At 43.5% G+C, this 144,179-nt stretch overlaps 1 protein-coding gene across 2 annotated transcripts; it reads right to left on the bottom strand.

Moving 5' to 3' along the window:
- Positions 1–41,400: 41,400 nt before the first annotated feature.
- On the bottom strand, positions 41,401–122,714 carry LOC147887467 (Mitochondrial substrate carrier family protein). 2 transcript variants are annotated; one of them, XM_087394814.1, is made up of 9 exons: positions 121,863–122,002; positions 120,933–121,558; positions 120,718–120,836; positions 97,067–97,191; positions 96,617–96,716; positions 96,288–96,365; positions 69,542–69,625; positions 69,333–69,418; positions 41,401–42,011 (listed from the first exon to the last, which is right to left on the bottom strand). In XM_087394814.1, the coding sequence occupies exons 1-9, from the start codon at positions 121,868–121,870 to the stop codon at positions 41,840–41,842; spliced, it is 1,398 nt and encodes a 465-aa protein (XP_087250940.1). In that variant the 5' UTR covers positions 121,871–122,002; the 3' UTR covers positions 41,401–41,839. The 2 variants fall into 2 exon arrangements, with proteins under 2 accessions (XP_087250940.1, XP_087250939.1); XM_087394813.1 differs by having other exon boundaries at positions 120,933–122,714.
- Between the last annotated feature and the right edge of the window lie 21,465 nt (positions 122,715–144,179).

Below are 144,179 nucleotides of genomic sequence, written 5' to 3'. Positions count from 1 at the left end.
AGTCGTACCACCTCAAACCCCTCTCCAACCGGGCCACCCTAGGAAGAAGGTGTCCTTCTTAGAGCCCTCAGATGTGAGATGGCAGACCCACCAACAGAGAAGACTAAAAGATCTCACAAGAGTAAGTGGTCACCCTCGAATTTTTCCATCGGCTCAGGGCAAGAGGACTATTCGGTCATTCAGGACCTTGCTCATCAGTCTTTGAGCATCACGCTCCCTCAACTAATAGCATTAAGCCCTAAGGTGAGACGTGAGTTGCTGCAAGGGCTCTCAAAAAGGAGGAGCAAGAAAAAGGGAAAGGTATGAGAGGTCTCTTCTATCGCTGAAGAATTGATCGGCACCCACATACAGTAGTTGTCATCATAGATAATTTTCATGTCAAAAGTGTGTGTGTTGATGGGGGAGCTACATGTAATATCATGGTGCCCCGAATCATGAAGAAATTGAATTTGAAATGCACAAGGCATTCCTCCACTTGAATCAAGGTAGCAGATGGTCGACGACTCGCCACCCTGGGAGTCATTGAGGATTTTCCCATCACTGTCAATGGGTTCACCACCGTCAATTTCTATGTAGTGGACATCGAAGATACAGGCAAGAGTTACCTAGCCATACTCGGGATACCATGGTTGAGAAAGAGTGATGCAGTCACCTACTGGAAGACAAGACACATGTCTTTTTGTGCTTCTAAGGAGAAGATCCCGGTGCAACTAGGTGCCATAGAACCAGAAAAGAAGAGGAAGACACTGATACTCTCTCATCCTCGGTGTCTGAATCAATGGAAGAATCAGATAGGGGGGAGGAGTCCTTAGAAGAGGAAGTTTAAATGATGGGGGTGTCTCTGACCCCGCCACCTGTAGAAAATGTAACAGCTAGTCCTTAACAACTTGAATCTATGCTTTCCCTAGACCTCACTCCAAGTGAGAAAGATGAGTTCCTAGAAATGTTCAAAGATTTCCTTGACCTCTTCGCAACTAGCTACTGCCACCTTCGCCATGTGACTGCCATAGAGACAAGATAGAGCTGAAGCCTAATGCGAAACCTGTGGCTCAAAAGTATCGGAGATTAGGGCCCCTATAGACTGATGCTTTGTGCTCAGAGTTGCAGAAACTTGTAGAAGCTCAGTTTATTATTCAGGTTCACAATACTGAATGGGTTTCACCAGTGGTAGTCACCCCAAAGAAAACCAACAAGTGGCGGGTCTGCATCAGTTATAAGAAACTCAATACAACCACCAAGAGGGACTATCATCCTCTTCCCTTTCAAGACCTTATTCTTGAGAAGGTAAGTGGTCATGAGATGTATACTTTCTATGATGGTTACTCCGGGTTTTATCAAATCAGAATTGCTGAGGAGGATGTGCTTAAAACCACATTTTCCACACCTTGGGGGACATTTGCATTCAAAGTAATGCCATTTGGCCACACCAATGCTCCAGTACCTTTCAAAGATTTATGCAGATGGTGTTTGCTCCTTATTTGGGGGATTTCTTGGAGGTTTTTTTAGATGATTTTTGTATATTCTCGTCACGTAAGGAGCACGTCATGAAGGTTAGGTTGGCCTTCCAAAGGGTCAATGATGCAAATGGCAGTCTCAACCCTAAGAAATGCACCATTGGAGCCACTCAAGGGAGGTTACTGGGACATATTGTCTCATCCGAGGGTGTCAAGCCTAACCCCAAGAAGGTAGAAGCTATCCTCAAGCTCTCCTATGCTCATTTGTCAATCTAGCAGGATACTATCGCCACTCCATTGATCAATACGCTGCTTTGACATGACCCATGACTATGCTATTGAAAGATGGGGTTGATTTTTCTTGGAATGAGGATTGTGATCATGGGTTTGCACAAATCAAGAATGCTCTGGCTTTAGAACCCATTCTACGCAATCCAGATTGGTCAAAGACTTTCTATATCAATCTTGGGTTTGGTGAGCACACTCTGGCAGGTATTCTTCTCCGGCAAGGGGAGGATCGGTTCATGTATACCGTTCGATTTGCTTCTCAACAATTGCTTGAGACTGAACAATGCTACTCAGAGGCTTACAAGCATGCCTTGTCTTTAGTGTTCTGCATGAGAAATTTAAGCATTATGTGGCTAGAAAGTCCTTCATTATACTCACTAGCACTGGTCTTGCAAAGCAGGTTCTTCAATCACCAAATCCCATGGGCCATTTGGCCAAATGGTTGGCAGTTTTACAAGAATATGATTTTTCTTTCAAAATTGTAAAAGGGGGTTGTTCCAACTTGAAGAATGCTTTGATTGATTTAGAGGAGTGCCTTGATGTAACCCTTGTAGCAGCCATAGAAGTTGGGGATCCATGGTATGGAGATATCTACAAGTTTCTGACTGCTTTCTCCTTTCCTCCAGAAAGTACTAGCTATGAGAGAAAGAAGATCTGCAGAGATAGTAGGTGCTACACCCTCTTTGATGGGGTGTTGTACTATCAAGGCATGGATGGGGTACTAAGACGGGCCATTGATGCACATGAAGTACCTAAGGTATTGAAGCATTATCATGATGGATTTTGTGGAGGCCACTATGCCAGTGACTATATGGCTAAGAAGATTTTACATGTTGGGTACTATTGGCTGACCTTGTTCAAGGATGTCACTATGCATTGCAAAACTTGTGAACCATGCCAATTCTTTGATAGGAAGGATTTGCGTCTTGGACAACATCACCCAATGATGTCCATCCATCCGTTGTAGAAGTGGGGAATAGATTTTGTCGGGCCCCTGCCCATGACTGCCTGCAAAAAGAAGTATCTTTTGGTAGCCACTCAGTATGTCACTAAGTGGGCTGAAGCTATCGCCCTTCCCATAGCAAATGGTAAGGCAATTTCAAATTTCATATTTGAATGCATCTGCACAAGGTTTGGGACACCCATGGAAATAGTATCTGACAATGGGAGTCCATTCTTAAATGAAGCAATGGAGTTACTCATGGATCGCATGGGTATTGATCATCGCACTTCTAGCTTCTATTATCCAGCATCCATGGGCCAAACGGAGCGGACCAATGGCCTCCTTTGTAAAACCATGGGAAAAATGGGTACAAGGAATAGGAGCCAGTGGGATCAGAAGGTCACAGAAGCCGTATGGGTTTACAACATCACTCATAAAACATCTACAGGTCACACTCCTTTTGAGTTGGTGTACAGTACTAAGGCCTTTTTGCCACTAGTATAGAGATTCCGGCCTTGAGATTCACACAAGGATAGATGATGATAGAAGATGAACATGTAGAGGCCCGGTTGGTGCAACTTGAGAAGCTAGATGAAACCCGACGCCTTGCCCTACATCAAACAAAAATTTAAAAGAATCGACAAAAGGCCCGCTTGGATGCTAAGATTCGCAAGGGATGGGAAAGACACTTTGCTGAGGGGGATGTTGTGCTATGCTTTGATAACAGATTGGACCACCAAATGGATAAGAAGTTCCTTCCATTGTGGACCGGTCCATACAAAGTCAAGGAACATAGCAATGGGTCTATACAATTTCATGAGCTGCATGAGCCATATGGCAAGAAGGAGATCAACAAGTGTTACCTCAAGCCCTTCTTTGTGCATGATGCACCTAGGCACGAAAATGCTGTGCATTCCCTGCCTGGGGGGGGAACTGTTATGGATAAATTTGTCTCAGAAAAAAGGCATTAATATGTGTGTGTATTTGTATGTGTGGCAATAGTATAATAAAATATGGTGTGCATAGGGTCCAGGGTGTGAAGATAGTGGGAGAGAGGGAAGGAGTCTCACTTGCGGCTTTCTCACATGCACAATGGGGGAATACACACAAAGGTGGAGGCTGAAAATAGTTTTCCTCTTCTTAGTTGTGAAAGCCAAAAGAACTCTAGTACAAAGAAATAGAAGAACCCTATATGTGGGTCTCAAACCAAACTCAACTAACTAAGGTGGCATACTAACTGAGCCACAAACTAGAGTAGATAAGGATAGCTGTAATCCAGCTATTATTCGTGGGCGCGTCTACAGCTAACAAGTTGATGACATAAATGCACAACGGTCACCCTAGCATATCGCGAGTGGAGCTCGATATCTCAACACTCCCCCTCGAGCTCAATCCCAATTCCTCAACACCAAGTAGGTCTCTGAACTTGCGCAGCTTCTCTGTGCCCAATGCTTTCATGAATATGTCAGCTACCTGATCCTCTGTGCTGACATAAACTAGATCAATAAGACCCAGTAAAACCTTCTCCTGCACATAGTGATAAGCACCTCAATGTGCTTTGTTCTAGCATGATAGACTCGGTTATTTGCCAAGTGTATACTGCTCATGTTGTCACAATAAATGACAACTAGCCCATCTGTAGACTGATGCATATCATAGAGTAGCTTATGCAACCAAGCTACCTCGCATGCAGCCATTGCTGCACCCCTGTACTCAGCCTCTGTGCTCGACAAGGCAACTGTAGGCTGTTTCTTGCTGCTCCAAGTGACTGCAGCACTCCCAAAAGAGAACACATATCCACTGGTAGATCGTCTATCGGAAATACTACCAGCCCAATCAGCATCAGTGTATCCATGCAACTGTATCTGAACCCCAGCCTCATAAAATAGTCCATACTAAAATGTGGACTTCACATACCTGAGTATGCGTCTAGCCGCATCCAAATGCGGTTTCCTTGGAGCCTGCATAAACTGACTTACCAATCCAACAGCATAGCTCAAATTTGGCCTGGTAATAGTCATATAAATCAAACTTCCTACTATGCGTCTATACATAGTAGGGTCTTCCAGAAGCTCACCTGCATCTGTGCTCAGCTTCACATTCTACTCCAAAGGAACTGAAATAGGCTTACAGCCTATCATCCCATATTTGGACAACATGTCCAATCCATACTGCCTCTACAAGAGCTGTATCCCACTTGGTGATCTAATCACCTCAATGCCCAAGAAATAACGCAGCTCTCCCAAATCCTTCATCTCAAACTTCTGCTTCAATAGCATTTTCACATGAAGGATATCTTCATCACTATCCCCTGTGATGATCAAATCATCAACATAAATGACAAGCAGCATAATCCCTTTCTCTGTTTTTCTCACATAGAGTGAGAAATTTGCCTTGGAAATTTGAAAGCCAATAGTGACAAGATACTGTCCTATCTTGTCAGACCATGCTCTAGGTGCTTGCTTCAAGCCATACAAGGCTTTCTTCAACCTGCAAACACATTCAGGATGAATAGCATGAACATAACCTGCTCGCTGCTCCATAAAGACCTCTTCTTGCGAATCACCATGCAAGAAGGCATTCTTTACATCCATCTGGTGTAAAGACCATCCCTTTGATGTAGCCATAGCAATGACTGCTCTTACAGTTGCCATCCTTACAACCGGACTAAATGTTTCTTCATAATCAATGCCGTATGTCTATGCATACCACTTGACAACTAATCTTGCCTTGTATCTGTTCACAGAACCATCTGCATTGTGCTTGATCTTATTAACCCACTTACAGCCAATTGCATTCTTGTTTTTAGGCAAAGGCACCAATTCCCATGTAGCATTGGCTTCCAAGGCATCCATTTCTTCATCCATGGCTTTCTCCCATTTTTCATTTCCCATGGCTTGCTCAAAAGAAGTGGGTTCTGGTTCCTGTATCACTTTGACCATATAGGCATAGTGAATGGCTGTAAATCCATCATATTTCAGCCTATCCACAAGATACCTAGCTCTAGTAGACCTACGCAAAATAGGCTCACTTCCAGGTGCTCTCAAAACATCCCTGGTCTTCCTTAATCCAGTTGTAACAACAGAAGGAATACCCAACTCATCATCAATGCTCTGTTCTGAGCCACTAGATTCACCATCCACATAAGAGTGACCTGCATTCACATCAAACATGGGCTGATCTACCTTCTCTTTTCCTTTTTGTGATACCTGCATATCACTATTTGATTGCTTTGAGGAGATTCTCCTGATCTCAATCTGCCTGTCCATGGCGAAGTATGTGAACCACTACTAGAGGACACTGCAGGTCCACTGATATTTTGTGACTGTTGCATTGAATTCTGTGCAGCATTACCATTTTGTGCATCTACATCAATCATCACATTTACTGGTTTATACTAGTTGCTCATCTCATCAAAAACAACATCTCTGCTCACTGTAAACTTACGAGTAGAAGGGTTATAGCATCTATACCCTTTTTGCTACAGAGAATAACCAATAAAGACGCACTTCTCAGCTTTTGGATCCAACTTGGACCTCAACTCATCTGGCACATGAACATAGGCAATGCAACCAAAAATTTTCAAATGAGAAATGTCTGGTTTCCTACCAGTATACATCTCCTCTGGCATCATGCCATGTATTGCTACAATGGGAGTCCTGTTCATTATGTAAACTGCTGTAGCAACTGCTTCAGCCCAATAATAATCTGGTAGATCTTTCTCATTTAGCATGGCCCTAGATACCTCTCCAATATGCCTGTTTTTCCTTTCTGCAATTCCATTTTGCTGTGGGGTATGACTACATGAATATTGCTGCTTTATGCCATGCTCTCGCAAGAACCTTGCAAACTCATTTGAGAGGTACTCTCCCCCTCCATCTGACCTTATTCATTTTATTTGCAGGCCTGTTTCTTTTTCAACCATAGCTTTAAAAGCTTTGAAGTGCCCAAACACTTCACTTTTCTTTTTCATAAAATACACCCAAACTTTTCTGCTGAAGTCATCAATAAAAGTGACAAAATAGTGACAACCTCCAATAGATGCAGCTTTAGTAGTCCACACATCAGAGTGGATTAATTCCAATGGCTTTTTACTCTCTTGAACATGCCTAGGAAATGGTTTCCTTGCCTGTTTCCCAAATTGACAGGCTTCACAAACCTTATGCATTTCTGCAACCTTGAATTTAGGCAATCCTGCAACAATATTTTGGGCTTGCATTGATTTAAGTCGCTATATATTAACATGACCAATGCGTTTATGCCAGATATCAATATCTACAACTACACCGGTCCCATGTGCAAACATTGCTGCACTCAATTCCGGCATGTCCGCATCCAATGTAAACATCCTGCCCTTCTTATTTCCTTTTGCTATCAAGCGACCGTTATTTTTCATATCCTCAACAAAGCATCCATGAGGATTAAATCTGACCTGCAAGCCCTGCTCAACCATTTGACCAATAGAAACCAGGTTGTTGGTAATGTTTGGGACATGAAATACATCAGACAGGTATTTCTTTTTCCCATCCTACATAGACAAAGGAATTTTACCAATCTGCACAATAGGATGTGCAGTATCATCACCAATCTCCACAAATCCTGGTTTTTCCATTTTCCTTGCATCTTGCATCCATTCTGCATGACTTGTCATGTGGTTTGATGCACCTGAGTCAACATACCACACATCATTTCGTTCTTCTGCACTTGTCACAGAATTGGTCATATGCTGCACCATAAATAGATGCTCATTTCTATCATCACCCTGTCTACTGGAAGATGCATAATTGCCTTGTTGCAATTTTCCATTCATAATGTCATTCTGCTTTTTGTAGCAGTCCTTAGCCATATGACCCATTTTACCACAGTAGTAGCATTCAACATTGCTGTTTGCATTTTGGCCTCTCTGCCATCCACCACGGCCTCTTTGGCTCCCCCTGCGTCTAGAGTTACCACGTCCTCCTGCATAGGACTGGTTTTCTTGAGTTTGCTACATATTCTGATTTCTACCATGGCCTGCAGATCGGCCTCCTCTACCTCTGCCTCTACCTCTTCCATCATTTGAGTAGAAGATAGTTTCTTTTGAAGTTCCTCCTGAAGAAGATGCACCCCCATTTCTCTGCTTTTCAGAAATTAGAAGAGCAAACAACTCTTCAAAATCAGGAAATTTTTCACGAACGGCAATGGATGTCCGAAACTGTGCATAATCCTTTCTTAGACCATTCAAGGTCACAGAAACTAGATCATCATCTTCCACTGGCAACCCAATGGAAGCAAGTGCATCTGCAATTTTCTTCACCTTCATGTGGTAGTCATTTATGCTCAAATTTTCTCTCTGCACATTGTGCAACTCCTGTTTGAGCTGCATTTTCCTAGCTTGCGTATTTGTGCTGTACATTTTTGCCAAAGTATCCCATGCCTCCTTTGGCGTACTTGCATCCTGAATATGCACAATCATAGAATTTGAAATAATGATAGACAGCCAGTACATAACTTTTCTGGCTCTCTCATGCCATCCTTTAAATGCCTGCATTTCCTGTTGATTGGGAACATTAGGAAGTTCATTTCCTATAATGAACTCCCAATAACTTTTTCCCATAAGGAAATTCGTCATTTTAAACTTCCATGCCTGGAAATTGTTCTTGTCAAGCTTTTCTGTGACAATCTGTGAAAGAGAATCAGACAGCATTACAGAAGACTACAAAATATTATGTCACTACGAAAAGACATAGCTTTTACCTCACACGGGCAGATCTACAAAACTGACGAAAGTGGTATTTGACCACACAGTCACTTTCCTAGTGACGATTTTGCATCAACAAGAAAAAGCATGATTCTACAACTCCCAATATCTCTGCACACAGGCATACGATGCAATTTCTACAGCAACTTTTCACCGACCAGCAGACCAATGGTCGCACATCAAAAATAGGGCCTTTTCTTGAGTGCCTGCGAAGAACTTCCGCCTTCAAAACGGGCCCCGAAATGGCCTCGAATCAGAAAATTAAAGTCACTAAGGGCTTCGCCCACTCCCGCAACATATAATGCCCTCTCGCCACACCGCGAAGGGCATCTCAATGTGAGACAGTGCACTCTTGCACTTCTGGCTGTGCTACCTGCAGAGATTTGCTCCCAAACTCGAAATAGGAAAGCAACACTGGTCCTCTTACTAGAACACCACGAACTTGGTTTGCTTTCTTCAACTCCTTACCACGAACAAGGCTCTGATACCATGTGAAGATAGTGGGAGAGAGGGAAGGAGTCTCACTTGTGGCTTTCTCACATGCACAATGGGGGAATACACACAAAGGTGGAGGCTGAAAACAGTTTTCCTCTTCTTAGTTGTGAAAGCCAAAAGAACTCTAGTACAAAGAAATAGAAGAACCCTATATGTGGGTCTCAAACCAAACTCAACTAACTAAGGTGGCATACTAACTGAGCCACAAACTAGAGTAGATAAGGATAGATGTCATCCAACTATTATTCATGGGCGGTGTACCAATCGTGTCTGTAGCTAACAAGTCGGTGACATAAATGCACAACGGTCACCTTGGCATATCGTGAGTGGAGCTCAATATCTCAACACAGGGTTGAGGTGGTAGTGCATGACCATGTGCCACCCTTCCACTTAAGAGGAACCATAAGGCGTGTTATACATAATCCATGGCAGTAATATTATAAAATGTTAAGGTGGCATGACTCCTCCATGTGCCACCCCTCTACCTAGGCAGTCCCATGCCTGCATTTAGTGAGATATGGCCCAAAGTCCATAGGAGAAGTAATATAAAATAGGTGGGGATGGATATTCTATTAGGTTATTCCCTCCGTATAGGATAGGCCCATGTGGGGGAGGTATAGAAGGTCTAAGAGTGCAAGTTAAATAATGGGGAAAGTAGGATGAGGTGGCAAGATTCCTTGTGCCAACCCTCCACTTGTCCTCCTAGATGTTTGAACGTATTATAAAATTGGGAAGAGACCAAGGGAGTATCATAGACTTGGGATATGGGAGTTGACATATGTGGAAAAATGTGGCCAAGCATTATCGCACACAATTGAGAGTGTGTAGCCGCCTAGCCCACATGAGAGACTTTTCCACACACACCATGAATGTGGGAGGATGCATTTATTGGGAGAGACCCCCTCTCTTGGCTATAAAAGGAGGGGGCTATTCCTTGATGGGACACGCTCATTCTTTTAAAGCCACCTAGCTAGTACTTTGATTTCCCTTTCCCTTCCTTTCAAATAAAGCATGGCCCTCTTCCCTTGATGTCTCCATCTTTACATTCCTCCTCCCATCATGTACATGCTTCTCTTTCCCCTCTCCCTTTCCCCTTGTGCCATAGTCTCCCTCTTCATTCCCTCCCCTTCTAATCCCTTTTCCACACCCATGACAACTTTTCGCCCTCACGTTCTCCTTTCCTCTATGGCCCTTGAGCGTCGCCATGCTTAGTGTCTAGCCTCTTGTCTTGATTTCTTTTCTGGCTAATAACACACACAGAGTAGAGGGAGAGGGAGAGAGGGAGTGGGGGGGGAGGTAGAGAGAGAGGTGGGGATCTTGTTTTATCTTCAACTTTACTTGTAAAACTTTAGAGTTTTTTAATCCTATATGCTATATATATTTATTTAATTATTTAATTAAATTTACTAGTGACAAGAAGACCTATATGATATATAGTTATATTTAATTAATTTTACCATACTAGTGATCATTTCTTTTAAATGTTTAAATCTCCATATTTGAATTATTTCTAAATTTTAATTGTTTAGTTTAAGGCCAATCTATGTCTGAATTGATTGTATGGTTCAATTATTGAGGGGATAATGAATTCTAAACACACACACTGCTCTCCCTGCTAGCCTTTGGTCAGGCTAGTACCATACAAATATTTCAGTTTAGTAATGGCTTCTCTTTGCTTTGGTATCCTATAGTTTCTCTTGTCCTTTTATACACGGTCGGAATCATCTCCTTACGAAGAGGTATTTAATTGATTCTCCTGCACCCTTATGCAGGGTTGGAGTTGTCTCCTTACCATAAGGTATCTAGATAACTCTCCTATGTAATAATATAATTCTTAATGATTGTTTAATAGTTTGAATCCCCTTAACAGGTTAGTCATATGACATCTTATGGTGATTTTTCTTCCTTGATTTACTAACTATTGAATCTAATGCGCATAGCTTAGATGAAAGTACACTTCGGATACCCCTTTCTATCAAGCCCACTTATGACACTTACTTCATCATCTCCTACAAAACACTTCTATTATACTAGGAAATGTCTTGTAATTTCTCTTGTATCAATTTCTTTGGTAGGGAGTAAGACCACATGGTGGGCTTACTCCCCACTATGTGGTCTTACACTCCATGTTGGGGGTGGCCACACACACACACACACACAACCCTCCCCCCCCTAAAATTATTATCCCCTTATTTGAAAAATAAGGGTTTAATTTCAGTTTTCCCCCCCTTTTTTTACATTTTATTTCCACATACACCGGCGCGCATGCATACACACACACATTCTCTCTCTCTCTCTCTCTCTCTCTCTCTCTCTCTCTCTTTCTATATATTCTCTCTCTTTCTATATTCCCTCTCTCTCTCTCTCTCTCTTTCTATACTCTATTTTCTCACACAACCTACACACACTCAATTTTCTCTGTAAAAATTTCCACCCCCTCCCCCCCCCTTTTTTCACTTCTTTGATTGGTTCTTGTTCCATCATTCTAAAAAAAAAGTAAAGTATTAATTATATTGCTCCCCATTCATTTTAGTATCTAAGTCTTATGTCTCTCTTTTTTACTTTTTGATTGTTTAATTCTTTTTTCATTTTATAAAACCCCCTTTGTTACCTCTTTTTATCTTCAACTTTACTTGTAAATCTTTAGAGTTTTTTAATCCTATATGCTATATATTTATATTCAATTAAATTTACTAGTGACAAGAAGACCTATATGATATATAGTTATATTTAATTAATTTTACTAGTGACAAGAAGACCCCCCTTATTGTGATTATCCATTTACCTTTTTCCCTTTCCCCCCCACTTCAATTTATTGTTAAAGTTTTTATATGTAGTCCATTAACCCCCCCTTTTTTGATTCCAACGTTCCTAGTTAATACTTAACCATAATATCTAGTCTAATCATACTGACCCTTTAACTAAACCAACCCCTAACTAAACCCTTATCTCATTCAACTAAACCCTATATATTCCCACCAACCCCCTACCCCTTTCCCATCATCACATGGATGGGTCACATGGCTGGGTGATGCACTGCCCTTCTTACTTATGCTCAACACTGAATTAGTGGCATGATCAATGTTCATAATTGCTTCATGAGCGTTTGCCACCTTATATGTTGAGATATGGTGCCATGAGCACATAGATTAAAGGGCAAAGGTATGTGATAAGGAATGTATTAAAGTAGCCACCCTAGGATGTGGACTACATGATGTAGAGATGTGGATTGAGGATATCCACAAGGAGAGAAGTGGATGAGAGGATCCCACATGGTGTGGCTATTCTAAAGGCTCTCTCAATATAAGAAGCCTATCATGTATTTTTGATATGACACATTCGAATAGATTAAGTGTTTCATACTTCTTGTCTCTCTCCCCATGGCTTTCCATATTTGGTTTGACCCTCTGTGATCTTTATGCTCATTAAGTGATAGATTAGGCTAGTACAATCCGCACTTTGTCATGGTATCATAGCAGGTTTAGCTAAGTTTAAGTCTAGATTAGTTACAGTGCTTCAAAGTCTTGAGAGAATTTTGTTGAAAGATTTGTCTTCTCCTTAGAAAGCGGTTTCAGTCCATTTTTGTTTGAGTGTCTATTTGGTGAGAGTACTCTAGTCAGAGAATAGACATTGTACTCCCAAGATGTAACTTCCACAACCAAGTAATACATGATCCCTACAACAACTTGTTGCTGTGCTGACATGAGCCCGATGAATTCAAGCTCTGAATTCTGTTTCATGTTGTGCTGATCTATGGCATACTTGGCTAGGTCATCGAGCTGAAGATCATTCTAGCACCTAGTATGTCCTCCCACCTTTCCCATGGTCAACTTAGGAATGATCAAGAGTGAGGCAAAGACAAGAAATGGATGCAGCGTGGCTGGAATAGTCCATCGTGCGCACACAGCTACAATTCGTTTCTCTTGCAAGAGCAAGCTTGGACATGCAGAGCTCACTGATTGTGGTCATTTCTTTGACTTGATCACCAGCAAACAAGCTCATGACAAACCTTCATCAACTACAAGTAGTCTACAATGCTCAGGCTCCAGCGAAACATGATGAGCGGCCCTTCAAGAATAAGGCTCAGACGCTCTTGAATCCCTTGGTGTCTTTGAAGCAGCAATACAAGACTTCTTGGGCACCATCTCGACCTTCTTAGACTTGGGACCCCAAAGGCAACAAGCTAGCAGCCCACATGTGGTGAGTCAACACTACAATTTTGAGCAAGGAGAAGCCTCTCCTGCCTCTATAAGTCCAACATGCAACAGAAAAGCATTGTCAAGAAGTAATGCATGTTGCTTTTTTGGTCTTTGGTAGCATCCCATGGAGATCTACTCATCCCTCACCTACCCAACACAAGTGCCTTTTTCAAGCTCATGGGCTAGCATATGGCTCAGTGCCTCTACATGCACGAGCTTCACGTTGCACTAATCCTTTGTACTATAGCCACAATAGTCGGCAGCAACATTCTCCATCGCACACAGGCTGATCTTCCACGACTTTGGCTCAGCACTCAATCGCTCCAGTTGCATGCCCAGTGAGCTGCTTGAGGCTTCTTCCATCTACCACAATGACTCCTATAGTGCCACCCGCGACCTATAACAATAGGCCTCAGTGAGACAACGGCTCCCAACCTCCTGCAAGCTTCATTGCACCATAGCTCCAACAGCCGCCTATGAGCTCTCCACTAGATAGCAATGCCTTCTTCAATGGAGCTCCTCAGCCCAGCCAGACAGAGAAGCAAAGCTCGTTCACGAACGTTCACACAAGCGACCTCAAAGCATCACCTTTGATGATGTTTTTGGTCTCCATCACCATCCCTATCCCGAATTGATCCATGGCTTCTCCAAGGTTTCTAAACCTTAGAAAAAGCCACGTGGGAGGATAAGACTATACCATGGTTCATTACTATGGTTATCCTATGTAACTCAGGTTAAGTGCAATCGCCATAGCTTAACCAAGGTCAGGTTCATCCAACCATGAGTTAGGAAGGTAAATCAAGAAACAAACACGTGGCGCATAAGACCCAAGTCTAGTCAACTCAAGCTACCATGGTTACGGTTAAGGTTAGCTAAATGCCACATAAGCATGCATAGTCAGCAGTGCCACCCAAGCACAAAAGCCCTACCAAGCACAGTTTGTAAGCAGCATATGAACTCCTGTGCGATGTCATCAAGGCCCCCTCTTCACAAAAACTTCAACAAGGCATAACTTGCAATCCAGGAGGAATTTGGACATGCTTCAAAAAGGAAAAATAATTGATTTTTTGAGCTCTACGCGCCTATTAAGTCAGAATAATTGTTAGCAATTAGACACTTTCATTATAGCAAAAATGCTCATGGTAAGACCTTTGCAACAAATGATAAAGCAAAGCATGAATGCAAACATTGATGTCATAAGCATGCCGAAAGCACAAGTGCATGAGATGTCCATAGCATGAAGCATGGCATCCACACATAAAGCATTAAGGCACATGGAAGAACAAAGCATCATGCATCAAGCTACGAAGCGAACGCCATCGACATGAAGAATTGAAAAGTAAAATCCTTTCCACCTTCAGCCCATATGTTTTGTAAATCAAGCCTGGCCACCTGAGAGTAGCTATGAAAGCACCCAGGGGAGGTATTGACATGTAAAAACCACACTTGACCACCTTAAGTAGCAATGTATGCACTAAGGGGAGGTGATGGAATGTAACTCACATCTGACCACCTTGCAATAGCCAAAGGATCATGGCACCAAGGGGAGGTGTTGAGATATGGTGCCAGGAGCACATAGATTAAAGGGCAAAGGTATGTGATAAGGAATGTATTAAAGTAGCCACCCTAGGATGTGGACTACATGATGTGGAGATGTGGATTGAGGATATCCACATGGAGAGATGTGGATGAGAGGATCCCACATGGTTTGACTATTCTAAAGGCTCTCTCTATATAAGAAGCCTATCATGTATTGTTGATATGACACATTCAAATAGATTGAGTGTTTCATACTTCTTGTCTCTCTCCCCATGGCTTTCCATGTGATCTTGATAGATTAGGCTAGTACAATCTGCACTTTGTCATTATATGTATAGAACACCCACTTCTTATTGTTAACTTTTTTATATATTAGGCTCCATCACGACTATTGCAAGTCCCTCGTTCTTCTTATTGTTAACTTTTTGAACCCTTTACTTATATATATATCTAGTGTTTCTTGCCTATGCATTCACCTATTTATAGTTTTAGTTATAGTTCCTTTTTTGTGGGATTTATTTTCCCTTTATGTTATTGGCCTCCAAGCCCTTTCTTTAAGGTTGTGTATTTCATTTTATATATATATATATATATGTTGTTTTTTTCAAAACATATATATATGCTTTTTGCTTTGACAGTCCACTTCATTTGGTTTTCAAGCTTGTCTACAATATGATTAAGCATGTTTATTAATGTTATGTATTGTATTACTGGCTTGCATTTCAAATATTTCCTTTGCTTCCTTAAAATTATATTGGGTATTGGTTACGCTTTAAAATTTTGGGATGATTTTATATTGTTCTTTACCTTTCATAGTGTCATAAGGCTTTATTTCATCTTTTGTTAAACCCCCTGTTTTTTTAAAATAAAATCTTATAAGGTTCATTTGATGGTATTATTGAGTTATTATTGGTATAATGTACTTAAGACCTTTCCTCCCCTTATTCACCCCTAAAGGTTGTAGCTCTTAATGGTAGGTTACCCCCCATGGAAATTAATTGAGCCTTAATTTGACATTTAGGGACATGGATAACCCCTTGCACCAATTAAAGTTTTCTTTCATTGCCAAGCATGGTTGTGGATGTATCCTCTAATTCATTTATTTTGGTTAGACCTTTAAATCTTCGTAGGGATGAGGATCACCCCTTGATTTGCTTTATTCGAATTAATTTATTATTTTCAAATACTTTAGTGAAATTGCTTTAATCTATCTATCATTTAAAGGAGTGGATCACCCCCCTTCGACAGCTTATAGTATTTTTAAATTTAATTGCGAGTCTAGATGGTTGTCTTTATTCCTAGGTAAAGCAATAACATGCCAAGGGATGCAAGCAATACCTGTCTGCCCATTTGAAATGATGATGTTCTAACACCTCATTTTTCTTGGATGGTGGCAAGTAAGTGAGCCCTAACCTCGGAGCTTGGACTACCTGATTGATTCTACACTTTTGTAAACCTACCTTGATTAGCTGTAATACCTTCAAAATAAAATTATATCTCATTTCTTTTAAGTGTTTAAATCTCCATATTTGAATTATTTTTAAATTTTAATTGTTTAGTTTAAGGCCAATCTATGACTAAATCGATTGTATGGTTCAATTATTGAGGGGATAATGAATTCTAAACACACACACACACACACACACACACACACACACTCACACACACACTTATATATATATATATATATATATATATATATATAGAGAGAGAGAGAGAGAGAGCACATTTGGGTAAGAGAGAGAGAAATATATTTTGATCCCTTCTCTATTACATTAGAGAAATGAGAAGTCTTTGTGGAACTGTAGTTCCATTGCTTCTCTATTTTGATGTTAGAAAACACATAAGTCTGTGTGGAAGTAAATTTCCATCACTTGACTATTACACCATTAGAGAGAGCATATGTCCTTGAAAGTGCCCACTATGACATTGGCTTTGTGAAAAAAAGCGGACTTTAAATCCGAAGGCCATGCATAACCAGGACTGGCATTGCAAATCTCCTCACAAACTCTCCTCATAACCTATTTTGAATCTTCTGCCGACTTCTAAGCATTCAACAACTCCTCTTTCACTCTTGGCTTTCCTTATCTTCACCGTTTTGTTCAGAACAGCTTCTAGATGCCGCCATATACTGTATAAAAAATTTCTCTTGGCATAAGAAGTGCGTGATTAAAACAAGGAGCCATGTGCGTAAGATATTCACCTCTTCTACTAAGTTCAAATCAAGCAGCCATGTGCGTATCATATCCTCCTCGAATGATTTTCCCCTCATGGGTCCACACAAAAGGGATCTAAGATAGAATTTGAATTCAATAAATGAAATCACGTAGTAACTGGCCATTGTTTTGGAAGGAAAGAGAAAAATAAAGTGAGGGAGTGATAGTGAGAGATGCACAGTGAGCTGCCCCTCCTTCAAGAGTGATAGAAAGTGAGGGAACAAACAATGACGTAAAGTGAAAGAACCACCATTTTTGAGGTAGTGTTGTCCTCCAGTCACTTTTTTTCAACTATTTAATTCACTTTTTGTATACTTTATGTTGTGGATCACTTTCCTTCAGCTCTATCACTCATTTTTTCCAAGATATATCTCTGAATTTTTTATGTAGAGAAATCGAGAGAGAGAGAGAGAGAGAGAGAGAGAGAGAGAGAGAGAGAGAGAGAGAGGATAAGTGTAGGAATCCGGTTCATGAAGCATAGAGAAAGAGGTAGAGTGAGAGCCATACATAGAGAGAGAAAGAGGAATCCAGGTCATCTCAAGTTTGGCATACTGTAGAAGGTTCTCAAGGTGCCTTCTCTCTTTCTCTCTCTCCATTTCCGTCCCCTTCACTTTTCTGTCCCCTCCAACCAAAGATGATTTGAAAACATATTTAGAACAACTCTATCTTCAATACAGAGATATGGTTGGTCCCCCTATTGAGACGAGAACTCTTCTTGGAGCATTTCTTGTCCCTAGCACACAAGACGGCACTAACTGTTACGTCTCAGATTCTGACAAGTCTGATTGAGAAATTTTAGAAGATTCAATTGGAACTTTGGAAGGTAGAAGGTACTGTAGGTAGTGGAGGCACATGAGGCAGAAAGGTCACACAGGTGGGTAGTAAGGATAGGTACTAGGTAGTGTAGATTGTGGGGTTGGCAGAAGCAAACTGCAGCAGCGATGCGATGTCATGGGAGAGAATCTAGGGAGCCAGGCCCTTTAAATGGGGGGGAGGGGGGGTTTGGGTAATCAAGGTAGAGACCAGTAAAAGCAATAGGTTTGGAAGTAAGTTATGAAGGGAAAGAGGTCTGTAAGTAGGTAGCAGGGTGGGTAGTCAGGGAGTCAGGAAAAAAGTTTCATTCGACACTACGCTCCTGTGAATGCTCCCAGCTCCCCTCCCATCTACCTCCCTTGCATTGTGCTGCCACCCACCCTCCTCCCTTCCTTCCCCTCCTCCACCTCATGTCACGCTACCACCGTCCCTCCATTCCTTCCCCTCCTTCGCCTTCGCGCCACGCTGCCACCCTCCCTCCTCCCTTCCTTCCCCTCTTATGCCTAGATTTCTCCCTCCCTGCTACCATTTCTCCTCCCCCTACCTCCTCTTGCGCCACCTTCCCTCCTCCTTTCCTTCCCCTCCTCTGCCTTCGTTTCTCTCTCCCCTCTGTCGGTTCTCTTCCCCCCACCCTTCTCCTGTGCACCCCCCCTCCTTTTCGACCTCCTCTTCACCTCATCCCTTCTCTCCTCTCCTTCCGCCTCCCCTCTGCTTCTCCTTGCCAACCCTGAGCCTCTTTCTCTTGCATGTAGCCTGCACAGCCTGCCCACTGAAGCCGTTGCATGGGTAGACATCAGGAGAGACCTCATCAGCTTCGGCGGGCCCCCCCTCTCTTTCTCCTTGGAGCTTTTGCAGTTTGTCAGTGCGGTATGGCAGCCTTAAGCGCAGAACTGGTGGCCCAGACAGACCCCCCCTCCTTCAGCCTATCACGTAACACTGACAGAGCATCATGTCTCCTTAGTGAAGCAGGCTGCCAATGACTTTACCCACACTTCCGTATATGGACGAGTCATTGGCTACTCCCCTTCACGAGCAGACATTAGGGACTGGCTTCAATCCACCCTATACCTTGAGGACAACCACATTAAGGAGGTCGCACTCATAGGTTGTGGTATCTTTTGGCTGAAGCTTTCCTTGACGCAGGCTGTGAGCGATATGGTCAGACGGTCCCCTACCTCCGTGGGTGAGAAGATCATCCTTATGGTCCCGTGGTATAGGGGTTTTAGTGTAGCGGACTTCGATGCCCGCCTCTGCATCCCCCGCCATCCAATTACCCTCATCTTTCCAGGCCTCGTAGCAGAGCTTCACCTGATCATCAAGGACTGGGGGGCGCACTTTGGCTGGCTCATGCAAGACACCTTCGTTCATGCAACGGTAGCCCAAGGGGTTCCACGCATCAAAGTGGCAGTCTTAGATCTGCAGATTATTCCCTTAGAGATCGTGATTGAGACGGACACAGGTGTGGTGATGCAGCGCATTATGGTCACTGGTCGCCTAGATCAGTGTCTAAGATGCCATGGCTTCAAGCACCATGTGTGCTCTTGCCCTCGCTTCATTGCCCTCGCTTCACGAGGACAGAACCCCTGATGGCCCCCAACTAGGCAGCTCACGATCCTCCCCGCCAGGCATCAACAACTCCTCCAGAGGAGGAAGTTTGGACTGAGGTCAAAAAGAAAATGAAAAGAAACAAAACAAAAACCAAAAAGCCCCCTCCCCAGCAAAAGACCCCTGAGATCAGCAATCAACAGCAATAGCCTAGTAAGGGGAAGGAGAAAGGGAAGGAGAACATTAGCCAAACTCGTCCTCACCTTTCACCCCACCCCCCCTCCTCCCCCCTTCTCCTCGGTTCCCTACCTCCCCCCTCCGAGACCCCCCTGCTGCCTTTGGTTTCACCCCCCCCTCCTTCGAGCATGATCCCACTAGGACCCTCCCTCCTCCTTTGGTTTTGCCCCAAAGATAGCATAGGCCTCCTCCATGCCTACCCCTCCTAGCCCATTGGAGGGGAGAGGCTCCTCAGGTGGTTAGCACTACGCCAGCTCTTCCAGTAGCCAGCAACTGTCTTTCTGGATTCGGCTCCTCATCTTCATCCCCCCACCCAAGGTCAGCTCCTAGAGAGCTCTACCCTTGGAGTTCTATCGAGCAGGACCTTGGGACTATTTGGATGTAGCTGGTATTGGCTCCTTCCCTGCATGCCTAGACATCAGCATCTTCTTCCTTCGAAAGCGGGCGGAGGGTAAGGTGTCCGTTCTTGCCCCCCATGATGGTGCCAGCTATTCCTTCACTATCATTAGTGACGGGACTGAGCAATGGACGAATGAAAATGTTTGGGAGACGATTCGTGATTAGTCCCAAGAGCAGGTACAGGACTGGATTGGTAGCAGAGCAGCGGAGCTTCTTTAGCAGCAGTGGAAGGAGGGAGATGTTCATTTGAGATGGCGTCGCAACACCAAATGCTTCAGTCTTTTGGTCATTATTCGTCTGCCTTTGGAGTGGATATATGCGGAAGGGCTTTGCCCTTGGGGACCTCAGAGGTAGCAGGCTTCTATAGTATCTCTTTGGCTGAGGCTTCGAGTTGCTTAGAGAGAGCTTACCACCATGGGATGAAGGGCCTTTCCCCTCTATTGAAGGTTTTAGACGATGGGTTGGATGATCTGGCCTCACCCTCAAAACCCTCACAAAAGGGCCTTTGTCTACACACCGGAGATCCTCTGACCACCTCGACATTGACCGCAAGCAGATAGCTATTTGTAGCCCCTCTCTCCTCTTCATGAGTATACGCATTATCTCTTGGAAAGTCAACGGGTTCCACTCATTTGGAACCCGTGGCCCAAGGAAGATGGTGCTCAGACAAGAGCTCCAGCTAGCTTTGGTGGGAAGGGTATGTGTGCTCCTATTACAAGAACACAAGCTTTCGGCTTCTCAGACCAATAAGTGTGGGAAGGTCCTCACAGGCGCTCCCACACCTACTAGGAACCTTCGATTGGTGAGCAAGGGAGGAGCGGAGGTGTCTCTACCTCCATCGACGCTCCTCTTGTACAGCACGCGCAGTTTTGGCACCTTGATCCTAGGACAAGCACACCTTGATCCTAGGACGACGAAGCGCTTTGGGTGGGCCTAAATATTGAGGGATCCTACATTGGCATCCTCAATATTTATGCCCTGACCGACCTGAGATAGAGAGCCGCTTTCTGGAGCTCCTTGACAGACTTATTGCTAGAGATGGATTCTTGGATTGTAGGCAGGGATTTCAACAACCTTGAGGCTCTGGAGGATCAGTAGGGACGGGGCCGAGAGTTCCTCAGTATAGCTCAGATGGAGCAGTCAGAGTGGGACTACTTTTTGTTTGCCATGGGAGGTTGGGACAGTTGGAGAGAGCCCTCCTTTTGTAGGTGGCCAGGGAGCTTGGACTTCTCTTGGGGTCATAGGAGGGAGGGAGGCTGACTTCTAGAGTGGTTGGACCATTTCTATGTTAGTGATTGGGTGATAGGCAGAGGTGGAGAGTCAGGGGTGGCTCCAAGGATGACCCTTTCTGACCATGCCCTAGTCATCCTAGTCCTGGACTTAGCTTCTCACTCCTTACCTCTGAGCATGTGCCGGATCCCAAACTCCATCTATTCCAGAGCAGAGGTTCGTAGCAGGATAGTGGACTTGTGGGAGTGGGATTGGGACCCCCTGGGGGATATGGCAGCTCAGGTATCATAGGTCCTTACCGATTCTAGTCTCATCTGCTAGCAGGAGGCGATTCGGGTCAAGCAGCTCAGTGGTGGGTGAAAGAGAGGGGCCTTAGGCGAGACCTTGCCTCGATTCAGCAGATGCAACAATCTTCTCCAGGCTCTGAGGAGCTCAGACGACAAGAGGTTAGAGCCCCCGAGCCATGTTAGAGGAGATCACCCAGAGACATTCAGAGTTCTCATTCCATGCTTCCAAGTCCTTTTGGGCTAGGAAAGGCGACAAGATGTGCAGAGAGTTCTTCAGGACTCATGGCCAGAGGTCAGCAGGGGAGCAGAGATCTGTCTCTTAGCACACAGGATGGTTGTGTCAGGATAGATTTTGATGAGGTTAGGGACTTGGCAACAGACTTCTATAGATCCTTGTTCCAGCAAGAGCCCCTAGACCCTTGTGCCTACCGCTACAGAGAGGAGGTGTGGAGGCATATGCTAACACTTATGCATGTAAATTTCCTCATGCAGATCCCCATGCAAGAAAGCTATCTTGATGTTCAGGATACAAGTAGAAGAGTAGGTAAAGAAGTGGAGATTGAAGATGTAGATGCAGTTATCAAAGATGTTGATGACAAAGATGTAAAGGCTACTATAAATGAACCTGACGCAGACATGCTAGGCTGAAGAAAAGAAAGAACCTATCTATCTGCATAAGCTCCATATCTTTTGATGTCACTTGTCCAAGCATGCATCTAAGTGTGGTCATCTTCACAACTGGAGAGAATATCTCATCAAATTCCACACCCTTCTCTTGCTTGAACCCTTTAGTGAGACTAAACGGGCCTTGTACCTAGGCACATCATCACCTGTGACCTTCATCTTGTAGACCCATTTACATGGCAATGCTTTCTTTCCATGTGGAAAGAGACCAAGTCCCAAGTCTTATTCTTCATAAGTGAACTCATCTCTGATTGCATAGCATACTCCCACTTGTGTTGATCCTCGCGCATCATAGCCTCTCTGTAGCAAGAAGTCTCCTTGTAATTGGTAAGAATCACATAGTCTACCCCTGGAACAAACCTATCAGGAGGTCTAGACACTCTAGATGATCTTCTCAACGGCATTTCAGCTTGCTGTCCCGCCTGCATATCAGCCACATTTGGCTCATCATTTCCACCAATAGATGATCCATCATCTACCCTTGATTGTATACCTGTGGGAGTACTTGGTGGTACCGTTTCTTGCACATTTGGTGCATGGACAGCTTGCTGGCTATCAACATATGTAGGTGGATTCACGTCCTGCCTTATGCATCTTCTTCTCATTGAAGACTACATCATGGTTGTATATGATCTTCTTTGCTTCTGGATCCCAGAGATGATAGTCCATCTCTCCACTTCCACCATAACCCATAAAGATGCATTTCCTAGTCTTAGGATCTAGCTTCTTTCAAAGCTCTTTTGGCACATGTGCATATGCCTCACACCCAAATATACGCAAATGAGAGTAAGAGGGCTTCTTGCCACTCCATGCCTCTTTAGGAATACCACCATCCAAACTCTTACTAGGTGATCTATTGATCACATGCACTACAGTCTTCGTTGCCTAAGCCCAAAAATTACCAAAAAGACTTGCATTGAAAAGCATGCATTGCAACCTTTCTTGAATGGTATGGTTCATCTTTTTTGCAACTGGATTTTTCTTTGGAGTACGAGGGGATGTGACCTCTCTCTTAATCCCACGTGTATCATAGAAATGCTGAAAGTCATGAGAGAGATACTCTCCACCATTGTCAGTCCGTAGGCATTTAAGCGTTCTACCTGACTGATTCTCAACCAAGGCTAGCCATTTTTGAAATACCTGGAACACATCACTCTTTCGAGCTATAGCATAAGCCCACCTAGTTGCATCATCAATGAATGTCACATAATATTCAGCCCCGCCTAATGACTGTGTAGGCATGGGACCACATACGTCTGAATGTACCAAACCAAGCTTTTTAAACTCTTTCTTTTCCCTTCTTTTATGGGCTGATTTAGTCTGCTTCCCATAGAGATAGTGCTCACAAAATTCAAAATAAAAAAAACTCAAATGCAGTACATAACCCAAATGGCATAAGAGTTTCATTCCATTCTGGCTCATGTGCCCCAACCTACAATGCCACAAAGAAGTACTTGGCTGCTTAGTTATTGCAACAACATGATCAAATACCCCTGATACATGTAAGGGATACAAAGTCCCACACTTGGCACCCCTGGCCAAAAGCATAGAGCCCTCCCGAATTTTCCAACTCTGAAAGCCAAAAGTGGTGTGAAAACTAGCATCATCTAGTTGACCCACTGAAATAAGACTCTTGGTCAACTTAGGCACATGTCTCACATGTTTCAAAACAAATGTAGACCCATTTGCAAAAGAAAACTTTAAGTCACCTACTCCCACTATGTCACATGCATAGTCATTTCCAAGATGCACACAACCTGTCTTTTTGCAACCCAATTTGCATCCTTTTTCTTATCCTTTTGCCCTCTTTTCAGCTTGTAGCAATCCTTTTTCATATGGCGCTTCTTGCCACAATGGTAACACTCAATGTTCTGTGCCCTGGGGATTTGCTACGAGACTTTCCTCTTTCTTGGGACTTCCCCCTGAACTGTGATCTGCCCCTTTGCACATTCACGGCTGCATCCTGCTTGTTGCCATCCGTAGACTTCCGTCTAATCTCCTCGGCCAACAAACTACCCACAACATCATCAAACTTCAGTACTCCACTAGGTGCAGAGTTACTAACAGCTATACAAAAGGTATCCCATGAGGATGGCAATGAACATGAGAGAAATATCGCCTTAGTCTCAGCATCAAAATTCATCTTCTAAGCCTAAATCTGGCTGAAAATAATATTGAATTTATTCAAGTGAGAAGGTAGATCAACATAAATATCAACCCTATCATTAGAAGCTTGTGTGTCTACAGGATGCAAATCAAGATTATCAACACATTGCTCTATAGATGGAGTAGTAGTGATGCCATCACATGAAGGAATAGTAATGACATCAGAAGTAGAATCATTATCAAATAAAAAAGGAATGTTAGTAAGCAAGGACTTATTATCCTCTACATCCTTGGTAGACCATGTCCCTCCCATTAACTGCTCATTGAATATGGCATCACGACTACTTATAAGACCTTCTTAGAAGAGGGATCATATAATTTATAACCTCTAGAATTAGGAGAATATCCAATGAATATGAACTTCAAGCTAAGAGAATCTAGCTTTTTTAGATTTCCATGTCTCTTTTGGTACATGAATATAAGCAATGCAACCAAAAGTTCAAAAATGTGATACAGAAGGAGCCTGCCCTGTCCAAGCTATGATTGGTATCTTACCATAGAAGGAGAAGTTGTAGGAAGATGATTTTGCACAAAGATGGCTGTTAGAATTACTTTTGCCCAAAAGATCCAAGATAATCCAGAATGAAGGAGTGTACATTGCATAGCATCAAGAGAATTGTGATTCTTATGCTCTACAGCACCATTTTGTTGAGGAGAGTATGGAATAGTATGTTCATGATGAATACCACACTCAATACAATAATCATCAAATAGATAGAAATATATTCTCCACCATTGCCACTACGAAGGGTCTTGATACGAAAACCAATGCAGCTATTTTCTATTGCTTGAATAGCCTGCTTGAATAGCCTGTGACTTATGTCGCAAGAGAACGACGGTTGTATATCTTGAAAAATCATTAATAAAAGTGATGAAATACCTGTAGAAAGACTTAGATGAAGGAAAAGGTCCACATATATCAGTGTGAATGAGATCTAATAAAGCATATGAATGAGTTGAAGCACATACATGAAAGGGTTTTTGATGATTCTTGCCAAGAGCAGAATATTCACAGAGGACCATGTGAGGACGAGCTGGGAGATTCATACCATCCACAAGATCATGACAATTGATAGCAAGTAACTTGGAAAATTATGAATGAACAATACAATGATGCCATAGCTTGTAGTCCAAGTCACCAAGGGCTGTAATGGCAATATCATCCTTTAAGGAAAGTTCAAAGAGGTTACCATGCTGAGGAGCTATTGCTATGGTATGTCCATGTTTTTCAATCCAACACCAAAGCCAATAAAGGGACCTTGGATCAATAAGTCATGCAATAGAAAGAAGATTTCTCTGAAGATCTGGATCATGGAGAACGCCTCGCAAGACTCTTGTTGAAGAAAGAGTGCCAAGATATAAACCACCAACACCCATGTCTTGACAAACTTGTAGTGTCATCAACAAGATAAACCAATTTCTTGTGAGGAAGAGCATGATAATTATGTAACCATTAAGATTGATATGTAATATTACCAGTAGCACCAAAATCAATAATAAAAGAGGAACCATATCGAACATGAAGTCTCCTCTCTAGAGAGACATCAGACCAAATTTGATTTGCCTCTTGATGTGTATGGGCATTGACAATAGGAGTATGTTGAGCAACATATGCTGATTATGATCGCGGTATAATGCCTTTTGTAACACCAAAAGGATGGATGATTGGCACCACAATATCACAAGGATAATTTTTGGATAAGTGGTGTTGCTTAGTGGTCCTTCTCCTTCCATTGTCCCTTCTCCTTCTCCTTCCATCTCCCTAACCCTTCTTCTTCTCCTTCTCCTTCCATTTTCCCTTCTCCTTCTCCTTCCCACATAAGTTGCACAGGAGCATGAGACATAATATCTTGTATGAATGGAAGGCCACATCTTTTATAAGTTATTTATGTATTGGAATACATCTTCAATGCACAGATCATTACTTTGGAGACTACTAAGCAACTTTACATACACTACCACATAGAAATATAGCAGCCCCAACACTTCGATTATATAGTGAATTAATGACTCAAAGAATCAAAGAACTAGCTCAATGCAAAAACACAAATCGAACAATCACAAGGATCTAAGAACAAGGTGTCAAGCATGGGAGACAAGAGGAAGGCACACACTTCTCTCATCTACGAGAGCAAAGGCCAAGCATACTCACATAAAGACCTGCCACAACCTAATATCTCACAATGGCCTACATTATGACCACCTAAGTGGCAGCACTGTCGGCTTTAACCCATTCCTCTAAAAATAATCAAATTAAATAATACACCTTAGAAAAAGGAATGCCCTCCTCCCCACCTCTGGAATTTGATCCCATAGGTGGTCTCCTTTAAGATCTAGTGGGTAGCTCGTGGCAAGCCACCATGGTTTGATATTATATATATAATTCTAGAGCTTTGCAACTACTTGTTTTTCAGAATTGTCAAGTATAAATGGTTACGTAGTTCGAATTTATGAGCTTCTGTAATACAATTGAATGGACCCGAATCAGTTTCACTGGCAATGGATTCCGGGTACCGTTACTACTATGTCCATGAAGATCCATGTACTTCTTCAAATCTATGTCCATGTATTCAAATACTAGGTTCAGAAGCAACTCGCCCTTCCTCTAAATATGCTCTACATGTAGCAACCTGCAAACAATGGAAGGGTTGCTTGTGAAAATGGAAGTAATAGGACGCCATAGTTAGTGAGGAATTATTGAGCAAAAAGAGACAGAAGAGAAGCTAAAAGTAAAAGAGGAGTTGTTACGATAAAAATCTCCAACGAAAAGCTGTAGCTACTATATCAACACACAGAAAAGGGACAGCATCACCAAGCTACTAGTGGATAGCCTAGCTACCTGCAATGAGAGCCATAGTGCTAGCAGTTGCAAGAGAGGGAAGAACGAGACCTTGTGAGTTGATTAACGACCTTGAATGTGGAGTAAGTAGTAGAATTATAGAGGAGATAAGGCTGCAGCATAGAGAATAAAGCCCACAGGAAGTTGGCGCGCTGATAGCCGAGCTACAAGTGGACACAAATAGAGGCTTGAATGAAGGGATGGGTTGTTTGTAGAAGGAGAGAACCAATTTGAGGAGGGAAGGCACTTGAGATGGTAAGGAGGAGGAGGAGAGCAAGTCAGTTGATGAAGTTGGGATGTAGTAAAGCATAACCAAAGGAGTCAGGAGCTTAATAGAGATGCAGGAATTTCGAAAAAGGAGGCAAAGAGTAGGATAGCGTGCACCAAAAAAAAGGGGTTACAGAGGTGAGGTGCAAGTTCGAGGATGTAAGGATAAGAGCTAGAAGGTGTCAGTGCATAATGGTGCATAATGGCTCCAAGATGGCAGTGTATAATAGTTAGGGGGTGTGGTTTGGTGGGTGTTGTGTGTAACTGAAGGTATGTGAAGATAGATAGCACCTTTCATTTGCACTGAGTCCAAATGATAAGAAGGTTAGGATATAAAAAACAATAATAAATTTAAAAGTTACATGGTAAACAACCATAGGAAATTAAGAAGGAAGCAATTAAAGGAAAATAATCACTGTATCAGTATATATAGGGAAAGTATCTAAAGACTCAAATGCAAGTTTAAAATCACATATACCATGGGAGCTCATTAATCATGTATTCTAGATTACGGATTGCATTTACATTTTATGCAATATCAAACGGCTTCATGTTCAAATAGATAAAACCTCCACATTATTATCATTCTAGCAAACATTAAATGTTAACACTAGACTATACTCGATTGCACAAGTCTTCTTTTGGTGCTTAATTTCATAGATCTACCCAAATTTTTAAATTGTATATATAATATGTTGGCAAAAGTTTCCAAATATATTTATCTATTATATAAAGCTTTGGCGAATTTTCATGGACTTTATTTATAAATTTATAATCTTAAAGGCTAAACCTAGCTCTTTTTTTAATTTTAGTTTCAAATTCTGGTGAATATACTAAGCTCTTATTTTTATAAAAGCATAAAAACTTTCACAAGCCATATAAAACTTTCGCTTATCAATGAAACTAACACGAAAAAATCATCCCTGATTGCATCTTCCATGGATTTAGCAAGAGTTTCCTTCCACGATTTCATCTCGTGGTGGACACAATTCATAGATAGGAGGGTGAGCCTTTTTCATATGTTTACAAGACCCTAGATGTCTTAGACACGTGTATTAGAGCCTTGAGAATGTCTTCATGGACCTCATCAAGTGCACTATTTGATGACATCTCCAACAAGTACCATGTGAACTCATAGTTGGATGCTGAATATGCAAGCACATACAATTTGGGATTGAGGGAAACTTCTGAAAATGTGTGCCAGAGTCTTTGTTTGCAAGGAAATAGGAGTCTTGAGCTTTGGGTGGAAGGGATCTTGTATCCTATGTAGCCTTCCATCCAAAATAACCCACCTTTTCATGTATGGAGAGTGCGACATCCAATGCGTCATTCTTGCTTCATACTATATCTTGTATGACAAAATATAGCTTGCTATTATCTTCAACTTGAACTTGTTTAGTTTGTTGGAAATGGACATGTTGAACTGCTTAGTTATTGTAATCAATTAAAACGCACTCATATTGCTTTGTTATTGCAATTGATTAAACTGAGATGAAACCATGCTCACATAATGGCTATGAAAACTTGTGAGATGCATACATTTGCAAGCAAAACAATTAGCACATTTAGAAATTAGTACCATTGTTGTAATGCACAACTCTATATAGGACCTTTAAAGGAGAAATCAGGATCTTCCTAAAAAAAGCTAATGCATTGACATGGAGCAATAGGAATTGCAAGAAACAATCCATAATGTGGCTAAAACAAAAAAATATTTGGAAAGATCTATTTGTAGCCAAATTCACCATGCCATAGAGAAAGAACGGGGGAAGACAATAGAAAGAGTTCAAAAGATTAAGGAAATACCTTTGGGATTGAAGAGTAGACAATTACAGTCTATTGAATCCCTTGCACCCACTGGTGGTACTAGAAAAAGGAGAATCCATGCAACAAGGCTGGCTGCCCAATGTTTCAATGAAATTCCTTACTCTTGTGCTACATTGTTTTTGCTAAGATTCACTTGTCCTCTTCTTTAGGAACTTCATGGAAGATTTCATGGGAAATAATGGAAATGGATGATATTGACTATTCATACCCTCTAGCTAGTATATTGAAGCCAAGTGATGTCATTGGGATGCTACAACACCCAAGACATAAGCACCTGCATGTTTAAGTTCCTAAAGAGTTGATGAAGGACTTCAATTGCATTATGGATGCAAAGGCAATGCTTGGAGCTTGTGACACTGCTAGTGTAAGTGGTGAAGCTTACAATTTTTTAAATTTTTTTTTGAAATTTGCTCTTTTGGGAAATTATAGGAAATCTACAATCCCACTACCCACACCTTAATTTGTAAGACTTGTACGGCAAGAAAACAAGTGGAATTTATAGAGAATTACTGAGAGGATACCATTTGTGAGTAGAACAATGACATGGAAGAGTCAAAAGAAATATACTATGTAATCACTTATTGAGATGAGTTCTTTTAACAACATTTACTTGGATGCATGATGAGCGATGGTCAAATTCTATGGAATGAGAGAAAATAGTAAGAGGAACACTATACTTTACTTACTTTTATTTTCTACATCATACATATGCTAACTATTTTTCTCACTCATTTTTTAGAGTGTAGCAACAGTAAGCTCATTTTTTGTTAAAAATGGATGAAGCTTATTTGATCAAAGAGCACAAGCTAGAGAGGGTGAGCATTAATATTATTTAGCCATTGTTCAATGGGATGAGGAAGTTAAGAAAGTTTTCCCAGTCCAATTTGAGAAAGAGATACGGTGGCTTGTAGCATTTGAGACTCCAAAAGAGTCCCAAGAGACATTGAAGTGGGTTCTAGAGAGAACAAGAATCCCATCAATTATTCAAAGACAAGAGGAAGGCCCCAAACATTGTCAGTGGATGGGCATGGAACATTTCAAGTTGAAGGTTGCCATCTTGTTGTTGATTTGAAGACACTCAAGTGCTTGTAAGGTTGTGTTACAAGTGCAAATGCAACATTTACATGCTTGTATGTAGGATTACAATGGATAATAGCAATCTATGCTTGCCCCCCGATGGTGAGACAAGAAAAATCCAAAGTGGGATCCCATCTTGGCCACCTCACTAGAGAGAGTATGTATGCTACATGTTGAACCATGTATACTTGATAAGTTGTTACATTTGCATCTTTTTATGCTTGGGATCTGTTTTTGTAAGAGATATCCACATTAAAGAAGATGAATGAGAAGTTGATCCCAGACATGCGATTCCATGGGGGATATATTAAAGTTAAAGTGGATAAGAAAATGTCAAATGCAACACAAAATCTTCCTACCAAAGTGTCCATGGGTAGAGAAATGGCAAGGAGATTAATCTTATCCAATCACAATGTTGAGAAAGAAAAACATACATTGTATCACAATACCTTGGGTTGGGAATATTGGAAACACTTGTGTGAATGCACCACTAATAAGGCTTCACATCCTCAAACAACAACTCTAAGAAAAAAAGTACAACCAAAATATTGATGCATTAATTAAACTACCTCGCCAAGGTTGAATTGATGAGATGTATTACAAAGGTTTAGGATGGCCTTGAAAGAGCTCATGCAATTAATGGTGAAAGCATGCAGGGAATCAAACACTACACAATACATGGCAATTCTATCACAATCATAATCTTTAGTACTTGCGATATTGAAATTCTTGTTATTGAATAAATTTTAGTTGAGGGGTTTTTTTTTAATTCCTTGATGCATGTTATACATAGGGTTTCTTAGTGGTGCATCCCCCAAGTTTGCAGCATATTCTCTATGCACATGGGCCATGCTCTCTTCAGAATGCGGGACCTCTATCCATTTGAAATACACAGGGCATGGAGAAGTCACACTATTCAGCCAATGCAGCATACTTCAAGAACTCAAGGCATAGGTGTCACTCGTAGTGATGCATTGCATGAGATTTTGATTGGTTTTTTATGTGTTTAATATGTAGGACTATAAATTCTAAATAGCTAATGGGATGGGGTTTGGACATGGGAATGAAAAAGATACATCGAAGATTCCTTTCTTAAAGGAGAGTAACGTAGAAAGATTCCTAGAAGAAAGGAATCTTCCTTATATCTTTCCATGCCCACGTCCAAACCCCATCATGGTATATATCATTGGAAAGCCCTCAAAGAGTAGGTTCTAGAAATGCCAAATCCGACAAGTTTTGAGATAATCTACAAAAAATTATCCATGCCCCCCTTGTTTGAGAGAATATTCTCAAGGGAAGTCCTTAGAGGGCCCTAAAATGAGCTCCAAATTTCCCTAATGTAAAGGTGATATGGCTGATTTTTCATATTTTTCAGAAGAAAACATAGAAAATGCGTTTTGTAGCAAAAAAATATGGAAGACTGACTTACAATTCTAAATCCTAGTGGGTTCCTTTTAAGGAGTTGAAGGTATAACATAACTTTTGTTGTATGTCTATATGCACCAAACTTTAGTGATTGTTGCAAGAAAAACAACAAGCATGAGGATATTATACCAAGAAGGTGTTCATAGAGTTTGAACATACCAAAAGTTTGTCAATAAAAGATATTAGTGAAAAACATCAAGGAACATACTCTGAACAATATGGGATGACAAGCATATAAATCACATCAAGATTTTAAAAAAGGAACAACCTAGAAATGCATTTTGTTGATGTCTTGTTACTTGAATGAAATAGTCAGATCAAATATATGTACAGTGCGCTAAAGGCTCGATTGGATATGACTTTTCAAAAAACCACTTCACTTGGCCTATGAAAAAGTGAATGCCACAAAGACATAAACACAATTTGCCTTGGAAGATATACTTACTACTGAGCTGCAAGCTTGATTGTGCAAGTGACATGTTTTTCTTTCTTTGCTAAAGCACGTATGCAATCCTCTGTCAAATCCTAGCTCATATCATCATTCACAGTCTATATACATATTCTGATCCTTGGTCCAAGTTGCGGAAGCTTCTGTTGAATTTGCAACTACCTCAATAATTTCTGGGGTTCCAAGGCATGCAGCGTTACTTTAATTTTCTCCCTCCGTGACTCTTCATATGCAACCTTGACTATAGAGTGAGTGACCTTTATTATCTTTATTACACCTGCTTTAGGTTTCCTAGATGGAGGTATAAGCAATATATTTCTCATTTCATCCCAATCCTCCACATTAAGGATCTTGTCATATCTCCACCTGACCCTTACAAGTGTTTGGATATCTTTTCTCATTATAGTCACACTGTGTGCATGTGCTTCTACCAGCATTGTGTCTTGGAAAGACTCTATAAGCCAATCTTCATTAGCTTCTTAGAGAGCAAGCAGTGCAGTCCTTCGCCACCTAAAGTCCAAGTCCTAGTTATTGCATATTGCCCTCACAAGCTTCTGGAATGGTGCCATGGGTACTACATACCCAATGGCTTTCTGGGCCTTCCTGTAAGGGACCTGACATTGTAGGGGCTCCCATAGCTACATCAAGATCAAAACCCTAAAAGAAGGACAAGCCCAAGAAAAAGGAAGAAAAGAGTCAGCCAAGGTAGATCTGTCTTAATGAAGATGTCGCTTTTGTTCTTGCCATACTCTATTGTTGTCTTTTCCTAAACATAAATCCAAGCATACTAACGAAATAGAATACTCAGTCTAATGTATAAGCCAGGCAAACATATGCACATATATAAAAAATTGCTTGAAAATGCGATTTGGAGCAACGGATTTGGAGCAACTAACGAAATCATGTTTTAGATCAAATTTGTGTGCAACATACTCTAACAAAGAAGTTTGATGCAGCATACTCCGAATTTTGATGTAGAAGTCTCTAGAATGTAGATGAGTTGTGCTAAACAAAAACACATGATATAGTGTCTTTGAGAAAAAGCTAGAGAAATACCATTTTACCTTAACAACAGGCAGAACACAATGACTCCCTTATAGCTATGAATATAATATGAGTTTGATGGGGGATAGATTTCTTACCTTGTCTTGTGTCTCCTTATGATAGATAGGTCCAGGTGATGGTTCAAGATGGAGCTAGAGCTACAGTAGGTCTATGTGATGGAGCTGGTGAGGTTGGATAGCACAAGGCAGTAGGGAGGTAGATGAAACTCACGATGGAGATGAAAAGGGGACATTAACTCTACTTAGTAGCGGCTTGCTCCCAAAGTATGTGCAAGCAATGATTAGATACTTAAATGCACACGTACCTAGAAGACTGTTTTTGGCACGTGTGGCTAACAGAACTGATGTGACTTGCATATATATATGTGCCATCTCCTCTTATCTTCACTTTTCTCCATCCCTCCAACAGTTTTGATCTTCTTCCCTTTTCTCCAACACCACATCCTCATTTGCATCTAGACAACATCATAGCCTTGGCTTTTCTCCCACCATCATCCCTGTCTACCTGCAGTTGTGCAAGAGCCATAGACAAATCAAGAAGTAGCCATGGAGAGAAAAAATCCAGGTATTTATATACTCCACTTTGGAAGCTGCTATATTTCTAGGCTATAGTTTTTTCTTGATCTACCTCTAAATGTGTTTGTGGGCATAATATTGCAACAGATCCTATGCATGATCCAAGTCCATTTTCTTCCCTTATCTGAGTTTCTCTGGACCTCAGGTTTTCCTTGGAGCCTAGTGCTTATTACTTAGAGGCCAGGATTGTTTCCTAAAAATATGATTTGAGAGAACCTTAGCAAAAAAAGGACCCCATAATGCATTTATGGGCAAAACGTGTTATTCCTGCACCAATTTTCTTGAAAACACGATTTGGAACAATAAATTTGGAGAAACTTGTAAAATCACGTTTTTTTGTGCAGTAGTCTCTAGACTTTAGATGAGTTGTGCTAAATAGAAACACATGATAGACAATCTTTGAGAAAAAGCGTAGAGAAAGACCATTTTACCAAAAATACTTCCTAATAGGTATGAAGATAATATGAGCTTGATGGGTGACAGATTTCTTACCTTGGCTTGTGTCTCCCGATGACAGATAGGTCCAGGTGATGGTTCAGGATGGTGGGAGCTAGAGTTATAGTGGGTCTGTGTGATGGAGTTAGAGCTACAATGGGTTTGTGTGATGGAGCTAGTGAGGTGGATAGCACAAGACAATAGGGAGGAAGATGAAACTCGAGATGGAGATGAAAAGTGGAGGTTAAGTCTACTTAGTGGCAGCTTGGTCTCGAAATATGTGCCAGCAATCATTACATACTTAATTCACTAGTACCTAGAAGATTGTTTTTGGCGTGTGGCTAACAAGACTGATGTGACTTGCATGGATATCTGTGCCATCTCCTCTTATCTTCACTTTTCTCCATCCCTCCAATAGTTTTAATCTTCTTCAATTTTCTCCAACACCGTAGCCTCATCTTCTTCCTTATCTAGATTTGGACAACACCTTATCCTTGGCTTTTCTCCCACCATCATCCTTGCCTACCTACACCTATGCAAGAGCCATAGGCAAGTCAAGAAGTAGCGATGGAGAGAAAAAATCTAAGTATTTATATACGCCACAGTCTTGATCTACCTCTCCATGTGTTTTCTTGATCTAACTATCCAAATGTTTGCTTAAAAACTCAATTCCGGTAGATCCTAGGCATTTGGTTCATCATTTTCATGATCCAAGACCATTTTCTTTCCATAATTATCTGAATTTTTTTGGACCTCATGTTTGCTTTGGAGCCTGGTCCTTGTTACTTTAAGGCTAGAGGTTGTTTTCCTGAAAATGCAATTTGAGAGTATCTTAGCAAAAAAAGACCCTATATTGTATTTATGGGAAAAACCTACTATTCTTGCACCTAATCCATTGCATATGCTTCATCCAATGTGTGATGAGGGTTGATTTTCTTTCCAAAAATATGTTTCTCCATAAAAAAAAGTTTTTTGCGGAAAAACGCAATTATAGGGTACATGATAAGAAAAATGGCCATATTGCGTTTATGTACAAATATTCAAAGAGGGGGAGCCAATCCTTAGGTGTGATTATGCAAGTGATGCAGCAAAACCATTCAGAAAGACCAATGCTATAAGGGAGGAGGAATCTCCTGGTGAGAATTGCTTTTTGAGTCCTTCTGTTCACTTTAGCTACATTTTGCAGGACTCAAATTTGATTTGGTATTATGCAATCAAGAGAAGAAAGCCCAATGAGAAGGGTTCAAACAAGGTGGATAGGAAGATGTTAAGGGAAAGGAGAAGGAGGAAAATAAGTCACCTCAACGGCAAATTTTTTAATTTTTAAAGAAGGCTAAATGTCAAATGCATTATCATGCATTCTCTTCTAGCACAGCACAAGGATTTTATTAGAGAGGAGTATAAGTCTTTCAAGAAGCTGACACTTGAAGGAGCTTAAGTTGTAAACAACAAAGGTTTTTTAAATATTAAAGACATTTTCGAAAATGACAAGATCAGGTATCCAATGCACAAACTTTTTTACAGTTTGAAGACTGCAATAAGGAAATCTACACTATACACAAGGGCAATTGCAGGATACTAGAAGAGTCACTTGCATTTGCAATGTACATACACTATGATGGTTCAATTGAGGAGGCAAAGGATAGGGATGAGGAAGAGGAAACAAAAGAAAATTATGATATACAAGATGCGGAAGAGAATATCGACCCAAACAAGGAGGAGCTTGCAATTGTAGCATTGGATCTAGTGGGTTAAAAAATTCAAACACTAAGGGAGGCTGTTCTAGTGGATAACTTTGAGACTAAAAGCTCCGATCTCACTGTGCCCATTCTTCCCTCTTTCAACATTTAGGGCAAAGAGGATGTCCTATTGTATGACATACAGTGCCCCTTCAATTTGAGAGAGGATTATGCACTTGCTCTTATCACTCATTCTTACAGGGTCAACAACGAAGTCAAGATTGATGAGTGACAATCCTTTGTTAGAGCTGGAGGATAAGTTCAATCCTTTATAAGAATTTTCCATATATTTTGAGAAAGCCCAAATGTATGAAGATGTGGATGAGACAATCTTCCAAGAAACACAAGGACGAATGAACCTCACAGCAAGCTTGGATATCAGTCAGAGCTTCGAAGAGAAGGAGCAGATGGCTATCCCCTTATTTAAGAATGATGTGCTGCAAAATTTTAAGTTTAGATATGCAATTTAATGGTCTATTTTTTTATCTGAGTATGTTTTGCATATGTCAGTTCATTGAAGATGACACATTCCTCCTGAGGCTAGATGGAAGTAGAATTCTTGGTCTTGGTAAACTATCAAGCCTTTCGCATTATATTAAAGACATGTCTACTTGCAAAGATATTGATTTTTCACAGATTGCTTAGTAACAATGGAGCTGCTATTACATATTTATCGAAAGTTTTGGATGGTCATCCTACATCATGGCAAACAAATAAGATCATTTTAATAAAGAAGCGGCTTGCTTTAATTATTTTTGGGTGTTATGCTGGAAAGCAAGGCTCAAGAGCTGGATACTTTTTGACATATACTTCCTGGGCACTATGTTGTGGTGTAAAGAATCCCCTCGCCTATAGGGTTATGGAAAGCATAAACTCATACAGAATCGAGAGACTCCTTTGGTGGCCCTTCCCGATAAAACAGATGAAGAACAAACTGCAAAGACAAGAACTCTTGCACAAGATGAGAAGAGTTTCATTTCTCCTCAGTTGAAGAAAAAAACGTTTCTAATCAAAGTTACAAGAAGGATTCCAATAAAGTTAGCAAACCATTTGAGAAATAGCCTGTCATTGTATATTTTACAAGGTTGAATTATGAGAACATATCATTTAAGAATGTCTTAGTTATGTTTGTGTATTCGTGAAAAAAACAATGTACATTTTGAAATAGAAATATATGTATTATATTTCAAACATTTCAATGGTTGCATACAATGACACAATAAGTGCTATTTTCTTCTGCATGAAAGAGCCAAGCATTGTTCATTACAAACAATTTTGTTACAAAAATGACAACTATTGACGAAATAGATTTAGCACTTAGCTCCTATCTACTCACTTGTGGTTTACAAATATCTTTGAGTGCCTCCACTGATTATGTCTCTCTGTTGCATTTGAGTTTTGCAAAATCTGCCTTCTTTCCTTTTGGGCCAATTAGAAAGCTAGCTTAACTTATGATGTATTGAACTTCTTTCTAGCTTGAATTCTTTGTAGAATGCCTCGATAGAACCACTGAAACAATCCTGTCAAACTACTGGCTTTCTATTTTCCTCCAAAATGTCGTGTATGACTAAAGAATGCATTATGTGCCATGTAGTGTGATTTCTCGATTCCTTGTCTGGACCAAATTGCAAGGCATCCATATTTTTTTACAAAGAAAGGAAGGTGATTGTAGATTATATGTTGTTTTGATACATATGCAAGCGGGCATTAGAAATACATAAGCTTTAAAAAAATGCATGCACAAAAACAAGATACTATTCTTACCATGTAGTGAGTTATGTTACATGTTGTCCAAGCCTCTAATGGAAAATTATGTTACATGTAGGGTGCAACAAATGGAGTCTAATCATTCTTCTATAGAAATTTGGACTTTGAACGGTTGGCCAATTTCTCTCTGGATCATCAAAATGAGTGTCAAGATTAAGCCCATGGACGAAGAGATAGACTTCTTCAACACTCGACTGGTATTCTAGAAGAATCTCATCGAGAAAGACATGATCCAAGGAGACCATCCACTGTAGATGGCCAAAAAATCCACAAACAAGAAGAATGGTGTGCTTTTGATGGAGAAAGATGCCACTGAATATCAAAAGAGATTAACGTGGAATAGTTAAGGCAATTTGTCCGAGTTCCTATCACCATGGACAAAAACCAACATGCACCTCTAAAGCTTGAAAATTATGTTGGTCGACAACGACGTCATACCAATGAAGGCAAGTATGTTCACTCAGGGTATGGAGAAAACCAAGTGGAAGTGCCTCTAGAATGAATAGAGAAATTCAAGACCAGTTCCAACATCAAGGTAGAATTTTAAAATTTCAAGGGTACAAACGACAAAGACCCATGCAATCATCTTCAAAGTTTCTTGTGGGTTTGTCATGCAAATGATGCCATGACAGATGAGAAATTCATGGAATATTTTCCACACACTTTAATAAATAATCCACATATGTAATTCAACCAATTCACACTTTACATTAGTATGCTATGTCAGAAGCATTCCTATGGCGATTCTGACAAGTAATCAATGAAGAGGATGTTCGCACAAAGCTAAGCAAGCTAAAATGAAACAAGGGGGATTCCAGCCAAGACTTTATACTAGATTAAATCCTTGGAACCAAGTTAGTGCAAGTTGAATAAAATATTATGCCAAGGACAATTAGAAACAATCCAATTTGAATTTGCAATATAAAGAATTAAACTCTATAAAAATAAGTTCTCAAAATAGCCAAGAAACAATAGAACCATGGACAATTGTAAGAGATTGCAAAAGATGAAGAATGGAGCATCAATGGGCTCTAGAATTTCTTTTTGGTTTCTAGCAAAAGGATTTTGCATGTTGTCACCAATAGTGCTTTATATTTGTCAACGCTCCCATAAGCTTTGTGCTTGACCTTGTAATCCCATTTGCGCCAACATTATTCTTTTCCTTGGGTGGTTCCATCATCTCCGAAGTCCCATTTTTAGAATCCCAGATTCCATTGACAATGTTTAGACCTTCAAGAAATTTCATCGATGAAGAAAATTGAAGATGTCCATATCCCCATGCCTAGCCTTAGGCTTGTAAATACAATTTCTACCAAAGTGCCACATAAAACATGCTTTTTAGATCCAAGAGATCTGCCCCTACCACGCCATATGTAATCGTTAAAAATGGGACATGGTAGCTCATGTTGAACGGAACATACTAGCTCACCTTTAATCCACTCATTGACGCATAGAAGCCAATTAACATATTCTTGTACATATCCAATCATAAGTCAAACATTCCAACCTATGGCTAAGAACCAATTACCTTTAGTATTGAAATTCACATTTTATTGCTCAAGAGGGAGAACCAGGTGAGTGTATCCATTAATTGTTCAAAAGGAGGAGGTTACTCATAATAAAACATTCAACTCCCAATCTTCTATTCCACAACGCGAGGTTGCCATACAACTTATAATAAAAAATAAAGTAAGATATCCATACCCTTTTCACCTATGTCATGTGTGATATCCCCCCACACACAAACCACATTCAATACCCCCCTTTATTAAGGTATAGCCCATTACTCCACCTCCCCTCCCCCCCCTTAGGTTAATCTTTCCCCACTCCATCTATTTTTAGTCCCTATCATATCCCCTCTCCAACTGATTAAATGGAGTACCCAATCTTTGGTGGCTAGTGGGATATAGTTCGGCACTTAATGATTTAAGGTGTGCTACTTTCAATCAAAGGCTCATGTAGCACCATCACTTGCAATTTTTTTTAAGAGTCTTTCAAACCACCTCAAGAGTTTTTATGTTCAAGATTACCTATCAATGCTAAAATTAAGGTCACATTTCTGGAAAAAATAGGTGATTGAGGGGCGTGTTTATAGTTTGATAGGTAAATTATGACAAGTGTGTTTATAAATTTAAAGAAATTATGTCATTGGAATGACTCCTTTGGACTTAATTCATGCTTGAAATAAAGCTTTCAATGAATCATGAAAAAGAATTGACTCAAATTGAGATACTGCAAATTCTAAAATGGATATGTGAAGTTTCCCATTCACTGAGTCTCCAAGTCCATATGTCTCTTACGATGCCTTTTTAAATTTGTGTTTTTTGTCCCATTCTATGTGGTAGTGCATTGGTTGTGGCACATATCACACAACTACGTACTAAACCTAACTATTTATCATTTCTTTCACTTTGTAATCTCTGAATTTGTTTATATCAATATACTAATTCTTGCCAGCATCTTGCTAGTTCCTGCATACAAAAATTTACTCATATGAAACACTAGCTTTACTTATTTATATTGAGACATTTTCTACTTCAACAAAATGATTTGGAAGGATCTTTCAATAGAAGACAATAAGTGACACTGTTTCCTCAAAAGAGGCACTGAAATGCTTGGCTATTGAAAACCTCACCTACATTGGAAAACCCTATGCTCAAAACCTTCATCACAAATATTGCTGAGCTTTTAAATAGGTTGCATCTAAATGCCTACTAAAGAACAATTAAACCCATGACTAGCCTTACCATCCACGTGCACAAAAGTCAGCTCTAAGCTTAATAGCTTGGAAAAAGGTTACAATCCTCAATTAACATCCTTGGAAGCAAAGACAACATTTTAAAGCTCATTATAATATTCAAACGTGTATTTCTTTTGAGCCTTCTACATTGTTGTGAAGGGCTTTAACATGTGCTTTTTTCTCTATTTGCGGTGATAAAGAGAACCTAAAATTAATTGATATGCAAGAATTGACATCTTGGGAAAAGCAAACTATATACTAACCATTTCACACTCTGATCAAATATGCACATTGGGAACTCTTGCAAAAAACATAAAAGTTCACACATTATTCACCTTCAGAAATGCTTGACAAAAAATTAGCTAAGAGTGAAATGACCATACAAAACTACACGTGCCATTCCCATGTCCCCACCATCCAGCACTGTCTATTATGCGTAGTGTTTAGTTGCTTATATTTTCATTTGAGTCTCAAAACATTTTCCCATTTATCATCAGCAATGAGATAAGGCTAAAGACATTACCAAGTGAGATGCTATAAATGGCCTCTTCATGCCACAACCCCTTGTGGTTGCCTTTGTAGGTTTCGTCTTCACTCCCATCTTGGGATTACTGGTACGAAGCACTTCCCTCGTTATAAGCAATTCCATGATGGAAAATCTTGGACTTGGCCTTTCTTTCTCAAGATCCTATAGTTCTCGTCCCCACCCCTTTGTAACTTTTAACTATGCATTGAAATGGCTTCGTTATAAAAGGCACCTTCTCTCCTTGAAGTATCTCTTTCCATTTTCAAAACCACCAACCATTCTCCTCCAAAAAGGCCAAACTAGACTGCTTAGTATATTGAAAGTCGCTAATCTAATAATAGGCCAGTTGATCTACTGGAATGTGCCACATGGCTTCATAGAATTTTAGAGTTTCATAAAATGCTCTAGGGTTGGCCAAGTAAAAAAGTTTTTAAATTTGATAAAAACACAGATTCCGATTTATCATGCTTTTTGTTTCCAACCTGGATATCTCCTTCCTTTACCTCTTAACCGATTGCAATATGAAATGCATTACATCCTCTGAAAAATTATGCCGTTCTTTCCATGTGGAAAGTGTTATCTTCGGTCTACTTGTAGCACTGCAGTGCGGTGCACAGGTGCTGCTTGTGCGTAGGTAGTCAATCACACACGATTTGACCTTGAAGTTTTGGAATTGAAGTTCGGAAGGCCCATCTTTGTTTTCAAGTAGTAATTAATACAAAACCACTAGTCTAAGCAAAAGACTACAGTATCAGAACCTTCAATAAACAGAAACCTTTCACATGCCTTATTCACTATCAATTCACATAAAAATTTATAAATGCCCTTCGTCAAAATTGGGCTCAAAATCAAAGATCAAAATACAGCATAAAGATCAGGGAGACTCTACCACATTTACTTGGCCAACCATACCTCGAGAATGTGATTGAGAACTGTATAGTGATAATTTTCCTACTTCAACAGCAAGAAGTCGTTTGAAGAGCTCATATGAAGCAAAAAAAAGTGCTCCTTGGGAAACATATATTACCAGCCTTGGTATCAAGCCCCTGAATACACATCAGGAAATCCAAATTAGAGTTCCAAAAAGGATAAGAAGGTAGCTTCGATTGCAAAAAGAGGTTGTTGTCTACATAAGAATGCCTCCTCATCTTGAAGACAGCCACGTGCAGTTAAATGAAAATGTACACTGATAATTGTTTTTAAGTATGTTCATAGGAATCATCTGCAAATGGGGCAGAGCGTTAGCATATAGCAGGAGATTGATATTCCATTTTTACAGCTACCATGCTGGAGACACAGTAACGTGATTTGCTCAAACCTCAGAAAGCAATATGCAACAATCTCTTGTATTGACGTTATTTTATGTGTTTTGAGTTCGTGATCAAACTGTATTTACCAGCGAGATGGTAGAGGGGTTTATCTTAGTGTGTGTCTGCAAATGCATTAGTAAGATCAAATCAAGATCCCAGTTCAGATAGATGGCTGCTACCCATGTTATAAAGGCTTAATTGTAGGATGATTACAGAATATTTGCCTCAACCATCAATTTTGATTATGAAAGGCCACTTCAAATTCTTGGCAGGTCCCAACATTCACAAAATCCGAGAAGGAGAAGCCCTATACAAGCAAAGATCCTTTACATGAATTTTAAAAGCAGCCTGTTCTACTCAAGGTATAGAAATGCATTCCCCAAAGCAAAGGGAAATACTAAATGTCCCCATTGAGTAATGTTAAGGCTCCGTTCTAGGAGGGGTCCAATTGATGTCTCGCACGAATTCAGAGATCGATGGGAGGGCCCCTAAGCCCAGCAGATGATGCAGGGTGCAACAAATTTTTGGCTGAGCAAGTAGGCATGCATCTTTTCCTAGCAAGCTTTGGGAGATTGTTTGAGACCGTGAATTGCACTTCTCAGCTTACACACTTTGGTTTCTTAACCTAACACAACAAAACCAATGGGCTGGTTCACAATCAAACTTCTTCCTACAGATACCCATTTAAGACGGCTGTTTTTATATATCCAGGTGATGCAAATTCCATCTGTGACGGGCAACCAACACAACTATACATCTGATATTGAACAGCCAAGATGTAGGAGCAAAAATCTCTTCAAAATCTATGCCCTTCTGCTGAGCATAGCCTTTAACCACCAATCTATGGTCCCATCAGACTTTTTCTTGACTTTGTATACCAACTTAGCGCTGGGCAGATCCACTAGATCCCATGCGCCATCTTTTATTAATTGCATTCATTTCCTATTGCATCGCTTCTTGCCAAGCGGACACGCTGCTAGAAATAATCAGGATGCCATCTAAGCTTTCAAAGCTAATTTACAGCAGACATTTGGGATCTCGGTGCTTGGCATAGAATCTGTGCAGTCAGATGAAGACATAGTGTTGCCTCAGTCCAAGTACATACAAAAGCTCCTGCATAATTTGGTTTTCAGGATTGCAAGCCCATTCTACTCCAGTGGAGCTTGGGCTGAAGATGAGTCTTTATGACGGAGAAGAACCCTATGACATGGGTATGTATACTTGTGCAACACTAGACTACATATTCGGTCTGCTGTTTCCCAGGCCAATAAGTCTATGCACAGTCTTGGTACAAAACATTGTCAAGCAGTTAAGCATATTTTTTATTAGGGGGAACAGCTTGCAATTATATGCTTCCATTGATTCAGACTAAGTAGGTGCTTGTGATACCCAATAGTCCATCCAAGGGACTGATTTTTCTTGGCAATTCATGCATATCTTGCTTATGTAAGAGACAACCCACCGCTGCCAACCCTACCTGTGAAGCTGATTACAGGGCAGCACTCTAACCGTAGATTGTGTATGGCTGAGGACATTTATTGGAGAACTTCATGAGTGTTAACATATGCCCACTACCATTCTCACTAGCAATCAGACTGCTATGGCTGTGGCAAGAATTTAAAATTTCATGTCCATTCCAAGCATATTGAGATTCACTATGATTATGCCAAAGAGAGGCTTCATGTAGGGGAGATCATATTGACCTATTGCACTCCATATAACAATGGTACTAACCTGTTCACCAAGGCACTATATCCCTCTTTGAATTGTGAGAGAGCTAATCAAAGATGCTGATTTTTGCATTATCTTACTTCCTTCCACTCCCAACACAAATAGCTAGATCCTATGATTTTAACATGGTATCACAGTCCAGTCAAACCAGAGTCAAGTTTGATGCATGCTTAATTTCTCCAACATAAGAACTCTAGCACATGATGGGATTCAAGGCGGTCATCTTAGTGTTAGAAATGACCCAAATAGAGGGTACCTTACACAGCGTAAGACTGATAGATAGCCCAGGAATTCACGCAGAATTGTATAACTACGAAACCCAAAACTTCTTTACTTATGTGTACTCAACAAACATGTGTGCAAACCACTAAATAGACAATGCTCCAAGAGAGATATAGATCCAACATAAGATATATACAATTCATTGAGGCTCTTAGCGGATAGGGTCACGACTCACCGTTGGCTCAAATCATACGTAAAACATATGTTGTTGTCATTGTTAAGCCCTCAAAAAATTTTGTGATAAAGGTTCTTGGAATGCGTAGTAGTGTGTCGATTTTGGGATCATACCTTGGCAAAGATTAGTCATGCATGAAAGTTTACGCCATTGACAACTATTTGTACAATTGTAACTTTATAATTTTACTATGGACCATCCTTTGTCCATGATCTTGTTGGGTCTCCAGTGGACACTGATAACTCTCTCTCTCTCTCTCTCTCTCTCTCTCTCTCTCTCTCCCGCCTGCAGCTCCCTTGCTGCCCCCTCTCTCCCGCCTGCAGCTCCTCCACCCTGCTCACACCTCCCCTCCGCCCTGCTCGCACCTCCTCGGCTCCTGCTCGCCATCCCACCTGCAGCTCCTCCATCCGCAGCCCGTCTGGCTGCGCCTCCACATGCAGCAGCCCCCCCATTTGGCTGCGCCTCCATCTGCCCTGCTGGCTGCGCCTCAGCCGCGCCCGTTTGGCCGCTCCTCCCTCTGCTCCGCCCCTGCCCGCCGCTGCTCCCTCTGCTCCACCCTGGCTCCGCCCTCTGCCCGCTCATGCTCCTCCGCCTCTGCTGCTGCTCCGCCCCTGGTCCTCCGCCTTTGCTTCCCGCCGCCCGCTGCAGCTCCTCCCTCTGCTGCAACTCCCTCTCCGCCCTGCCCCGCTAGCCTCTCCACCCTGCCCCTCCGCCTCTCGCTAGGCTGCTAGCCTCTCCGCTCCCTACCGCTAGCCTCTCCGCCCTCTCGCTCTGCCCCTCTGCCCTGCCCGCTAGCCTCTCCGCTCCCTCCCACTAGCCTCTCCCGTAGCCTCTCCACCTCGCCCTCTCGCTAGCCTCTCCGCCCTGCCCGCTGGCCTCTCCGCCCCCTACCACTATCCTCTCTGGTAGCCTCTCCCGTAGCCTCTCCACTCTGCCCTGCCCCTCTGCCTCTCCACCTTGCCCCTCGCCTCTCCACCCTGCCTCTCCGCCCTGCACCCGCTCCCCTCCACCCTACCCCTCCGGCCCTCTCGCTGCCCCTCCCAAGCTGCTCCTGTTTTTTCCCCCTCCGCCTGCAGCTCCGCCCTCCTGCAACCCCTCCTTTGCCCGCTACTGCCCCCCCCATAATGAATGGCAAAGGGGGATGAGGAGGATAGGGGACTAGGTGGGAGACCCTTCGGTCCAAATTCACGTACGCGAGGAGATGGGGAAGGGGAACGGTGACAAAGGGAAAACACAAAAGCAACTCAGCTTGGAGGACTTCAACAAACGTAGCAACCAGAACGGTTTGACAGTGGACAGCACTGTGGCCCAGAAGAAAGGGGCCCACTAGAAGCCCATGCCGCTCACCACATCCTCGACCTCTATGGTTACCACCACTATTTCACCATATCATCCGCCTCATCATCTATGCCACCTCTCTCCTCCCCCTCTCCTACATCATCATCACAGGTCTCCTCTCCAGTAGTGACACCACTAGCCCAACCGACCACGGCTCCACAGTACTTTTTCCTCATATCCCCTCTACCTCTCAGTCAACCACCCTCCATCACCTCGTCCGGCCTCGCTACTCCTACATACCACTCCCCCGCCCAGATCACGCTGTCCCCACCCCCAGTATAACCTCAATAGCCCACCTTCATTCCAACCCCTCCTGAGATCCAGTTCCCACCTGGACCAGGATATCTTAGGCCCCCACCAAATGGTTGGGACTCCCTATTGGTTGAGATACACAGCATCCAGGCCAGTCAAACAGAGCTGACACATTACACTCAGGAGCAGGCCCGATACACCCAGGAGTAGGCCCGCATTATAGACGAGTAGGGCACCCTTATCCAGGGGCTCAAACACGATATCACACAGCTTTGAGAGGAGCTCGGGACCCTGAGAGCGGCGCTTGGAGGCACAAATAGCCACGATACAGTCGGCTATAGCAAAGACGACTAGGTGGGTGGACGTGGCGAAACGGGAGCCCACAAAGGCAACCGTTTCAGCCGCCATACAGGAGCAGCAACAGAGGGCTTCAAAGGCCCTCAACATCCGGATACGAGGGATCACACGAGACAGCACCAGCACCACTACGACGCCCATGGAGGAGGCGATCACCTTTGTGACCACCACCATGGGGGTCCCCAACCATGGCATAGAGGGAGCATGGCGTGTTGGGAGAGACCCTAACCGAGAGCAGCCCCTAGTCATTCACTTCAAAGATTCACATGCTCAACTAGTGACACTCCGACGTCGAGCCACTCTACGAGAGCATCCCACCCTGTCCATGGATGAGGATTTGACACCACTACAGATTGAGGAGTGACGAGTTCTTCTCCAGCAACAGGATGTTGCCCGCAAGGAGGGAAAATAGGCCTAAACCCGCAAGGAGGGAAAATAGGCCTAAACAAACTCCTAACCTACATCGACCACGTACCACTCATAGAGGACCATGCTGTCCTAATTAGTCTCACACTCCACGAGGCTGTCCTTCAAATCTTTCCCCACACCACACGGTCCACTAGACCACCACCTCTTGGTTCTGTACCCTGCAACAACTGGTACGATGCGGAGTGCAAGGCTTACCGCCGACAACTCCCACTTGAAACTAGATGTCACCTCTCGAACACACCAAACACGGTACGCAAGTACCGACGTCTCATACGTCAGAAGTAGGCATTTCTTCGTCGAAATGAGGAGTCGCTGAATATCTTGTACAGCAGCAACTCTAAGGATTTTTGGCAGAGATTCCTTGTGCGTAGGTCTCCATCACCCCTCACCGACACGAGAGTTTGGCACACGTATGCACGCCTTCTTTATGATGTCCCACATCAGCCTACTCCAGATCTCATACACACACCTCGCCCCACCACTTGCATGTTGTTCACCAAAGGGGGAGTCAAGGACGCGACATTGAAACTACACAATGGCTGAGCTAAGGATCACGAGGGGCTATGCACTGAGTTTATCGCATATGGGATCGACACGTTAGCCCCGATCCTAGCAAAGCTATTCAATGACATTGTTTGCCTTGGCTTCCCCCGCACTTGGACACTCAACACCATCACCCCCATCCACAAGGCAGGGGATCCCATGGACCCGAGTAACTACAGGACTATCATGATTGGACATGTGATGTCTAAGATCTATGCATCAGTATTGGATGCGTCAGTCAGCCTATTCGCAGAGATGAGAGGGCTCAGAGCAGAGGGTCAGGCCGGTTTCAGGCGAGACCATGGGACTTTGGATCACATACTCACACTCAAGAGTGTCACTGAGGAGGCCAAATCACAGAAGGAGAGGGTATATTGCTGCTTTGTGGATTTCCGCAAAGCCTTTGACACAGTACCTCGAGCTCGTGTCATCACACGTCTACAGACACTGGGATTTGATCAGGAGATCATCTGGGCAGTCGTGGCATTTTATGAGAGAGTCTCAGGCCGAGTTTGGACAGGCGCAAGTTGGACAGATGAGATCTTGAGTACCATAGGGGGCAAACAGGGTTGCCCCTTATCACCAACCCAGTTTGGCCTCTACATCGATGAGCCTGAGACTTTCATGGGGGCTTCCGGAGGGACCAGTTGCTCACTTGCCGGGATCACCATGAGGATTCTTCTTTATGCAAATGACGTGGCACTCTTGTCGTCCACAACCAAGGGGCTCTAGCGACACCTAGATGCATTGCAGGCTTTTTGTTTGATTTGGAGGTCACCTTGGCAAGACCAAGGTCATGATCTTTAACACCTCTCAACCAAACATGCAACGGAAGCAGTTTACTTTTACTTTCGGTGGGTCACCAATTGAGATCGTATCCTCACACTTACTTGGGGGTCATCTTCTCCGGCCCGATCTTCACGATGAGACCAGCGATGCAGGCCAGATTGAGTAGGGGATACGCCTCATTGGCTCGGCTAGAGAGACAGTGCTTCCACTCCCACTTTCACAACCCTCGGACCGAGGCTCTTCTCTTCGACTCCTTGGTCTGACCAGCCGGTATGTATGGCAGCCCTTGTTGGGGACCTGACATGTCAGAGATAGAGTGGACACGGGTGGAGCGCCTGCAGATCCTCATGCTCTCACGGATATCCGGGGGAAACCATCTGTACCACATCACATCATTCAGGCTGAGTTTGGTGCTTCTCCACTCCAGCTAGATGCAGCCTTTCAGACCATCACATATCTACACCGGGTTAGATCATATGGGGACTACACATCAAGAGACAAAGGTTGCCATGGTTGGCTCTCGATTCCTCCATGAGGTTGGCAGCAGAGGGAGACGAGCGATGCTGGTATGCACGGACTCACAGATGGTTTGTGAGACTAGGGTTCACATCGATAGGATACCTCCTTTTCAGTACAATTTAGATGCCCCTCCAGTACTCCCACCCACCATCCCGATTGGGCCACACACCAACCAGGTCATTCGAGAAGATCTCATGCAGCTACACACCTTCAGGACCTGGTTGGAGCCGAAGGAGCTCCCAGTGAAGCTGAGTTTCTACAGAGATTATTGTCTTCGTATTTCGCAGGAGGGATTCATCACACCACCGGGGTACACCCTCACTCACTACGGATCTCCATCGGACAGTTTCGGGTATCATCACACTGCCTCCGCATAGAGAGCGGCAGAGTAGAGGGGATCCCCAAGGAGCATCGCATATGCATATTGTGCGACTGTCAGGAGGTTGAGTTGGAGGAGCATTTTATTTTCAGGTGCCCATTGTACTACGAGATCCAAGGTCGCTACCACTGTCTCTTCAAAGACGGCCTTTCAAGATTCCTCGCCTACCCATCGGTCTTCCAAAGACTTTAATAAACTTTCTTTCTTTCTATCACAAAGTTCTTCCAGCTAGATCACACGGACCCCCACGATATGAGGCCACAACATGATCGTGACCCAGAGCTAGTCACTTGACAGCTCAGACAGAAGGTTGACGCACAGATCACACTTGGGGATATCCCCTCTCTGTTCAAAGTCGCAACCCAACCGTCAGGGGTTACTGTAGCCCTTGTAAGGCACAGAGCTATGACCACGAGATGTCACGGGGCCACACCCATGAGCGGCCGACAACACTCTATCGCCAATTTCATGCCTCCATTGCCTCTTCCACCCTGATGTCCTGATGATGACGATGATCATGATGATGATGATATGTAGTCAACCATTGACATGACTATGTTGTACTTAGTACTATCATTTTGCATTTTTTGCATTCTGCATTGGTGTAAATGCTTGTTTAGTTGCTCCACCCTCACAGCTTGTTTGTACCAAGATTTTCGTAGTCTCATAGACCCATCGGTCTTCTGAAGACTTTAATAAACTCTCTCTCTCTCTCTCTCTCTCTCTCTCTCTCTCTCTCAATCAATACACAATGGACACGCCTCCTGAGTTGATCCCATGAGATGAGATCAACCGTATCATACAGATAGATCTCCTCCAGCTCCACACATCTCGGACTTGGGAAGGGGACAGGAGTTTCCCACCAAGATCCAATTCTATGACGACCACTTCCTTCAAACCCCAATACCTCCAAGCCAGCGGCGTGTTACATACACTGAGGATTGCCATTAGACAGATGTGGGTTTCATCCCATCAGCCAAGGATTGATGCAGGAAGAGCTACAGGTATACCCAAAGAGCAGAGGATTTGCATGCTATGTATGCTGGGGGCGGTTGAGACAGAGGAGCATTTTCTTTGTATTTGCCTAGCCTATTATGAGATACGAGGATGCTACCACTATCTTTACCTAGAGGGGAGTGGCTTCGGTCCACTATCACGACTGATCCATTTCCATGACCGTGTCTGTATTGGGCTCTATCCGATGGAGATGCGCCGGCACAAGAAACGATGGATCAGAGAGTAGCAGGAGGCAACTAGACCGTAGGACATGGAGGCTGACCGGACACAGCAACGCATCACAAACTTCTATACATATGAGTCAACTACAAGACACATTGGAGTAGAGGAGGAAGAGCTAGCTGATATGAGGGCAGCCTGGATTAGCTGAGAGAGGCGATGCGGTATTGCTGAGAGAGGAACGCAGAGATCGCATGAGACTGAGAGTGCCCAAAGCACATTCTATTGAGATCTGACCTATCACAGCTCTCCTCAGGGGGGACCGACAGAGATGAGGGGTCACCCTGGACATAGCCCAGAGAGTTCAGAGATCAAGGAAACCACGCCTCCCAACACAGCGTGAGACGGCTTGACAAACGTAGATACGACAAATTGTCACAGCTCACCGGAGAGCCATCACTGTGCCAGGCTTCAATTTCTGAGCCCCAGCTCCGTGGTCGACTTGATTCAGCTTGTATTTGACTGGTGTTTGACTGACTATGATTTTGCTAGCATGGATTAGCATTCAACAAGAGCCCTATTGTGCCCTTTGCTCCAACCCCACTGAGGCTTGTATGAGTCTACTTTTCTACTTTGCGTACTTTGTCCCATAGGCCCGTAAGGCCTCCCGCAAGCATTAATACATCTCTCTCTCTCTCTCTCTCTCTCTCTCTCTGCATTTACGTTGTTTGTTTCCACCTTCTTGGGTTTCCAGGTGCTCTCTGTTTTTGTTTGCATTAGGATCACTGCCTCTGGGCTGTTGACAGCAGGATATGTACGATGTATTATTTCATTTTGTGACATGTCATCGTTGTGTATTTGTTTTGAGCAATTTGTGTGAGCATTAATCACCTTTGCACACATATCTAGGATTGCTCTTGTTTCAGCTATGATTTGTGGTACAGGATTATTTAGAACCAAGAGAGCTTATTATTGTTGCCCCTTTTAAAGCTCTTTTTACTTGATGCGTATGTCATAGTTGCACAAAATGCCATTTTGTGCGGCCAAAACAGAAACAGAAACAGAGACGGCCTGAAGATACGCATAAGACAGCTTTCAGAACCACATTTGGCTCTTATGAATTCCTTGTCATGCCATTTGGGTTGACAAATGCACCTACCCCCTTCAATAGAAGAGAGCATAGAGCCTTTGTTGGTACCCTCTTTGACGACATCATGGTGTTCTCTAAGAGCAAGGCTGGGAGTTGTCTTTGCAGAGCTCAGGAAGCGCAAGTTGCTTATCAATGCCAAGAAGATTGAGTTCTTCATGCACGAGATTCACTTTCTGGGGCACATAATATCCAAGGAAGGAGTCAAAATGGACCCTGCCGAAGTGGAAGCCATAAGGAATTGGCCACCGTTGACTATCCATAAAGTACGCAGCTTTCCTGTTTATGCTCGAACTAGAGGCTATTCATCCGCTATTTTGCAGAGATAGTGTCACCCCTTCATGCTCTACAAAAGAAAGGAGTGCCTTTCACGTGGGGTTCGAAGGAAATTGCAGCCTCTAAAGAGCTTAAGGAAAAGCTATGCTCCGATCCTGTCATTATCTTGCCAGATCTACGCAAGCCATTCGCTGCCCAATGTGATGCCTATGGGAACAGCGTAGGAGGAGTGCTTGTGCAGGATTGAAGAGTGGTTGCAAACCAGAGCAGTGTGCTCAATGATGCTGAAATGTATTTGCAGATTTATGAGAAAGAGATGTTAGCTACATGCTCTTTCTACCTAGGAACACCACCTGTTAGGTGATGATTTTTATGTCCAGACAAATCACCAATCCTTGAGGTACTTTCTCACTCAGAGACAACTGTCCGAAAAACGCATGCGGTGGGCAAACTTCCTTTCCATGTCTCATTTTCAGATTGTGCATGTGCCTAGCAAGAAAAATGTTGCTGCATTTGCACTCTCAAGGAAGCCAATGCCAAAAGCAGTAGCCATAAAACCTCAAGTTTCAGCAGTCACGATTGCATATCATAGTGTGCTTGATGCCATGAAGGATCAATATGCAAATGATGATGACTTTGCAAGGATTTGTGATCAGCTGGCTGAAGGCCAAAGACATGAGCACTATATGCTTAAGGATGGTTTTCTGATGATGCATGGCAGACTTCATGTCACAAAGCAGCTCAGGCTAAAAGTTTTGACAGAGAGTCATGCCCCACCATATGCAGGACACACTAGCATTGATGTCACAATAAAGGCAGTGGAGCATTTCTTTTCTTTTTTTTGCAAAGAAAGGAACCTTCTATTAATGCTTGAAAGACTTCATACAAAACAGCATGCCCGAAGGTGCTGAGTATGGAAAAAAACCCCAAAAGGCTAAAAGAGAAGAACCGGCCTGTATCATAAAAACCCAGCTCACTGCCTAGGGGATCTCTGGCACTGGGGCGAACAGCCAAGTAGGGGGACTATACAACCAGCAAATCCCTCGCGGAGTGAAGATGTAGAAAACTCCTACAGGCCAAGCCTTGCCGAATCGAGCACGCCTTTCAATAGTCACTCTAGAGCCTGGAGTCCCATGCTCCCAAGTGGAGCGTAGAGTGTAGATGATATCCTGCCAAATGGCGACCATGGTAGCCAAGGGTGGAACCTAATGCTCACCCATCACAAGACTGCAACGAGCCACCCAAATGTTCCACGCAATGATACTAGCTACCACCTCCCCAGCGTTGTCCTCCGGAGGAGAAAGGGGAGCTAGGCTATCAAGAGGGACTGTCTCATGGAGCGCTATCCTTCAAATGCTCTGACCCTATATCCGGTAGGTTGATGCTCTGACTCTGTATCTGGTAGGCTGGGGACATCTCATCAATCTGGAACGCATGTCCTCCCTCAGTCAACCAGGCCACCATCCCCCAGGTGTAGTCCCTCTGAAGACTCTGCATACGGGTCATGATCCTGAGGGCTCCCATCCAGATCCTCCCTGCTCTGTGACAGCTCCAAAGGCAATGCGGGATCGTCTCCAAGAAACCACCAAAGCAACAATGGCACTGCCCCTCCACTCGCATCTGCTCCAACAACCATCCGATGGGCAAGCCTCAATAGGCGGCTAGCCAGAAGAAGTAGGATATCTTCCTCGACCGCAAACTGGACCACAACTGCGTCCAAAACCTGGAACGGACATCCCAGGGCACTTTCTGGGTCACCCAATGCCGCTCCCTCGAGGGGGTCCACCTCGAAGAGTCCATCTGAAGCCTCCTGTCAATCCATGTGGTGTAGGAAAAGAAGCTCATCTCATCCATCTGCTCAGCAAGGCCGCCCCTGGGGGGCGAGAACCACTCTCCTAAATCCCACTGGACCTCCCTCAAGGGTCTACCCTCCCACAGCCAAAGGCGCCATATGGGGGCATCCTACTCTAAGATACTAGGAGGGTCAATGTGCCACTCCTTCCCCGAACGTCCCACCACTCTGATCATCTGCCAGTGAATCCCATCAAGACTCCCATCCATCTCAGGGTCTCTCTTGTGAGCGGATGAAGTAGGCCTCCAGGTCCTACACGGAAGAAGCCGAGGTGCGTGGTGCCTCGCTGCACATCATCCTCAAGGGGACGCCAGTCTGAGAAAACTGCCCCAACCAAATGCTGTTCCTCCAAACGCGAAGTCCCTCCCACTAGGACTCAGGGATGGCTAGGTCAATCTCTCTCATCCGCTGCCCTGCCTCTCACAGATGCGCTATGGCGCTAAGCCTCGCCTCCGCCTCCATGGGTAATCTACTCCATCGGCCAAAAGACTCGAACGGACCACTGTCCCACTGTGCCCAACCAATGTGGATCCGTTGTCCGAGCATACGTCCCTCCTAATCTCAGATCTATGGGTGCCACATAAGGGGCTAACACTCAAACTCCTCTCTGCATCTGGGCAGAGCACGAATGAGACCCCCTGCAAGTCTCTGCCACACCCTGTGAAGACTCCTTATCAAGGGGAAACCCTTCCCTGTAAGGGGGGCCTCTGAGAAGATCCACCTGTGTGAAGGCTGCCACTGTCCTCTGATGCATGGGGTGTTCCTAAGAAGCCCTCGCTGTAAGAGGACCTTCCAAGGCTTTGCACCTGGGGCGAGGCCGCGAACAACCAACTTGTTAGGAGGGCTCTGCTCTGCATCTCCAGATATATGATACCTAAGCCTCCCAGTGCCTGCGGCATGATCACCATCGGTCAAGCAACCCGGGCTCTAGTATTCTGTGTGCCATCCGATCCAACCCAAAGGAAGTTCCGAACCAACCGACAAAGCTGCCCAATGCATCCTGTATGAAAGCACCAGCAAGAGGTGATATACCAGGCCGTGGCAAGAAGGACCTGGTTTGACATCAAGGCACAACTTGCAAGGGAGAGCTTGGCCAAGCTCCAGTAGAAAAGCTTGCGCCAAACACTCTCAAGGACCAGGGCAATCTGTTGCTCTGCTATAGTGTTAATCTGGCATCCAAGATATCTCGTTGTCTGGCCCCGCGGTATCCATCTGAAGCCAAAGTCACTCCCCCACTCACGAATCTCCTATGTCTCCTCATAGCCCATGAAGAAACCTATAGACTTTATCCAGTTGATCCGCGTACTTGAGGCCTCGCAGTAGATAGCCAGGGCTCCCCTGACTCTCTCCAAACTCGCTGTGGTGCCCTCAACATACAAGGCCGTGTCATCTACAAACTCGAAGTCAAGCAGTTCCTCCTCCTGTCTGATTGGGAACCTCAACCCTGTGAGGCCCGCCACCTGTGATCTCAAGTAGTAGCCCAAAGCCTCTGCCATGAACAAGAAGAGGAAGAGAGCGAGTGGGCAGCCCTGACGACCGAGCGAGAGAAAGAAAAGGCCTCACCCGTGTGTCCTCTGATAAGCATCTAGCTAGAGCTTCCCGCATAAAGCGCAGAAACTCCTCTGACCCATCTGTCTGAGAAACCCAATCTCCGCATAGTGCCCTCCAGGAAGGACCACTCCACCCTGTCGTAGGCCTTCTCAAAGTCCAAGAGAAGGACGGCCAACGGTTGTGACTCCTCACTCGGCCAATCCACTACCTCCCAGAACGTGAAGTGTCCAGGATGTTGCGATCCTGGACGAACCCCATCTTTGTGTTGTGGATGATGTCAGTGAGATGGGACCGTAACCGCAAGCTCAAGATCTTGGCAAGGATCTTGTATGCCGTATCAAGCAAAGTAATCGGTCTCACAGGTGGATGTCTGACCTATCTCCCCCTTTCGGGATCAAACAAATCCACCCCCTGCTCAAAGACTGAGGGAGGGAGGTCGTGTCAAAAATCTTCTGACATGCTATTTGGAAAGGGGTAAAGATAATCTCCCAGAAGTTCCAAAAGAAGGCTGAAGTCAAGCCATCCTCGCCAGGACACTTATGGGTCGGGAGAGCCTTGAGGGCTTCCCAGAGCTCCTCATCCGTGAAAGGCTCCTCCAGCCTGCTGCATAAATCCTGCGAGACTACTATCGGAACGTGATCCCAAACTAACTCTCGGGCCACAATACCAACTCGAGTCATCCTCTTCGTCTGAAAGAGCTGGCTGTAAAAGCCTATGGTCAGGTCTAATATCTCCTGCGGGTCAGTGTGCATGATGCCCTGCGGATCCCGGAGACGCTGCAGCTGTGTGCCTGCCGATCGGGGCCCACTGCTCTAGAAAAAATGCTACGTCATCCTGTCCCCCTGCTCTATCCACCAGGCTCAGGAAGAGTGATAGGAGAACTCATCCCGCCGAATCTCCGTGTCTTGAAGCTCAAGGCGAGCGCTCTCGAACCTGCCGCTAAGCCACTGAGAGCCTGGGTCGTGCTCCCTGAGCCGCTCTATGGAGACGAGGTCTCTCCTCAAAGCCCGCTCATGCTCCTGAAGAGTCCTCCTCCACCTAAGGGCATGAGCCTGTAACTCCTCACTGCTCCTTTGGGTCGCCTCGTCCACCCACGAAGCCCAGCTTTCGCACGGTGTCATCTCTGACTGTTCCCAAATCCCTGCCATGACCTACTGGATCTCCTCGTCCTGCACGGGGTGTGTCTGAGAGCATAGTTACAATCAAACGTTTGGAGGTTCCAAACGTTTGGAGTTTCCAAACGTTTGATAAGTTGGAAAAATTGAGGTGGAGTTTCCAAACGTGGGTTTTTTTAATATCATAATTTCAATAAATAAAATGCTATGCTGCATATTTTAACATATATGTCATTACTATGTTGCATATTTTGACATATTGTTATAACAAATAATAATACACAGCTTACAAGCTGGAATTTTAACTTTAATTTAGACTTTCAAAGCAAAAACCCATTACAAACTTACCACTACCGAACTAGTCACATTTTGAGTTTCGACTCTCAAAGAGTTGAACTACAAAGCTTGGAACTTGGGGCCTACGCCCATAAATTGAAAACAAAATTACAAAGTCAAATACGAAACTTTTTCCCTCAAAAAACCGCTTACAAGTTAGACCTTGCTAGCGGCAAAATATGAAAGCGATGATGTCCCCAAACATCAATGTCAAGGCTATCAACTACTAACTAGCTACTAAATAGCTGGTAGCTAGTAGCTAGCATCTAAAAGCTAGATCAGGCTGCAGCATGCAACCCTAGGGCCTGGAGAGCAGCAAACATCACGACCTTGGAGATAGAGCTCTTGCTTTCAACGCCGAAGGTACGGATGCCGTCGCGCGGGTATGGGCATCAAAACGGGTATGAAAAGAGAGGCGAAATCTTCATAGCTTAAGTTGGGTCTTTTCGAACGTTGATTTTTTCAAACGTGGGGTTTTTCAAACTTGTGCATGCAAAGCAAAGTTTGATTGAAGTTTCCAAACGCCTTTTTTTCAAACGTTTCCAGACGTTTGGTAAATCAATCAAATGCGTTTGATAGTAACTATGTCTGAGAGCCCACTGCGCTGATCAAACCCCCCTTCCGTGGCTGCAGGACCATAAGCGTTACCTCTAGCGGTAAAAATTAAGAGTCCAGGGTCTCCAGGTAATTCCAGGGTCCCAACCTCCAAAAGTCCCGCGGTAAGGGGCGTCCGGGATGTAGGTGGGGAGATGCTGACTTGGAGGACGAGCCCCGTCCCTCTGGCTCCCTCCCCAAATGGACCTAATGCTGCGATGAGGAAGCACAAGGGGACGTCGTCTTACCCTTGCCTGCTAACATGGGGAGTGGAGCATTTTTTTCATTGGCTAGCTTTGACGAAAAATGTTGAGGCATTTGTGCGAACATGCATCACTTGTCAGAAGATGAAGTATGACAAGCAGAAGGTACCTGGATTGCTACATCCACTACCTATCCCAGATATGCCTTGCATTGCCATGGATTCCAGCCAGGAAGAAGATTTCAGTGGATTAGATGGCAAAAGTACCATGGAATGCTCAATCCATTGTCAATGATAGAGATCCACATATGACTGACAGTCTAAGAGGCAAATTCTATTGTCTTGGATCTTCTCAAATGCTACATTTCACAGCATATGGCAAAGTGGGAACGGTTTTTGCCACTGGTTGAGTTCACATACAACAACACAATGCATTCTTCCACAGGGAAAGCACCCTTTTGAAATCGTGGAAGGTGGAAGAAAGGTACTCCCATCTTGCACACAAAGGAAAAGATCTTTGAAGCAAATCGGTATGTGGAAAGTTTGCATGCAGCCTATAAGAAAGTTAAAGAAGCCCTCCAAAAAAACCAGAAGCAAAAGAGACCAGCAGACCATCACCGCAGGGAGCTCTTTTTCAAAGAAGGTGATTGGGTTTTGCTGCATTTTCAGAAAGCAAGACTTTGGAATAAGAAAGGCAAGGAAAGGCTGTACACTAAGCTGAATATGCAGTATTATGGACCATCTCAAGTCTTGCAGAAGATTAATGATGTGGCTTACATTCTGAAGCTACCTCAGCACTGGACAATTCACCATGCCTTTCATGTGAGTTTGCTGAAACCTTTTCGTGGGGATGTGCCTGAAGAGATGCCTGTGGAGGAACAGCCTGAAGTGGATGAGTAGGATGAATGAGGGACGGGACAACGAAGGCATGAGGGTATCTCTGATCGTCACTGATCATCGCTGTTCTCTGCTCTCTGATTGTTGCTCCTCGCTGCTCTCCAACTGCTTAGCTTCGCCAACCCCTCTGTTAGCCCTCCGTTCAGCCTCGCCAACCCCTTTTGCTCCAATGCCTTAGAGCCAATGCCTTGTCTTACGTATCTGTATGGTGGAGCAGCAAGCCTTTGCCATCGCCATCGCCTCCCTTCCCCTTGCCCGTCACCTCGCCATCACCATAGCCCTCCTTCTCTGCTCCTCGTTGGCGCTGGTTATGTTGGCTCTGCTCATTAGCCTCGTTGGCTCCTCATTGGCGCTGCTCCTTCCGCTCAGCCTCTTCTCCCTACGCTCAGCCTTACCCCCCCCTGCTCAGCCTCTCCTCACTCCGCTCCACTCTGCCTACCTAGCTACCCCCTCCCTATGCTCAGCCTACCTAGCCACCCCACCCCTCTCTGCCGACCCCGCTCTGCCCTACCCATTGGCGCTACCCCCCCTTTTCCGCTCTTGCTGCAGATCCTACTGCAGCTTCCGCTTCTACTCCCCCCCCCCCCCTTTTGCTGCTGCTGCTGGGCTGAAGGTGCTGGCAACCTCCCTCCACCTAGGCCCCTAGACTAGGCCTAGGCCCTCCGCCTTCCTTCACCACCTTACCCTTTTTTTTTTTTAAGAATTATATTTATTTTAAAAAAAAATCCCCCCACCACCACCTCTTCTCCTTCTCCACCTCTTGGTTGCCTCTCCACCTCAGGCTTCCACCCCGCCTCACCACCACCTCGCACTGGGCATGCCTCCCATCATGGGGGGCGAGCCAGTGCTCCCGCTCCCGGTCGGACACTAAGACCTGCACCCCAAAAAAAGGCCCAAGAGAAATGGGAGACAAAGCCAAGAAAGACGAGAACAACAACAAAAAAAAGCAAACGACACAACTGAAACTAGAGGATGTGAACACACGTTACAACCGAAGTGGACTCGGGGTGGACAGCAAAGTAAACGCAGGACCAGCCTTAGCCTCTTCGGCCTCTATCTCTACCTCGACCTCAGCTCTTGCTACAGTTTCAGTTCCAGCCTCAGCTCCCTCTATCTCTATCTCCACTTCGACTTCAGCCCCCGCTTCAAGCTCAGCTCCAGTTCCAGTCTCAGCTTCCTCTACATCTATGATCAGCGACATACTCATGCCCATGGCGCCGGTTGTTCCCTTTCCCTCCTCTCCTGTTACGGCCCTCGCACCGCTTATGACCCCTACTTGGATGTCATACACTATTCCGCATTACGCTTCACTCTCCCCTCTCCCTCTCAGTCAGCCCACACTCCCACACCCCGTTGGGACTACCTCATCCATTCAACTGTCATCCCCGTTCCTCACCCAGTCAACGTCCAATTTCCGGACTCAGTCCCACACTTTCATGCCTCAGTCATCACAGTTTCAGCTTGGACATGGGTGGGCTGATATGCCAGAGGCCTGTGAGACCCTGCTCATGGAGATACATAGTTTCCGTAAGCGTGAGATGGAGCTGACTCGCTTCGCACGGGAGCAGGCTAGGGCCATTCGGAAGCAGGCTGGTCTCATTCAGGGACTCAAACAAGATATCATGCAACTCTGACAGGAGGTCACATCCATACACACTGTCCCAGAGTGTACCCCGGTGGTCGAGGCACAGGTTGCAAGCATGCAATCTGCTATTGAGGAGACATCTAGATGGGTTGATCAAAGTACACGGGATCCCACGCACTGAGGCTACACCGATGGCAGATGCGACTGCGTTCGTGGCCGCTACCCTAGGTGTGACAGAGCACAGGATAGAGAGGGCATGGCAGGTGGGGAGAGATCCCAACCGAGAGCAACCCTTGATCATACGGTTCCATGACACTCAGGCACGACTTTTAGCTCTACGACGTAGGTCAGTCCTTCGAGATCAACTAGCGATCTCTATGGATGAGGACCTCACACCTCTACAGGTTGAGGAGAGGCGCTCCTTGCTGCAGTAGCGAGATCAGGCCCGGGGATCAGGCCCGAAAGGAGGGGAAGTGGGCAATGGTACGAGAGGGACGACTTCTTACAGGCCACCGTAGGGCACCTATCCCCTCCCCTACATAGGGAAGCGAGGTCTATGAGACTCAGATATTCGAGACCCTGTCCTGCACCATTTGGAACTGTAATGGCACCTTATGGTCAAAACCAGGGAACTTCTCGGAATTCTATACAGGACACAACATAGTCTTTTATACAGAGACACATCAGAGTCCAGAGCGCCCCCTTCCAATAGTCAGCGGACGCCGGATATACATGGGAGTCTGCCTATAGAGATGAGATGAGGGGTACAGGAGGAGTTCAAGGTTCAGGTGGAGTTGCAGTCCTTTTTAGATCCACACTTCTAGGAACCATTTCAGTAGAGCAGAGAGATACATATTTCAGATTTCTTTGGATCCAGCTTCGGCACATAGACAACCGGAATCTGTTTGTCGCAGTTTGCTACTTCCCCCCTGAGACCTCCGACTTTGCCAGAGATATCCGAGGTGATGATGAGACATCCCCATTTGTTGCTCTTTATTAGTCCATCGTTGACTTCTCTAGCCGCGGAGAAGTCCTCCTGGTGGGGGACTTTAACGCGAGGCTAAGGGCCCGTCAGGTACCACTTCTTGACTTCAGAGATGATTCTACTCTACTGCCAGATATTGACCTTGAGGAGGCAGGTATGCTACGGGTTTCAACTGACAGGCAAGGTCCATTCTCATCTTATGGGCAGGCCGTATTAGACCTCGGCAGGATACATGATCTCATTATCTACAATGGTCTTGACAGGTGGCCCGCCTCAGGTGGTTTCACATGCTTTCCACATGGGGGGGGCTCCAACGTTGTTGATTACATCATGGGATCTCCTACCTTCACCTCTCACATCACTGATTTCACTGTAGCACCTCTCCCCCCAGGGGCTGATCATACATACCTTTTCTTTAGCATCTCCACCCCTCTTCGCACAGCACCTTCCACCCCACTCAGTTCTTACTCCGCCTACCACGATATACACTTTGATCAAGATCATTCACCTCCTTACTCTGGCACATAATTACGCTAAAACGCCGAAACGGTGCAATTTAGGCCTGAAATGGCGTTTCCCCCGTGCCAGATCCCCCAAAACGCAAAACGGCATCGAAACGCGAAACGCGGCCCGAAACAGCGATCCGAAACGCCGAAACGGCATCTGAAACGCCGTTTCTGACCTGAAACACGCCGTTTCCGATGCCGTTTCGGACGTGACCTAAACATAGGACAAAACATAAAAAACACCGCGCGCCTCGTCGCGTTTTTCTACTCGCCTGCCTACTGCTCTCCCCCACGATTTCTTGGCCCGTCTGGTTCTCTCCCGAGTCCTAGCCCTACGAGTGGCTACTCTTTTGGACACCCGGCTTCGGTGAGCACATTTCCTTTCTCTATGCTTCTCTTGCCACAAACATCTTGTTGTTTTTTGGCTGCAACCATTGATTCTTGGCTTTTCCCTTTGAAATTTGATCTATTGCAGCTTGTACAAGTGCTCTTTTTGCTCATGGATATGGCTTCACAAAGCGTTGTCCCTCAGCAAGAGAAGGAGTTCACCCAATCGGATTATTGTGGAGCCAAGTTGATTTGGTAGGCAAGTATGACTCCAAGAAAGGAGGAGCTCGCAAGTTTAGATGCAGATGGTGTGGATTGGAGCGAGGAGGGAATCCTAATAGGGTCAAATGTCATCTTCTTGGCATTAAGGATGGGGGATTGGGCTATGCTCCGTAATCTCACCACAAGAGAAAGAAAGGTTGCAAAGAGAGGTTGAAGTATTGCCCACTACAAAAAGGGCAAAGACAATGGCTTCCACTGGTGTAGGAGCTTCTTCAGGTGCTCATGCAGCACGTGTTCAGCAGGCCACTGCATTTCAAAGTCCTCTTCCCTCTGCTACTACGGCTTCTTCTTCTGCGAGTGCACATGGAGCTCCTGCTGATATTCCTGCTGCATCTCGGTCTACTTCACATAGGCAGGGCAGTCTTTACACATCATGGCATCCGCAAAGGAAGGCACAAGTAGATGCAGCTGTGGCCCAATTTTTTTACTCCAATGGGATTAGCTTCAATATTGCTAGATCACCCTACTTCAAAGATGGTGTCAGAAATCAAAACATTTGGATCCACATATACCCCTCCCACATTTTATGCTTTGAGGGGCAAGCTTCTAGAGGATGAGGTGGTGGCAGTTAACCGTAAATTTGCCAACAAGGAGCTTTTGAAGTATGCAGAGACAAGATTTGCATACAACTTTTTGATGCTTCGCAGGCTCCTTGAAATGAGACCTGCACTGAAACAAGTTGTGGCAAGCCCAGAGTGGGATGCATGGCCCACTTCTAGGCAGGCTCTTGGAAATTATTGTTATGACTTGTGCATAGGCATGATGAATTTTGGGTTGATGCATCTCACATTGTTGATCTATGTGTGCCTATTGTGAAGCTGCTTAACCGAGTTGATGGAGATATGCCTTTTCTTGGTAAGGTGTATGAGGGGATGGATCGGATGATTGAGAATATCAGAGAAATAGAAAAGGATCCCCAAAGGTTGAGAGAATTGGAAGAGTTGGCTGTGAGCAGATGGAATCAATATTACTCTCCCATGCATGCAGCTGCCTTTGTGTTGGACCCGGAGTTTCAACACAAGGCAAGTGCACAACAGAGTGATGCAGAGGTTGTTCGTGGTTGGAACCTCACTCTTCAAAAGATGGTGCCAACTCGTGATGGACGCCGGAGGATAAAAGACCAGCTTGCCAATTATCGCAATAAGGAAGGCATGTATGGATGGCCAGATGCACAGCATGATAGGTAATATTAACTCATTTTAATTTTCAGATTTTAGGAACTTGTAATTTGTTATTTAATACAAAATTAGAAATCTGAAATTTATGAGTTTTGGAATTTCAGATTTCGAGTTGGGGCTATTACATGGTGGGAGGATTATGGAGCTGATTCCCCCGAGTTGCAAAAGCTTGCCATCCGCATTCTAAGCCAAGCTTGCACCTCCTCTTCTTGTGAGCGTTTGTGGAGTAGCTTTGCCCATATCCACACAAAGAAGAGAAATCGTCTGCGAACGCAACGGGCCAATGATCTTGTGCGTTTGCTTAACAAGATGAGACACGAGTATACGCATGACAAATATATTGGATTTCATAGCCCAGATGATGCCCACTCACCTGATGATGATGATTTGTTAGTAGAGGAGAATGATGATGAGGAGGAGGAGGAGGCAGAGGTTGAGTCTCAGGATGAGAATGAGCTGATTATTTGATCATATATGATATCATCCTCGATGTAGCCTTTTTTGGATTTCAGCTTTCTTTTTGTTACTATGACATTTGGGCTTTGAAAGCTGAATTACCATTTATGAATCATGATTGGTTTCTTAAATATCATATATCATGAATCATTTTTCCATTTTGTAACTTGTTAAAGGATTTATAAATTACCCCACCTTGCGTAATTTGCATTGTGATTGATTGAACAATGAAACTTGAATCTTCAAAGTTCAAAGTTACAATCAATATTAATGGTACTAGGTAGAGCTATAGCTTATTGTGCACTTTTTTTGAAGGTAGAGCACTCTAAATGTGTGTATGCATTACTCTAAACCCCCTTTTGTAAACCCCCTTGATGACGTGGCGTTTTTCCATTTCACCCCCTCTCAAAATCCCGAAACGTTTCCGTTTCCGTTTTTGTTTCCCGTTTCCCCGTTTCCTGTAACTCTACTCTGGCCGTCTGTACATACTTCTCACTTATATTAACTTCATACCCCTTTTAAAGAATCGTGCTGCCCTTGTCACCCGCTCACTACACGAGGCTACCATTCACACTTTTTCCCACACCACCCACCCCACCCGTCCACCACCCCCTGGGACCGTACCCTATAATAGTTGGTATGATGATGAGTGTAAGGCTTTACGCCCTTAGCTCAAATTCGAAACAAAAAACTGTCTTTCGAGCGCACCAGATACACTACGCAAGTACTATAGACTGGTACGGAGGAAGAAACTAGACTTCATTCGTCAAAACAAAGAGGAGCTACTGAACATTTTGTTTAGTAACAACTCTAAGGACTTTTGGCGGAGATTTCTAGAAGAACGGTCCCCTCCACCACTCACTGACACTCAGATCTGGTTTGATTATGCACGCACACTTTATGACATCCCAAATCAGCCAGTCCCTAATCTCTCACACATGCGTCGCCCCACATCATGCACCCTCTTCACTAGAGGAGGGGTAAAGGATGCCGTAATGAAACTTCATAATGGCCAAGCGAAGGATCATGAGGGGTTATGCACTGAGTTCATTTCATATGGGATTAACATCCTAGCCCCGATCTTAGTAAAGCTTTTTAATGAAGCTGTTTGTTTGGGGTTTCCACACACTTGGACCATTAACACTATCTCACCCATCCACAAGGCAGGGGATCCCATGAGCCCGGCAAACTACAGGACCATTATGATTGGACATGTCATGTCCAAGATTTATGCATCAGTACTTGACTCCGAGGTTAGCAGATTTACAGAGTGTCGAGGACTTAGAGCAGCAGGACAGGCCGGATTCCGACGTGATCATGGAACCATGGACCACATTCTCATGCTCAGATATATCATCCAGGAGACGAGGACACGGAAGCAAAGGGTTTATTGTTGCTTTGTGGATTTCCGCAAGGCATTTGACATGGTTCCGAGAGCCCGCCTCATACGACACCTATTGGACTTGGGTTATGACCAAGAGATCATTTGGGCCGTCATGGCACTTTACGAGAGAGTTTCAAGCAGAGTTCATGCAAGATCTGGATGGACAGACGCGATCATGAGTACCATCAGGGTCAAACAAGCGTGTCCTTTGTCGCCTACCTTGTTTGGCCTCTACATTGACGAGCTTGAGACAGTGATGCAGACACAAGGGGGTGTAGGTTGCTCTCTTGCAGGCACGCTGATCCAGATATTGCTCTACGCAGATGATGTGGCTCTCTTGTCTTCCTTGGCAGAGGGGCTACAGAGACACCTAGACACACTACAATCCTTTTGTGAGTCTCATGATTTGAAGGTCAACCTTGGTAAAACCAAGGTCATGATCTTCAATACATCTCAAGCCATCATGCGTCAGGAGTAGTTCACATTTGAGGGGTCACATGTTGAGATAGTTTCATCATACACTTATCTTGGGCCAGCTTCACTATGAGACCCGCGATGTAGGCACGCTTGAGCAGAGGGTATGCTTCATTGGCCATACTAGAGAGGCAGTGCTTCCGCTCACACTTTCAAGATCCACGCACCAAGGGTTTGCTTTTTGACTCCTTGGTTCGCCCAGCGGGGATGTACAGCAGCCCTTGTTGGGAGCCAGACTTGTCGGATACAAAGTGGGCCCGTGTGGAGCGGCTATAGGTTCTCATGTTATCACGGATGATTCGTGATAAGCCATCTGTTCCTCATCATATCATTCAGGCTGAGTTTGGGTCACCCCCTTTACAGCTAGATGCCGCATTTCAGGTCATCACGTACCTGTACCAAGTTAGGGAATATGGGGATTACACCTCGGGGCGTAGCAGGCTACCATGGATAGCTTTATCCTCTTCTATGACACTTGCAGCAATAGGGGACCAGAGGTGCTGGTATGCACGTACAGAGAGAGAGTTTGAGCGACTGGGGCTTCACATGGATAGACTACCTCCCTTCCAGTACAGCATGGATGCTCCGTTCTCTCCCCTCCTATCACACGAGGTCAACCAAGTTATTCGTAAGGATCTACAACAGCTACACACATTTCGGACCTGGTTGGGACCCGAGTGAACTCCCAGTGAAGCTTAGCTTCTACAGAGATCACTTCTTACATATCATAGCGGAGGGTTTCATTGACCCGCCAAGATACACGCAGATCCACCTACCCAACTCGCTAAGGATCTCTCTTGGGCAGTTCCGGGTCTCTTCACATAGACTTCGCATCGAGAGCGGCAGAGCAGAGCGACTACCCAGGGAGAGGCGCATATGCACACTGTGTGACATGCAGGAGGTTGAGACAGAGGAGCATTTCATCTTCAGGTGTCCTGTTTACTATGAGATCCGAGGGCGTTTCCACTGCCTCTTCAAGGATAGCTATGGGATTTTTGCCCGTTTCCTCTCCTATCTGGACCAGCGGTGTTTGGCAAGTTTTATTCATGAGGCACTTAGACACTGCGAGAGGATACTCCGAGCACAGAGACTGGAGCACACTTTTTCCTTGGTTGATCCCTCTCAGAGCTCTATCACGAAGTTCTTTCAGCTAGATCACATGGATTCCCATGAGACGAGGCCTCGACATGACCATGACCCGAAGCCTATGAACTGACAGCTTAGATAGAGGGTCGACACACCGATCACACTTGGGGATATCCCCTCCTTGTTTTGAGTTAGAGCCTGACCAACGAGGATCACAGTAACCCTAGTCAGACGCAGAGCTATGACCAGGAGACATGCCACGACCACACCTCTGAGTGGCCGACAGCACTCTATTGCCGACTTCATGCCTCCATTGCCTCATCCATCCTGACATCTTGCTGCCGCTAATGATGATGATGCTGAGATTGATATATAGTCGACCATGGACATGACTATGTTGTACTTAGGACTTAGTACTTCCATTCTGCATTTTTGCATTTTGCATTGGTATGGATGCTCGTTTAGTAGCTCCACTACCATAGCTTGTTGTATCAGGATTTTCGTAGTCTCATAGACCCATCGGTCTTCGAAGACTTTAATAAACTTTCTTTCTTTCTTTCTTTCTTTCTTGATTCCAAAGCAAATTTTGGCACATAAGGAAAGAAAGGTCAGAGGTAAGTTTCCTATCATTATCTAGTAAAATTCAGAAATTATTCAGCATTAGATGCGAAGTGGATGGAGAAAGGTGAACTGGCAGATTCTCCTGGGTTATTACAGCTCTACTGGGAAGCATTTCAGCTTCAGCCCACTGCAGTGCAAGCTCGTTCAATCTCAGCGGAGCATAGGTCTGGAGCATCGACCGATGTCCGAATACGCATCTTAGAGACACCGCCACCCTGGTGGCGCAGGTGCAAACTGTTGCTCCCACTCATACGTTGTCGCTTCGTTGTCGTCCGGCCTCTTAGCACGTGCCGACTCCAAAGTCTTCAGACGTGCCCTCCCTCCCATTGCGCCTGCCATGCTTGCTCGTTTCACTTCAGTCGGACCGCGCCGGTCTCTGCCCACCCCGTGCACAGCCTCCCTCTCCTTCCCTACCCGCTTCCTCTCCTCTCTCTTGTCCCAATGATGGACTGTCATCGCTCTAATACCAACTGTGAAGTTCCAAGCTTTTCAAGAATGCAAATGTGTGCAATGCATGTAGAATTTGAATGGCGATTGGCCCTCCAATGGGAAAGAGCGCCCTCGTGAGAGTACTTGTTTCTCTTTCGACCTGCATGCAAGGTGGGAGAGAGAAGGTGGATGAATGCAATGTGGTAGAGAGAATGCTATGAATGATCACAATGAAGGGGAGTACTCTTGCATTAATGTCCCTTGAGATCACTCAAGCTCCATCTTCCCATTTAGACCTACCCTTAGCCTATGACTCTTGCACCTACCATTTAATGCACTCTAATGCATCCTTCCCTTTCCTATTGCCCCTAGGACCTAGACACATGTGTGCATATCTTTATTACTAATCATTGGCCAATGTTACATAGTTTAGCGGTAGTATTTACACCGCTTGATCGATCATAAATACAAACATATAACCGCACCATCAAATTGGCGCCTAACAATAATAAGGTTCTCATGACTATTAATTAACTAAATAATCATTTCTCTTGTCATGACATGCTCAGCCTCGAGCAACTACTGAAGCCATCACAAAGGTGTGTGGCAGAGAGGAAGAGAGGGTGAAGCAAAATAGAGCCTTGTTTTGGAACCTTACCTTAGGGATTGTTTCTAGAGATGTTGGTACATATGTTCGCAATTTTTTGTACTTGACATTCATGTATATATCATTTTGTTTTGGCTATAATCTGAGTGCTCTTTTAGATCAGAAATGTTGTCTTACATTTAAGTAAAGAAAATGTGTTGACTTGTGTTCCAAGTAGTATTATTGAGGTAATCAAGGTAATCAACGTTGTGAAGCTTTTGCCCAAGCACATGGGACCACCAAGAAGTATTGTTCATTGCAAGCATAGAGCCAACAACGCCATTACTGCAAACTCAGTACGAAAAAGCTTACAAACTTTGATTACCTCAAAACGGTTGTGGGCTCTATTCTCATAGAATAATTACCTACATCTTTGTAATACTAATAGTTTTCTAGTGTTTGTTACCAATGAAAATTTCACTTGTATACTCTTACAGGTTACCAAACATTGTGTAATTAAGATGTTTGAATTACTTGCAAGTAGAAAGAGATTTTCAAATTTTACTTGAAAGTGAAAAGCATGTTTGAGCATAGACATCTCATTGTTCAACCTGGTTAGCCAATGGTCCACGACATCTTTAACTTCCTTGTTAGGAACAAGGAAGCAGGAGCCACCTTCTGATTGTTACGAACGCATGCAATATGGAACTTTCTCAAGCTTGAAGCCAATTCCCAAACTTTAAGTGCGCATGGGCTTCATGAGAGAACCAAAATTCAAATAAATTCAAAAGGTTATGTTTGTCGGCCAGGTTGAACCAAATGGTGTTCGATAGGATCTATGTGTTTATGACATCCCCACCATTGTTATGAATTCCGACCAGGGGGGCTGTAAGCCATCCTTACGTTTATTCTCTCGCACATAAACACTTATCCATATACTTGCATACACATATGAGCATCCACTATACAAAAGTCTTCACAGTGAGTTCTATAAAGGCTCCAAACGTTACAATAGACTCAATCATAGGAAACAGCTTTTCTTAACATTGAAAGAGAAATGCACACTTTCTCAAAGCTTGAAGAACACATGTCCCACAGGTCACCATGCTGGAACTTTTGTGAGAAGTGAATGCACAAGGAGCTACCCTTCTGCTTTATTAGCATCACCTGAACTACACAAAATAGCTTAAAGGCAAAGTTGAATCACTAAATTATTACCGATACAATCCTCTAAGACCCTCTGAAGCAGCTATATGCTGAAAGGTCTGTACAACTCCCCGTTGATGCATGATTGAGCCTGGTGCCTGTATAGCAGTCAAGAAGAAGAGCATTATCAGCTGGGAAGACAAAAGGTAAAAGTGCACTCAATACCGATCAAAACTCTAACTTACATGTCAGCAAACCACTATGGGTTGGTCAAGATCTACCTGTGTCTGCAATCGTGTCTTAATAACATCAAAAGGTGTTGTAAAAAGTGCAGCCGTCGATCCTGCTAAACCTCCAAAAGCCAGCTGCCATAGTTGTTTTAACACCAATGACATATTATAACTTGTGATCTTAAAGCAAAGGTAAAGAGTGACATCTACAGTCTTAGAACAAAGCAAGAAAGCATCTTGCTTCCCTGCTCAAGGTCATTTCAAGGTTCAAGACATGAAACATATTGATGAGCTGCAATAAATGGGTTCGGCAGTGGCAATAAGGCAGCCAAAAAACATTTTTTAAAAAACTATCCATTCAGCCAGATGCATACATTTCATCCCACCAAAAAAATAGACTTTTGCTGAACCTTGACAAAGAGAGGTACAACTTTGATATTAAGAAAAGTGCCATATGTGCCAAGTCTTCAAAAAAATCTAGTTTCAATTGCAGCCATGTGTGAAATTTTCTCTTCACAAAAAACAAATGCATTATTCAAGACCCATGCTTCAAAGCTTTGGACAAGAGACATGAAAACATGTATGCGTTAGATGGCATAATGTGCATGCAATTCCTCTTCGCCGATCACAAATGACCTCTGGCATAAGAGATGGCACACGTGTGCCAAAAGCTGTTGTTCAAGATCCGGATGGCCATGGGCAGTTGTGGTCGGTGAGCCTATAGCATGGAGACAAAGGGCAAAGTGTCACCACAATGTAAATATCCTAAGTCAAAGTACAATTGACCATTTATCTGATCATAATTAAAGAGTTTTCATATGTGTTAATTATGGTCAAAAAGTTCTTTTAATGATCAAAGAATTGACTACGGTCAAAGATACTTGACTCTAGTCAAGTAGGCCTGACTTCGGTCGAGGAGACTTGGTTTATTACCAAGAGGGTTAACTGCGGTTAACCAGAGAACCACAGAGCTGACTACGGTCAGAGAGTGTTGACTTCGGTCAACGAGACTTGGCATGCGCCAAGAGGGTTAACTACAGTTAACCAAGTTGTGCCAACTTCGGTTGGAGAGATGTGCCAGCTTCGGTTTGAGAGACTTGGCCATAATTAAGGCGCCACAACCATTGGTCAAAGCTCCTTAATTACAACCAAGAGGGTTGACTTCAGTCGACCAAGAATTGTGTTATATGTTTTGTTCACATGTTTGTTCAGTGGGGATGCCCACCTGTGACTAGGATTAGTCCATAGTCTATTATTTGCATGTAAAAGTGCTAACATGGTGGTGCGCTTTAATTAATATTTACAGGTACCAGGAAGGGTTATTTTCCTAAGCGCTATGGAGCCTAACAAGCATCTAGGAGGCGGTTCGCGTGACCAAGTGCTTCGAAGACTCCAGAGTTGCCCTTAGTGGCATGTAATAGAACTTAGTCTAGATTTTAGACATGTTGCCAATTTGAAATGAGCTTGAAGCTCTTGCAATATGGATTTTTTTCACGTTGGATTTTGTGACACACAGCTCTACGCTGAGCTCTTGTAACAGACTTCTCTTTTCATGAATGAAAACCTTCGGGGGGGTCCAGCCCGACGATTGTCTTGGGCCCTAGTGCGTTTGTAGAGAGAGGGAGTGAGGGAGAGCTTGTGAAATTGTATTTGCTGACTTGTACGAAGGGGATTACATTGGTATCAGAGCAAGATTCACAGACTTCTTAGGCTGTGACGATCCAAGAAAAGAGGGAGATTAAAATTTTGATGAACAGTGCGAGACATGCTGAAATATTAGCATGAAGTGACCGGAACGGAGTGCTTCCTTTTGAAGACCAGAAAGCTTGGCGTCTTCACGAAGGACTAGCCAAAACAAACAAATTAAAAAAAAGGGGCGACGGGAGTATCGAACGTCTAACGGAGATTTTTCAATGTAAAGATGCCTCTATGCACAGTGACCCTTCACGCTGGCACACGTTATGAGATGACGTAGGGCCGACAAAGACACGGGCGACGCTCATCCTTGCATATGATCTCCACGAGGCACTTGAGGCTTAGGTGTCAACGAAGAATAGTGAACAGATAACTACTTGACGCCTCGGGTGGAGTACTAGCAGAGACAAACTATATCATCACGCGTCTAACGAATGTTGGCGATGAATGAAGTCTCGTGACCGTAAATGGGTGATGCTCTCTAGTGTATTGACGGAAGATTTTCTCTTGATAGGAAACAAACTTCCGACGAGAGCGCGCGGAGCTTGGCAATGCCCTTTGCTCTAAAGCTTCATGAAACTACTCGACGTTCACGTGGATGCTGACGTGCCCAGGGTGCTAGATAGGAGTACACGTGGCTGATGAGCAACAAGCGGATGATGTGACAAAGTACTCAGGTGACGTGGCAGCCAAGTGGTATGCATGTGCAATGCTGACGTGGCAGACAGCTCAACAAATGATGTGGCAAGACATGTGGTAGGCTGATGTGGCAAACCAGTGGTTAAGTGAACTCTGGTTAGTTAACCCTGGTCAGAGGTCCAATTAGTTGGCCTAACCAAACTAGAACAGAACAGAACCAGTCTGGTCAGTTTGACCAGACAGTAACCATCTAGTCACAGACTAACCAGACCAAAGCCAATTAGTCTGGTTAGTGTAACCAACCGGTTACCCATCCAGTTACTGTCTTCACACCAAAAAAAAAAAAAAGACAGTTGCAAAGACCGTTCTAGCAATCAATTTTCAACTATCTGTCAGACCTTTACTGTCAGAAAAGCAGCAGAAGAGCAGAGAATTCAGAGATTTGCAGAAAAGAGAAAATGCATGCCTTTGTGCACTGGAAAGATGAATCAAATGCATTCTGAGTGCTTTTTGTAGCAGCCAGAAAAGGGGCAATACAGTTGTTGATGCTTTGGCAGCTTTGTGGGTTTATGCTTTGAGTTGACAGCCCATTACTGGCACAAGTTGTGAATGCAAGACACCTCTTGTTGAGGTACTTTCTTTCTGAAGAGCAAAGGCTGAGTGCATCAGTTGCTTACACAACGTGTGTGAGAGAGTTGCAGATCTCAGACAAGTTGCAGAGATGGCTTCACAGCAGCATGCCCAATCATCCCAGGTACAGCAGGCTGAAGCTTTACAGATAAACAAAGAGGATGCCTATAGAGAGTTGATTACTCAGTTGGGAGAGGCAACAAGCGATCCCTTGTTTTGTAGGATGGTACAACCTCTTTTTGAGGGAAAGCCAGAGAAGCCTCCCTCTAGAGCAAATCAGGAAGAAGTGGTGGTGGGCAAAAAGAGGGAAAGTGCAGGTCCTGTAACATGCAACGGTTATCTGATCGTGTAATTCACAACAAGACCTTCTTTAAACCTTTAGCGAGGAATGAGCGTTGTTTACCATAGAGAGAGAAAGGAGATGAGGGTAGAGAGAGAGAGTAGAGTCGACAACCGATTGGATCCCTGTACCCACTGAGGGCCCCCTCCCCCAATCAAGGGAGAATTTGCTTTATACTTGGAGAATTGAGAAATACAAAGAACACTCTTCAAGAGAGCACGGAACAAGCTTCTGAAGAGCTCACTGTGCACACGTATAGCAAACCCAAGGACCTGAGAGGCAACGCCGACCAATACCAAGACCTTGATGCTGTCCACACTGACGATGTAGGATGCTTCTCCAAGGCAAGGAAGAGGCTTGTGCTGTCTACCGGAATGCAGGGTTACTGCGTGAGTGAGAGAGTGAAAACTAGAAGTGATAGATCCTATGAGAGAACTGAGAGATGACTGAAATATAGAGCTGAGAGTGAGCTGTGTAAACTGTAAAAGAGAGCTGAGAAAGCTGAGGAAACAGTGTCCAAACCTCTCACCGTTTGCTGGTCCAAACCTCCGACTGTTGTGCTGCGTGGTCACCTTCAGATCAGGCTGAACTGATGGCCAAGGGACTGAGGCTAGAGCAGGACCAGATCTGAGGATCCCAGGGCTGCACGGGAGGCTGAAGTGGAGCTGTAGGAGGACTGAATGCAGGAGCAAACTGAATGAGAAAACAGGGCAGCCAAGGGGCCCTTTTATAAATCTGTAAACAGACCGACTCAATCTGTTTTACAGACTGGTTGGCCTACAACCAGCCTATAAAAAGTCCTCCCTGGCTCATTTGCCAGGGGAGTTTTTGGGCAGCCTTTGCAGGCTGCCTTCCCTGCTTACCTGTCCAGCCTTTGGGGACCCTAAAGGGACTCCTAACCTAGGCTAAGACCTAAACTATAAGATGGAAACACTTAACCTACTGTTCTCCAGTGGGTACTAGTGAACAAGAACTGACTACTTACTTGACCTAAGGCTGAGAGACTGACCTACGTAGCTTGTGCCTGACTGTCCCTGGACAAGGGCTCACAAAGGGGTCACAACATACGACAAAATCTCCTATCTGGGAACTATAATGCTAAGGCTTTCTTGAAGTCCTTCCATTTCTTGGGGGCTACATAGTTGCCTGTTTTAGCTATCCACCATGCACTGGCTGTACCAGTCAAGTGTAAACCAACCATACGAAGCTTTGAGGACTCACTGAACTTTTCCATGCTAAAGGTAGCATCAAACTGCCTTATTAACTACATAGTCTTTTCAGCTTGGCCATACTGGCCATTGTAAGTGGCAAATCTTACTGACTTCCCACCGTCCTTGAATTCTTTAGTCTCTTCCTTCTTGCTGGACTTCTTCTTCTTCTTCTTCTTCTTTGACTCTGAAGACCCCGAAGAAGGAGGTGATGTCGAGGATGAAGAGGTAGAGCTAGAAGATGGATGAACTATGATGATGCTTCGCCTTCTTCTTCTTGGGAAGAGGACCTGTCACATGCACCCCTGCACTTGGGTGCAAGGTGACTCAACTCAGGAAGTACAAGGCAGGACTCACTCCTAAGATACAGGCCCAAGTGAACACCAAAGATATTAAAGAAATATCAGATCTCATGCATTCAGCCAATGTGGCTAGTCTCATGTACATGCAGAATCCTACTGGTGTGCCTTCACTACAGGCAGGGTTACCGGGGGATAAAGCCAATGTGGCTAGTCTCATGTACATGCAGGATCCTACTGGTGTGCCTTCACTACAGGCAGGGTTACCAGGAAATATCAGATCTCATGCATTCAACCAATGTGGCTAGTCTCATGTACATGCAGGATCCCACTGGTGTGCCTTCACTACAGGCACGGTTACCGGGAAATATCAGATCTCATGCATTCAGCCAATGTGGCTAGTCTCATGTACATGCAGGATCCTACTGGTGTGCCTTCACTACAGGCACAGTTACCGGGGGATAAAAAGCCAGCGACCCCCAAGTTTGAAACAAGAGAGTTTCCCAAGGCTCAGAAGAGGGGATTTCAGCCTCAAAATCCGAGAGGAAACCATGTGCAAAAGCCCTATAAGGAAAGAGCACAGTTTACCCCTGAACAGATTGAAACTTTCAGGAAAGAGGGTAAATGCTTCAGATGCAGCAAAGAGGGGCATGTGGCTGCCCAGTGCCTAGAAAAGCCTTCAACTTCGAAGGGGAAAGAGGCAGAGAAGCCACGAGGACCGCAAAAGCCAATGGCAGGAGGAATTCTTGACATACTGGGTCATGTTTCAAACCCAGAAGAACGAGAATTGCTGCTATTATGGGGCAAAGTCAGAGACCAGCAAGTGCTGATTTTATTTGATCCAAGGGCTACTGATAACTTTATATCAAAGGATCTAGCCCTGAGGTTGGGAATAAAGACGGAGGAGTTGGGCAGGGCTTTGGTGGATGCCGATCAGATGTTCTGTGGAAACCCTGTGCCAGTCACTCTCTTGATAGGGAAGCTCCATCTTCATGTACAGAGTTATGTGCATCAGGAAGACTTCTTCATTTCTCCACTGAAACATCATGATGTAGTTTTGGGTATGCCTTGGTTTCATCGCAAGGCAGTGACGTTGACTCTTCCTGAAAGAGTGCTGGAGTTTGTACATAGAGGCAAAGTACATCGTGTGGTTGCTAGGAATAGAGGGAAAACTATTCCCATTGTATCAAATAGTTCTATTGGAAAAGAAATAAAGTCTGCAATTTCAGCTTACATGATTTTTGTAAAAGAAAGAGATATGGAAATGCATGCTGAAATAAGGCAGATCATAATAAATTTCAGTTCCTTGAAATTTTTAAAGATTGCTTTTTTGACACTTTGCGTGGGGAGCCACCCCCTGAGAGACCTGAGGATCACGGCATAGAGCTCATTCCTGGCGGTGAGCCACCCAATAGGCCCCCATACAAAGTTAGTGCAACTCAGCGAGAAGAAATTATGACTCAGGTGCAGGACTTGTTGTCCAAGGGGCTGATTCAGCCCAGTTCTTCTCCTTTTTGTTCCCCTGTACTGCTAGTACAGAAGAAAGATGGCTCATTCCGTATGTGCGTCGATTACCGCACACTAAACAAAATGACCATCAAGAATAGATTCCCTATTCCGCGCATTGATGATGTGCTGGATCAGTTAAATGGAGCTTCATTTTTCAGCAGGATAGACTTAAAGAGTGGCTATCACCAAGTGAGGATACAGCCTCAGGATGTGCACAAGGTAGCGTTCCGCACTACTTTTGGGTTGCATGAATATCTGGTGATGCCTTTTGGATTGACAAATGCCCCAGTTACTTTCAATAGGATGATAGATCGTATCTTCCGACCCTACACACAGTTCATTGGTACCTTCTTCGATGACACAATTGTCTTTTCTAAGTCCGAAGAAGAGCACAAGGAACATCTTGCTATAGTGTTTCAAGAGCTTAGAAATCATCAGCTCTATGCAAACAACAAGAAAAGTGAATTCTTCCTGGAAGAAATCCATTACTTGGGGCATATAATATCCAAAGATGGGATACGGATGGATCCGGCAAAGATCTGTGCCATTCAGGAATGGCCAAAGCTGAAAAATGTGCATGAAGTTCGAAGTTTCCTAGGCTTTTGTTCTTACCATAGAAGATTTATCAGGCATTTTGAGGATATAGCCACTCCACTCCACAATCTTACTAAGAAAAATGCAGCTTTTAGATGGGGAATTCCTCAAAAGACAGCATTCATCACACTCAAAGAGAGGCTGACCACAGAGCCAATCTTAATAGTTCCAGATTTGTATCAGCCATTTGATGTGGATTGTGATGCTTGTGGGGAATGTGTTTGGGCTACATTGCATCAGAATGGTCATGTAGTGGCCTATGAGAGCAGGAGACTCCGGGATGAAGAGAGATATTTGGGAATCTATAAGAAAGAGTTATTGGCTGTAATTCATGCCATCCATACATGGAAGCATTATCTTTTGGGTGCAAATTTTACAATTAAGACAGATCACCAAAGTCTAAGATACTTTTTGACTCAGACAAAGCTTTCCGAGAAGCATATGAAATAGGCAAATATGCTGTCAATGTATCATTTTCAGATTGTCCATACTCCAGGAGTTCGGAACAGAGTAGTAGATGCTTTGTCTCGAAGACCCCAGCTCAACAGTGTGACTATTGCTTATCATCAGGACTTGGAAGATATGAAAGAGCAATATGCAAATGATGCAAATTTTGGTGAGATTTTACAGCAAATGCAAGAGGGGCGGTCCACCATTTACTATTCCCTAAAAGATGGGTATTTAATGAAAGATGACTGCCTATGCATCACCCAAGAGATGAGGAAAAAGATTTTGGAGGAATGCCATGTACCTCCCTATGCTAGACATAGAGGAATTACAGCAACAACTCTAGCACTAGAGAGGTATTTCTTTTGGCCAAGGATGCAAAAAGATATACATCAGTCTGTTGTTGAATGCCTTACGTGTCAGAAAGTGAAGTATGATAGACGGAAGGCACCTGGCCTACTTATGCCTCTTCCCATGCCTCAGGCACCGTGGGAAAGTATTGCAATGGACTTTATTTTTGATTTGCCAAGATCAAAGTTAGGGAATGATGGGATTTGGACTATCATTGATAGATTCAGCAAGCAAGCTCATTTCATTCCGATTCGCAAAACCATAAAGGCAATTCATATGGCTAAGCTTTTCATGGCACAGATCTTTAAGCACCATGGTATGCCTAAGTCCATTGTCAGTGATCGACATCCCAAAATGACCAGTCTATTTTGGAGAGCTTTATTTGATAATATGGGGACGAATCTGAATTTTCTTCTTCTTTCCATCCCCAGAAATATGGTCAAAGTAAAGTAGCAAATTCTACAGCATTGGATATGCTGAAATGCTACGTGGGTGACCAAGGTTCAGACTAGGAAAAGTACCTACCATTGGTAGAGTTTGCTTACAATAATACAATACACAGCTCTACAGGGAAAGCCCCCTTTGAGGTCATTTATGGGAAGGTGATTCTACCACCTATCTTGAGGACCAAGGATGAAATATTTGCAACTGATCAGTTTGTGAGAGACCTCCGGACAGCTTACAGCCAAGTCCGGACAGCAATTGAAAGGTCTCAAGAGAAGCATAAAAGAGCTGCAAATAAGCATAGAAGACTATTAAATCTCAAGGAAGGGGATTGGGTACTTTTAAAGTTCAAGAAAGCTAGGCTCCGCAAGTTTAAAGGCAAACAGAAAGTGTATGCAAAGTTATCTTCCAGATATTATGGCCCTTTCAGGGTTATAGAAAGAATAAACGAGGTTGCATACAGGTTGGAATTACCAGAGCATTGGAGGATTCACAATGCATTCCATGTGAGTCTTCTAAAGAAATTCTAGGGAACAAAGCCTACAGAGCCAATATCAGAGGATCTGTCACCACAATGTAAATATCCTAAGTCAAAGTACAGTTGACCATTTATTTGATCATAATTAAAGTGTTTTATATATGTTAATTATGGTCAAAGAGTTCTTTTAATGGTCAAGGGATTGACTATGGTCAAAGATACTTGACTCTAGTCAAGTAAACCTGACTTCGGTCAAGGAGACTTGGTTTATTACCAAGAGGGTTAACTGTGGTTAACCAGAGAACTACAGAGCTGACTACGATCAGAGAGTGTTGACTTCGGTCAACAAGACTTGGCATACGCCAAGAGGGTTAACCCCGGTTAACCAAGATGTGCCAACTTCGGTTGGAGAGACTTGGCTATAATTAAGGCGCCTCAACCCTTGGTCAAAGCTCCTTAATTATAATCAAGAGTGTTGACTCCGGTCAACCAGAGAATAAATATATATTTTTTATATTTGTTAGGTGTGCACATGTGTTCAGTGGGGACGCCCACCGTGACTAGAATTAGTCCACAGTGTGTTATTTGCATGCAAAGCGCTAACAATTAATGGGTGCCATGGTGGTGCGCTTTAATTAATTGTTGCAGGTACTAGGAAGAGTTATTTTTCCTAAGCGCTACGGGAGCCTGACAAGCATCTAGGAGGCGGTTCGTGTGACCAAGTGCTTTGAAGACTCCAGAGTGGCCCTTAGTGGCATGTAATAGGACTTAGTCTAGATTTTAGACAAGTGGCATGTTGCCAATTTGAAATGAGCTTGAAGCTCTTGTAAAAAAGGGGATTTTTCACGTTTTGGGAAAGGGGAGAGGACCAGACAGCTCTACGCTGAACTTTTGTAACAGATTCTCTTCAAGTAATAAAATACCTTGGGGGGGGTCCAGCCCGACATGTTGTCCTGGGCCCTAGTGTCTCTGTAGAGAGAGAGAGAGAGAGAGAGAGAGAGAGAGAGAGAGAGAGAGAGCAGAAAAGAAAGTGTACTTGCTGGTTATTACGAAGGAAGTTTCGTTCACAATTATTGCTCTCTCTCTAAAGAGCGAGATGGATTTCAAAGAGCGTGAGGGATTCCATAGGGATTATATTGGTATCAGAGCCCTGGCGCACACCCTTCTAAGGCTGTGACAATCCAGGAAAATTTTGAAAAAAAAATAAAATAAAATTCGAGAGCTGTGTGACGCACACAGGAGCTTTGAAGCCATACTAGTTATGCACGGTCTCATTGACGATACTCATATGCCAAGAGAAACAATCGCGTGACGAGGATCTCATCGTACGAATAGACATCCAAAGTTGACGTCGAGGCAGAAGCGTGAAATCACAAGGAGGTTGGATGCTAGTCGACACGCGTGAATTGATGAGACCTATAGTGGGCGCTATGTATTTGCGCAGGCCTAAGATCTGACAGAGCAAAGTTTTGCAATTTGGCGACGTAAGGCTTGCCCAGATCATAACCGAGGAATGACGGAATTCACGACGCTCGACCCAGCAGAGAATAGCATACGAATTCCATACGCATATACACGTCGGATGGAAGCCTTGCGAGATCATTGTGCTAAACGAAATCGACCGGGCATTTAGAATTATGCTGATCTACGCAGGGCTGTAGGCGATGGCGTGATGGGATTTGCACGGGAATCTGAGCTTTCTTTGTTTTCTCTGACGTGGCGACTGCTGATGCAGAGCTGACATGGCCCCTGACGCAGCTCACGTGGCAGTTAGCCCATACCTCCTGATGTGGCGCTGACAGATCTGACACGTGGCAGATAACTGCAGGTTGCTGATGTGGCATGCAGGCCTGAGGAGTGCTGATGTGGCAGCACACGTGGCAGCCAGCAGGGCAGATGACGTGGTGCTGAGGTGGCAGGCAAGGCAGCCAGAGCTGATGTGGCATTGACACATAGCAGACAGGTGGCTGATGTGGCAGACTTGAGGTCAAGTTAACCTCACCTTGGTTAGTGGACTGGTTAGAGGTCCAGTTAGTTGACCCAACCAGACCAGTCTGGTCACTGTAACTAGACTGTGACTAGTCCAGTTAGTCCAGTTGCAGACTAACCAGACCAGAACCAGTCAGTTTGGTTAGAGTAACTAGCCAGTTACTCCATCTGGTTACTGTTCTTTCCCCAAAAAAAAAAAAAAAGGGACAGTTGCAGAGACTGTTTCTGCTAGCAGATTTCACCTGCCTGTCAGACTTCTACTGTCAGAAAAGCAGCAGAAAAGCAGAGAAAAGCAGAGAAATCAGAGATTTGCAGAAAAAGAAAATGCATGCCTTGTACACTGGGAAGATGAATCAGATGCTTCTGAGTGCTTTTTGCAGTAGCCAGAAAAAGGGCAATACAATTGTTGATGCTTTAGCAATTTTGTGGGTTTATGCTTTGAACTGATAGCCCAATTACTGGCACAAGTTGTGAATGCAAAACACCTCTTGTTGAGGTATTTTTCTATTGGAAAAGCAAAGGTAGTTATGCATCAGCTACCTACACGGTGTGTGTGTGAAATTTGCAGATCTCAAAATATGGATCAATCACCTATCCAGTGGGATTCACAAGATAGGGATGTACATCCAAGACAGAGAAGTGTGCCGCAAACTCAACAAGAATTTGAACAGATGGTACGCACTCGTATACAAGAGATGGAAAATCTCAAAAAGGATCCAAGGGCTCAGCATTTGTTTCAAGCAGAAGCTATGCCTAATGCAGTATATGACGTGCCAATGCCAGAGGCACACTCCCGTGTACAGCCAGAGAAAGAGAGATCTCATAGGGGACGGTCTCATAATAGGAAGAGATCGAGGCATCATCACCGATCTCCTAGTCCATCACCGTCTACCTCGAGTTCGACTTCTGTATCTTCTTCTTCTTTATCAGATAAACCATCTAGAAAAAGAAGGAAACATAAGAAGTCTAGGAAGAGAAAGTCTTCCAAAGAGACCAAGGAATTTAAAGAGGGAGGTAAATCTGTCAAGTTTATGACCTACAATGGACAGTATGGTCATACAAACAAAGCATTGCAGTTCATCAGGCAGTTTGATGCTGCATTCGGCACAGAAAAGTTTTCAGAATCCTCCAAGTTAAGAATGGTCAGTTTGCACTTGACAGCGACAGCTAGTGCATGGTGGAGTGCACAGACCACAGAGGGGTCAGCCCCAAGGAAGTGGAAGGACTTCAAGAAAGCCTTCTACCAGCAGTTTATGCCTAAACAGTTTAGAGACCATGTTCTTCAAGATTGGGACAGTTTGCATATGGATGCAGGAGATACAGTGGATGTGTACAACCAAAAGTTTTGGGATGCTTATTTGCAGGTTGCACCTTTCAAAAAGATCTCCAAAGGGACCCAAATGAGAAAATACAGAGCAGGTCTCACTCCAAGAATTCAGGTAGTAGTGAATGCTTTGGGGGCAAAGAACATTCAAGACCTTATGCATTCAGCTTCAATAGCTAGTCTTGTGCCGTTACAAGATCCATCTACAGTGCTATCCTTGCATGCAGGACGTGCTGATAAAAAGAAAACTGATTTTTCAAAATCAGAAAAGAAAAAGAAAGAGTACCCCAAGGCTGAAAAGAAAGGGTTTCAGCCTCAGAAGCCGAGGGGTACTCAGTTTTCAAAGGCTTATAAAGGCAAATCTCTATTCACCCCTGAACAGATAGCTGAATTCCGTAGAGATGGGAAATGCTTCAGGTGCGGCAAAGAGGGGCATGTGGCTGCCCAGTGCCCAGAAAAGCCTTCAACTTCGAAGGGAAAAGAGGCAGAGAAGCCACGAGGACCGCAAAAGCCAATGGCAGGGGGGGATTCCTGACATACTGGGTCATGCTTCAAACCCAGAAGAACGAGAATTGCTGCTATCATGGGGCAAAGTTAGAGACCAGTAAGCGCTAATTTTATTTGATCCAGGGGCTACTGATAATTTCATATCAGAGGATCTAGCCCTAAGGCTGGGAATAAAGACGGAGGAGTTGGGCAGGGCTTTGGATGCCGATCAGATGTTCTGTGGGAATCCTGTGCCAGTCACTCCCTTGATAGGGAAGCTCCGTCTTCATGTTCAGAGTTATGTGGATCAGGAAGACTTCTTCATTTCTCCATTGAAACATCATGATGTAGTCTTGGGAATGCCTTGGTTTCATCGCAAGGCAGTGAAGTTGACTCTTCCTGAAAGAGTGCTGGAGTTTTTGCATAGGGGGAAAAATCAGCGTTTAGTTGCCAGGAATAAAGGGGACACTATCCCCATTGTATTTGATGTTACATGTGGTAAAGCAATAAAGTCTGCAATTTATGCGTACATGGTTTTTATAAAAGAAAAAGAGAATGATATGCATGCTGAAATGAATGATGCAGACAAAGATAAGTTTCAGTTTCTTGTAAACTTTAAAGATTGCTTTTCTGATGCTTTGCCAGGGGAGTTAACCCCAGAGAGACCAGAAGATCATCAGATAGAGATAATGCCTGGTAGTGAGCCACCAAACAGACCACCTTATAGAGTCAGTGCGACTCAGAGAGAGGAGATTATGGCTCAGGTACAAGACTTGCTGTCCAAAGGGTTGATTCAGCCCAGCTCGTCTCCTTTTTGTTCCCCTGTACTGTTAGTACAGAACAAAGATGGTTCATTCCGTATGTGCGTCGATTATCGCACACTGAACAAAATGACCATCAAGAATAGATTCCCTATTCCGCGCATTGATGATGTGCTGGATCAGTTAAATGGAGCTTCAGTTTTCAGCAGGATAGACTTAAAGAGTGGCTATCACCAAGTGAGGATACAGCATCAGGATGTGCACAAGACAGCATTCCACACTACATTCGGGTTGTATGAATACTGAGTGATGCCTTTTGGGTTGACAAATGCTCCAGCCACATTCAATAGAATGATGGATCGCATCTTCCGAAAGTACAGGCATTTCACGGGTACTTTCTTTGATGATATCTTAGTCTTTTCTAAGACAGAAGAAGAGCACAGGAAACATCTTGCTATAGTGTTTCAAGAGCTGAGAAATCATCAGCTCTATGCAAACAGCAAGAAAAGTGAATTCTTCTTGGAAGAAATCCATTATCTGGGGCATATAATATCCAAGAATGGGATACAAATGGATCCAGCGAAGATCCGTGCCATTCAGGAATGGCCAGAGCTGAAAACTGTGCATGAAGTTCGAAGTTTCCTAGGCCTGTGTTCTTACTACAGAAGGTTTATCAGACATTTTGCTGATATCGCAGCTCCATTACATGACCTTACTAAGAAAAATGCAGCCTTCTCATGGGGAATATCACAGAAGAAAGCATTCAATACACTCAAGGAGAAGTTGACTACAGAGCCTATTCTTGTAGTCCAAGATCTTTATCAATCTTTTGATGTTGATTGCGATGCTTGTGGAGAATGTGTTGGGGCTGCATTGCATCAGAATGGTCATGTAGTAGCCTATGAAAACAAGAGACTTCGGGATGCAGAAAGATATCTAGGAATCTATGAGAAAGAGTTATTGGCTGTAATTCATGCCATCCATACATGGAAGGACTATCTTTTGGGTGCAGATTTTATTGTTAAGACAGATCACCAAAGTCTAAGATACTTTTTAACTCAGACCAAGCTTTCCGAGAAGCATATGAAATGGGCAAACATGCTATCAATGTATCATTTTCAGATTGTCCATACCCCAGGAATTCGGAACAGAGTGGCAGATGCCTTGTCCCGAAGACCCCAGGTCAATAATGTGACTATTACTTATCATCAAGACCTGGAAGGCATGAGGGAGCAATATGCTCGTGATTCAGATTTTGGTGAAATTTTACAGCAAATGCAAGAGGGGCAATCCACCCGTCACTATTCCCTGAAAGATAGGTATTTAACGAAAGATGATTGCCTATGCATCACCCAGGAGATGAGGAAAAAGATTTTGGAGGAATGCCATGCACCTCCCTATGCTGGACACAGAGGAATTACAGCAACAACTCTAGCACTAGAGAGGTATTTCTTTTGGCCAGGGATGCGGAAAGATATACATCAGTTTGTTACTGAATGCCTTACGTGTCAGAAAGTGAAGTATGATAGACGGAAGGCACCTGGCCTACTTATGCCTCTTCCCGTGCCTCAGGCACCATGGGAAAGTATTACAATGGACTTTATTTTTGATTTGCCAAGATCAAAGTCAGGGAATGATGGGATTTGGACTATCATTGATAGATTCAGCAAGCAAGCTCATTTCATTCCGGTTCGCAAAACCATAAAGGCAGATCATATGGCTAAGCTTTTCATGGTACAGATTTTTAAACATCATGGTATGCCTAAGTCCATTGTTAGTGATCGAGATCCCAGAATGACCAGTCTATTCTGGAGAGCTTTATTTGATAACATGGGGACGAATTTGAATTTTTCTTCTTCTTTCCATCCCCAGACAGATGGTCAAAGTGAAGTAGCAAATTCTACAGTTTTGGATATGCTGAAATGCTACGTGGGTGACCAAAGTTCAGACTGGGAAAAGTACCTACCGTTGGTAGAGTTTGCTTACAATAATACAATACATAGCTCTACAAGGAAAGCCCCTTTTGAGGTCATATATGGGAAAGTGATTTTGCCACCTATATTGAGGACCAAAGATGAAATATTTGTAGCTGATCAGTTTGTGAGAGACCTCCAGACAGCTTACAGCCAAGTCCGGACAGCCATTGAAAGGTCTCAAGAGAAACATAAAAGAGCTGCAGATAAGCATAGAAGACAGTTAAATCTCAAGGAAGGGGATTGGGTACTTTTGAAGTTTGAAAAAGCTAGGCTCCGCAAGTTTAAAGGCAAACAGAAAGTGTATGCAAAGTTATCTCCCAGATACTATGGCCCTTTTAGGGTTACGGAAAGAATAAATGAGGTTGCATACAGGTTGTCATTGCCAAAGCATTGGAGGATTCACAATGCATTCCATGTGAGTCTTCTAAAGAAATTCCAGGGACCAGAGCCTACAGAACCAGTATCAGAAGATCCACCAGAAGTGGATGAGCTGGAGGAGATCCTTCAGCCAGAGTAGGTGTACCATACTGTGCGCAAAGGCCCTCAGGGTAAGGAGTTTTACAGGTATCTTGTAAAATTCAAAAATTATACGGCATTAGATGCCAAGTGGATGGACGAAGACATGTTATCCGACCATCCACAGCTTTTGGATGTTTACAAGGAAGCTTTTCAGTTGAGGTTAACTGAATAGAAGCTGAGGGGATGTCACCACAATGTAAATATCCTAAGTCAAAGTACAGTTGACCATTTATTTGATCATAATTAAAGTGTTTTATATATGTTAATTATGGTCAAAGAGTTCTTTTAATGGTCAAGGGATTGACTATGGTCAAAGATACTTGACTCTAGTCAAGTAAACCTGACTTCGGTCAAGGAGACTTGGTTTATTACCAAGAGGGTTAACTATGGTTAACCAGAGAACTACAGAGCTGACTACGGTCAGAGAGTGTTGACTTCGGTCAACAAGACTTGGCATACGCCAAGAGGGTTAACCCCGGTTAACCAAGATGTGCCAACTTCGGTTGAAGAGACTTGGCTATAATTAAGGCGCCTCGACCCTTGGTCAAAGCTCCTTAATTATAATCAAGAGTGTTGACTCCGGTCAACCAAAGAATAAATATATATTTTTTATATTTGTTAGGTGTGCACATATGTTCAATGGGGACGCCCACCGTGACTAGAATTAGTCCACAGTGTGTTATTTGCATGCAAAGCGCTAACAATTAATGGGTGCCATGGTGGTGCGCTTTAATTAATTGTTGCAGGTACTAGGAAGAGTTATTTTTCCTAAGCGCTACGGGAGCCTGACAAGCATCTAGGAGGCGGTTCGTGTGACCAAGTGCTTTGAAGACTCCAGAGTGGCCCTTAGTGGCATGTAATAGGACTTAGTCTAGATTTTAGACAAGTGGCATGTTGCCAATTTGAAATGAGCTTGAAGCTCTTGTAAAAAAGGGGATTTTTCACGTTTTGGGAAAGGGGAGAGGACCAGACAGCTCTACGCTGAACTTTTGTAACAGATTCTCTTCAAGTAATAAAATACCTTCAGGGGGGTCCAGCCCGACATGTTGTCCAGAGCAAGGGTGTCCAGTGTGTGGTCAAGTGAAATGTTTTTGGGGTCATGTAAAGTCAAGTCATGAAGGTTTTTTTAATATTTTCCCGAGTCAATGTGCACTTGCATGTTACGGGAATTTGACATGTTTTGGTGCCCATGTCAAGGGGCTTTTCATGTGTGTGTATGAAGGTACATGCAAGCTTTAATATGCATGCTAATGTGTGTGGGAATTGTGTGACTAAAGGTCCAAAATGTGCATTTAATGTGCCTTGAGGGGATATTTGCATTTTTTAATGGGAGAGTGGTAAAAAAAGGCAAAGGTAAAGTGGCATATATCAAAGAAGCATGCATGCACGTGGCCACATGAGGATGACGGAGAAGCTTCTGAAGGCGAGGTGGCGGCTAGGAGCTGGGAAACGTGGTGGTTATCAATAGAAAGAAACGTGATGGTGGCTTCTCGGAGGAGCAGGGGAGGCGACTCGATTGCAGGCGTGGGGGAATTCTTTTATGTAGGAGAGAAGTGTCATCACTATTGCGCTCTGGATGAAAGAGAAGGAGAGGCCTTTGGCTGGGGGTACGTGATAGTGTGGTAATTCTCAAAGGAGCTTGGTGAAGGCGGGTGCAACAATGAGCTCGTAAGGAAGACGTGAGCTCGGGATTGTGGGGGCGGCTGCGTGGAGAGAGATGGCATGAAGCTCACGGACTGAGAGCTTCAGGACTTGGCTGGGGGATCTCTACAAGGAAGCTGAAGAGTCGTGGAGGAGGCTGCTGGTCAGAGGTACTGCTGATGGTGTGAAGGATTCACGACGAGGTGAAGCTATGAAGTGGCCGGTGTGGACGACTTCCTGGTCTTGGGTGGTGGGATCATGATTGCAAAATCTTGGAGTAGATGGGCTCTAGATTCTTTGCGAGAGTAGAGAATTTTGTGTAGTGCAGGAGCATATATCAGCACGGAATGTAGCTGCAGTGTTTGAACACATGAAGGTGACGTTGAACGGGGTGTGATGATCTGAAAAAAAGCACAGGGCTGATGGACGATTAGCTGAGCGGAGAGCTAATGGGCTGATCGATATGAAGTGCGAGTCGCTTATTTCTTTTGGGATGTGGGTTTGTTACCTTTAATCACGCAAAAGTGTGCAGGCTGCGTGGGGGAGCTTAGCTGGAACAAAAGACAGGTTGGAAGTTGTCGCTGCTGGAAGCACTTGTGATGTGGCTGCTTACAATTCTGAGTATGACGTACAGCTTGTGTGCAGATGCAATAGTGACTGAACGGAAGTCATGATAGGGACTTTGATCGTTGAGGTTCCATGAATCTATAGGTGGAGGGGATGACTCGATGGATGAGCATTCTTGGGGGTTCTTTGTGCATGAGGATTCTGTACGAGAAGCATAAGTACGAGCTGTTTATCATATACAAACTGCTGAAAGGAGGTGTTGTAGATACATCATGTGTGGTTGATCTGTCATACAAAGAACGACTGTGTGTATGAACAACTCTTGGTTGACACAGAGCTACAACAAGTCAAAGCCTTCTTTCCCCTCTTTCAAAGAGTCTGTGTGTTCCTGTGTGTGTTCTAGTCGGATTGTGTGGGAGATTGACTTATTATTTGTGTGCTCTGGGTATCTGCTCTGGCACCTCGTTCATAAGCTCATCATCTACAAGCCCACATTGCAGCTGATCCCTATGAAGTCTCAACTATCTGACATGGTGAAGTACATAATTCCTGGTTGTCTTTCCTTTTTTTTCCTTATCAACGTCATCAGCGCCCAACAGTGGGTGTAGACCATAGTATAAAGTATGCTCTCACAGATACAAATCCACATACCCACACATACTTGAGCATCCATTTATAGAAAGTCTTCGTACTGAGTTTCTGTTGGCACTCCGGAGGTGAAGGGCAAACTCAGCCATGATGAAGGCTAGCACTAAAGGAGAAGGCTAATCAAAAAGTAGTCCAAATCTCTTCATTCAAGGTTCAACTGCTTGTGAAGTCTAAAGGATTTCATTTTAGTCTCTCCCAAACGAGCATCTAAATATAAATTTGGCTGGTAGGGCAACGCACCATTTAAGATAGAAAGAATTATCGCAATACCAGCTGGCCACAACTTGGACAAAAACTTCACAAGGTGAAATTTGCATGTCCGCTAATACGGCAAAAGCATATACCTAGATGAATGCAGGAACATTCCCAAACTCATCCTCTAAAAACACAACATTATGCACTTTCAATCTCACGAGAGTCACTCATAAGATTGAAAACCATAAACTCCATCACGCATAGCAGGGACTAGCTACTATGACATCCCCACTGATGTCATTAGCGCCCAACAGTGGGTGTAGACCATAGTATAAAAGTATGCTCTCACACATACAAATCCACACACTCATACATACTTGAGCATCCATTTATACAAAGTCTTCGTACTGAGTTTCTGTCGGCACTCCGGAGGTGAAGGGCAAACTCGGCCAATATCAGAGGATCCACCAGAAGTGGATGAGCTGGAGAAGATCCTTCAACCAGAGCAGATTGTGTACCATACTGTACGCAAAGGCCCTCAAGGCAAGGAGTTTTAAAGGTATCTTGTAAAATTCAAGAATTATACGGCATTGGATGCCAAGTGGATGGATGAAGACATGATGTCCGATCATCCACAGCTTTTAAATGTTTACAAGGAAGCTTTTCAGTTGAGGTCAACTGAATAGAAGCCAAGGGGATGTCACCACAATGTAAATATCCTAAGTCAAAGTACAGTTGACCATTCATCTGATCATAATTAAAGAGTTTTCATATGTGTTAATTATGGTCAAAGAGTTCTTTTAATGATCAAAGAATTGACTACGGTCAAAGATACTTGACTCTAGTCAAGTAAGCCTGACTTCGGTCGAGGAGACTTGGTTTATTACCAAGAGGGTTAACTGCGGTTAACCAGAGAACCACAGAGCTAACTACGGTCAGAGAGTGTTGACTTCGGTCAACGAGACTTGGCATGCGCCAAGAGGGTTAACTACAGTTAACCAAGTTCTGCCAACTTTGGTTGGAGAGATGTGCCAGCTTCAGTTTGAGAGACTTGGCCATAATTAAGGCGCCACGACCATTGGTCAAAGCTTCTTAATTACGACCAAGAGGGTTGACTTTGGTCGACCAAGAATTGTATTCTATGTTTTGTTCACATGTTTGTTCAGTGGGGACATCCACTTGTGACTAGGATTAGTCCATAGTCTATTATTTGCATGCAAAAGCGCTAACAATTTATGGGTGCCATGGTGATGCGCTTTAATTAATTGTTGCAGATACTAGGAAGGGTTATTTTCCTAAGCGCTACGGAGCCTAACAAGCATCTATGAGGCAGTTAGCATGACCAAGTGCTTCGAAGACTCCAGAGTTGCCCTTAGTGACATGTAATAGGACTTAGTCTAGATTTTAGACAAGTGGCATGTTGCCAATTTGAAATGAGCTTGAAGCTCTTGTAATATGGATTTTTTTCGCGTTGGATTTTGTAACACACAGCTCTACGCTGAACTCTTGTAACAAACTTCTCTCTTCATGAATGAAAACCTTCAGGGGGGTCCAGCCCGACGATTGTCTAGGGCGCTAGTGCGTCTATAGAGAGAGGGAGTGAGGGAGAGCTTGTGAAACTGCATTAGCTGACTTTTACGAAGGGGATTACACAAAGCATGAGCTAGAGAAAAATCAATCAGACTACAGTCTGATGCGCCATGGGTATCTTAGGGGGATAGGACCCAGGGGTGTCATATACTTGTAACTTCTCCCAAGAAATAAAGAGAAATCTTCTATATTGGATATAGTCAAAGAAAGTTGACTTTGATTAACTAAAACAAGTTTTATTTTCCTTTGCCTTGAATTGGTTAAAGAACATTGTGGGGACACACACAAGGGACTAGGGCTAGTCCAAGAACTAGAATGCATGCATTTGGCTAACCTTTAATGGGTTGAATTGTTGGATATTGTTTTTGCAAGATGCAGGACTTTGGAGGGTGCTTAATTCCCCCACTCTTTAAGGGGAAAAGCACAAGACAAGTGGAATGAAGGGCTCACTGGAGTTAGAAGCATTAAAAGTGTCCCCCTTTATGAAGAAAGCGCTTGCTTTTGAGAAAACCCTGTTTTCTAGAGAAAAATGCCTATTCTAGGCAAGAAAAGCAAGCCCCAGCTTTTGAAAAGCAAATGCTTACTAGCTAGCTATAAGGGCTTCTAGGATTACAGTGTATTGAGAATTGTCCTCAAACTCTACTCCCTCGTGAGCCGCCTTGTATAAAGATTTTTCTATTGCAATCACAACCTTCAGGGAGGGACAGCCCTTATATCTGGCCCCTAGTCTTGTGTTCTTCTTCCCTTTCTCCCTCTCTCTCTACAGCAATTCGCTTCCGAACCGCATCATTGAGTTTCCCACGCACTGCTCATAGTTGCCAGCTTTCAGATGGAGTTCATCCACATATGTGATTTGCCCCAAGGTGCCGTGAATTGATTTCCCTTGCTGTGATTTGTTCCAGCCAATTCTTGCGCCTGTTTTTTAAGTGCGTACTAACAAGGTTTCAATGGTATTAGAGCACAATCTTGCTTGTGGCAATGATCCAAAGAGTCCTCAGATGAGTGAGGACATCAGCGATTTGGAAGGGTCACTGAATCTTCAGGTTGAAAGAGAGTTTCAAGATCCGAAGACGCTTCAGTTCGAGAGCTTGGAGCAGTCATCTACCCCAAGTCACCAGAAAACGCATTTCGGGTCAACGAAACACCACGAAACGTTTCCAGCAGAAACGTTTTGATGAAACAACTGAAACGTTGCTGCCTAGGGCAAAACGGCCTGGTACAAAATGCCACGACACGAATCCTCAAGCTCTGTTTTCTCCTCATTTTCACCGCTGATTTGCTGCTGCAGCTCCGTGCACTCCCTACTCTACCCTCCGTACACTCTCTACTCTACCCTCCCTTGCTAGACCCCTTGCTATCTCAGCCTATACCCTCTAGCCTAACTAGTTCTAGTCTCTCCAGCCTCTCCTCTAGCCTCTATAATCTCGAACCTCTATCCTCTATCCTCTCCAACCTCTATCCTCTCTAGCCTCTCCTCTAGCCTCTATCCTCTATCCTCTATCCCCTCCAACCTCTATCCTCTCCAGCCTCTCCTCTAACCTCTATCCTCTATCCTCTCCAACCTCTACTTGCCTCCTCCATCCTCTCCAATCTCTAGCCTTTCCAATCCCTTGCTCTATCCTCTATTTGTCTTCCCTCTCAAACACTTTCCAAGCCCTTCTTCATCCCATTAGCACAAGGCAGGATGTGTCGCAAGATACCATTTTTATTAAGAGCTATGGCGCATCTGGCACAAGGAGGTCAATATGCAACTTTTGTGGTGAGACATTGATAAGATTTAACGAGTGCATTTCGAGGCCAGGGTAAAGGTCCTTGCCATGCCATTCCAAAGGAGATCTTCTTAGCATATGGAGATACCTCTACCAAATTTGTTGAGATTCGACACCTAGGTTCTTTAAGCTACTGTGTTGATTAAGCAGCAGAAGTTGGACACTGAGGCAACCGTCGCTATCACATCATCCCAATCAGATATTGTGGATCTAGAGAGTTCGGGTATAGCTCACTCACAACAGGAGGGGGGCCCATCTGCATTGCCATCACATGTTCATGGGAATGTCTCTGCTAAGGCTCTACACGGCACCACCCCATCAGTATCCATGTCAGTTGGGTTGTCCGCTGTTCCATCAGCTCCTCCACGGCCTCTGACCAAGAGGACATTGTCACTCCTAGAGTTACTCCTATACAAACTGCTTGGGCACCACCCTTGAAGCAAGAGGCAGAAATTGCACAAGAGTAGTTCTTTTATGCTTGCAATATTCCCTTCAATGTTGCAAGGACTCCTACCTACAATAAGTTTTACCATGCACTTGTAGTTGTTGGTAGAGCAACATCATCCCCTATACTTGCTAGTTCTGAGACTCTCCTCACCACTCATTTGAAGAAGCAAGTGGGATTAATTGAAAAATACATGGAGGGACTCAAGAAAGCCTAGACTCAATATGGATGCACCATAGTCTCCGACGCATGGAGTGACACAAAGAGGAGACATATGATTAATATTTTGGTCACTTGTCTGGACAGCATCTTCTTAAGGGTGGTTGATGCTTCACATGTCGGTCTTCACATCAGCGGAGAGTGGATATGGTGTCATATTGAGACAGCCATCAAGGAAAGACAATGTGGTGCAAGTCATCACTGACAATAGCTCCAACTGCAGAAGAATGGAAAGCCTCCTTGAGGAGAAGTATCCCAAGATAGTATGGACTCCTTTTGTTTCACAATCTCTTGACTTGATGATGGAGGATATTGGAAAGCCACCTTAGGTGTCTACTGTGGTCGAAAAAGCAATGTAATCCACATGCACTTGCCATAATTAGAAGGAGGTGCAAGTGGGAGCTTGTGAGATCCTCGAAGACACGCTTTGGCTACATTTTCTTGGTTCTTACCAGGTATGATATTTGAATCATGAATCATCATTCAAATTTCAATTCATCGAATTATCGATTCATAATTCTCTCTTGGAAATTTCTTCTTCACCAGGGACTCACAAAGGGCTTAATTTTCATAGGCTATTTGAGACCAAAGAGAGCCTTCGTCAAATGATGACCAGTCCAAATTGACTGGACTAAAATGACTTGAGATTGCCCGTTGGATAGAATGTAGAGGGCATTTCCTTCGGCAAATAGTTTTGGCAAGAAGCCCTTTGCATTCAAATGTCCATAGAGCCCTTGTACTTCGTGTAACTCTTCACCATGAGAGTTGTACTATGGGCCTGTTATATGAGTTCATGTAGAAGCTTTGAAAAAGCCACGGAGGATTGCCCTATCTCGAGGAGAGGAGGTAAAAATAAAAGTCCTGTAACTTGCTCTTATTGCTTAATATTAAGTCATGATTCCTCTAAGCCCTTAGCTAAGTTCTAACTTGATTTCTTTTTGTAAACACTAAATTTTCAGAAAAAATGACATATTAGGGATTTGGAGGAAGAGATGGATTGGTTTCATAGGCCAATCCACATTATCACACATATGCTCCATCCCCTATGGAAGGAGCCTGCTAAATGGAATCATCGCGCACTTGTGAACGGATGGACCCTATACCATACTTGGAGAAAGTATGCAAGCCATTGGGCCATAACATGTGAGCCTTGAGGTAATGTAAGAATCTAAATTCAAGATTAGCAATTTAGCTGCTAGCATGGCTTGCAAGTTAGTAAGTTACTACAGCCTGCAGTTGTCTAATTGCTTTATATTATCTCATTATTTATATTGTCTTTTTTGTATTGCAAATTGCAATAGAATTGAAGAGAATCTAGTGGAGTTCCGCAATGACGTGGGTCATTTCTCCCATGCAATTGCCAAGGAAAGAGACAACAGGCTATTGGCTCTTACTTGGTGGAAGAAATTTGAGATTTTGAATCCCTCATTGTAGACCCAGCTCTTTACATCCTCTCACAAGATTGCACATCAAGTCCAACTGAGAGGATATGGAGTATATGTGCAGATATACACACCAAGAAGAGAAATGAGTAAGTTCTTAATTGCTTAGTCAATAGATATAGATTATAAGTTATATTTTGAAAAATAGTTCTTAAGTTGTGAGAATTGACTTCTTTGTCTTTTATAAATTATGTCAGGTTGAGCGTGGAGCACAACAGGTTGGTGTATGTAAATGCCAACCTATGCCTGCTTGAGATGTACAGGTTTGCAAATGGTACTGGTAGCCTTAAGTGGAAGCTGAAGCAAGTTAATCCTAACCTGATAAAGCTGAAACCTATCAATATCTCTAACATCCAACGAGAGAACAATGATGCCTATGATTTCCTGCGACAGGACACATTGCGATTGTGACGTCAAGCACGTTCGATGGTTGGAGCTTGTGCACCACGAGTACTAGCTGGTGCTACTGCAGAGGATACTGAAACACCTACCACGATCTCGAGATCAACACAAACTCCTCCTCCAATTTGTGGTTATCAGCGGCGAGCACGAGCCTCATGGGGGGATCACATGTATCTGTTCCTACATCATCATCCCAGAGCAGGAGGCGGCAGCGGCTTTGGCAGACACCACAAACTCATAGGACTAAGATAAATTGTGAGCCACAAGTTGGGGGTTGGTTCGAGGGTGATACTTGCCTCTTCCTCTTCAGAGGATGCAGATTCATCTGCTGATCATAGCGATGCTGTGTGTAGGAGACATGTCCATCATGTAAATCTCTTCTTCGGAAATCTCCTTCCCCCCGTCTGAATCCTCCATTGACTCAGACACTAAGGATGAAACGGTGTCACTTTCTATCTCTTCCTCTTCTTTTGGTTTTGTTGTACTTGGTTGAACAAGAATCTTCTCCTTCGAAGCTCCAAAAGACATGAGCCCAGTTTTCCAGTAGGTGACTGCATTACTCTTTCTCAACCACGTTCTCCTGAGTATGGCAGGGTAACTTCTTACTATGTCTTCTATGTCAACCACATAGAAGTTGGCAGTGGTGGTCAACCCATTAACTGTGAAAGGAAAATCTTCAATGACTCCCATGGTGGCAAGCTACTGCCCATCTGCTACCTTGATTCGGGTGAGGCAGCAGATCTTGGAGAGGCGCCAAGGCCCTAGTCTCCCCTAGCTCTCTAGAAACTAGAGTGTAGGCTGTAGCAGCAAGCTTGTAGCCTGCTGCTGACCGAGGTTCTACATGGAAATTCCAAGTTCCAGATTGCTGAGACTGAGATTCATATTCTACATCCAAGTATGATTGACACAAACATTGGGATTGCGATTGAGATTGTGATTGAGATACCTGAGATAGAGCACGAGGGGTGGCGGGTAAGTATTTGCTTGTAAAGGATTGATTTTGGAATAAAGGCCTTTTCTCCCAATTTCGAATTGCTCTTTTCTGTGAAAACTCAACTTTTATACCTGGGCTCCTCATTCTCTTCCGATATGTGCTGGTTTTATTTTATGAATCCTCATTTACAGCAAAAGCAAACAGGAGCAAACTGAGCATGTCAAACAAGTGCTGGAAATTTTGAGCTTGTATCAACCCTATGCAAAAGCCAGCAAATGTACTTTTGTGGCAGAATACTTGGGGCACATTGTGAGCAAAGAGATGCGATTTGGCTGGAGCCTACAAAGGTGAAATGGGTGAGGGAATGGCCCCAGCCTCAAATCCCACCCAGCTGAGAGGTTTTTGGGCCTTGCCTCCTTCTACAAACAATTTATGCGGAAATTTGCCAAGAGGGAAGCTCCTCTTATGGACCCCTTGAAGAAGGATGCCTTTGTGTGATCAAATAAAGACCAGAAATTTGCACTGACTCATGCCCCTACGTTGGTATGACCTGATTTCTCATGGTCATTCATTGTACAGACAAATGCTCGTGGCAAAGGCTTGGGGGCTGTTCTGAGGCTCAAGAATGGTGTGATAGCCTTTGAGAGCAGAAAACATTTAATGCGAAAGAAATCACCTACCGTGATTTCCTGATCCCTCATGCTTAACAAAGGAGGATGTTTCAAACAGTGTGGCTAGTATTACAGCCCTGCACATTTGGATCACACACTGCACCATCGTAACAGGTGGAATGCAAACCCAACCTCCGATCACCATAATCAATAATGAATTTTCGGCTAATCATTGTGCGCACTGTATGTGTAAATTGAGAACAGGGCCAAGAAGGTTCTCAAAGCGTCGTGCAAGTTTCCACAAGGCTGGTTTATAGTATATACACAAATCCAAGAGTCCATTGGTTATACCACAAAAAAGCCTGCTTACTATGGGCAAAAGGTCATGCAAGAGCTTCACTCAGTAATGAAACAAAAATATTATACAAAGCAGAGCTTGATTATTTTTTAGGCAATAAAAGAAAATTAGGATTGAAAATCATTGCTTGAGTTGAAGCAGCTTTTGGGAATGGAGATACCTTAAAGAATGCATGCAATGCTCTGTATGACATGTATAAAATCTTTCACTCAGTTCCACATGGCATTGTTAACACGGCAGTATATGTCCAACTAACCTATGCCCAGCCACTATATATTTGAACTCACCGTTTGCCAAGTGCTGAGAGATGTACCAACTGGTTGTTCAGCAAGTGCATAGTGCTTCAAACCTTCGTACGTATAGAACTGTCATTCAAATTCCCCAAAATGTTCAATTCAAGGACCATCAAAAGAAAAATCCATCTACTTGGACAAAGCAAAGATATTAAGGCTTGAATTGAACTACCACATAAGTGCACATCAAAGTCTGTAACTTTGAGCTGCTTCAGGATGTTAAGCTATATTTTGTATTCTGAAACAGACTTTTGCTGATAATTATTTACTCCGCAGAATAAATATTATAGTGACTGAGCTCAAACGGCAGTCTTTTCCTGCACCTTAATAACAGATTGAGGCACATTGCGGCAAAGCACCGCTCCCCATCCCGAGTACAAAACCGAAAGCCCACCTTCCTTCAATATGCCCAAGAATGCAAGCCTGAAAAACCCAAACAGGCACTAAGCATAGCAGGGGTATAACCATTTAGCAGGATCGAATAACTCAGAAATAACACCAGTTAAACTTTCCAAAAACTAATGGTCTTATGGTGGACTCAATACTTACCGCTAGATTCATGAATGTAATGCAGGACTGCAGCAACCATTTAAAATCTAATCCCCCCCCTTTCTTTTAAATCGGAAAGCATGGCATGCACATAGTTATACCAGTTAGGACACACAAACAGCAGGGCAACATGCTCACTCAATTTTCTACCAAACCCTTAAAAACCAAAGCGGGAACACCACAAGAGTTTATCTACAATAGTAGGTTGAAGTGCTAATGTCTACCAGCTATTGCGGTACAAGCTGCCAACTTGCATGCGCTGCTTCACGCATTCACTGGGCGTATAAACAATTGAAGTTGCTATACTTGCACAGCCACCTGCAGTACAGTGTGCTATGGCATGATACTCCTACAAAATCAAAGATAAAATAAGTACATCAACTTAACACAGACAGAAATGCAAAACCTATTTAAAATTGCAACAAAAGTACCAAACATTGCATTCCAGAATTCATGGTCTACATTACCATAAATTCACAACAGAGTTCAAGGATCCTACATTGAAAAATCCCACCCTATCTTGACACTTGCTATATCAAAAGAACATGCAGCATTTCTGGCAAACACAGGAATTGGTCCTAATGCAAGTGGTCTCAACTTGAGAACAGTTATACCAAAAACTAAAGTGCCCTTTGAGACCCTACACAAGCTTAGTCACAGAGGTGTTGTGTCACAGAAATCATTAAATGAGGGGAAGCCATACATATGGAGGTTCCTTCCTTGATTTAAAACAATTCAGTTCACCAACTATGGCAAGAAGGTATAAGCATCATAACTCAGTAGCATATCCATGCAAATGTGCGATTAAGTCATCGCATGTTGGTTAGTTTCTAGTTTCTCTTTACGTGAATGCATCTAAAGGTGGCTGGTAATTTCCTCAATCCCTCCGTCAAGACTACTCTGCAAACTTCAGAGCCCAAATTGTGATATGCAAAAAAATGAGCAATAAAAGGGGTTCAATTTGAGGTTGGTTTATTGCATTCTACTGCATCAAGTGCAAGTTAAGAGGGGGAGTTAAACTCTCAAGTTGTTTACTAGGAGGGGGTATTAAATTTGAAGCTGTGTTATTGCCTTCCAGCGTTGAACGAATTGCAAGAATGGGCTTTCCTTCTTCTCAAATAGATATCCGTGCTTTAGCTCTACCTTGTAACCTACTTCTACAGCTGATTTTAGCTCTTCTGCAATGTAAACTCCCGTATAGCACGACAACCTTGCACAATGAGTTAATGAGTACCTCCTTGGGGCAGGAGGTATCATACCCTTATCAAGTCAAAGATTTCTTGTTTATCTACCACTACAAACTCACATTCAAGTGCTTTGCTTATCTCCCATCTATTGTTCCCTACCGGGACTTTCACAAGCGTTTACTTTACAGAAGAGCTAAAATTAGCTGTAAATGCAGTTTACAAGGTAGAAGTAAAGCATAAGTATCTATCCTTCAAGCAAACAAAAAAAGGGTCAACGTTGGATCACAAGTGCCATAAAGTGGTGCAATATTTTCATTTTGTTCCCGGCCCACTTACCGTAACCTTCCCCCCTTCACAGGGCAGGTACCACCTGCCCATCCCTGCCGCCGGGACCCTCTCGGCTTCCCAGCCCACGTGAAACGGGTAGAGTGCCTACAGGTACTGGGTAAAGCATTTATTAGCGCTTTCCTTTGGCTTATAGGGCTGCCTATCCCTCGTTGTTCTCCCATTGAGGGGACCCACTCACTTTCGCTGATTCTTCTCTGTCTACGCGGGCTCTAAGCCCTGCAGGCCAGCCTGATTTGTAAGTCAACCCACCTGGAGTCGAATTCTCAAGGGTTGACTCGAGGCACTCATAAGCCACCTGAATGACATTGGGGTCACTTGCAATGCGACAAAGGTTTGTATATACCCCTGGCTCATTCCTAACCCATTAAATTTCCACCCTTCGATGAAAGCTTCTGCTTCCCTTAATATCCGCCCTACGACTAATATTTGCCATATGACACTGAACATGGGGTTTACAAAAAATCCCAGAGCCTTGGGGAAATGCCCCAAGCTCTAGCGGGAATCGTCATCCATTCCAAGTCAAAGGACCCAGGGAAGAGTATCCCGGTCTGATAGCTAACGAAGAAGAGAAGAGAAACAGGGAGTTTACACGAAGCGGGACTTTATCTAGCAGAGACTCCAAAAGGGCTGAGCTGAGCTCTCTAGAGTCCTTGCAGGTTGATGTGACACATTAGCAAACATTATATACATTAGGGCACTTATAATCTGGCCTTTAGCCTCGTCGGCCATTATTAGGGCATCTAATTGCTTCTCTAGTAGGGTCCATGGAGATCTATTTAGGATGCCAAGACTTTGTAATGACATTACATGAGCTACAAACATGGCACTGTAGATCTCTCCAAATAAGCAAACAGGTTTTGTACACTAGATTATCATAGCCATTTGTCTCACCATGAGAAAGATAAGACCAAAGGCCCAAATTACACTTTTCTTTCTACGCTTTGAGTTTTGCATAGCTAAGGCTACATTTGGAGCTTTTGATTGTTGATTGCAGCCACTGTGGGTCTTGAGCAGCTGCCTTCTCAACTGCTGCTCCACACTTACGGTTGGAGAATCTAGGCAATATAGATACAACTTCATATGACAACTGTGCAACAAAGTCAATCATAAAGAACACTCAGATCTGAGATTAAGGACAGCATTAGGACGGCCAAAATACGCCAAATTTTATTGCTCAAAAACTGACAATATCAAGCTCCCTCAGAGATCCTTCTACCTGCAGCAAAGTGCTGTCCTGGATGCTCTATGGGGAGCACTATTCCTGCTCCTAACTCTGCCTAGCACCTACTCTGGCTGCGCACTGCTGTGAGCGTCAGAGGCTCACTGGTGAATGCCTCCTGCCCTGCTGACTTGTCCAGATTCCACAGACCAGCAGGTCTGTAGATCTGCCAGCCAGACAGCCGGCCAGCAGACTGCTGCTCAACTGGAAACAGGAGCCTATAAAGCTCCCTGCCCTGGGCCATTCTTTCCCACATGTGGGCCACCATCTGCTTTATACCTGCCTGTTCCCTCTGTCTACACAGCAGATCTGTCAGCCTTTCTCCTCGTGGATCTCACTGCATTTTCTGCAGCCAATCTCCACCTCTCTCTTATATGTTCTGCCGCAGCCTCTGCTGTGTTGAAGAGCAATCTCAACATCATGTGCAAATGCTAATATGCACTAACACTTGAAAGTGCTAAAACAGCACTCTGGCTTCCATGCCCTGGCCCTAAACCTAAATCGTCATGGGACACTTGTGCATATTCTGTCTTTTCAATTAATAATAGTCTACAGTTAGTCACTTGTGTGTGTACCCCTAGCTTTGCTCTCTCTACTGCATATCTACTCTGAACCAACGTGATTAAACACACATTAGTTGTTGACCAGCCCAGTGGTTGAAATTATTGTGTTTCTTAGTACTTAAATTCGTTAATTTAATTTCTTGCTATTCGGGTCATATACCACTATTAAATTGTGGAATTCAGGAATGAAAAGCAATATATTGTTATTTTCTAATGGTGAAATTCAGAAATGAAAAGAAATATACTTGTTATTGTCTAATATGTGAAGTTGAGACCGTCAGGCTAAACCATCCCGATGGTTAAAAGTGTGACAGTGTCCTAAACCATCCCGGTGGTTGAAATTGTGACTGTCCTAAACGTGTCCTAAACTAACCCGTTGATTAAAATTGTGACTTTCCTAAACCAGCGCAGTGGTTGAAAATTGTTTTGCTTCATTATATACTTTGATTAGACTGTGTTTTGTATCCTTTTAGTAGTAGCACAAAGGGGGCTCATTGTTCTATTGTTCCCACATGTTGGATTAACAGACGGAGCTGTATCTTGGGTGGTGAGCAGCCTGCTCAGTTTCCTCACGTTTGGTGTGTTCTTGTGTTTGCTTGCAGATCAAAGGTTTCAGGAGTGTTGGGGTCGTGTCAGTTGGTATCAGAGCCAACTCCTGAGGTAGGAACTTCTGTTGCGAGAATTTTGGACGAATTTTTCTCCAGGTATGCCTCAATTTCGAAATTCATGTTCATGCCTTGCAAGTGACTGCTGGTTCATCATTTAAGGGAAGTGGTACTGGATTAGGGAAAGAAGGTAGGAGAAGGCACAGAGTGAGTGAATTCGAGGTTGAACTGAGGCATCTACCCCTTCACATCCCCTTCCCGATTTCCCCCTCTGGTTCCGCCTGTTGCAGAGCTCCGTATGGGACAGCAAGGAGCTCGGCTCCTGGATTGAGAACCTCCACCAACTCCTCCTCCTTTCGTCCAGCCAGCTCTCTTTCTCTCATCTCCTCTCTTTCGTCAACTTTTCTCTCTGTTCCAACCTCCCAGTTTTGAGACCACCTATTACTTCTCTTCTCTCAGCCTACTTTCTTTATCAGATTCGATTCAGTTATGGCTGATTCTGTAGACCCCGAGCTTGCGATGGGAGACCAAGATATGAACTACCATGCAGAGGATGACCAGGGTCTCTACGATGATTTGATTACGAAGACAGCTTTCAGTGAATTCATCACTGCTCTTGATGAAAAGTTTGAGCACGTTAACACGAATCAAACGGGGTTGACATAGCAACTCCAAGGGATTCAGACTACACTCACACTTTTGACTAGCACTTTTCAAGCGCTCACGCATGTGGATGCCATGGCTTCAGTGTTAGGTCCGAATATCACTCCAGACCCTTTTCTCGGAGATCAGAAGTCTCATACCAAGGAGGTTGTTGACACTTGGTTGCACAAGTGGCAAGTACACTTCCAGTTCCACCCTTACCCAGATGACAAGAAAATTAGCTTGCAGCTGGTATCAGAGATTAGGCTGCTTTCCTCTGAGGCCTTCTTTTGCCCATTGCTGTAGATGCACTCCAGCCTATAGAGCTTGTTCTCCTCTTCGTTTTGCTTCAGAAGCTCCTAAAACGGAGCTCGTGAGGAAGTTATGCTTTGGTAGAAGTACAACAAGAGCTGGAGGTGCTCTTGATTTGATACACTCCAATCCATGTGGTTATGCACAAACTAGAAGCATCAATGGTGCTTTGTACTACCTCACTTTTATTGATGACTAGAGCAGATACTACTAGGTCTACTTTATTAAAAAAAAGTCCAAAGTCTTCGACAAGCTCAGAGAATCCAAAGCCATGGTTTAGAACCAAATAGAAAGAAAAAGCAAGGTCCTTCAATCAAGTAGAGGAGGTGTATACGTGTCTTCAACATTCATGCTATGTCCTCCAATATCCATTTGAGCAAATTTGAGCAAATGGACTCACATGTTGCTAAACAAGCTGCCTTGTATTCTGCCTCTGTGGAAGACAGCGCAACTATAGGTTGCTTCTTGCTAAGCCAAGATATGGCACTTGATGCAAGCATGAAGTAGTAACCTGACAACAACACCGTGTATCCCAATCTCCAGCCCATTCTAAATGACAGAATCCTCCAAGCTCGCTCCGATACATGATCCCATAGCTGGTTGTGCCTTCGAGGTACCTTAAAACCCTGAATCCAGCCTTCATTTGATTCACCCTTGTCTTTGATGAGAATTGACAGAGCACCCCACTGCAAAAGCTATATCCAGCCTGGTATTAGTTAAATACAGTAAAATTTCGATAGACCTCTGCATCAACCAATCAAGAATTATCCTTGTTACTCAACTTTGTGTGAGGAGATGGTGAGTGAGAAAGAAAGAAAGTTTACGGGAGACCGTGAAGGTCTATGAGACTAAAGATAACTGATACAATGAGCATAACGGTGGTGGTCTCAAAACGGACCAACCAACCATTTCTACAAAAAAGAGGTTATGAAGGACTATGTGTCTAGTCCTGATACAAAAGAGAGAGTGAGAGCTGGAAGCTTGGAAGCTGAAAGCTGAGTTGCAATAGAAGAGTGTGTGAGTACAACTCAATGAATGAAAGATAAGGCTTTGTCCTAGTGACAAAACCTTAGTAGTCACTAACCATAGTTAGTGAACTAACTGCGGTTAGGGGTAAAAACCTCTTAAAGAGGGAAAAGTGCCCCTAACTAGCTTATTATATTACATTGGTCACTGCTGAATTATATCTATAATTCTAACACCCCCCTGCAGTGCCAATGTCATGTACAAGGCTGATCAATCACCAAACAGATATAAGTTCAGGGCACTGCGAAATGCCTCAAACTTTTCACGTGGTAGTGCTTTGGTGAAAATATCTGCAACGTTGTCATGTGTGGACACAAAGATCATACTAATCTCTCCTGCATGCAACTTCTCTCTGACGTAGTGATAGTGAACCTCAATGTGCTTCGTGCAACATGAAATACTGGATTCTTTGCCACTGCAATGGCACTCTGACTATCAGTGAGAATTGGAGAAGGACCCTCCAAAGACAGATGAAGATCAGCAAATAGACGTTGCAGCCAGACACATTCAACTGTTGCTGTGAAAGCTGCCCTGTACTCCGCTTCACATGATGAGGTAGCCACTGTAGATTGTTTCTTGCTCAGCCAGGAAATGCAAGATTTACCCAAAAAGAAACAATTGCCACTAGTGGACTGCCTAGTGTCATAATCACCAGCCCAATCTGAATCACTGTAGGCATGCATCTGCAAGTCACCCCCCCTGGGAAATAGCAAGCCAAAACACTTTGTGCCCTGCAAATAACGGAAGATGCACTTAACTGCCTGCCAATGCATAGTTTTTGGGCTGTGCATGTACCTGCTCACCTTAGATACTGCAAACTGAATATCAGGTCTAGTGTTGCAGAGATATATGAGGCATCCAACAGCCTGACTGTAAAGTGTAGCATCAACTGATTCTCCTGCATCATGCATTGTGAGTTTCAGCCCCGGCTCTATGGGAGTGGCTATGGGCTTACACTCATGCATGTTAAATCTGTCCAAGAGTTTCTGAACATACTTGGACTGAGACATAACAGTGCCACGTCTCTCATGAGAGAACTGGATCCCCAAATAAAAGTGAAGCAGCCCCAAATCTGACATGTCAAAGTTGGTCTGCAAATCAGCTTTGAAATCTGCAATTTTGTCTTCATTGGACCCTGTGAGCAGTAAGTCATCATCATAAAGAAGGGTGACTAAAATTTCCCCCCCATCCATCTTGATGTAGAGGGTGCTCTCAGTAGGACTATTGTGCAGCCCCTTGCTGGTCAAAAAGGCATGGATCTTGGCATACCATGCACGAGGGGCCTGTTTCAGCCCATATAAAGCTTTGTTGAGCCTGCATACTTGAAGTGCATTAGCTGTAATTTCAAAACCCGGAGGTTGTTTGACATACACCTCTTCCAGCAAGTCCCCATTTAAGAAGGCTGTTTTTATGTCCAACTGATGAACATTCCACTCAAAATGTGCAGCCATTGCAATAACTGATCGGATGGTGGTCATCCGGGATGTAGGAGCGAATGTCTCCTCATAATCTATGCCCTTTTTCTGAGCATAGCCTTTAGCAACCAGCCTTGCCTTATATCTGTCAATGGAGCCATCTGGCTTCCGTTTGACCTTGAAAACCCATCGTGTGCCAATGGCATGTTTACCCTGTGGCAAGTCCACAACATCCCAAGTCTGATTTTTTGCAATGGATTGCAACTCATCGTGCATGGCATTCATCCAATGCAAATTATCCTTTGCCTCTTCGAATGTGGCAGGCTCCTCCTCATCAAGGAGAGTACCTGCATATGCTGATTCCACTGAATTAGCACCTTCCATGTGCCTTGCTGCACTGCGAGTCCTGCCAGATAACGGAGCATCAATTTTACTCTCCCTGAGAGTCTGTAACAGCCAGTTTGGGACTGTTTTTGCTGCATGTATGTCTGCAAGTTCTTGCTGCACCACCTGTTCCACTGCCTGTGGAGGGGGCAAGACATCCTGTGGCGGAACTGAAGCATCTGAAGGTAGCTGTAAATTCTGATTTGCATCAGCAAAATCAGCAGGGGAACCCAAGGCAATGGGTAGCAACCCCTCAAAGACATCCTCTGAAGACGAAGGCATGTGAAATTCAGCCTGAGTGTGAGCTGAATTTTCAGAAAGTATCACATCTCTACTTACTATGATCTTGCGTGTAGCAGGATTGTAGAGACGGTACCCCTTGCTTTCTGCACTGTAACCAACAAATATGCATTTGATGGCTTTATCTGACAACTTGTGCCTAAATTCAACTGGCACATGAGCATAAGCAAGGCATCCAAAGACTCGGAAGTGATCCACTGAAGGCTTCCTGTCATTCCAGACCTCATAAGGAGTTTTTGTTTTTAAAGCCTTAGTGGGAGCCCGATTCAGAATGTAATTGGCGCACATTAAACCCTCTAGCCAGAATTTGTGAGACATGTGTTTGCTTTTCAGCATACATCTGTCCATCTCCATGAGGGTTCTATTTTTCCTCTCAGCTTTGCCATTTTGCTGAGGGGTCATCCTGACTGTGAGCTGATGCACAATACCCTTGCCTTTGAGAAAAGCAACAAATTCTGAAGACAAGTATTCCCCACCTCTATCTATGCGCAATGTTTGTATCTTGAGTCCGGTCTCATTTTCAACCATGGCTGAAAAGTGTTTAAACACCGTGAACACTTCAGATTTCTGTTTCAGCCCATAAACCTAAGTAAAATTGGAGTAATCATCAATAAATGTAACGAAGTAGAGATGACCACCCAACGATGGAGTCCTCATGGGACCATAGACATCACTGTGTATAAGCTGTAATTTGCGGACAGCTTTAACTGAACCATCCTTCTTGAAGGGGAATCTATGCATCTTGCCTAAAATGCACCCTTCACAAGCATGTGGAGGAGGTATCTCAAGAGGTGGCAATGCATCAACCATGGAAAACTTTTGAAGTGTCATCAAGCTGTTGTAATGCATGTGGCCATATCTGGCATGCCATAATTCTGCATTCTGCATGGCAACTGTAGGGGTAGAAACTGCAAGAGCATGGGCTGCTCTTTTCTCGAAAATATCAAGCTGAAAAAGCCCACGCAGCAGAGTACCAGATAACCTTAAGGCATAGTCATCTTCCCTGTCTCGGACAGCACATTTGTCGTCCTCAAAGATGACCTGAAATCCCCCTCTGTTAAGGGTGGACACTGAACGGAGATTTTTGGTTATGCCAGGCACATATAAGACATCTGAAAGTCTGAAAATTGAGCCATCAATGGCAGTGAGCTCAACATCTCTTGTGCCACGTACTGAATATGATGAGTTGTTGGCACAAGTGACTTTCTTACCAACGGGAGGTGGATGCAAGGAAGTAAAAAGACACTTCCTAGAAGTAATGTGCTTGGATGCACCGCTGTCAAAATACCAAGTGTTCAGTGTTTCATTAACACTGAAAGCGGATGCATCTGTAGAAGAGTCATAACTGCAAGTCAAAAATGCATATGTATCATCACTGCAAGTGGCTGTACTATCCCGAGCATCTGGAACAGCCAACCTAGAATCTGAAATGCAAGATAAAAAGGCATAATCCTGTCCAACGAAGCTGCCTGCAGCATCCCCACTGTCAGATGCATGAGGAGCTGAATCTGAAATAGCCATACCTGAGCTGTTTTTCTTTTCTTTTGCAAGCCTTTTCATGCATTCTGCTATGTGATGACCTGGCTTTTTGCAGTAGTGGCAAAAACCCTTCTTCTTGGGCTTACTTGCATCATTTTTAGCCTTTTGTGAAGGCTGTCCTGGCCCACTGGAAGGCTGATTTACTGATGTCTTTGCCTGTCCCTTTGTTTTTTATTTGAATTTTGAGAGCATGGCTTGTTCACCTGCACGTGAGGCCAATTTTTTCCTGGTCTGCTCTTCCTGAAGCAGAAGTCCTATCAACTCATGAAAAGTGAGAGGATTTGCACCCCCCCTCAATGATAAGTTCAGCAAGGTATGAAAGCTGAGATAAGACTCACGAAGAGAATTCAGAGTGGTTGTAATCATCTCTGAATCAGGAATAATTTCATCTATGTTTAACAATTGCTCTCTGAGATACTGTAGCTTTGTGAGGTGGACTGACATGGAGTCACCCTCTTCCATATGTGTATTACTCAACTCTCTTTTCAAGAAAGATACCCTTGCATCATTCCGAGCTGCATACATGCTTTCCAAAATATCCCACGCTGCTTTGGAGGTCTTACACGACTGGATATGCGGAATGATAAATCTTTTCACTGAAAGAGAGATGCATGATAAAGCTAAGGCATCCCGTGAATCCCATCTCTTCTGCTCTGGAGTAGTGACTGTAGCTGCACCAACAACTTGTCCTGCAGCTGCACCCTGTGCATGACCTCTTCCACCTCCTTGCTGAGGAGGGGTAGCAGGTGCAATATCTGCTGGTCGGATCTCATCCCCATTGACATAATCCCATAAATTGCGAGAAATCAGAATATTGCGTACCATGAAACTCCAGAGGGAGTAGTTGGTACCATCCAACTTGTCTTCCTGTGAAAGACCACCGAACTGGAAGTCATTCTGATTTTGATGGGCCATATCTGAGAAAGAGATTGAAGCAAATACTAAGCTGAATTCCCTTACTGGGAATAAAATGCACAACTCCCAAAAAACACAGCCATGCACGGGCTGTAAATGCAACTTAGATTTCTGTACTTGCACTGTCAGAAATCTGTCCAAGCATCAAAAACTCTCCAAAATCTGCCAAAAGTGCTTCAAACACTCCAAGAAAGGCAGTATGAACTGAATACTCCAAAAATTGCTTTCCCAAAACAAAAGCCCCAACATAGGCCTGAAATTGCAACCAGAAAGGGGCACATTGAACAAAAGCCCCAAATGTTGCAAAAATTGCACTCTGTCTGCAAAAGCCCCAAATTTTACTGCAAAATTGCAGTGTAATCACAAAATCCCCAAATTTCTTCAAGAAATTGTACTGCAGAACTGAAAGCCCCAAATTTCGTGCTTGAAATTGCAATCAGAAAGGGGCAAATTCACCAAAAGCCACAAATTTGCAATTTCTGAACAAAAGCCCCAAATTTGCAGATCTATCTGCAATGTTTGCTTTGCAAGTAACTGTGAACCTGCAGATGAAGGAAATCCTGTACGGATCTGCAGGTACAAATCTGCCACACGTGCAGATGTACAACAAAGTACTGATGACGCAGAACTGTACGGTGATGACAAGGTGTACGAAAAGAGGAACTTGTACGGGAACAGAAACAACTACCTGTTGTACAGTGTGTACACGCAAGTACACCGATAGCAAGTACTACAGGTACAACTTCGTACGGAAGGTGACGCAAGTACGGCTGCAACAGGTATGGAACGCAGGTACGATGACAGGTACAATACACGATGTACTGTGCTGTACGGCGAAACTGTACGGTACACGGGTGTACGAACGAGCAGTATGGTACACTCTGCACGGACGACCACGAAGAGTTGTACGGTGCTGTTTGGCGCAGAACTGTACGGTGCTCTTTGGCGCAGATCGGTGAACAGTACAGCGAGCAGGTAAGCAATACGGTAGGATTCCGTACAGTCGTACGGACTGTACGGACGAGGTGTCGCAGACTATAGTTGGAGCTGAACGGGGAGGTTGAAGCTGAAGGCAAAGAGCAGGAGCTGAAAGGAGCAGGGAGCACGGAGCTCTTGAACCCGCTCTGATACCAAATGTGAGGAGATGGTGAGTGAGAGAGAGCAAGAGAGAGTGAGAGCTGGAAGCTTGGAAGCTGAAAGCTGAGTTGCAATAGAAGAGTGTGTGAGTACAACTCAATGAATGAAAGATAAGGTTTTGTCCTAGTGACAAAACCTTAGTAGTCACTAACCATAGTTAGTGAACTAACTGCGGTTAGGGGGAAAAACCTCTTAAAGAGGGAAAAGTGCCCCTAACTAGCTTATTATATTACATTGGTCACTGCTGAATTATATCTATAATTCTAACACTTTGTCCCTCGACCTCCATTCGGGTGGGTGCTTCTTTGCATTGCTCCATGTGAAATCTCTTTAGCACCTCCTGACAATAATTCTCTTGACAAATGAAGATGGGGTCATTCTATTGCCAGACTTCTATACCAAGGAAATAATGCAGAAGTCTTAAATATATCATTTCAAACTCTTGCATCAAGAGTCCCTTGACCTCCTGTTAGCACCAGTAAAAATTAAGTCAACAAAAAGGATAATGATCATTGTCTTAGATCCTTGTGTGAGAAGGTAGAGGTTAGGATCAGATGGACTACAAGATAAGCCTATCTCATAGTCTCATAGAACTAGTCAGCATCCTTTGATACCACACTCTCGGGCCCTATTTCATCCCATAAAGTGCCCTGTGAAGCCTGCATACCTTCTTTCCTTCACCCAGCTGTCGGAAGCCTTCTAGCTGCTCAACATAAGCTTCTTCTTAAGGCTCACCATTTAGAAAGGCAAACTTCACGTTCATCTGAAAGATAGGCCACTGATGGTGGGCAGCCAAAGCTATCACCGTCCATATGGTAGTCATCATAAATGTTGGAGCAAATGTCTCCCCGTAGTCATCTCCCTCTGCCTGTGCATAGCCTTTCACAACAAGTCTCACCTTGTACTTATCAAAGCACCATCAGATTTGTAGTTGGCGCGGTAAACTCACTTGGTTCCTATGATATTCCTCTGAGGTGAACTATCCCCTTGGTCGGTTCGAAAGGCCTTGATCTTCTTTTCTACCTCTTTCTTGACCCAGGCCTTCCACTCTTTAAACGTGGTGAAGGCTTGAGACTCATTCGCAATGTAAGGGATCCAAATCGTCCTACCGAAATCATCAATGAAGGTAAGATAATAACCAGCTCTGCAGATTGATGTCATGGACATCTCTCTACGTATGTGAGACTAAACTAAACTCCAGTATCATTGCATAACCTCCTTCGGGAATGCCTCCCGGTGTTACTTGCCCCACATGCAAGCATTCTTTGAAATGTGTGGCATGGTTGTTAAGACACTCGTGTCTTATGATAAGACGCTTAAGACACTTAAGACACGTGTCTTACCTTAAGACACCTTAAGACACTCTTGTGTTTTTTTTTTTTTGGGTGGGTGGGGAGTAACAACACACATTGAGTTTGACTTAGCCATGCTATCATTGATGGTGACTTTGGATCTAGCGGTGGCAGTGACCTAATAGATTCAGATTAGGATAAATCTTTAGAGATTTGAGTCTTGAGAATCGAAAGCTTCCTTTCAATTATATGTATCGAGATGCAGTTTTCATTCATGTCACATGTGACAAGATTCAATTATTAGTTTAAACCTTTAAGTACTCAAAACTTGCGAGCTCTTCAGCCGTGAGTCTTAACTTTAACTTTTAAGACTTGAGTGACAAGTCTTGACTCTTAACTACATTGTACAAGTGCATTGTTTCTTCTTGCATTATTTAAGTGTAGCTTATTGTACTTCTAGAATCTAGCAGCTAGCTATGCTAGCAAGTTGTACATTTGTATACTTATACATATATTAATTAAATATTTATTATTATAACCACAATGACGTGTCTTACGTGTCTTATCTTTAAGACACTTTAGACACTCGTGTCTGAAGCGTGTCTAACGTGTCGTGTCTTAATGTGTCTTACAACCATGATGTGTGGAAGTATCCAAAAATCCAGCTCTTTGCATCTCTGAGAGAGTCCCATAGTTAACATGCCCGAATCTTTTATGCCACAACTTTGAATTACCTGTATCCATTGGTCCATTAAAGCCATCATTTTGTGCAACCAATGCTCCTGTGTTCCTCTTGCCAAAACATTTCATGTGTCCTTCGATATCGATCCCTCACAACCTTCACCCTAGTGAGATTGTCATGGATCTAATCCCCCTCCTTCATCCCCATGGTGAACAGTTTGTTCTAGAGGGAAGGATGCGAGATGTGGTGTTGGTCTTATATAGATCCTTCAGAATCCTCCAGCCTCCGCTGCCATATCCACAAGCTAGATGTGGGTATGACCGCATCTGCAATGGTGCCCATTATCATGGAGAGTGCCTCCACATCTCTCTCTGCACAAACTCACACTAGCACTGAAACTGTTAGTGTCACAACATTTGTTGTTGGATCCATTGAGTCCTTAAGCTTCACCTCCATGATCTCCCAGATCAGCCTTGCAACCAAGTGACTTTTGAGATTTACCTTCCAGATGGGATAGTTGCTCCCACCAATTCCCCACTCTCTCTGAAGTTTGGGCATGTAAGAAGCCATTTACAAGCACCTAAAGAGGAAACTTGACAATCTCTAAAGTGATTGCAACATCAAAAACAGAAGACTGACTTTTTTAGCACCTTACTGAAATGGGGTCTCCATTGGAGGGATCCTTTTCTTTAGTGTGTTGGAGCAAATCACAAGGATGCCACATTTGACTCTAATACCATGTAGACAGAAACCCTAACGCAGCAGATTGATTTCAAGCCCTCACAGATCTCTCTCAAGATAAAAGCACTCACTCAATGAAATGCCACACATAAAGTACAGCACAGAAAGGAGAAGTAGAACTCATAATATGTTCAACCACAACTGTGGGAAAACTGCTCAAGGAGGAGAATACATCCAGTCAGAGATGCTGAATCAAGGATGATTGCTTCCTACTGAGCACTACAGATGAGATCAATGTAACACACGTCTTTTCAGTCTGCGTGGCCTTCAGAGGCTTCAGTGGCTGCTAGGAAGTATGCTGAGATAAGCGCCTATTTATAGGCAATGTGTAGGGCTGAGCCCTGCACCAAAAATAGACGACCTAATGCAAAATACTCAATGGTGCTGAAGTCACCTACTGCCAGGCCTATAGGCAGTGCAGTTCATGAGCTGTTTCTGCAAACCTCTGCCACACAGAGCTGCTGTCATCCATTGCAGCTCTTTCTGCTCCACTTTCAGATGCACAGTCCTCTACATAGTTGCAGACAGATGTCCAGTACCTTTCTCCAGGTATTCCCACCTTCCTTTGAGCCCTGACCCCTTGTCCTTCTCATATGGGGACTCACAGATGGGACAGTACCCACCACATTGGCAGAAATGCATGAGGAGAATATGGTGACGGGACTTCCAAAGCTTCACCCACATTCTTCTTTCTGCACCGCTGCCTTGAGGGTTAGCAACACAATCCTTTCCACATCGCCAAAAGAGGAGCACCACAACCTTAGAATTGGGTACGTCTGACTTGTGTGGGCACACGTCCACAAGGTCCTTTGGTGGAAGTCTGTATTTCTCACATTTATAGAAAATAGCAAGAAGGTGTGGGTGTATTTCTTAAAAGAGAAGTCGGACACATTTGGGAAGTTCAAAGAATGGCTAGCTAAGGTGAAGCAGGAGAGTGGGCACTGATTAAAGATTCTTCACACTCAAGAGTGGAGAGTATGTAGATAAGGAGCTCCTCAAGAGACAAATGACAGTTGCTCTCATTCAAAAAAATGGTGTCGTGGAGCGCAAGAACCCAGTCATTATGGAAATGGCAAGAAGTATGATGGAGGCAAAGAACCTGACAAAGGCTGAGGCCGTTTGAACAGTGGTCCATAACAAAGACGAGAGCACTTGAAGGAGTTATGCCAGAACATTATTCAGGTAAAAAGCCTTCAGTCGAGTATTTCCATGTTTCAGTTCTAAATATTCCAGATCAAAAAAGAAGGAAGCTGGATTCAAAGTCCAAGGAAGGTATCTTTACAGCTTGGATACAAAGGGTACAAGCCATATGAGGTGAATTGCAGAGATGTCATCTTTGAGGAGGAAGAACACTCCCTGACATTCTAGATCCCAACTTGAGAGACAAAGGCAAGACTGTCCAACCACCCCTCTCTCCGTAAATAGAGGGGGATTCACAGGATAATGATCCTCCAATTCTTTCTATTGTGCCTCCCACTAGAACTGTGCCCAAGTGGCATATCCAAACGGTGCAAAAATCCAAAGTCACAGACGTTCCTGAGACCAACAATCACGCAAAGAGATGCTCTCAACGCGTCCAGGGTTGAGTTCAGGCACATATTGGACATGCAGACTTGCTATCACAAGATGCGGAGTCTCACACTTTTGTGGAGGGGACCAAGCATCTGGCATGGATGGCAGCCATGATCGATTCCATTCAGAGGAATAAGACTTGGGACCTTGCAAGTCTGAATTGATGGTCTAGAAATGATGTTTAACTCTGTCAAATGAGCATGATGGGTTGTCTTCAGCCACTCAACTTTTATATGGTTCTAGAATGTATGGGATACACTATGCGGTGGGTCATCTAGACCTACTTAATCTCCATCCTAGCAAACAAACAGACATGTTACTGTATTCAACATATAAACACAAGGAGACTACGTACCCTTAGCCTTCAATTTGTTATTGCTAGCTGTCAAAACAAGCCAAACGCCTCCTAGAATTGCTCCCATAACATAAACATGAGTCTCACAGACAGATTCAAGGAGAATCATTGTTGAATTACAATCTGGTTTTTTAGTATATTCAACTTACGTGAGTACAGTGTCTGTAGGACCACTTTTTGTGGGTCATTATTCATAGCGAGGAAAAGGGGGCTCAAGTAAGTAGGGAGTTAGTAGGGGCATCACAAACTTGCAGAGAACCACTCCTTTCACAAAAACCAAGAGGGGAGGTAGAGGAAATGGCCGCAACCACATAACACCACACTCAGTTGATTAGAATTTTTTGGTCTTATGTTACCCTTTAGAAGATTTCTAAGGCATCTTGCCAAAAAATTTGTGAATATATGATGCAAGGCCAGCCTTTAAGATTGAAATCTGCCTTGACATGCCCCGATGTCAGCATGCCTAAACTTACACAAGGCCAACCTACTCTGGATGCAAATACCGATGACAAGAATTGGGAGCCATTTTGAGGAGTAAGCATGCAGTGGTGGCTTTGAGAACAATAAAGCCTGCTCCAGCCACCTGCCTATGCTGCTGCCGGCCAGGTACAGGCCCATGAATGGCCCTGTACTGTCTACCTTGCGACCGTACCAGTAACCAATCTGGTGTCCTTTCCAAGTCTTGCAGTAGCACGTATGCATGCTGCTACATGGCAGACTGCCTGTAATCTCTGATCTTCGCACATGGTAGTCTTTAGTCCTGCCAGGCTCACTTTTACCATGTGTATGACCTAAAAATGTTGGCAATCCTCCATGCCTGAAAGGAAATGGCATCATTAGTTAAAGCACGTAAATTAAAAACAAGACTTTCCATAGGACTCGCGTACAACATATGGGTGTCACAAAGACCTACCAGGAAGATGAACATTCAAGGGCTCACCTTGCAAACTTTGAGAGCCCAATAAGCAGCCACTTTCGAGGGCTAGTTCAGTAGTGACATACTGAGTCCCAAAACCAATGCTAGCAGGCATGATGAACATTAGAGGGCTTACCTTACAGACATTGAGCCCAAGAAGCAGCCACTTTTGAGGTCCAGCTCAGTAGCATATACCGAGTCCCAATACCCATGTACCTTGTCACATGCACCCCTGCACTTGGGTGCAATGTGACACACTGGCTACATCGACAAGTGCATTATAGCTCCCTAATAGGAGATTTGTCGTATGCTGTGACCCCTTTGTGAGCCCTTGTCCAGGGACAGTCAGGCACAAGCTACATAGGTCAGTCTCTCAGCCTTAGGTCAAGTCAAAAGATCAGTCCTTGTTCACTGGTACCCACTGGAGAACAGTAGGTTAGTGTTTCCATCTTAGGATTCTAGGTAGGTCTAGGTCACAGCCTAGGATAGGTCTACAATACATGTACACAATGTACTCTTCAGAAGCACGCTCTCTCGAAGAATGTTATTTGTATCTTTCAGTTCTCCAAGTATAAAGCAAATTCTCCCCTAATTGGGAGAGAGGGCCCTCAGTGGGTACAGGGAATCAGTTGTCGACTCTATTCTCTCTACCCTCATCTCCTTTCTCTCTCTATGGTGCATAACGCGAATTCCTCGTTAAAGGTTTAAAGAAGGTCTTGTTGTGATTACACGATCAGATAACCATTGCATGTTACATTGGTATCAGAGCTTTGCTCTGTATCCAGCTTGACTACCGCGAGTGTATGGTTGTTTTGAGACCCGGAAAGGACACATACGCAAGCGCCATGGAAGGTTCGGGGAAAGATGTCAACTTTGAAGAATATGAAGACCAAAAAGACAACCAAAAAGATACGCTTCTGCCTAGTGCTCAAGAATGATGGGGAATCTTCTAGAGCAGAATTGGCTCCTCCTTTAGCAACTTGAAGAACATGTAGCATAGCTGGGAGAAAGCAGAAGAAAGTTGGACCAGACAAACCAACATCTTGAAGAAAAAGAGGCAGAAAAGCCACTAGAAGAAAGAGGAACCACAGATTTTGACAAACTACTCTTGTTGATGCATGAGAAACGCAAAAATGAGAAGGCACTACGATGCACGGAGCTCGCACCAAGCAGAGAGGCAACAAAAAATAGACCGAGAGGCAATGCTTCTCCAGCACAAATAGATGTTAACCACTATGGAGGCCAGTTTGAGCACGGTAGTAGTCACTACCACAGCTTCATCATCGACAAAGGTAGCCCTACTCACCTAGTCCACACCAAATTTCGTTGAGTATGATGGTACGTGTGACCACTCAACTATCCTTCAGTTTATTCTAAAGTTTGTCGCTCATTTTCCGTTAGCGCGAATTCAAAATGAACAAGACAAAGTCCACCTAGCAGCCCCTCATCTTACCAGTGAGGCAGTTACCTAGTGGCAACATTGGGCTAGTAAGCATGCTAACCCAACAACTTTTAAGACAAAATTCATTTGGGCGACGTTTGTTACCGATCTCAAAGTCCATTTTCTACTGCCACAATATATGCTTAACTTGGAGGATGAGTTGTTTCATCTCTCCCAAAATGGGTTGCATGTGTCGTCTTACAATAACAAGGTTATCACACTGGTGCAGCAATTGGGCATGTCTAAAAGAAGCAATTCATTAGAGGATTGGACACTAACATTCGTTTTTCCTTCCGGAACTTCGACCGGCCGATTACGAGCGGTCGCTGACTCTCACCCACAATCAAGAAATGTGCTGAACGGGGGAAAGACCGAGGAGGTCCAAAAGGATTCCAAAGCCCTGCAGCAATCAACCAACATAGAGGGTAAGGATAAGAAGAAGGACAACCACTTCTAAAACAAAAGAACGAGCCCAAGATGACTCCAGATGAGAAGGCTAAAGCGGGCATTACGGGAGGTTATCTACAGCCCGACGAACAGAAGCGCTACCACCAAGAACATTGTTGCTTTCATTGCCACCACATCACTCGGCACAACACAAAGGATTGTCCGGGGAAGGCTGCCTTTATAGGCTGCCCTGCACCCCTCCCTAGGCAGGGTTTTATTTGGCAAAAGGCCCAACCGGCAGCCCAAACCAGCCAACCCAAAAGTCAGCCAGTTTGGGGCTGGTTGGCTCACTCCCAGCCCTCTATATAAAGGGGGGCTCCCCGCCCTCATTCCTCACTCAGCTCCTCCAGCCTTCAGCACTCCTACAGCTCCTCTCCAGCCCCCTTGTCAGCCCTGAACACTTCCAGAGATTGGCCCTGATCAGCCTCAGCTCTTGGCCCTTGGCTCAGCCTTCCTGGAAGCTGTCTACCCAGCACAACAGTTGGGGATTCGGACCAGCAAACAGAGTCAGGTTTGGGTACTGTTTCAGCAGCTCTTTGAAATCTCAGTCATATCTCAGCTCTCTCTTAGATTCTATTACCCCTAGATTTCACTCTCTAGACTCTCACTCACGCAATAACCCTGCATCCTGTGTTAAAAATGGGGAGAGGGTGAGAGACAAGATCTGAGGCACGAACTGATGTTGATAGATTGTGTTATCACAGCAAGTACATAACCTCTTTTATAGGCTGGGCAAGCCTTATCTTCCCACACAGACACCTCATAGATGAGGTCACACACAAGAGAATCTAGATCCTATAATCTAGGGGAGGAATCACACCTACCACATGAGGTGGCATAAGTGGCCTCAAGACTCTTCACACTCACACAACTGTAGGACACTCCTAGGACTCTAGGACCACACACACACACTAGGACTCCGATTCCAACAAACCCCCCCTCGGAGCTAGGGTGAGAAACTATGACATCATCCAGACTGTGCATCCCAGGCAATCTCAGAGGCTAACAGCTGAGCATAATTCAGAGATTGAACCAAGCACTCTCATGGCTTAGGTGTCAACGTGATCAAAGACTCAAATCTGAGCATGGATGCAAAACCAACTCATAGGTCTAGGGAGTACACCAACATCCTGGAACTCGGCCAGGCCTGATAAAGGAAAGACATAACAACCCCCCTGTCTCCTAACTGGGTACACGGAAATAAGTGGAGCCTTTTATAGGACAAGGCACACAATATGACAAATTATTACATCATTTTAGGGGGACTACCCAAAGCAGAGTACCTAACACACATGACTCTAGAAAGCCCACTCTTCATCTATCACCTCATGGAGGGATAGACCAAAAACAGCAGCAGTGCACGCTTGTTCCTCAGGTCCAGAAGGTGTAGCTTCATCATCTTCGTCCTCGCTCTGCTCCGCAACCAAATTGGCATGTTCTTTGGCTTGTACCTTTGCCATCTTCTTGAAGCAACGATCCTCTGGATGGCCAAGCTTCTGACAGTAATTACATTTAAGAGGTTTTCCTTTCTTCTTGGGCTTATTCTTGAGAAAAAATGCTTTGCCAGATTCAAAGGAAGATTCTACTTTCTCTGTAAGCCTACCGTCCTCATCAATGAGATGGGCTACCATATCCTTAAAGCTCATATTGCGGCTGACTCTTAGGACAGCAAGGATCTCATTGTACTTGGAAATGTCTTCAATACTTGAGAGAAGTACAGCAACTTGATCATCATCTTCAACAATGGCTCGGATGGCAGATAATTGTTGGAGAATTGACCCAAGATTGCTCAAGTGTTCATTGAGGGTTTCAGTTTCCTTCATCTTGAGCTTGAAGAGTTTTTGTTTGAGAAATACTTTGGAATTATTGATCTTATTTCCAAACAAATTCTCTAATTTTTCCCAAACGTCATTTGCAGTCTTATCAAAATCCACATGGTGGATAAGGTTGTCAGCTAAAGCTAGGCCAATGATAGCGATTGCTTTATCATTTTGGTTCTCCCACCAACTGATTCTAGCATCATCACTTTGGGGTTTTGGCTCCTTGCCATTGGTGATATTCCATATGCCTTCTCGCATAAGAAGAAGCCTGAGATTTGTCTGCCAAGTTGGGAAATTGCTCCCTGAGAATTTCTCGATGAACGAGGAGTTTTTTATGCTATCCATTGGTGGGAAGGTCTTAGCTGTTATTACAGCCAATGTCTAAATCCCTTGCAATGTTTACTCAAATTTTGCAAAAAAAGGCCCAATTTTTACATGGTAGAAGCTTTAATTATGCCAAAGGAAGACACAAGACAGAAAAGCCCTAAATTTTTGGGTTAGGGTGGCTGCAAAATTAGGGTTTGCAGAAAATTGGGGCTTTTCAAAATTTCCTAGAGCATAGTGTTCTAGCAATACTAGGGAAGCTTCAGACCATAAAAGCCCCAACAAATTCACCCAAAATGAGGCAAAATTCTTGAAAAGCGCAATTTAGGGTTTTGAGCTCAGAAATGGGCTGGAACAAGCCGCTCTTCAGGTCGTCATGGAACAGAAATGCTGAGCAAAGGCGGAACTGTTTGCTGAGGCGTGGGCAACACATACCAGCACGGAAGCAACAACATAGGATGGTCTTCGATGTAGATTGAGGAAGCGTGAACTGCAAACCAAAAGAGCTGCGTTGACGTGCGAGTCGATGGTCACGGTCCTCACAAGGTCGTCGGTCGCCGGTACATGCGAGACGCCACCAAATCATCGCCTTGTTACAAGACACGGATCTCGACACCTTCGCAGGAGCTGTCGCAGGTCATTTGGGGCAGAATTGAAGCGGCCATCTGGACAGCAACGTGGAGATGGCGGGCAGCAACGTAGATGGCGAGCAGCTTCTCTTTCCGGCCACCCTCTACCTCAAGGAGGAAGCGACATGGTAGAGCAAAGGCTTTCAGGCGCAGAGATTAGCACATGTAAGTTCTGACGAACGGGTAGCGGCAAACACGGCAGCAGCAAAAGTCACGATCAGCAGATTACGAGGGAGGCGACTGCTTCAATCTGTTGCTGGTTGGCAGCTTCTCCAGATCTGGTGGGCGTGGAAGATAGGCGGAAGAGTGGCCCAACGGAGGAGAGAGGTAGCATCAGCGTGGGTAGGATTACTGCCACGACTTCGGCAGTCTTGAGGCTGATGGCGCAACAAACAACATCAACTTCGATGAACAACATAGAGCTGCTCAATCGAAGAGGAATGCCATCAAGCAGGAGCTTCAAGGTGGCTCTGATACCAACTGTTAAAAAAGGGGAGAGGGTGAGAGACAAGATCTGAGGCACGAACTGATGTTGATAGATTGTGTTATCACAGCAAGTACATAACCTCTTTTATAGGCTGGGCAAGCCTTATCTTCCCACACAGACACCTCATAGATGAGGTCACACACAAGAGAATCTAGATCCTATAATCTAGGGGAGGAATCACACCTACCACATGAGGTGGCATAAGTGGCCTCAAGACTCTTCACACTCACACAACTGTAGGACACTCCTAGGACTCTAGGACCACACACACACACTAGGACTCAGATTCCAACATCCTGGTGGACAGCACAAGCCTCTTCTCCTAGTCAAACAACTGAAAATCAGCTAATGTGAGTGCCCAAAACCACCAGACAGGTCAGGCATATCGATGTACAGACAGACCATGTCAGCCAGCCTTTGCACTGGTTAGGAGCCTATGAGGCCATTCTCCTGGCAATACCAAACACATAAGCCACACAATAGCAGCCCATCCAGCCAGGGCACAGTTCACAGCTCTTTTTTTTGCTGCAGGTACACCCAGGGCTATGGGGGCAAACAGCCCGCCATTACAGCATCATAAAGGCAGCACTCCAGAGCATGATGCATCATGAAGGCAGCACTCCAGAGCGTGATGCATGATAAAGACACAGCAAGCATTTGCGAAGTACGATGCAAGCAAGATGCAACAAAAAGAGGCAGCCAGGGGCATGCGGGCCTGGACGAGTTGCAACCAGGATTGAAGCAGAGAAACCGTCTCAATGGAGATGCCACAGGACTTGTCCTACTAAGGCATCATATTTAAACATAGATACTCTATGGAAAGAGGAGCAGTTGCATCCCCATCATCCGTGCTTTCATGTTTGACACTATTTGTAAGCAAGACTTCTGCCACCGGTAAACATAGCATAAGACGTGCATGGGAAGGGCAAATCTAGCTCTAGGCGTGATCACACATCAGGTGTGTTCAAAAAATTTGTCACCTACTTACGTATGGAGTGCCTAAGCTTGCTTTAGAAAGACTGTTCTTGAGTGACCAAAAATACATGCAGCCCACAGAATATAAAATGAAAATGAATATCACGTCCATAAAAACTTGTTGAATCAGGCATTTCTTAGTTTACCATTGCTTCTGTGAGATAAGGGCAGACTTATCCATGGGAAAGCTAGCAATGGCTCCAACTAAACAAGCCTGACATAAATCTCGCCTTAGGAAAGTACATAAAACGTCCAATAACGAGTACACAAAATTTTCACCAATGTATAAACTCGCTTCTTTAGAGATAGTCTTTGACACCTTTCTACCTACACCATTCGGAACAAAAAAGAAATATGTGATCAATTTAAGCCGCAGAATTTGCAGGCCTCTCTTCAATTGACAAAGGGAAAGCTTGAATTGGCACATCCCAACAAGACAGTCCTTTCAAATTTCCCCAGAAAAGCTAGCTCAAGTCAAACAATTGATCAACAGGCATGGACAGATATGTAGAAGTTTCTTGTTTGGTAAATAGCTACTTGTCTTTCGTTTCATGTTCTTTTCCTTCCCAAATTATTTTATACATGGATTTGAAGACACTCACCTTTGGCAAGTGAGGCAGCAAAGCTGCCTTCACCGATTCATAAGTAAATGCATAGATGGCCGAGATTGGAGCAGAGGAGGCAAGATTGCTTCCAAGTCCTCTATACAGGCCAGACACACCTGTAATTCAGATGCAAAATCAAACTCCTCGATTAGATGAAACAGTCTGTCTCGTCCATTATTCAAAAAGCAAAAAAACTAAATTCCAATACTCACCTCTATCTGAAATTATTGCAACCAAAGTGTGGAGAATAGATCTTTGGCCAAAACTCTGGGCCTGAATCACAGTCTTTACAGTATCTATAGGATGCAGACAGAGGCTTACGCAAGTTCCAGCCAATGCACCAGCGACCGCATTATCTCCCATTCTACCCGTAAGGGGGGATGGATTTGGGCCTTGTTGTAAGTCATTGGTTCTCTTAGAGATTTTTACAGGCTCAGCTGTAATTTGGACGCCAACCCTTATTCCAGAATCTGATAGCTGAGGTGGTATTATGGTTGCGCTGCCAGCTAAAGCAGATGGCAAACTACCTCTATGGTTTGTTCCTAATCTTGTGCCATGTGCAATGCCAGCGGCATCCGCACAATCCCGTACTGAAACATCTGCAAGATGTGCTCCCCGTTCAGGTAGTATGGAGCGCCCCAAGACATATTCCATTCCTGCTTTGATGACTTCCCATCCCTTGGGCCGTCGGGATGCTCCTTCAAGGCAGCCCATCGATGCTTTTGAACCTGTGTGTTTATGTGAGTCTTGACAAGCTTCGAGCCGGCACGTCAATGCCAGAAACTCGTCTTCCCGAAAACTGCTGTCCGTAGCGACCCATTCCACGCAGCTTCGTGCCCTGAACCAATTCAAATTCGTCTCACTACAGTCGGTTGCGGGTTTAGAAGCTAAACAGCGGCCAGTAGGAAACGTTTTTCCCAGATATTTTGTTAAAACTTTTCCAATACTTCTAGAGCGATCGCGTGATTGGAGAACGACTTCTGCATCAGTGGTTACGACTCCCGATTCCAGAAGGCCGCGCGGAAGACAGCGAACGCCTCTCGATTTATGGCAACCATTAGAAGGCAAAGCATCGGTTGCGGAGGTTTCGCAAAGAAGCAAAGAGTGGTGAACTGGGGATTCCGCGAGAAAAACACACATACATTGCCATAAAAGATCCGCTACAATGTCCAGAGTGGTAGAATTGGAAGGCAGAGGTGAGCGGCCTCGTTCCCGAGGTGGAAATCTGGCAAAGTGGAGGCCGTCAAAAGTCTTGGGAGCTGGGAGTTCCAACGTTGGAGGATTGAGAGCTTGAGATTTCCTGTTCGCGATGCGCCAACAGAGATGGCTCCCAGTCTGAGGAGAATGAGGAAGAGGCCCCGGACCAGTCAGCGGCACGCCACTCCCGGACGCCATTGCTGCAATCCAAACGCTTTGCTACCATGAACAAGCTCCATTAATCGTCGTTGCGGCAGAAACCTGCATGGATTGGACATGGAAATCCGTACTCCGTCATCAACACAAAGACATTTCGATGAAACAGCGCTGATTCTCTCTCAGAAACTGCTTGAATTCTATCTCTCTCACTGTCTTGTTCCTATAAATTTTACTCTCTCCATCCCGTCTCCATGAGCTCAGGATCTATCTCAGGATGTTGCTGCATTCCTGTTAGCTTCCTGTCAATCTCAGGATCCATCTCAGGATGTTATCTCAGGATCTGTCAGCTTTTCTTTCAATGCTCGCTGATTCTCTCTCAGAAACTGCTTGAATTCTCTCTCTCTCTCTCTCTCTGTCTTGTTCCTAGACATTTTCTTGTCTCCATCCCGTCTCAGGATCTGTGTCTATCAATCTGTCAGCGTTTCTTTCAATGCTCGCTCCCATTCTCTCCATCTTGCTTCTTGTGTGTCTATCAATCAATCTTTCAGCTTTTCTTTCAATGCTCTCTCTCATTCTCTCCATGGGCTTCCTCTGGCCTCAGATTTTGCTTTCTTCTAGTGTCCTCTTGTCTTCTCAAACAAAATTGTACCATGGCAATCTGCTCTAGACCAGCCATGGTAACATTATGTTTGAGATATATATGTACCCTCTAGAGACTTGGCCCACCGTGGACACGCTTAAGAATCATGGACACTTAAGATTGCCCGCCCATGTCCTGCCCATGGCTCAGATGCATTCAATGTGGGCAAACACTCTGTGTAAACACTCTTATATAACAAGCATCACAAAAAGAAAAAATTCAATTTTGTATTCAAAAGGTAAACCCTTCAAGCCCTCCAGAGCACGAAGAAGGGACAAGAGACCTTGCGAAGCTGGAGAGAACGGGAACCCATATAACGATCATGAATAGGAGTGTTCACAAAAAACATTCTTTTGAACAAATCACAAAACTTGGGATTTCAATTGAGAAACCCCAAGTTTTGTGATTTGTTCAAAAGAATGATTTGTGAACACTTCTATTCAAGTTTTTGCTTAAGAATTTGAAGATTTGTTTAGCTAAAATTAACCCAATTGCATAAGCTTTTGTAATTTTTAGAAAATTGAGAAAATACTTTTTACAGGTGAAAACGAAAATGTTACAGGTCCATTATATATATATATATATATATTTCAAGTTTTCTGATGAAATAGGCCATGGAGTCTATACTCTCAAGTAAGGCATGCCTATGCAAATGCCCTCAAATGAAAAGGTGAGCAACATGTGTTCCCAGAAATTTCACTTAATATGCTATATAACAATGATGCATGGTGCAAGAAAGAGGTGAAAACTACAAGACAAGATGGCACTCTGCCAAATATCTAACACAATAACAAAACAGTGAGCCATTCAAGATCAAACACCTTAATAAGCAAATAGGGCCCCCCAGTTGATGAAAATAGGCTATTAATTAATTAGTTGTGTGAGGCGGGAGGTGCAATGCCACATTAACCTAAGGCAATCATGGATAATAATTATTCAAGCCATAGACTATCCAGAAGGTTCGACGAGCACGAAAGTCTAGAAGTTTTCTTTTTGCCGCCTCATGGAAAAATATATGAGGGGGAGACGGGGAGGCCGGAGACTTGAGGGAGAGCCGCCTTGACATTCAAATTCCTCCACACGCTACGCGCTGCCTCCCCTTCAATGAAGAGGTGTTTGAAGACCTATGATGAAGAATGGAGGAGAAAGAAACATAGGGGGGAGACAAAGCGACGATTGAATGGAGGGGAGAGGGTGAGAGATACTGAGGGAGCTTAGATTTAAGCTTAGAATCGCTTAGGTTAATAGATTAAAGCTTAGAACTGCTTAGGTTAATTGACATTAAGGGGGAGTCTTATGCAGATTAATTAATATAAATGGGAGGGAGAGTGACTCTGACATAGTCCCATAAGATTTTCATATGCTTACATAGTGTTCCCTTTTAATAGGTATCACCATTATTTGGTCACTAGGTGGTGCATGGGATTTCTTTACTCTTACTATCTAATCCTACTACTATTTGCATAACATGACTCCCCTTAAAATATTTGGATCGCTTCCACATGCTCATGTGCTAGATGTATTATGGAATAAGCTTGATGCCAATCTCATAAAAGTGTACTCGTTGCTTATAGTGCTCAAAATAAAGCATACCAACTTTGGGATCCTATCAAAAGATGTCAAGAATAACTAGAGATCGATGTTCATGACCCAAGCCACATCTATGATTAGCCCATAGTGGGATGTTGTTGCAGTTTAAGTCACCTACAGTATGGGAATGGAAGCTTTAAGGCTCCGTGAGGAGTCTACAAGTAAGAAAGCATTGACTAGCTTGAAGGGAGCTTAGTTGAAGGCAAGATAATGGTTGTGGAGGCTCAAGGAGCCAACACAATATCAACAAGGAAAAGTTACAGTGAAGGTGTTGCAAGGCTTAAAGAAGCAAAGTAGGGTTGTGCGAAAGAGTTAGGTGGCATCACAGAAGATTTGGGTGATGACAGATGATATCAAGCAAGGGGACACATGGGGATACAATTAGCATGTATCATCCATGTAACTTGAGCTTATCATATCTAAGGTTAGCATGTGGCACCCTCCTTACCTGACTATCCTTGCTCAAATCATTGCATCCCTTTCTTTAAGTACTTTCTTAATCAAATCCCTACCTTACTTGAGTGCCTATCCTACCTCAAGACTAAATCCTCAAGCACTACCTCAAATTTACCAAAGGCTCTAAAGCACTTCAAGACTCTCATTTCATCCTTATTGTAGTGCTCTCATATAGTCCTAGGGTTTTATCGAACACTTAGATATATACAAACCCTTTAGGGTTAGTGTGAGGGCTAGTGCGAGGGTTCTTCCTTTTCTAGCACTCTAAAGTGCTAGTGTTTATCCACATTATAACACATGATGTTGGGATGAATATTCAACACCTTCCCTCAAGATCAACATCTTGAAGTAGGCCTTCCCTCAAGATAAACACTCTCGGGTTTGAAGCATCCCCTTGATGGGAAGGTCCTTCCTCTGAGTTAAACTAAGAGGTTGTTAGTGTTTCTCAAAAAGCTCTTTTCCCAATGTTTCAGTAAAAAAGTCTACAACATTGCTAGCACAATGTTGCAATGTATATGTCTATTGAGTACTATTTCACAATGTTTTGTAGCATCAATATGCACTATTCATCCTCTCATTTTATCCTTACTCTAATGCATTCATATAATCCTATTCTCAAGTGTGAGATGTGGAGAGAGAGCCTACCACAAATGACTAGTTGTACACTATATTGGTTGTCAAGAATCACTATATACAAGTCCTTTAGGATTAGAGTTAGGGTTTCCAATAGTTCCTCTCATTTAGCACTCTAACATGTTAGTGCTTATCCACATTGTAACACAAGATGTTGAGAAGAATCTTCAACACCTTTCCTCAAGATCAACGTCTTGAAGTAGGCCTTCCCTCAAGGGGTTTGAAGCATCCCATCGATGAGAACATCTTTCCTCTTAGTTAAAAACTAAGAGCTTGTCGATGTCTCTTAAAATGCTCTTTTCTCATGGTTTAGTAAAAATATCTAAAACCAAGTAGGAATGAAAAACTAGGATCCGTTCACGTGTAGTTTTTTTTTTTGGGCAAAAAAAAGTAGTTGTTTTTTATATTATGTCTCAAGAGACTAGTAATCACATAAAGTTCCAATTACAATTGGTTCCACCAGTACATCTGAGAAACCAAAATAGAAAAAGGGAGAGCAAATGAAGATCTGTTCACATGTAGTTTTTTAGCGAGTGGTTTTTAGGGCACTTTTGTGTATTCAGCTTGAGGTGTCAACCACAATGTCCTAGATTACTTTGCTACAAGTGGTTGCAAACCTAGTTGCTCCTCGGGCCTTGGTTCTAGAGTACAGCCGCAATTTCCATGTTCCACATGGTGGGCTTACTCCCCACCATGTGGTCTTTACCTTACACTATTAGTTACATTAATATGCTCTCATCCTTGTGACCTAGACTCTAGCACTCCCAAATCCTCGTCCTCTCCCTCCTCCTTCCAACTCATCCTTTCCTTTCTCTTTTTCTTCCTCCTCCTCCTCCTCTTTCCAACTCCCCCTTACCTATCTTATCCTCTACCTCTTCCTCCTTCACTCCCACTAATTCTCCTACTCATAGATTCTCCTCCCCTTGTCCTCTACTTCCTCCTCCTTTACTCCTAACTAATTCTCCTCCTCCTCCTGCTTGCAAGTCCTCCTTCCAACCCTCCTCCTTGTCCTTTACTCCCAATCCATCCTTCCCTTTTCCTCCTCTCACTCATTCACTCTTACACCCCATGAAACCCTAGCTAGTATAATTGTCAATATAACCATTAATCATTAATTTAAAAGTGGATATGCATAATATATATGTCTATATTGATTGTTACATTCATACAATTACAAGAAAAAAGGTAGCATGGACACAAGGAGGTTAAGCACATGAACTCTAGAACCGAAATGAACACCAACTAAAACCTCTTTAGGGTTCAATGTTCAATTGTATTCGGTGTTGCTTCAACTGGCATTTTGGTTAGATTTTAGCTATTGTGGCTACTTTCCTTTTGCATTTTGTCAATATCGATCCATCTCTTTGACCCAAATTTACCATTTTTTACTTTTCTTTTTATAGCAATTTGTTGAATAAGTCTTCTACCACAGTTGAATAGTGGTTTGACTTGGTCTCCAAGTCCTTGCCTCTACATGCCAATAGACATAGATAGAGCCCAACTCAACCTATTTCTTATTTCCTCAATTGAATCCTTCCCACCTACTCATTGATCTATGTGACCACCATCTTTTTCAAGTTGACTTGATAGCCCATTATAGCCTTAACCATTGTTGTCATAACTAGCATTCATGGGATGCAAGTGTCCATTGTCTCAAAAAACACTCTTTTCGATAGGAACCGCAAAAACATATTTAGTTCCAGGTCCTTAGCCTTTCTTGTTACATATCCCTAACCCTGTATCTATGTGCCTTTAATGGAGTACCTGTTCGATGCATCAAAGGGCTGGATTGACTTGCATGCTATGAATAGGATGTCTTGTTTGTGGCCCCAAGTGTGTGCTTCGGGAAAAGTTGTCCTCTAGAAAGCAACACGGATCCTCTTCATACACGAGAGAGGAGGCAGCGGCAGTCAAGGCAGACATTGCCTCTTTTCGAACATCCACAGGGTATATGCGTTGCTTGAAAGGAGCATTTTCAAAGGACAATAAGCTTACTAGGCTCAATAGTTCATCCTCCCAATTACAATAAAAGGGTGCTTATAGGAAGATGTTAGAAATGCTATATTCAAGATCAGTGGTATTGTGAGGTATGCTTACTATCAAATCGCATTGATTGCATTTTCTTCAATTTAAGTTGAATAATCTGTAGACTGATTATGAATATATCTTACATGGGCATGTGAAATATGTGGATATCTCAAAAAGAGATCTCCATATCAAGCATCGAGAACACTAGGGTGGAATCCATCGAGGCCGTATGCTTGCTTGAGATGCACTTTCCCTCGAGCACTATGACAACTCAAGTGCACTTGCTTCTGCACATAGTTGATGAGGTGGCCATTGCAAGTATCGTTCATAGTTGGTGGATGTTTTTTCTCGAGCGGTTTATGAAAACTTTGAAGGGATTTGTAAGACAAAGAGCAAGACCAGAAGCAAGCATGGCAAAGGGATGGCTTGTGCAAGAGTCATTAGTATATATCACGGAGTTTCTTGCATCCACGGATCCCGATATGCCGCAAGCTTAGCATAACAAGGATGATGATCGCATCTGTGAGGCTCCCCAAGGAAAAGGAATTGAAAGAAAGATGTGGGAGGGAGGTCCATTGTATAATTACATTTGTGGGAGTGCAAGCCCTAGATCCACACATAGATAAGCCCCTAAGGCCTGCTTATCTCATAGCCTCCTATCCTCCCTATCCAACCCCAAACTAAAAGCAAGTGAACATCATGAAGACTAGTTAGGCAAAAAGTGATTGGCCTTGAAGACCAAAGGGAGCACGACAAAGAAGTCAAAGCTAGAGAAAGTGTAGGGACCACACCTCCATCCCCTGGCAATTCACCAATGGGCTCCATTTTCAGACAAAGTTCAACACTATAAGCCTAATAACCTTCTACATCTTTAATATGTTTGAGAGCCTTCTACAATGGGCTTTGATTGAGACCTTGTGCTCAAAGACACAAAATCCTATGACACCATCACAAGAAATTTTTGAGAAAAGGGGAACATTGTCATGGTCAACAAGGACAAAGCGGTGGAGATTCTATAGCTACCCAAAGGACAATGACGGCTCCATTGTCATGGCCAACAAGGATAAAGTGGTGGAGATCCTATAACTACCAAAGAACAATGATGGCCCCATAAGGACAAAGTGGTGGAGATTCTATAGCTACCAATTAACAATGACGATCCACAAATAGAACAAGCATAGTACCCACTTGTAACAAGTCCTGCACATGTGCATGAATGTGTTAGTATAAGACATGCGTGCGAAAGAGAGTCACAAAAGACACAACGACGACCCTCGCACTCTCCAGCTATATATCTTGCAATGATGGGAACGTGTCTCAAGACGTTTACTGGTATCTACTCACCCTACAAGTCATCTCTATATTGTTGTTCCCCACACTTTAGACAACTAGCCAAATCTCCATGCTCACGACGACGAAAGAGAATACAGTCATTACGGCAAGCATGGATGGTATCATAATCCATACCCACCATTGTTAGCATATTCTTCACTTCATCTCTTGATGTGGGCATGGTATTTGGTGCAGGCAACATCTTTTGGAGCAACCTATCACAATTCAAACATACATAGGCTTCGAGTAATGATGATTCTCAAACATACATGATGATTCTCACCTCTCTTTTCCCCTTTTCTTTCTCTTTTCCCCTTTTCTCTCTTTTTTCCTCTTTCAAAGCAACAAAGAAGTCATGCACTAATCCTACAACTTAGAATACCTATAAGACATTGAGCAAGCTTAGAATCCTACAGCCTGGCATTGAGCAAACATTTACAGACTCCTGTATTCTTTGAATTAGAGTGACAGAAGTCTGTATTTGTTTGCTCAATGGTAGGCTATTGAAGCTTCACGTGGGGAAAAAGAGAGAAGGAAAGAGAGAAGAAAAGAGAGGAAAAGAGAGGAGAAAGAAGAGAGAAAAAGAGAGGAGAGAAAGGAGAAAAGAGAGGAGAAAAAGGACAGAAAAAGAGAGGAGATAAGAGAGAAAAAGAGAGAGTGAAAAGAGACAGAAGTCTGTATCTGTTTGCTCGATGGTAGGCTATTGAAGCTTCACGTGGGGAAAAAGAGAGAAGAAAGAGAAAAGAAAAGAGAGGAAAAGAGAGGAGAAAAAAGAGAGAAAAAGAGAGGAGAAAAGAAGAAGAGAGGAGAAAAAAGACAGAAAAAGAGAGGAGATAAGAGAGAGTGAAAAGAGAAAAAGTGGGAATAAAAGAGAGAAAAAAAGAGAAGGAAAGAGGAGAAAAGAGAGGAAAATAGAGGAAAACAGAGGAGAAAAAAGAGAGAAAAAGAGAGGAGATAAGAGAGAAAAAGAGAGGAGAAAAGAGACGAAAAGAGAGGATAAAAGAGAGTCACAATTCAAACATACATAGGCTTCAAATAATGATGATTCTCAAACATACATGATGATTCTCAAAACAAATAATATCCAAATAATGAGTCAAATTAATGCGGGAGCTAACCTCATTAAGGCTGAGACACTTGTATCCGACCACCCATACTTTGTTTGCAGATTTAAGATTGAGAGACAAGCCCGTAGTTGAGACATCCTAGCCCCCTCGTACCACTATGTTGATTGCAACTCTCGCATATTGACCTCAGACTCTGACATCACCTGTACATGTGATGTAGTGCCCCTAAAAATAGAATCCATCATGTCCATTATACCCTCGTCATCATCTGGCACATCCGAGAGACTATAGTCTTGCTCAAAGTGTGAAGGTATATGTGCACCCTCGCCACCCTCCTCATCCTGTCTCAAGATTTTGTGTAAATATAAGATCTTGTCTCAAGGTTTTGTGTCATAATGGTATCCAATATTGATCATGAACTCAAATAGCATTGACTTACCGATGATCCATCACCACGTGCAACACTAACGGTGGGTACTGGTTCGGGCTCCTCCCCATACTTTTGCAAGTGGCGCATGACAATATGACATTGATGTCATATTTCTCGCTTGCAATGAGTGCAATGACAATACAACCTCTCCATAAACCACTTTGCGCTCCCTGGCATTGGCGAATCATTTGACGAGCTTCCACTCGTCCCTTCCATCTGCACACTTCCAAAATGACAACATGAGCTGCAAGGAAATCTATTAAGATAAAAAAATAGCCCACCATGAGCTCCTTTTCTCTCTTCTCACAACAAGTGCCCTGAACCATCGCTATATATAGCCATGTTTTTTGAATATAAACGTCGCTATATAGCGACTGACCAGCGTCACTATATAGCGACACTGGGATCTCAAACCTTGAACCCTGCGCGATGCCGTCTTTCACATCTCTATTGCGGGAAAAGCAAAAATCTCTCCTCCCATGTTATATTCAACGACCTTGCTTTCCTCCTCTCTATTCCCCACTCCTCACCCCTACCCAGCCCCTCTTCTAACACGTGTTCCCTCTCCACCCTTCTCCCTCTTTGCTTGTGTGAGGAAGTTTTTCAAGAAAGTGAGTCTCTTTAAGCAATGTAGATTCATTTTTTGTGAGATTTCCTTTTATGAGTGTTGAAGCGTGTTTCTCCTTATACTGCGAAGGCTATGTGCTAATTTTCATGCTTGATTTTTAGAGGTTGACAAAAAATGAGATTTGGTAAAAGAAAGAAGACACCTCCTCTTTTTGGTATTTCTCTTCCTCCTCTTTCTCCTTGTTTGTCGGCTTATGCTTTCTCCTTGTTTGTAAGCTTCTCCAAACTCATCCAATCCCTTTGAAAAGTTGCTTCTCTAAACTCCTCCTTCCTCTAACTAGTTATCTGAAAAAATGGTATGTTCTCTTTTTTGTAGGGCCAGTCCACGAAACACGGTTTGGGACTTTTCCAGGTAAGAAACTAATGCCTTAAGCGCTAGCTGCAATGATGGGCATAGGAACCCTCTCTTTCCCTCTCTTCTCTTATTCCCTCTTCTTCCCCTCTTTTCCTCTTTTCCTCCCTCTTTCCCCCCCTCTTTCCCTCATATGCTCATGCATAAGCATAAGCATAATCTTTCTCTCTTTTTCTCTTATGCCATATGTTTTTCCTTCTCTTATGCTTATACTCTTTTTCTCTCTTCTTTTTCCTTCTTTCAATCTCTTTTCCCCTCTTCCTTCTCTTATTTTCCACTCTCTTTTTTCCTCTCTTTTTCTCCTCTTCTCATAAGCATATGTATTTGCCTATGCTTATGCTTATGTATGAGCATATGCTCATATGTATCATGCATAAGCACAAGCTTATGCTTTCTCTCTTTTTCTCTTATGCTTATATGCTCATGCATAAGCATAAGCATATGCTTTCTTTCTTTTTCTCTTATGCTTATGCTCTTTTTCCGTCTTCCTTCTCTTATGCTTATGCTCTTTTCCTCTCTTCTTTTTCCCCTCTTTCGATCTCTTTTCCCCCCTTCTCTTCTTTTTTCCCTCTTTTAATCTCTTTTCCCCTCTTCCTTCTCTTATGCTTATGCTTTTTTCCCCTCTTCTTTTTTCCCTCTTTCAATCTCTTTTCCCCTCTTTCAATCTCTTTTTCCCCTATTTCAATCTCTTTTCCCCTCTTCCTTCTCTTATGCTTATGCTCTTTTCCCCTCTTCTTTTTTCCCTCTTTCAATTTCTTTTCCCCTCTTCCTTCTCTTCTTTTCCCCTCTTTCAATATCTTTTTCCCTCTTTTAATCTCTTTTCTCCTCTTTCAAACATATGCTTTCTCTGTTTTTCTCTTATGCATATGTTTTTTCTTCTCTTACATGAGCATATGTCTCCTTCTCCTTCTCCTTCTCTTGTCCTTCTCCTTCTCCTTCTCTTGTCCTTCTCTTCTTTTTCCCTCTCTTTTTCTCTTCTTTTCATAAGCATATGCTTTCTCTCTTTTTTCTCTTATGCATATTTGGTTCTTTTCCCCTCTTGCAATCTCTTTTTCCCTTTTCTTTCTCTTCTTTTCCCCTCTCCTTATCTTATGATTCTCCTTCTCTTATGCTTCTCCTTCTCTTATGCATATGCTTTCCCTCATATGCTTTCTGCTTCTTACCTGCTCTTGTTTTTGTTTTCATGTTTGTGTCTACGTTTGTCCAATCCCCCCAAATTAGACATGGGATCATGTGGCACGTCCGACGAGTACGAAAACCCTCGTAGGAGGAGACATCATGAATCTCTATTCTCTATAGGACTTGATTCCACTCAGGTGACACCTCAGGGGCCTACCCTCGTGACTACCCCTGGCCCACTACCCCTGGCCCAACTCCTCTCGGACGTAGCACTATGACTACCCCTCGGGGAACTCCTTTGCTAGTAGCCCATGGCTTTGTCGGGAGTCTTGATGAGTTTATCACACAGATGACTGATGTGGAGATAGCGAGATTCTTCTCTTTGCTATCCCAAAGACCTCAACAAATCCCTCTCCTACACTGAAGGCAGGACCCACTATCCAAACGTTCCCTCTAATCCTTCGACTGAGGGGTCATCACTGGGCATGCCCATCATAAGGAAAGGAAGAGTAGGAGGGGGTCACTTATGTTGTGCTGACTCGAGAGATGTAGACGAGTCAGCACACTCACATCCCTATAGGTCTCCACTTGGTCCTAAGACCCAGTACTAGTCAGGTCCCTTGCCCTCTCCTACTCCCACTGCTACTCCTTGCTCTATAAGCACTCGCACAAACACCACTCACTTTGACTCTGCCACTACCATGAGTCCTCCTTACCCAATTGAGGACTTGTTGTCCGATGAAATCATGGTTGCTAGAGAGATATGATGGCCACCATGAGGTGGTTGATGAGCCACCACTTCAGGAATGGCATAACTACTGACTGGCAGTACCAAGATGAGGGAAAGAAGCAGGCATTCATCGATGAATTGAAAAGACAATATCCTAACCCTTCAAATTAGGAGTTTAATTCAGATTACATGAAAGAGCGCATGGGGGTCCTCTTGAAGCATTGTAGGTCAACCTTGTGTACTTCCATAAGGGGAAGGCTAAACCCAACTGGGCAGACAAAGCTGATTGGAAGTTTTTCAAGAAGTAGTACAGGGACCATCTCGAACAGTTCGAGGGTCAGAGGAGGGCTGTGAGGAGATGGTTGGACTCCGTAGGTAGTTTGCACTTTGGTCCAGGTGGATGGTTGGCATTCGAGGCAACCGTGGTAAGTCTACTTCTTCTCATTTAATGTATTGTTTTATTTGTTTTACTACATATTGCATGCACTTTATCTAACTCTCATAAATTGGGCCCATAGCAAGCTGCGATGGGTCGCCTTTCTATAGACACAGAGACAAGATGCGCATTTCACATAGGAACAAAGCCGTGGTTTATTGAGAGTAGGAGGTAGTGGGAGTGACAGACGATTGGGCTGAGGTGGCTGCTCACACGGTATTAGTCTACTCCTATTTGTAATCTCACTTTTTAAATTGTTTTATTCGTTAAGTTCCAATCTAATTTCCAATTAATATGGTTTCACTCTTAGAATCAAAGCTCAAACATTCCATTAGTAGATGTGAGCGGTGATGATGAGGGATTGGGCTTACACGGCTTCGACAAGGGCCAGGGATCAGGCACAGCTCACAAGGGCCAGGGATCAGGCACAACTCATGAGGGCCAGGGATCATCAGGCCAGCGTGACAAGGACGAGGACGAGGACGATGCTTTGGATGAGCAATAGTAGTATTCGTAGTAGTTTGCATATACTTCGCTATGTATATGCTTTTGTATATCGGCTCGTTTGAGCAATTTTGTATCACCCTTTTTGAAAGGGTAATTTTGTAATAAACAATGTTGTATATCTTTGACGTGTATATTCTTCTCTCACTCGGTTCATTTGAGCGATTTTGTATCACCCTTTCTACAAGGAAAATTTTGTAACAAAAAACATTCTTTTGTAATTACTAAATAAAAAACATTAATGGGGCAAAACAGGGCTTGCTATGGCCCTGGGTAGCCCCACTAATGTTTTTTTAAAGCTTCTATTAATCATTGCTATATAGCGATGTTTACCAGTGTTGCTATATAGTGACGTTTACCAGTGTCGCTATATAGCAATGTTTATTAGTATCACTATATAGAGACACTTATATAGACCGTTCTTTTTCGATGCTTATAGCGACGTAAATATTGACCTTTGCACCTGGTAAAAAAAAAACTCTTTAGTGTAAAAAAGGTCGGTATTTCTGTCAAAAAAGGACCTATCCCTCTTAGTGGCACTAGAAGACCTCCAAAAAGCTACATCAAGTTAGACATGTCAAATCGACAAGAGAAAATAAGTGCCAAGATACTAAAAGTGCTATGTAATCAAATCAACAACTAATACTTCCTGTCTTTCTTCATTACAATGAGCATGCAATAGCAAGACTTTTGTAGCTCTGATACCATGTTGAGAGAAAGAAGAAGAGATGATAGACACACCAAATAGACTCCCAAAGTTCATATTGATCACTAGCTACACATATATAGGTGAGACCTAGTTCAAGTTAGGGCAAGCTATATATAGCTCTAATAGTTTATTCATGAGAGACAAGCCCAATATATAGGCTCCAATTACATCCAGTAGTGACATCACATGTGAGCTCAGTAGAGCATCTAGATCCACAAATCTCTCAATCAATTCCATGATTCTCTCAATCACACACCTATTGATTGACACATCATCAATCATGCCTACTGACACCTATCCAGGCACACCATGTGTTCTCCACTCACAACCTTAGACCTTAGGACTCTATATCCCATTACATCAATTTGTCCTTCAATAGTGAGCCCTCATGCTCTTAGGACTCTAGTGTTCTTGTTTTATTTCTTACATGATGGCTTTAACTAATGGGATTCACTTTACAATTGAACTTTCAAACTTTTCTAAAATGCTAAATTTTTTCTTAGCATGACCATTAGGTCCACTATATGCATGCCTACCATGATCATTACCATTACCATCACCCCTAAAATGCCATGGTAAGTACTTCCAAAACAAAGATAGTCTTGGGGGGGTACATTATTAACAAACCCTATGTATCACATGTGTTCAAGGGGTATTTAAAAACCCCTTCAATGAAAGGTTCTCACTCAATGAAACCAACCCATTTTACTTTTAAACTAATAGTTTTTCAAAAAAGTTGAACTAAAAAACCTATCATATTATTGTAATTCTATTAAAATTTTCCTAGAATGTGAATTGAAAGTCCCCTCCACATGGTACACTAACATTCTATGAGGTGAAACTCCCATGAGATATTTCTATCGAGAAAGATAGAGAAATCCCTTTTAAAATCTTGGAGAGGGATTAAAGACGAGAAAGGGAAAGTCTTCTTTGATTTCTTTCTCTATTATTACAAAAATAGGAGAAACGTGGGAGAAAAAGAGGGAAGGAAAGAGAGGGATAAAGGGGGGAAAGAAAGAGGAAAGGGAAAAGGCAAGGGGAAAGAAAGAAGAAAGAGAGGAGATTCTGAAGGTGTAAATGGGGGAAAAAAGAAAAAAGGGTGGTGAGTGAGAGAAAGAATAAATAGAGAGAAGGATGAGAAAAGAATAGGAAGAATTTAGGATACATGGAAAGAAAATGTGGAACAAAGAGGAAAAGGAGAGGGAAGAGAAAAGGACATAAGGTACAAACCTTCGACACGAGTAAGAAAGAAAGAGGAAATGAGAAAGAAGGAGAATAAGTGGAAAGAAAGAGCAAAGGGAAAAGAAGAAAGAAAGAAGAATGGGGGTGAACGAGAGAGAAATGGGAGAGAAGGATAAGAAAAGGAAAGGAGAAAAAAAAAGTGTTAGAATATGTGTGTGTCAAGAAGAATATAAGCATATGAATATGTCTTTAGAGGAAAATAGTGTTACATTCAAAATGGCAACATTACATATAAATGGCAAGTAAAAGGCATCTTCTAAAAAGATTCCCAAAAATTGTTAAAAAGGCAATATATTTTTACAAATGTGCAATTTTTGTGTATTGAGACTCTTAGAGCCATTGAGTTTTAGAGACATACTGTCTTTTTGCATTTGACTTTTAAAAAATATAATTGAAGACCTCATATTCAACTTCATTTCTTCTAGTTCTCTCTGGACCACATATGTTTTTGTTGAAGCTATGCTTATATATTAATATAAAATTTTGGTGAAAGTTTATCAAGCCGGTTTTGCTCATTTGACAATATTGATAGAATGTAGTACACTTTTATATATTTTCTTTTGAAATTTGAAGTTAAAAAAGTAAATCTTGGTGAAACTTTATTATTTTTTGCATAAAAGTTTCAAATCTTGGTCAACATTTCAAATGTTATTTTTATTAAGGCATACAAACTTTCGACATAAATATAAAATTTTAGCTTCCTAATGAAACTAACTAGAAAAAATCATCCATAATCTGGAGTGAAAGTGCTTGATGTCTACTCTTCCTTGCTATTTACATCTTATTTACATCTACACCATCAGAATCAACTTCTCTAAATGATGGCCTTTGTCTCCTTGTCAAGTAACATGACGCCAAAGGAGATGTATATTGGTAGGAAACCAGATATTTCTCATTTGAAAATTTTTGGTTGGATTGCCTATGTTCATGTGCCAAATGAGTCGAGGTCCAAGTTGGATCCAAAAGCTGAGAAATGCATCTTTATTGGTTATTCTCTGCAGCAAAAAGGGTATAGATGCTATAACCCTTCTACTCGTAAGTTTACAGTGAGCACAAATGTTGTCTTTGATGTGATGAGAACCTAGTATAAACCAGTAAATGTGATGATTAATGTAGATGCACAAAATGGTAATGCTGCACAGAATTCATAGCAGTAATCACAAATTATTAGTGGACTTGTAGTGTCCTCTAGTAGTGGTTCACATACTTCGCCATGGACAAGCAGATTGAGATCAAGAGAATCTCCTCAAAGCAATGCAGATAGTGGTACGCAGGTATCACAAAAAGGAAAAGAGAAGGTAGATCAGCCCATGTTTGATGTGAATGCAGGTCACTCTTATGTGGATGGTGAATCTAGTGGCTCAGAACAGAGCATTGATGATGAGTTGGGTATTCCTTGTTGTTACACCTGGAGTAAGGAAGCCCAGGGATTTTTGAGAGTACCTGGTAGTGAGCCTATTTTGCACAGGTCTACCAAAGTCAAGTATGTTGTGGATAGGCTAAAATATGATGCATTTACAGCCATTCACTATGCCTATATTGTCAAAGTGATACAGGAACCAGAACCCACTTCTTTTGAGCAAGCCATGGGAAAAGAAAAATGGGAGAAAGCCATGGATGAAGAAATGGATGCCTTGGAAGCAAATGCTATGTGGGAATTGGTGCCTTTGCCTAAAGACAAGAATGCAATTGGCTATAAGTGGGTTTATAAGGTGAAGCACAATGCAGATGTTCTGTGAACAGATACAAGGCAAGATTAGTTGTTAAGGGGTATGCATAGACATATGGCATTGATTATGAAGAAACATTTAGTCCGGTTGCAAGGATGGCAATCGTAAGAGCAGTCATTGCTATGGCTGCATCAAAGGGATGGTCTTTACATAAGATGAATGTGAAGAATGCCTTCTTGCATGGTGATTTGCAAGAAGAGGTTTGTATGGAGCAGCCACCAGGTTATGTTCATGCTGTTCATCCTGAGTTTGTTTGCAGGTTGAAGAAAGCCTTGTATGGCTTGAAGCAAGCACCTAGAGCATGGTCTGACAAGATTTCTCACTTTATGTGAGAAAAAACAGAGAAAGGTATTATGCTGCTTGTCATTTATGTTGATGATTTGATCATCACAGGTGATAGTGATGAAGATATCCCTGGAAAGGCAATGACACAGCCTATGCCATAAAAATCTAGAAGGGCAAGTTTTCACCTTGCAATCATTGTGGGAAGACTAATCACCTCTCAAAAGACTGCTTCAAAATCAATCCATGCAAACACTGTGGCAAAAACAATCATCATGAGAAGTTTTGCAGAGCCAAAAAGGAAGCAACTTCAAAGACAGAAAATGCCAATCTACTTTCAGTTGATGTGCCTCCACAAGATGAGGCATCCTTTGAAGATTATGCTTTTTAAATCATCTCTATGTATGCTCCAGATCTCTCTTTTTATGTTGAGTCAAGGTACTCAGCCTGGATAGTCCTCCAAAATGAATGAAATATACTATTGTGTCTTGTGTGTTTTGTAAACACCTCTGGTCACCTTATGATGTAGGCCATGTGTATGTGTTTTGCTCCATGGTACCTCCTACAGACATTGTGTGCATGTACATGCAGGGGAGATAACCATTGGAAGGTCTTTTGTATTCCTTTTGTTTACCTTACACCCATGGGAACCCTTGCCAGCTTGAGATCCTAGCCATTGATAGATCCATGACCACCATGAGATGGCATGAGACACCTTGTGCTAGCTGTATCCTTGACATAGCCTGAGGCATTCCCTTGAGGGGGGGGGTTTTGGGATATCTGAAGGTGTATGCCTTAGGCACACCTTGATTTCTATGTGTGAGTACTAGAGGCACAGTTAGTTGCCCATAAGCACAGTTAGGTGGTGGTAGAAGCCACATAGGATGATTGAGAGAATCTAGGAGCAGATTGAGGATATGATTGTGGAGCTCTAAAGTCATCAGTGATGTCACTGAGCATGTAAGAGGTGCCTACATAAGGACCTCACTCTTCTTCATTCTATATGCAAGTATTCTGAGTTTGTGTTCACTCTATGCTTTCCTTTTAGTTTACCAACATAAGGCACCCATGAGGGATGTGGAAATGAGGAGAATCACTTTCCAAGATGTGAATCCACCTGCATATGTTGATAGACAGCAAGCTGTCCATGCATCAAATGCGTAAGAAATGGTACCACCAAGTACTCCCATAGGTATACAATCAAGGGTAGATGATGGATCATCTATTGGTGGAAATGATGAGCCAAATGTGGCTGATATGCAGGTGGGACAGCAAGCCGAAATGCCCTTGAGAAGATCATCTAGAGTGTCTAGACCGCCTGATAGGTTTGTTCCAGGGGTAGACTATGTGATGCTTACTGATTGCGGGGAGCCTTCTTGCTACAGAGAGGCTATGATGCACGAGGATCAATGCAAGTGGGAGTATGCTATGCAATCAGAGATGAGTTCACTTATGAAGAATAAGACTTGGGACTTGGTTTCTTTGCCACATGGAAAGAAAGCATTGCCATGTAAATGGGTCTACAAAATGAAGGTCATAGGTGATGATGTGCCTAGGTACAAGGCCTGTTTGGTCACTAAAGAGTTCAAGCAAGAGAAGGGTGTGGACTTTGATGAGATATTCTCTCTGGTTATGAAGATGACCACACTTATATGCATGCTTGGACTAGTGGCATCAGAGGATATGGAGCTCATGCAGATGGATGTCAAGACAACTTTCTTGCATGGGGATTTGCATGAGGAAATTTACATGGTGCAGTCAAAAGGCTTTGAAGAAAAGGGCAAATAGCATTTAGTTTGCAAGCTGAAGAAGAGTCTCTATGGCCTTATGCAAGCGCCTAGAGAATGCTATCAAAAGTTTGATGCTTTCATTCGGTCCCAAGGTTTTAGAAGGAGTGAAATTGATCACTGCCTCTACACTAAAAGGGCTAAGGATAATATCCTAATAATCTTGGCATAATATGTGGATGATATGCTATTGCCTAGCAAGAATACTTATGAGCTAGATGCATTAAAGGCCAAGTTGCATGAGGCCTTTGATATGAAGGATTTGGGACTTGCAGGTCATATTCTTGGTATGCACATCACGCGTGATCAGAGTAGGAAACTCCTTTGGCTTTCACAGAAGGAGTATGTTACAAAAGTATTGCAGCGTTTCAATATGGAGGGGGTGTTGGAATACTGAAAGGAAAGCAAAGAGTGGACACAAAATCAGAATACTTGCTTTACTTGCTTGTAGAATGAAGAAGAGTGAGGTCCTTAAGTAGGCACCTCATACATGCTCACTAACATCACTGATGACTTCAGAGCTCCATAATCATCTCCTCAATCTGCTCCTAGATTCTCTCAATCATCCTATGTGGCTCTCCACCACCTAACTGTGCTTGTGGGCACCTAACTGTGCCTCTAGCACTCACACATAGAAACATAAGGTGTGCCTGAGGCATACACCTTGAGATATCCCAACAAACCCCCCCTCAAGGAAATGCCTCAGGCTATGTCAAGGATACATCTAGTCTCATAGTTTCTCATGCCATCTCATGGTGGTCAAGGATAAATCTATGGCTAGGTTCTCATGCTAGCAAGGGTTTCCTTGGTAAACAAAAAGGGATACAAAAAGACCTTCCAATGGTTATCTCCCCTGCATGTACATGCACACAATGTCTGCAAGAGGTACCATGGAACAAAACATACACATGGCCTACATCATAAGGTGACCAGAGGTGTTTACAAAACACACAAAACACAACAGTTTATTTTCATTCATTTTGGAGGACTATCCAGGTTGAGTACCTTGACATAAAAAGAGAGATCTGGAGCATACATAGAGATGTTTTAAAATGCATAATCTTCATGGGATGCCTCATCTTGTGGAGGCAAAATATCCATGTCAAGGCAAGGTCTTACCACATGGGCAGTGTCTAGTGCCTTATAATATGGTACTATGATAGAACAAGTGGATCTGAAAATCATATCCTTCAAGAGAACAATTATCTTGTCGTCTCCATAGTTGTGTAGAGAAGCATATCTTAGGTATCTGACCTTCATCTTTTTCTTGTACTTGGAGTCAAATAAAAGTGCCATGAGAGGGTAGATCTCTGTATTTGCTTCCTTTTTGGCAACCATTGTCTTGGCAATCTTCAACAAGGAAGTCAGGTTGGCATTTTCATCCTTTGTAGCATAACAAGACATTGCTTTATGTTTTGGTTTTTCACATATTTTGCATAAGCAAGCCATGAGAGGCTCTAACCCAGGTATTGGGTAGTGTCTTCTCTCTTACAGGGCTTAGAATAACAACTGAAATGCTTCAAAGATGTCACATCAAAAAGTACACATAGTAGGGGGTGGATGGAGACTTATATAGTCCCTCCACGGGGGCCTCTAACTTTGCCTCTTTTTCCCCTTCATTACAACCATCCCTTACCATAGAATTTTGCCCTCAAAATTTCATATGCGGGCTGTTAAATAGGTGCAGTAAACAGCAATTAATAATTTAGCCCGGTAGGAGATAGGGGGTCCTGGACAATGCTCTCTGGCTGCCATGAGTTCTCATCCTCAGGGAGTCCCTGCCACTTGATAAGATACTCGGTGTAGACTTTGTTTCGGAGTACGTGATCCGTGAAACCCATGATGCGCTCTGGAACATAAGAGTATGTGGCCCTCCTCATCCATAGGTGGTAGCTCAGGAAGGACTCGGACATGTTGTCCGACATGTGGCTTCAACAAGGACACATGGAAAACATTATGAATCCTGGAGGTCTTGGGTAGCTCCAACTCATACGCCACCGCGCCAACGTTGCAGATGATCTTGTAGGGACTGTAATACCTGTGAGTAAGCTTCGTGTTGGTATTACCTTTCAACGAGGCATAACGGTTCTTATGGAGGCGTAAGTGCACATAATCCCCTTCTTCAAAAGACAGATACCTCCTGTGTTCATCCGCATACTTCTTCTGCTTGGCTTGGGCATCTTGCATATTCTTTTTAGCCATTTGCAGAAGGGCATCCAAGTCATTTCTTGCTTGCTGATTTTTTACAGCCATGTCTGCAACTAAACATGGCATACCCACTGTGCATCCATACATAGCCTCGAACGGGCTTATGCCAATAGACATGTGCTTGGTGCTGTTGTAACAAAATTTAGCAAGTGCCAACCACTTATCCCAAGACTTCTGTGTGATGATAGAAATGCCTCAAATACTCCTCCAGCCATTTGTTCACCCTTTCTGACTGTCCATCCGTCTTAGGGTGGTAAGCAGTGCTAGGTGTAAGAGAAGTACCCATTGCTGTAAATAACTCCTGTCAAAAGTGACCCATAAATTTTGAAACTCTGTCGTTGACAATCTCCCAAGGGAAGCCATGATGCTTAAAAACATGCTCGATGAACTTCCAAGCAACCTGTGATGCTGAATAACGGGTCTTAGTGGGTATGAAATGGGCCTGCTTTGTCATTCTGTAAACCATCACAAAAATGCTATCCCATCCCCGCTTTGTGGAAGGCAACCTTGTGATGAAATCCATAGCAATGTGAGTCCAATTGTCTTTTGGAATAGGTAATGTAGGTAATGGCTGCAAGAGATCCGCGGGTAACCGGCTATCCACTTTATTTTGTTGGCAGGGCAAACATTCATTGACAAATTTAACTACATCCCGCCACAAGCCATCCCAAATAAAGCTCTGTTTGACCTTTTAATATGTCTTAGTAATACCTGTATGTCTTGCCATAGGAGATGAGTGCATTTCTTGTAAGACCAGCAGTCGGTACTTTGAATCTGGCACCAAATAAATTCTGTCCTTGCACCACAACAGCCCATTATGCAGCTTAAATTCAGCATGCCCTTGGCTCGATGGCCTCTGGTACTCCACAAATATGGGAGCTGCCTTAGAATCTTGCATGTATTCTTCCTGAATACCATGAATCCATGCCTAATAGATGGTAGAAATGGTAGACAAACTGCAAGCCCACATACGGGATAAGGCATCTGCAACCACGTTTTCTTTCCCTTTCTTGTACTCAATGTTGAAATCATAAGACTGAACCTTAGCCAGCTACCTCTTCTGCTTCATTGATGAGTTGGGCTACATAAGGAAATTCCTGAGTGTCCTATGATTTGTCTTGACCTTGATTTTGCTACCGTATAGGTAGTGGTGCCATTTTCGAAAGCATGGAGGATAGCCAACATTTCCTGATCATACACATGATAGCAAAGTCTTGTGACCAAATTTCAATCAATGATGCTTCTTCTTATATGCTTCATAGAAGTGGGTGAAATAAATACTTTCCAATCAAAACCAGGTCTAGTAATTCAAAACAAAATTGAAGCAACACTTGTACTGAAGTTATTGAAAACTTCAAAAGACCAGAAATGCTAGAGTAGCATTTTATGTAGCATCATTTTCAAAAGCTTGTCAAAACTGTCAAAACTAGAGAGCTGAACTTGGAGGGCTTATAGCACACTCTTCAAAGCAAAAGAAAGGGGGCTTTCTAAGGCAAAAGAAAGCTGGTATACCACGGTAGAACCTCTGGGAAGAAGAGGCGAAAAAACGCGTCAGGTCGCCTTCTCCTTCTTCAATAAAGTCGACTGGTTTTTCTCTGTTTTCTCCTTCAATATGCAGCCATTGCTGCTCAGATTTCAGCACAAGGTAGCTCTAGGTATGGAGAAGCTTGCCCTGAAAGGAATTAGAGAAAGAAGGAGCAAGCGCAGAGAAAACGCAGCAAGAAGAATCGACGAAATTCGTACAATGGCGACCAGCAGAGCTTGAAATTCTTCAATTCCTTGCAGCCCGAAATTCGCCCCAACAAGATGGATCTCTAGCTGGAAGGGCGTGGGAAACCGGAGGAGAACAAGCTCAAGCAAATTTTTGGAAGAAGAGGGAGAGATGGTGAAGAAGAAGAAGAGGAAGAAGAAGATGATGTGGCAGAAATGGGCTCAAGGGGGATCAAATGGCTCTGATACCATGTTGGAATACTGAAAGGAAAGCAAAGAGTGGACACAAAATCAGAATACTTGCTTTACTTGCTTGTAGAATGAAGAAGAGTGAGGTCCTTAAGTAGGCACCTCATACATGCTCACTGACATCACTGATGACTTCAGAGCTCCACAATCATCTCCTCAATCTGCTCCTAGATTCTCTCAATTGAGTATTGTCTTGTATTGATGGGCATTGGATAGTATGATCAATGGTTGTTCTCCCTTAA

This window comes from Dipteris shenzhenensis, chromosome 23 (assembly GCF_047967505.1).
Source record: "Dipteris shenzhenensis isolate YYH24624 ecotype China chromosome 23, Dip_SZ_1.0, whole genome shotgun sequence".
NCBI classification, from domain to species: domain Eukaryota; kingdom Viridiplantae; phylum Streptophyta; class Polypodiopsida; order Gleicheniales; family Dipteridaceae; genus Dipteris; species Dipteris shenzhenensis.
Note: the sequence above shows the minus strand (reverse complement) of the source record. Positions and strands in the feature narration are given on the sequence as shown.

Excerpts from the sequence above, each read along its gene's own strand:
- LOC147887467 (XM_087394813.1), bottom strand. The coding sequence starts at position 122,115 with ATGGCGTCCGGGAGTGGCGTGCCGCTGACTGGTCCGGGGCCTCTTCCT. Across the intron at positions 120,837-120,932 it reads TGCAATAATTTCAGATAGAG|GTGTGTCTGGCCTGTATAGA; the intron begins GTGAGTATTGGA and ends TCTGAATTACAG. Across the intron at positions 97,192-120,717 it reads TGCTGCCTCACTTGCCAAAG|GAGTATCATGCCATAGCACA; the intron begins GTGAGTGTCTTC and ends TTGATTTTGTAG.